The sequence below is a fragment of the Equus przewalskii genome, chromosome 19, assembly GCF_037783145.1.
Source record: "Equus przewalskii isolate Varuska chromosome 19, EquPr2, whole genome shotgun sequence".
Lineage (NCBI taxonomy): Eukaryota > Metazoa > Chordata > Mammalia > Perissodactyla > Equidae > Equus > Equus przewalskii.
Window position 1 is genome coordinate 3,439,996 of NC_091849.1, and position 144,179 is coordinate 3,584,174.

Consider the following 144,179-nt stretch of genomic DNA (forward strand, 5'->3'; position numbering starts at 1 on the left):
AATGACTTCTTGGAAAAATTGATCACAATAGCCCTAGTCTAGCCAGACTCAGCTTCTCTGGGTCCATGCTCACATCTGGTTTGATTCCCTCGCTTTGCAAAGCCCTCTTTTCCCATCAGAGCAGCAATCGACCAAGTTATGGGCTTCTGCTGGAGCAGCCACACATTGGCGAGGAGAGAGGAGACAGGATGAGTAGGAGACAAATTCTCCCATTTCACCATAACTCTAGACTGCAATAATCAACTCTGCAAGGCAAACTATCCCCAACTCTCATATAAAAGGCACCCCACTGGCCTGGGGATGCTTCCCCAATCCAAATGTGGAAATTTAACTACAAATTCAAAGGAGATCCATTTTTAAAGTAGAGTCTCCTTTCTAAACCTCTAAAAGAAAAAACAAACCACACCCACTAACTGCAGGGTCATCAGTGGATTAATTTGGCAAAGAAATCATTCCTTCATTTGGCCTACGCTGTCCCTTCTATGTGTGGCCGGGCCTGGGGAAAGTTTATTTGCCAACGTGAGTCAAAGCTAGATGCACACTGCACATGTGAAAGACCTCCTGCTCAATCTGATAGAGAATCTACACCACAGGACAGAACACGCCCTTCCACGAGGGGTTTCAAATCAAACCCTTGTGTCCTATTTAGCATCTGAGTGAATGCCAGCTCTCTGTGGTCTGAGTAGTATTAATGCATGCACTGGCTTGTATTTTTCTAGACTCGATGAATACCATCAGCTAAAGATAGCACAGTAATATGACACTGCAGTCACAGGGCTTTTTTTTTTTTTTTTTTAAGAAAACTAAATTAAACATTTTAAGCATAGTCACATAACAGGAACAGGAGAAACCAACCTTGGGTAAATGCATAGGCCAAAGGAAAAAAGAAATGCATGACAGTGTAAGCGCAAATGCTAGAAAGGAGTCAGTCTTACAGCTGGCATGACCACTAAGCTGGCATGTGGCCTTCACTACATTACACATTTTCTTCTGTTGCTACTCCTCCTTTACCTTACCCAGAGAATAAGGATGTTGCACATATAGTTATGTGTGGCCATGCTGCAAGGAGTCACTAAGTGGATGTGAGAAATAATGGAGAAAAGCCAGTGCAAATCAAATCTGCCTTCACTCATACAGCCACCACGTTATTCTTACCCCATATCATCACCATTATGACAACCAGAGCCCAAAATAGACATTATCATAAGCTGATCTCAACACAATGGTTATTTGGAAATGGAAAATGAAGGAGAGCTTAAGAAGCTGAATGATGAGCTTGGATGTGTACCAGGAGTTAAGCGTGGCTTTGCCTTGTCTCTTCTTAAAGAAATGGCGCGGCTGTTTCGCTCTTTGGAGTCCCTGTACCCTTCTGTGCTGTATACAGTAGGGCTCCCTTTGCTTATTAAACAGCTGTGAGGAGATGGCACACGACCTCAGGAACAAGAAGGAACTTCCAACTGGAAATCTTTCTCGTGTAGAAAAAGTGAGCAGAGGTGCTCCCCTTGTCTTCGGCTTCTGAATGCCCTTTCTTCACAGCCAGGAGCCACATGAGACTCTGCGGAGCTGAGATCACTCGTCTTCACAAAAGTTTGAGTTTACCCAGAAACTTGAGTGCTATTTCCCAGATCACTTGAACACTGGAAACAAAGCATTGTCCTTCCTCAGGATACACAGACCCATCTCTTCTTGACAACTGCAGTGAGGAAAGCTCTCAGGACTGTCAACATTATTCCAAAGGTGGCCATTTTGAAGACTCACCATGAACAGATACCTCTTGCACCGCCTCTCAAAACCAGTGTGTTCCATGCAGATGCAGGTTCAACCAGAAGGGAGGAGGGACCACATTGTGAAAATGCATGCCACTCATTTGAAAGTAGAAGCAGCTACGTGGAAGAAACTGATGCGCTTGGAGGAAAGTTTAGAATAAACGGAAGATATAATGGCTGATGCCTCTTGCCTCAGAATTCAAAGAAAGCTTATGTTCCAGAAAGCAAATTATTTATCAGTTGGATTCACCTGATTTCAGACCAAATCAAAATAATAAAGTCTGAGAAATGACGTGTTGAAGGATGCACCACACTTAGAATGTTTTCTGGGGATATAATCACTTGAAAGTCACAATTTAATGACTGGAAACAGTTTTCTCCCTCTAAATACATCCTCCAGGTTTTAAAATCCCAAATAAATCTCCAGGATGATTGCTCTAGTAATATGAGAAACAGCAGAAATAATGCATCCCTTGCCCTAGTGACTAAAATCAAAAATAAAAATAGAAAATACAACCTAAGATGGCAGGGAAACGGCTTCCCAAGTGGGCACTACCATAGGGGTGGGGACATGAGGGCAGGCGGGCAGGGCTGCAGCACTGGGTGCCCTCTGCGCACGGCCAAGGGGCTCAGAGTTCAAGCGTGGCTGCTCCTCTGGCTACGGCCACCAGTCGTCACAGGGGTCAAGGCAACAGAACTGCTGATTTTTCCAAAAATCTTCTCGAAGCAGCAGCAACCACAGCAGTTTTCCTGCAAAGCAAACAAAATATGACTCTTGTTAATTCAGCAGTGCTTTTGCAATTGTCATTAGTTGGTTGCGCCCCTTAGGAAAACCACACATGAGTTTTTATAACATGTGTGTATGTGAGAGAAAAAAAGAAACCCCTTGAAGGATCCCGGTGCTTACCAGAGTTGGGTTTTTTTCAGTTTTTGCAAGATATTTTAGTACTATTTGCAATATCGAAGGACAAGGCCGCTGTGTTTCCTCTGAAGCACAGCCAACTCCCAAAGTTGCTGCCACCCCGTCCGTTCTGTCAGCTCAATCCCAGCATCAAGGGGAGAGTGTGGATGGCGTGTGCGGAGGTTTCTATTTGCTTTATGACCATGTCTGACCCCAGGCCCGCACGCTGCTTGCTGTCCTACACCATTCCTACAGATGTGAGGAGGTGTGCTCCATCATGTCTCACAGGTTGGCAAAAGATGCAACAGAAACAAGAAATGAAATGCCACCAGGTGGACTTTTAGAGTGTTTCCTCAACCCATCAAAAAACCTCTAACAAATTGCAGGAGATTTATATGCCTCAATTTACATTGTGGATTATGCCTCATCCACAGGGCCTGGAAGTCGCTCTTTTTCCACAGGAATAATCTTCAACCACCAGATTTTAAAAATCAATATTATCTCAAAATTGGTTTTACTCATGATAGATCTTGCCAAAATCCCCATCTTATCCTGGCAGGAAATATTGTGAAGAATGATCTTTTCCTTTTTTTTGCACATTCTTCTCAAATGAGGCTGCTCTCAGAATTAATGTCTTAAGCTTACATTTTAATCTGACAAAAAAAAAAAATTAGGACAGTAAACTAGGAAGCATCCACCTCAAGTGGACCTGAAATGACTCTTCTCCCCTGTGGCGGGACCGAGGCGAATGTCTGGAGGGGTCCCAGAAAGGCAGGCAGCCAGCCTAAGGGACCATCAGGAGGCAGACCTGACCAAGTTCAGAGAGAGGCTCGCAGCAACCCCAACAAGATGGCGTCTAACGGGGCCAACATGACCAGCTTGGGTGCTGTTGTCTTTGTCCTCTGCGTAGCTGCCACTGCCTGGGCTGACACTCCTTCTTTTCCATCACGTTAGGTTCAAAGCGCCAACTTGGTGTGGAAAGACTCCTCCACCTCCTACCACCGTTTCCTCCTCATACTTCCCCCACCAGACCCTGGCAGCAGGCCTGCCTTGCAAGGCAGCCTCCAGTCACCCAGTGAATTCATTCCCACCAGGCCTCAAAAGTGACTGCAGTGCCCATGGTGGGAAGGTGGTTTGTGGCAAACCCCTGGGGTTTGTGGTACCCTGGGACCAAACTGCTTTAGGAGGAGGGAGTGGAGAGACAAGGAAAAACAGGCCTGCTGCCTGTAGACTCCGGTGCTCACAACTCCCTGCCAAGGCCGGGCCGCACTCAGCGAGCTCGCACCCCAGGCCCAGGAGCACAGAGAGGGCTTTCTCTCTCCACATTGTCACACAACACAAAACTACCTTCTGCTCTTCCCAAAACTTTAATGTCCTTGCTATTTTTGACAAATGGGAATGGTCTTTGCAAATAGAAAGCACAAGCCTTCCTGTTGACTTTTCATAGACTTCTAGATGAGTGATAGACTCTTAAGTAAATGACCCTTACACCAAAGGCCAAGGCTTTCCTAACGCTGGTTTGTGACTTTTATTAAGATTTACTGATTTATTTCTACCCTATCTTATTTCTCAAAAGATTCAAGGCAGCTTACAAGAATATAAATTGACAAACAAAAACCTCAGGACCAGAATAAACACAAATCAGAATAAAAGATTAAGACCAGGCAGCAGAATGGAGACTCACGAGTCATGAGTCCTACATAGTTAAAGTTAAGCTGCAGAAACAGCCATGGATTTACTGCCCCAAATTAGGGAGCCGACTTGCTGGAGGGTGCATGGCTCCCCAACAAGGACATAAATGTTGGGATTTCTAAGTCTTCTGTAATAGTGCACTTTCTTAGGCTTCCCCTTTAGGGCATAAATTGGGCCAGCTTATTGATATAATAGAAGAGGCTCACATGTCAAAGTCTCTCCTAAGAACTGTGACAAAATTCTAAGCAGGATAGAGACTTTGTATCCAGTGGTGGTTCTTTGGGATCCAAGAGTGGAGCAAGACCAGGAGGCAGCTCAGGGGAGAAAAGCAAACGTGGGCTATCGATTCAGAGGCCCTGGAGTGGATGAGGCTCTACCATTTGCTAGCAGTATGGCTTTGGGGGAGTTATTTTGTCTCTGAGTCTCTGAGACTCGGTTTTCCCATCTATACAAAAAAGATACTACTTCCTCTGATATCGCGTCGTTGTTGTAAGGACTACGAGAAACAGTTTCTGATCAGGTACTGGCACCTACTGAGAGAATTACTGAGTACCTACTATGTGCCAGACCCTGCTCTCAGGGCTTTGCGTGACTTATCTCATTGGAGCCACTCAAAAGCTTAGGAAGTAAGACTGTCCCCACCCCCCAAATCAGGAAACTGAGGTTTCTTTGCTAGGAAATGGCAGAGCCAGGGTGCAAACTCAGCAGTCTGATTTTGGGGCCTCCTCTCAACCAAAACACTGCCCTGCATCCCGTATGCAATCAACATTCCATTCCTTTCTCGCTCCTCTCTCTCGAGGTTTGCACAAGCATCTCTTCAGGAAAAACCCTGAGACCCACCTTTCAAACGGGCACCTTCTGTAGGCTATTTGGTCACACGGTCCTGAGTGTCAGAGCAGCAATTCTTCTTCTTCTAGGAAAACCAGAAGACATTTCAGGAAGGATTAGAACTTTTTTCAACAGTTCTTGACTTACGAAAACACTTGAGTCAATAACTTGCTACTGAGTAGAAAGCGTTCTTCAAGCATTTTCCTGAAGCCTAATGGCTGACGACCCTCTGAGAGATACACTGAGCCACCTTCGAAGTCCAGCTCAAACACGGGTCCCCCGCGCCTAATGCTCCTGTCATCGCCACCCTTCCTCTAACAGTCAGGGACAAAGAGCTTAGCACCTAGTGACACAATTTTTACACATATGTGTTTTGTCAAAACTTCCTTCAAAAACATTCACTTAGACAAAGCACAAGAGTCAAGACTGAAACTAGGCTGCAGTGACTATAAAGATGAGTCAGACACAGAAACTGCTTCTTCCAAAAGTTTCCAAGTCTAGTAGACAAGAATTATTTAAGTGCCATAAGAGAGGCTCAGGAAGACAGAGAAAGCACCTCTAGTTTGGGGATTGAGAAGAGCTGTCTTAAAGGAGGTGACATTTAGGCTTGAGACAATCACTAGGATCTGGGCTGATCCGGAAGAAGGAGTGGAGACAGCACTGGACAGCCGAGATGGGGATCTCCTGGAGCAGGCCTGCACTGCTGGTGGGTTTGCTTGGTGTGCACTGTGGGGACACTTGAAGATTTTTTGATTAGAGAGTAATACGATCAGAGTTGTAAGTAATAGAACAATGATTCGTGAATTAGATAGAGAGTGGCTGGAGGTTGGAAATCAGCCCACAGGTTATTTTGTTAGTTCAATAAACTGGAAGGAGGGTGTGGGCTGGGGTAGTAGCCTGGGGACGGAAAGGAAAGGGAAGGGGCTTCGCAGCTCTGGGAGGAAGGAAACTGCCATATTTGTTCAGTTTTCCTTCCTTCGGCCCCAAAGCATTTATTAAGTCTGCAGTATGTGCTTGCTGAGTTCTATTCGATTTGTGCTTTGGAAATGCTTTGCTCCACCCTAGTTGAGAGCTGTTTCTGATGGAAGATGGGTTACGTATGGATGGCTGGGGACAGAGAAAGGTTGAGAACCACAGCACGTCATCTTGAACATATTGTAGAAGGCAGAGCACTTCAAAACCTTAATTTCTAAGAAGAAAAATCCTTCTCAAATTTAGTAACTGATCATAGGCATGCTAAAGCAGGAGGTGCTTTTAAGCATGAAACAATTAAAAGAGACAAATAAAAGTTTATAAATGACTTTTAAAAATATGGAATTTAGATTTAAGAGTAAATAGTTTAGGATAAGAGTTAAATTTTCAACATAAAGTTAAATTCTGACTTTATAAAACATACCAGAACCAAGATTATTCCAAAAATGAATTTTCTGGAAAAATTTAGTCTCAGTATTTAATTGAAAAATAGAATATATTAAGCTTGAATATTTTCTTTCAGTAACACCAAAAATGTACAGTACGTGAATGGTTCTGGAGACGTCATCAGGCCTCCTTTGCCCAGGAGCCCATTATCCAGCAGGAGAGCAAAGCGTGAAGCTCTGCCCGAACTCCGGAGCCCACACTGGGATGCTGGCTCCATCACTCGCTCCTGAGGGGATCCTGGCAAGCACTTAACCCCTCTCCTCAGTTTCCTCATCTATGTAACGAGGATAATAACAGTGCCCGTTTCAGAGGGTTGGTACGAGGGTTAAATGAATTAATTTTTGTAAAGCAGTTAGAACAGTGCCTGGCACAGAGTCATATAATTATAACTTTCATGATAACTAAGTTTATACAGTGAAATTTGTTTTTTAAAAAAGAAAATCCTCACTATTTTTGAAATATCTATTCATCTTAGGTACCAGCAGTTGGATAGAATAACAAAAAGGTGATTTTTGTTGCTGTTGTTACATGATTTTAAAAATATTTTTAAACACTTTTGAAACTGTATAATGTCATTAATTATCTGCTGTGGTTTCTATATTGTCCTACCATGTCAAAGTGTATTTGGACACCAATAAGCTTGGATAAAAATACATTGGTGGAAAATTGGCCCAAAATAGGTTGGTAACTCTAATAAGCAGTTTATGCAGTCTGGGTGAGGTACCGACTAGGTAATAAGTCTATTTTTACTTGACATCAGTACCAATTATCAAGGAAAGGTATATTCAGACACAAATAAAACTTAGTACTGATGCTGAATTTAGAAGTAAAGTTAATTTCAATAAAAACTGGATGTGGAAAAGATTAGTACCTGAAGCATAGTCATTCCAGCTTTGTTGGTCAGTGAAAAAGCCCCATTCCACAACCCCGGGGAGTGGGAGAATGAGGAATGCACGGGGAGGAAATGACAGTGCAGCACACGCAGACTTCGTCAGGGCAATACAGCAGCTGTCTGAACTCATCTCACGGCAGACCTGTCCCCAGTGGGGCGTGAAGGCATGGATTGCATATTGCCTCTATATGTATCTTACCCAACTGAACATCCTAAATGCTTAGCAAAGTTACTTCAATGTTACACATCTGCTTCTGCGTTATTTCTATAAGCCACAGTGATTTGGATGGAGATAGTCTAACGGAGGCTATTGTGGTGATTCTGGTAAGGAGTGCCCCAAGCCAGAAGAACCACGGGGATGGAGACGACTAGACGGATTCCAGAAGCAGTTGGGGAAAATATTGTACTGAACTTGGAGATAAATTAAACATGAGATGAGAGGATCGAGGGAGAGGGGGGACACAAAGAAGATGCCCTGGGGGCTCGTTTAGGCCGTTCATCTGAGGGGCTAGCTGAGGATGAGGTGAGGTGTTTGGGGATGAGTGCCGTGTAAGACTGAGAAGATCCCAGTGGAAATGTCCATACACAGGTGGATACATGGATCTGAAGCTTAGGAGGGAAACTTATGCCAAAGGGACAGAGAAGGGAGTAGAAACACAAACAGTAATCAAGGCCATGAGAGTAGATAGGGATTTTACGGGAAAAAGTTAGTGCAGAATGTGGGCTCAATTATTCTCAACAAGCCCTTCACTCATCTTTATTTAGTCTTTGGGAAGCGTCTCCTTCACATATATTTACACTACTCTCTGGACCAAGTTGAGTATTATAGTTTATTGGTGCCTAGAGCAGACTACACCAAATAAGCACAGAAATTAAAATTCTGAGTTCCGTTTTAAGGAGGCCTGTTTATCTTGATGTACATTAGCATATTTTTCCAAAACTTTATATGTTTCTATATCTCAGGCTACATATGTGTGCGTAAGTATATGTCATAGTACAGTGATGTAATTCATTTTATAATGGATACAATGATTTAATAATAAACATAATAAATAGTTACGCTGAAAATAATACTCTACTAAACAACATAATTAGCATTTACTTTTAAAAACACCAATGGCTCAAGAAAAGTATTTTAAGTAGTTTAACACTAGCACAAGAATTGAAGCCCGTGAGAAAAGGAATTAGAAAGAAACTCACTTAAGGCTAAGATGCCTCGAGCATCTGATCACCAAACACTGGAGATCGACCAGAAAAGAAGAGGAGAAACAACCAGCCTTGTTACCTGTGTGCTGAGTCTGGAGTGGAGCTTGTGGTCGGACAACCAGGGGTGCTTGAGAGCTTCACTCGCACTTATTCTCCAACTAAAGGGAAGTTCAGGAGGTTATTAGTGAGGACACACCAAACGAGGCCTGAATCGGCCCTTCCACCACGACTCCGGCCACCGCCTTTGCGGATAGCTGAAAGTCAAATTCACGAGCAATTCTATCTTCTCTGGAATTGTTGACGGTCACAGGTTACTATCAGGCCGACCAGGATAACAACGTTGGTAAGACAAGCGGGACAAATGATCCAACATTCTTGTTAATTACTGAACATCTACTTTCAGATATAAGGTCCCGTTCTTGATGTAATTTCATAAATTGAACTTTTACCAGTCAGCTGAAGAATAAACACGTATTTATTATTATAATAAGAGTAAAATGCCACAATGATTCTTGATGATTGCAAAAGCAATTGAAGTATTAAACCTTTTCAACAATAGGCATTAACTTTTGAATTAAAAAGTTTTGAAGAGTTAAAGAAACAGAGAAGTAGATGGAGAGTTAATGTAAGTATTGAGAGAAAGGATACTGGATACTTTTACAAAAAACCCTATTCTTTTGCTCCAATAAATGTTTATACAATTTTTAAAAATATGAGAAAAAATTCTGAGGATTGTAGTGTATTCTAATTTTAAGCTTTGTAAGCTTGTTTTGTGTGTTAAAGTTTATCACATTAAACCAAATAACCTTTCAAAATAAAAAATTGTGAGTGAACAGTCTACCGTCTGCTTCCGAAACGATATCAATAAAGTCGTTTGACGTGGTCAGGAAGCTTCAGTTTGTAGGAGTGCTTCAATAAAATTGCTTCATCGGATATAAATATATGAGCATAACAAGAGGAGATAAGTTTTTAGTCAATGAAGGAAAATTTAATAACTTGGTGACATCACCATTAGTAGGACATAAAATGATTTAAAAAACTCCCGACCTTCACCAACCTCAGTCGGAAGTGTTATTCCATTTAATATCATAAATTCTCAGTATTGGACCTCCAGAGCCATTTCAATAGCTGAAAGTGCCGAAAAATTATTATTCTTATACTCTGATATCAACTTTTAAAATCTGACTGTTAAAAAGTTAACAGTAACATCATACTAATAATTAAATTCCTAATACAATTTCAAGTTTATTTTTGTACTCCAGAAGTTTATTCTATGATAGTCGTATTTGGCATTGGCCTTAGTCTCATCCAAGTACTGACTTGAATACTTAGCCAGCTGTCCCTCTGTGCAAATATGTGGCTGATGCTCCTGAAGTATTAACGAAGCCCTCAGACTAAGGCGTGGGCAGTGCGTGGGCGCTGGAGCCCACCAGGCACGGTTTGGACTCTGCTCTGAGTTAGCTGTTTGACTGCTTCATTGCGCTCGGCCTCAGTTTCCTCATCCGTAAAATAATGGTGCTAATATCCATACACCATGGGATTATCAAGGAGATTAAGTCAGACAGCACATTTAAAAAGTGTATCTGTAAAGCAGGGTCTCAGGAAATGCGCACTTCTCATCCACCACAGATTCGATAGAGCTGACATTGTCCGTGTGATCACTGCCTGGCATATGGTAATGTGCAAGCAATAATAATAGTAACATCAGCTGTTGTGCCTGTCCCTTAAAGGTAAAACCAGTGCCTGTTCATTGCCCTCCTCTCAGAGCCATGCCGCAGCCTGGCCACATCCTCCTCACCCTTGAGGACTCAACTCTGGCCCTTGTCAATACGGTCTATCTTTGCATTAACCACACTGTACCACTTCTTTTTAAAAATACCTCTCTCTTCTTTTAGATCAAGAGGCAGGGACTGGGCTCTATATATTTGTTCTCGACACTCCAGACACACTCCTGGCAGACTGTAGATAATGACTCAGTGCTGGAGCGTCAGGCACTGTGCCGGGCCCCTTCCCCACACTGTTTCCCTACCTCCCCCAACTTGTGCCCCTCCTATCTATTGGTTTGTGGTCAGGTTTATTAATAACTTACAAGCCAGAAAGATAATAAAACAATAAAGCAAATATTGTTGGCTCTGAAAATCTTAAATACTATCTACCATTATATGTATTAGGTATAAAACCATCTAAAATAGTGAGTTTGACAGGTCAATCACAATGACTCCCCCCCACCCTATAATTCTAAAATGCAAAGCCCTACATTTTAATACTACTCTTCTTTGTCCACTGATTTTTGAATTAATGTGGTCTTAGCATGACAGAAAATAGAAGGCCATATAATATCTAACGGTTAAGTGTGTGGCCTTGGGGTAAGGTTGACTTATGTTTGGTTATCAGTTCTGCAACTTATTAGCCATATGGTCATGGCAAACTACTCAGAGGCTCACCCATAAAGTAGTAATGGTCATTCCACCTCATAGATTTGGACTGGGGACAGAAGAGAGAATGTCTATAAAGCTCTTGGCTCCATCTGGCCCATAGTAGGTTCTCAAATGAAGTAATAAAGTGTTCAGCTACATAGAGCCGCATATGCGCTTTGTCGATGTTAAAGGGATCATGGAAATAACTTATCCCAAACCTTTCATTTTGAGAGTGAGTCCACTGGGACCCAGGAGGAGCCCCTAACTGCTAGAACCTAGCTGCAAGAGACAGGAGGGAAGTTTTCGCAGCCCCTTTCAAGCCTCATGACCAAAGCAGTCTGTGATCTCAGTAAACTGGGTCAAGAGCTTCAGACTCATTCTATTTACATCTTTGCAGGAGCATCCCAGATGTCATTCAGGGAATTTGGTGGTTATCTGCCATGAATTCTAATAACCCTGATGGCATCCTGTTTCCCCATCAGGCCTACTTCTTCCAGAGCGTAGAATGAACTGGGGTTACCTCTTCTCCTTAATCAGAAGCTTGGAGATGAACTCCCTGCCCTCCTCTGAGATGTCCTGAAATTCTTCATCCTCTAAATCCCATCTGCAGGCCAGGATGTTGTTCAGGGTCTCAGCATCATTATCACCCAGGAAGGGGGACAAACCACTAAGTCTGTAAGACACAGAATCTAGAGTGAGTATTTTTTACACAGCCTCAAACCCTTTAGAGATAGGTTACTTTTTTAGTTCTGTCACTTAAAACTGAAAGAAGACAAATAACCAATAATTAAGCATAATGTTATATTATTGCAATCCAGAAAATGCTTACCTCTACCACCCCAACACTTAATTAAACAATTGCAACAATGAAGGCAGCAGCTACACTCAAATACGAATCTCAAAGAATAGTACAGCTTCTTTTTTAAAGCATTTTACCGCTAGCCAAGTGCTGTCACACGCTTAGATGGCAAACACCAGGAGGAGCACCTCTGGAGTAAGGCTAGCATTAGTCACTTTGGAGATGAGGACACTAGCTCTCTGTTTGTTTCTAACTATTTTTAAGGCATTGGTGCTGTACTAGGAGTTAAAGTGACGAGTGAAGAAGACATACATTTTCTTTTCTGATGATGCGCAGGGAAAGAATTTACTCCTTTCACCCACAGGATTCAACAGAGCCTAGGAAGTAACTGAATATGGCACTGTGTTATTTATTTTTGAAAGACCTAAATTACGGCTTTTATTCAAAATAGCAAGACCTCATAAAACATGCACGGGGATTGAGAATGTGTGTCAGAAAGACCGGAGATCTGCTTACAGCATATAGGCAATGACCCCCACACTCCACATGTCAGTGGGAAAGGAAACAAAATCATAGTTCACAACTTCAGGGGCAAGAAATTCTGGAGTCCCAAAGTTCACCTTCAGCTTCTCTCTGGGTTTGTATCTGAAATTTAGGAGAGAAAGTGGAGGGATGGAGAGTGTCAATCAAAAATCAAAAGTCACAGAAACTGAAAAGATGCAGTCCATAAGACAGACTAACTTCAGCCACACAATGAATTTAAAATAAACAGACTTTAAAGGAAATCACCTATTTAAGAGCTAGTGTCACAAACTTGTAGAGAAGTTCCAGGAGTTTTAGGGATCATAATTCATACTATAAAACCTTGATAATCTGAAACAGTTGTGGGAAAAGCCACTCAGAATAATTAGAACAGCTGAATTATGGAATACGACAAAAGGAAAACTGACACAGTCCTTAACAGGGAGATGGCTTGAATCAGCCCATATTAATGAATAAATGAAATGCAATAATTTACAACATCCATTTTGTTTCATCGTTGATGTGCTGAAGTCCATGCAAACTCTTTGTTCCCTTAAGAAGCCTGTAAGTGCCAGCACAATTGGCAATCTTGTTTACACTTCTAATTTTTTTTAAAGTAAATCTTCTCTTTACAAGTGGAAGAAATTTAAAAGACTACAACAAACTGCTATAAATTCTAAATTAACATCTTCAAATTTAATAACTTCACTGTATTGGGTTTTAATTTTACATATTTTTTCTTGCACGTACTTAGAAACTTCTAAACATTCAAATCCCAAAGTCAGCAAGGTAAGGCTGAACATAATTTGTGTTAAGTTAATTCTAGATGAAGGTATGAAACCAAGGGGTATATCAAATTTATCTTTGCAAAGAAAGAGAAGCTATCATGCTCCCAACCTCCTTCATACACCTATGTCCGAACAGACATACCTTCTGGCCAATCCAAAATCAATAATTTTTATTTGTTTAGCATCCCGATTCACACACAGGATATTCTCAGGCTGCCAAGAGAAAGAGACACATTAGCAATGAAAACAACCATCATTCACTCAAATTGTCCTTGAACCACAACTAAAAATACAGCGATGCTCAGGAAAAACATATCAGGCCTTTCACTTTGGGGCTGGCTTGTCTGTGTGGGTATTTTCTCCTTTAATTATGTGGTGGATGAGGTTGTGGGTACCCTGCCAACCCTGCATTACCCTGCCGGTCCGTCTCCCTGCTTCTGCAGTTTACCATAATTCGTGAGTTCAGGCAGAGGCCTCCTTGAGGGAAGAAAGAAAAGGAGGCTTTTCAGTGCTTTCCAAATGGACTGGTGGAGGCCGTCTCGGACTTGACATCTGCCCCCTAAAATTATTAAGTATGAATTTCCCCTTCTTGGAGGAATATTTTTCCCAAGGATTTATGAGTTCCAAGAGAAATGGCCTGATTCATTTAAACAGCCACACCGAATATGCAATATAATGTGAACGTTCCTGACCTCCAGATTTTCCCTTTGCGCTTGGCCTATGGGAAAGTCATATGTAAAAGGAAGGCTTTTCGCCCTGTTCATTCTTCATTCTCAGTAATTCCAGTTTTGCTGAGTTTGGTCTCAATGCCTAAAACCCTTGACTAAGTGTCCCCTTGGAGTTTGACTCTGGTAAGACTCTACCCTGCCAGTCTGACAGTCTTGGGGTGAAGAGGGAGAGACGTAGACAGTGGCGCTGCGACTCTGCATCGACAGCGTCTTACACGTGGACCGCCATTTGTTAGGACAGTAAACTGAGGCCTGGGAAAAATAAGGGATTTGATTTGATTAAAAGCCAACGTCATCCATAAAAGAGAGAGAAAGTTTTCAAAGAACTGCCTGGAGCTCTCAAGTTCTCGCCCCAACTCTTCCCAGAGAGCTGGCGGGCATTACTAGCTGAGTCTCTGAATCCCCAGGAACCCAGGTCCCATCCTTTAGCGGGGATCCTGGGTGCTCCTCCCCTGCTGTCTGTGTGGAAAAGAGGTTCAGATGAAATCAGAAACTCAGGAACACTTTGCAAAATCATGTAGTGTCTCCTTATCAATATTCAATAGTCCATTTGGTTGGTCATAATGTCTTTTGAAGCCCTTTTCCAAAATATCTCTGAAACAGATGTCCATGAGTAAAAGCTATTTATAGAGAAGTGAATTCTATATAAGAACATTCAGTTTCATGTTTAATAACTGATCATGTATAAAGCTGTCCAACCGTCAAAGAATACTATGACATAAAAATTTGCAGAATGTAAAGAAACAGCTTTGAGAACACTTCAAAAAGTTAATTTTTTCTAATTATGAAATTAAAGCATATTCATGAGTAAGATTTGGAAAACACAGAAAAATATAAAGACCATTTTCAAGTCACCTATAGTCACCTCTATCTAGTGACAAGTACTCTCAATATTTTTGGCCTTTTCTTTCCGAGGAGCTTTCTGAAAGGGCTGAGTGGTCCTTAATGACCCATCCAGCTGTTGCCTTTACTATTGTCTTTACATCCAAGCCATAACTAAAAGCGCCCATTGCAAGTTCTCAATCAACATTATGAAGCCACATATGGAGTTGTTTGACTTACGATAGGTCAGGTCCTAGTTCCAGTTGCCAATCAAATCCCTTTAGGGATATCTGTAGAATATCTACGCTCAATGAAAATGCTCCGCGAAAATACACATTATCAAACTCAGCTCATAGCCAAGGGCTTTGTCAACAATTTTTAACCTCTGACATCGTCATTTTATATACCACTTCCTCCTGCCCTGTGAATGGGAGACTCAATGCACATAAATCAAGACAGTGAGGGACGCCATGTAATTAGGAAGAGAGGCCCATGGAAACCTATTTAAGGAAGTTAAATTTATTTAGCTCTACAATCCCTGATGACTTCCAATAGGTGGTATGTTACATAGAATATATATTTTATCTCATTGTCAGGCTGTGCAAACAGGGAAATGAAAAAATGACTGAGCCACACACGAAAATGCACTTTATGATACTCAGCCCTAATATTAGAGCTGGTCAGAGTTATTGGGCCTGGATCTTCCCTTGGTTGAAACTAGGACTACGTACAGTCCAATTCGAGGGACTTCATAATGGGAGAGAGATCAGAAGGGAAGGGTCATTAAATAAGAGCAGAAAAGAAGGCAGCTTGGCTCCCGCAGTTCACAGAGGCTTTCCACCATTTCCAGCTTGGTGCCCAGCCCCACCCCCACAACCCTTCTCTGTTCCTTAACATTTTAGCATCCCCTTTCTGGCAGCCCTGTAACCCATTCTGCCACAGGTTTTTCCTCAGTGCTCTAGTATGCTCATAGAAAACAAATCCCTGAAACCCAGAGCTTCCTGAAAGATTCTCGGAGCGTGCTGGGGATTCTTGAAGAGCTGTAAAGTTTGGCTACTACTAAGGAGGTCTGTGATAGCTAAAATCCTCCACCTACTTAGCCTCACAATGAGCGGGGACACAACCAGGGTGGTGGTGGGGATGGTTTTAATTCTAAACTTTTAGAGAAACCATCTCCCCCGTGGATTCTTTCAACACAGGCAAGATACAAGTATCTGAATAGTAGTCCCTAAAGATGGAGACAAGCAAGTGTCGGGGGTGACAGAAGTTAGGAATGGGGAGAGGAAGCTAAGAATGCAAGCTTTATTAATTCCTGAATATGTACCTAGTGGCAGGATAAATATCCTGAGCTGGTGTGCAGTGTCTGACACGGCCCACCCTCCACACGACGGAGAGCTGGGAAGGGTGGACATTTCATAGAATATCAACACACTCTACCTTCAGGTCCAAGTGGAGGATGTACATCTGATGCATGTGCCTTATCCCCTCACATATCTGCCTGATGAACAGGATGGTGTCCAGCTCAGTCAGACTATAACTATCATCAATGACGCGGTCGAACAGCTCCCCGCCATCCACACTGCAGGGGGAGAGGGGGATTCCTCAATGAACATGTGGCTTTCTTGTAGCAGCTTGGTGTTGAAGCTCCTCTAACTCTTCGAGCAGATGTGTGCACAGTTATTTCTCTGCCTATCTCGGTGAGATGGCTCTTATGTTGAAGGCCCTTATTTTAGCCACCAGCAATTTCACGAATGGAAAGTGTCGTCCAGTGGCTGCAGCTCTGGAGCAAGTCCACATCTTCCATTTTCTAACATACATGGACATAAAGAGGACTCTAAGAAGGCAGGGTGGGGAGGCAAGGTCTCCTCAGACTTATTTCAGTGATAAAGTGTTTCTATGTGGCTGATGCTAAATATTTTATTATCCCAAATTCTGTATTGCACAATGATAAGTAAAGCCCCAAATGGGTGGGGTGGGGGTGGGGGGGAATGAACTGAATCACAACTCTGATTCAGTGTTAGTTAGAACTACTCACTTTCTAAATAAACACATTAAATTTTTATAAAGGTGATTTTAAATGGACACTTCTTACCCTTAATTCTTAGGTTTAACATCAACTATGTATTAGCAATTAGGTTGAAAGTGAAATGTAGTTCAAAAATCACTTTCCTCCAGATTAATCAAAATAATATTTAAGCTGGATTTTTGACAGTGTAGCTTAGATACAGAGATAGGTCTAGGTTGCCATTCTACTTCTTATCAATAAAAGCTTGTACGGAGATGTCTATTCCTAAGTAATTTCCATTCTGAAACCGACACAACCGTCTGACACACACGAGTCAGAATCAGTGATGCACCAAGGGTAGATCTAGGCAGCTCTGAGGTGGGACCGAGCTGCAGCTGTGGTCACTGGTGCTGTGGGACGCTCTGGATGTGAGTGTGCAGGTTTGCAGGGGAGCAGAAGCGGGGCAGGAGGGAACACATACTACTCCATGACCAGGACAATGTCATTGTTAGACTCAAAGGCATCGTAGAGCTGAATGAGGTTCACGTGATCCAGCTGGTTCATGACATTGATCTCGTTTTTCACTTCGTCCTGAGAAGAAAGAGAGGCATTTAGTGCTGAGAAGATGACGGCAAGGAGAAATCCATATCACACGGCCTTTACCTTATCCTTCACGCCTCTGGTCTTGATGATCTTGGCCGCCAGCTTCAGACCTGTTGCTTTCTCTTCACATTTATGAACCTGGCCAAAGCGCCCCCTGCCGAAGAAAAGGAGGTGGTGCAGTGTGAGGTTCTCTCCCAACAGGGCCGCCTCAGCCCTGCCAAGAGGACCGTGCAGTTGCCTTGGGCATTTCTCTTTCTGAGTCTGAAGGAGCAAACCTATTAGTGTATCTTCTACAGCCAATAAACTTCCAGAACAGTGTCAAGGTGTGGTCTGTGGGTCACTGGCATCAGAATCACCTGGGAAGTTATTAGGAATACGTGTTTCTGGCCCTACCCCAGACATAGTGAGGCAGGAATCCATGGTGAGGCCCCAGAATCTGCATTTCCACCATGTTCCATGGGTGAGTCATATGTGATTCACACTCTAAAATTTGAGAACTTCTATTATAGAAAAAGTAGAATCTCTGAATACATACAAATGTAATAAGCTAGACTTCGAAAGTATACAAACAATTGTTGTGGGTCAAGCACATCAAATTGTTTTTGGAAACTGCATATAAATAAGTAAGAAGTAATGACGATATTGCATACAGACACACACAATAAAAAATGCACATTACATAGTCACCTATGAGATATTTTGGCAGTTTAGTTGGATAAATTTACATAAACTTTGTAAGACAGCTTCTTACATATGTAATCACATACGGAAACGCACACTCATGAACAGGTTTTAAATTTGACTTGCTTGCTTTGACTCCTGATTTAGCAAAATAGGGAGAACACAGGCCCCTGTCTGTGCAGTGGTGGCTATCACAGCAGGAGAGAAAGGGAAGCTTCTGGAACAAAATTGGGAACCTAAGGCCCCCCCACATTCCTGGAGGACTGCAGAGGTGAGACAAGTGACAGACGCAGAGTGGTGACCACCACCACATGCCACTCAGCTCAGCCACACGCCCTGTGCAGAAGCAGATGGGTCTTGGAGAATGACACTACTGCAAACACAGCCAAGTGGTGACTTCAACCCCAACCACCAGTGCAGGTGTAGTCTCTTTACTGGAGCCCAGGAGCACAGCCCCGGGCACCGCATACGCAGCTGCTGATTTTAAAAAAAGCTTTCTTCTCTTAATTAGCAACGGCCCCAGAACTGCCTGGCCCAGCAGCAGAGCCACATCACTGTTTGACTTCAAGGCGACCTCAACTGTCTCTCCGGCGTGATTTATTCTGCAAGGGTCTTAAATGTTTAAGCCGTCTCACAGGATTCCTGCTGGTCCACCATACTGATAACCTCATGCTAACTGAACATGACAAGTAGGAATTATATATACCCTAGAGGCCACAGGATGGGAGGTGAACTCCAGGAAAATTCAGGGCCTGCCACCACAGGCAAGGTTTTCAGGATACACTGCTCCTTGACGTGTTGCAACATCTCTGCTAAAAGTGAAAGACAATTTGCTGCATCTTGAATCTCCGACTACGAAAAAGGAGGTACACACTGGATGATCCCTTTGCATTTAAAGGCAACAATGCACATTTGATTGTGCTCCTCTAACTTATTCACTGAGTGAGTGATGGCTGCCAGTTTTGAGTGGAGCCCAGAACAGAAGATGACCAGCAGCTGGTCCAGACAGCAATACAACTGAGAAGATGCAATGGTCCTGAAGGGACATAATGGAAGTTCTTAAGGAGGCACTGACAAACCCCCAGAAACAGCACAAGTCCTAAGGATTGTTTCAAAGCCTCTTCTGCAAATAACTATTTTCCTTTAGAGAAACAGTCACTGGCTTGCCACTGAAGTCCCTGAAGACACAAAGAAGCTGCTATTTATTTATAGTAATACTACAGACTCCCACGGCACCTATTCATGTTTTGGAATTTCCATTTCTCCTTCAACCCATCCCCCCAGTCTCAAGGGGAGTTCTCTACGGTTAGCTGGTTGAGGAGGAAGAAGTTCAGGTGGCAAAGGGCAAAAGAAATACGGAACAGGAAGAGGAAGAAAGGACTTTACAAATATCAACTACACAATGACCAACTTCAGAAACACGCACTATAGTTGTGTGCATATTTTGCATGTGTTGGTAAGGTAGTTTTGTATATATTTGTATAAATTTTCTGCTTTCCTCTTCCTATTATCTATAGATATGCTGATAGCAAGTAAACTTTACAATTTAGGCTTTAAATTACAAGACATCTTACGGAGACTGTGACTGAAGGAGAAGAGGAAAGAAGATCCCCCAACAAAGAACTCGGTCCCTGGCGGTCTTCACTCTTCCTGCCTCAGCGAGACAGTGAGCATGCGGATGTGCTTCAGATAGGTTCTTCAGTGAGGAACGTAATCAATGCACTAACAATATAAATGGAAAACCAACAGGGATTTAACATATCCAGCAAAAAATACGCAGTGTTCGCTCATGTCTACATTTTGTTTCTCAGTGTTTAAGCTTTACGCAGCTTCTAAAACTTCTGGTGACTCACACGGGGTTTCTCTCACTTTCAGACGTTACAACACGCAAAGTACAGCAGATAATAAATGTGAAGTTTAGTCACTGTCACCACATCAACCTTTCTGGCATCAGTGACAATTTTCAGAAATGGTTAAAATCCCTTAAAATGTTTATTTATGGTGTTTCTGGTTTTCAAGTTGAGCCTGGCAAATATTTATGAAGTCCTTAGGATCCCTGTCTTTGAAATCTCTCTTCTTTTGTTGAAAGATTATTACAAGTGAACATTACTTACCCTCCTAAAATTTCAGTTCTGCTCACAGTATAAAAACTGTTGACTGCTGCTTGTTTGGCTGTCACAATACGGTGATGAAATGGGGCAGAAGGAGCCGGGCCATCATCTAGAAGGTGGGAGGAAAAGAAGGGCCTTCTGTTAAGCAGTCAGACCTCTTTCTGGTCCCAAGCTTTGGGCCTCAGAGTAAAAATTGCTTATTTAATATTAAAATATAATGGGGCATCTGTTTTATTCCTAATGACCCAGGGAATATAAATTTTCATTTCATGCTATGATCTGCGGTTCATGAAGGTGACACCTGACATCTTTGAGAAAGAATGTCAGGACCACAAAACGACAGGTCATACCATCATTCAGGACAACTTTTAGAAATGCTAAACTAGTTGAAAAATCTCCAATCCCGATACAGTCCAAACAGGTAATACTTCCAAGCCTGAGACCATTTAAATTCAAACATGAGAAATTGCTTGACCTATTTTTTAAAAAGCACCACTCATATAGTTCATTATTTTAATTAAAGCAGAGAGGAAACAGAATAATAAAAAGTTTCTTCACGTCATTGAAAGGTTTGATATTATTATATATTACTTTCCAAAATATTTTAGGCTTTATTTAAGACACATTTAAGGCACAAAGATGAATTTTTCCCGGCTGGCTGGAAATAAAACACCCAGTCAAACTGGCTAAGTATATATTCTACAGCTCTCAAATTTCTCCCACTTTCCACCTTCCAGCCTAAGTGTTTAAACTCTAGTCTACCTCAGGATCAGTTCTAAAATACACAATTACTCAATAATATTCTTCCAGTATTCTTTTCACTTTTCCATGATTGCTGCTGTTAACATTTGCTTGCCATGAACCTATTCACTTCCCCATTTATTCATTATTTAAGCATCTGCTACACGCGGCTTCTTACATGGGTACAAAGGATAGAAGGGAGGTCAGGAGAGGAGAACTTTGCTTTCAAAAGTGTGCACAACATGTATTTCTTGAGCACTTTTCTGGTGCTAGGCTCTCTGACGAGAGTTAATGTTTTTAAAAATTCAGATAATATAAATCTCCAGGAGTCTGGTATGATATGGACAGTCACCTCTCACATAAATATGCTGAAAAATAGAGAAGTTATGGAAGAATTCTCTTGGTGGCATTCATCACTTCAGACCAAAAAAAAAAGAGAGAGTGATTGTGCGACATACAAAACGGCGTCAATATGGCGTTAGGTCTCCTTCAGGCTGTTAGGCTACGTGAAATTTAGCTGGAAATGCTTGCTGGAAAAGGTTAAGAAGCTTTCAGAGGCTGAAACAAAAGCCACTCCCTACGCAACGGGGTCACCAGGTCTTGGCGCGTGGCGCTCGCAGCTCCAGCGGCCCCCAGGGCTTCGCCTCGCAGGCGCCCTGGGCCGGCGCGTCCCGTCCGGGTCCTTCGCCCCGCGCGGCGCCCGCTCTTTCTCTCATGCTCCCTGATGGCGCGCGCCTCAGTCCCTCCCCGCGTGCTGCTGCCAGCATGCTCTGTGGGTTCAGACTTCTGGGAAATGGGTCCTATCCCCGAGTTTCCCGGGATTCGTGATGCAGAAATGGCTTTTGCGCCAATGATACAACTGGAAAATAAAATCCAGCTGCAGCTCTCAAAGTTTCAGGGACAAAACTTTCAGATAATCAAATTTCTTAGAACTAAAGGTTCCCCAAAATGCTGTTTTGGTGAAGGGACATAAGCTTGTGACGGAGAGCTGGCGATGTCAGTGTTTGCGGATGAAATGGGGCAGTATGCTTCCTCGTCAAGGCTAAGCAGCACGAGAACAGGCAGAGAGAACCAGAATCCCAGAGGCTCTCCCGGCGGCCTCGCCGCCACCCCGACCTTCCGCTGACCCCTTACAAAAGCAGTCACTTTATGAATACCTAATTCGATCTTCATTTTTCACTTCCTTTAACGTAGAAGAGAGAAATGACTAAATTAAAGCATAATAAAAGAAGCAACGGTCCCCCTGATTATTAACAGCAGCGACAGGAGCCTAACTGGGGAGAGACTCGCCCTAATTGGAGTTGCTCAGCAGCTCCTGACCGTGGTAAGCACAGCTTCCCAGAGATGGACTTTCTGAGTAAACATTAATGTATATATCTAGTTCCTGGAAAATCAGACTTCTCCATGATTAAATTTCATATACATTATGAAAAAATGAAATAAGAATTATATCTTAAGTCCCTAAAAAAGACCCCAGATGGATGTTTAGATACTCTTTGTTCCAAATACATTCTGTAGCTCATCGTAATGTAGAGTAATTAATTTTAATTGGCTACATAATGACGTGAATTTATACGTGAAACTTTGCAGTTGAGGGAGAGTCATTCAATAATCTACTTGTTACTCAATCCTCACAAGATTTTGGAGAAAATAGCAAATTTATCACGTATAATAAGGTAGGTAAACTTTTTAAGAATTAGGTTTTTAACTTACAAATAAATCTGATGATTATTCAATTCTTGTTAGGAAGGATGTGCTTTATAATGCTAAAATAAGAGCTTCTTCTTGATCTTTAAAAACTACTAATAGACATGAGTCCTAATAATCATTTTCTTTGTCTATCAGTTGCTGGAAGACAGAAAACAATAAAATTTAGCCTGAAAACGTCACAGGCAGGGAGAAAAAATAATGGCAAGAAAACATGGCCAAGAAATCCACACAACCTGGGAAACTGGTTTCTAAACCATTGCTTTAAAAACTCGCTTCAGTTATCCTTTGCATATGGCCTTCAACTGCAGTGGCACACAGGTCTATGAAAATCCTCAGCTGTAGAGGTGTAATGCTTTAAACACTACCTTTCATAGAATTGATCCCCATTAGTTTTATCAACTTATTGCTTTCTATGTGAACACTTGTCCAACACTGTTTCGTTCACAATTGCTGATCCTCCTTTTCTCTTAGCTTCACTTTCACCAGTTTCTTCCTTGGAATGAAGCCCATTTTTCTCTCCTTTAAACATAGGTGTTCCTTTTTATCCACAGTAGCGTACTTATCATCTCCAGCACTATTATTTTCTTGTCTGTTCAGTCTCTCTGTGCATGAAATGTCTCTTTCCTCTATATTTTCTCTTGGCTCTATGGAATTTCTTAGAGAAAAATCTTCTACCTCGTCTTGTGGTCTTTCTGTACGAAAGGTAGCAAAAGTTCTCTGACCCAGAGAGGCACTGGTCTTCTCGTCATTTTTCTTGTTGAGTTTATTAACTTTTTCTTTCTCAGAGGAGGGCTGATTCTTCTGGGAAGATCTCTCTAAAAGCCACCATAGGACACAAAATATTTTAATGGAAGACACACGTGATCAGTATAATTTTGGCTTCACAAAATGGTATCTCTATTCAGGTTTCTCTTTATCAACAGAAATAAGCTTTGGAAAGCAAAGTAGACGTGAACACCACCAACGGACTGACAATTGGGTTCCCAAAGATTTTCTAGTTTGTACACTAGTGGGAACCAAAGCCCCAATCAAATAAAGGTGTCCTTCCAGCTCTTCTCCCGACACAGGGCTTCATGAATGTGTCATCTCCTCTGAACGAGAACAACAACGACAGGACTTTATGGCTGAGCTGTCTTTACCCACAAATCTCTAGTCTTCTGAAGATGTTACCTGCAAGGGCTGACGTCCTTTTGCCTTTGACAGATGCCGTTTCCTTCTGGCTGGGGTGTGACCGCACCTTCTCCTTAGCCTGTGAATATACAATTGACAATTGAGGTTACATAAAACAGAGGGTTTCTCAACCTCAGCACTGCTGACCCTCGGGGCTGGATGATCCTTTGCTGCGATGGCTGTGCTGTGCATTACAGGATCTTTAGCAGCATCTCTGTCCCCCAGCTGTCAATAGCGTTCCCTCTCCCAGTTGTAACATCCAAAAACGTGTCCCAAAATTGCTAAATGTTCTCTGGGGGCATAATTGCCCCAGATTGAGAACCAGGGTATTACATGATTCAAACACAGAAAAAACACAAAAATTAATAGTAATTTAGAGGGAGGAGCAATCTGAATTAATGAAACCCTGTATAAACTGCAATATTTGAAAACAAATGAACTCACTATTTTAAAGAAATTCTGTAAAACTCGGGCATGGTTTGTAGAACCATCTACATTTGTTCATCTTCATGAACAGAGTAAAGAATATTGGTAATGTGTATGTGACCCTTGATTGCTGTTTGTATTGTCTAGATATGGTTCACATACAAATCGAATAAAAGTGAGAGAATATACACGAGTGGGTTTTGTAAACCAGAAGGTAGGAGACTGAGGTAAGCTTTTATGAATGGAGCTTTCACATTGCTTAGAACAGATGGCCCTTTTCCTAAGCAGATAAACATTCTTGTCACAGTCCTGGCTTCTTTGAATTAGCACATCAAACCCTTTTTAAATACCACATAAAAGGTAAACATTAGCCCAATCCACCCAAATCATCACAAATTCTGAAGTTATTCATTGTAGAGTAATGAAGTTGTACAGATGTCCCAAGAATCGGTCTTTTTGTCTTTGGAAAGAGCAAAATTTGCCCTAGGGTGACTTGCAAGCATGAAATACCATGTAAGTGCCGCTCATAGATAGCAAGACACATTGCAAATGTGCTTCTAAACAGTCTGAAGGCCAGTCCCATAGGTTCAGAGCATTTCCAGTTTCCGGCCAGGGACTTGGAACACGGAGTCATGTTTAGTAAATCTGTGGAAAACTAAATTAGATTAAAGCTTTGGAGTTTGTAACTTCCTCTCTCTTTTAAGCGCAAGTTCAGGAATGGTATATGCATACTTTTCCATCTGCAGGGAGAGTGTCCTTCTGCGTCCTCAAACAGAGACAGTTGCTCCCTCTTCTATGCTTGCACAACCCTCAGCACGTACCCCCAAACTTGGTCTCCCTTGCAACACTTTACTAATCTTTTTTTCCTCTCAATTTCCCACTAGATTATGTACCTCAAGTGAGCAAGAAGGCTGGTTCATCTTTGAATTCCTGGTGCTTGGCCCGGAGACTGGGACACAGTGATGACGATGATGATGGTTATGATGGTGCTAATGATGATGACCGTGTAATGATGGTGGTGGTGATGAGACAGCAATGATGATGAATATTGGTGGGTAATATATACTCAGCACTGACCATGACAAGGCAATTTTCTAAGCACGTTACATTATTAACTCAGTTGCTCCTTACAGCAACGCTTTGGGTTAGACACTATTAGCTCCATTTTATGTTGAAGTTGAGTAATTTCCTAGGGTTTTATAGTTCAGAAGTGGTATAACCAGGATTCTAACTCAAATGTCTACTTCAGTCTGTGCTCCTAACTACTACACTGTACTGTCACTCTGAGAAAAGAAATAGAAGATTATAGACAACATTAATTGTTAGTATTTATTGAATTCCTACCACATAGCCGGCAACTGGAGTAGATAAAGAAAGAAGATTAAGAGAGAAGGGCATAAAATGAAAGCATATAGTAGAGTGAAGAAATAACTATTTATTGGTCAAAAGATTAGAATTAACATGGAAAGAAGGCAAGAGAGAATTTAAAAGAAATTTTGAAAGCGTATGTTCAAATTAGTCAAATAAAATAGTTTAAGAAATTATATTTAACGTATTTTATAACTTTATCTTTCAACATTTCTCTTTTGACATTAAAACTCCTGGTGGATAGGCATTATGCTTCTGGATTTACTCTGATGGCATGAAAATGATGGTGAAACCATAGGTGGAAAATGAAAACTGATGCGTGTCAGGCAATTTCAGTCCATCAAAATATGTAAAATTGAGAATTTGGTTGTAAGACTCCGTGGAATGCTGATCAATCGGCATTAGCCTCTAAAGCCATCTGCGTGTCAGTGGCAAATGTCCACCAGCTGTGCCAACATTCTTTGGGTACAGGAGTCTGACTTGACCAACAGGAGAAGCATCGATCCTGAGGAATATGAGAAACTAGCTTCCTAATGAGGCTGATTTTTTCTTCACCAATTGTATATCACATATGTTTCAGCATTTCAATAATGTAGGAAGGTCTTTATTCATTGCCACAGGGTATTGTATTTTCATTTCCCTATGCAATACTGACATCTAGAGGAACTTTGAACTAAAGAGTTTCCAAAAAACAATTTGCATTTCTCCTTTTCTGTTTCTGGACAGCAACTTCAATATGAAGAGTTTTTACTTTGTGCTTCCAAGTTATGGGCAGAAGTTGCTAAAATAGAAAGCACAAGTCTGTAGAAACATCTAGTTTGTTGTCTAAAAAGGAATATATTTTCTACTGATTAAAGAGGACAGGACAGTGCTGTTAAGCATGATGTTCCTGAAAGGATTCCCCTCACCCTCTGCTTAGGGATCAAAATCATGTCAGAGATTGTTTCCTCTGCTGAATTCATGCCAATGACCAAGACGAGCACAAAGGCTTCATTTCAAGCAAACTCACTCACTTATTCATTCGCTGAATAAATACTTAGATATTTGCACATGGGTTCCTTTTGGGACCATTTATCCATGCCTTTTATAATAATACATCAGTGAATTTAGAATGGCGTAAGGAAGAAAGAGTCTTGGCCCAAATGTCCAAGTATTCAGTGCACAGTTCTGCTCTCTGCCCTCTCTGTCCAGTGCCCGACGCCGGCGTCCTAAGTGGGACTGTGTCCCCAGAGCGAGTAGAAGGCAGTCTTCAGAGAGCAGGAAGGAAATGTTAGAACTCATTTCTGTTCATTTTCCATTCCTTCAAAACTTATATTTTACATATGTTTTAAAATATGTATTAATGAAATTGGACACATATATAATTTATAAGTATCTATAATATATTAAATGTTATTTACAAAAATAAATATACATGTATAATTATTTATCAATGTATACAACTTGTAAATAAACATGTTGGGATGATGCTTAAAAATATTTTACTGATGGCAGTGCAAAATCAAAATAATTTGGAGACGATTCTTCCAGATAACACTATGTTTCACATTCTGATTTCCTGAAATATGTGTTTTAGAAGAATCATTTGAATTAGTGGGTTCAAGGGCAAGTACATAATTAGAACTATCGGCTCAATTCTAGCAAACTCTTTTTCTCCTTCTACAAAATACTGCTTTTAAGAGGTTAAGATTCATTCCTGAAGTGATTTTTTTGACAATTTAAACCAATTGTATGCACTTTATACTCTTGTCTTGGTTATAGACTCACTTACTGCCGCAGAGTCAAGACCCGAAGAGGACGGCAACGTCAAATCCACAGAGTGTGCCTGGCTGCCCGGGTCCAGGGGCTCACTCTCACCGTCCACTCCAAGCCTGCCCCAGTCCTACACTACAGCTCTACTTGTCCTGAAAGTGGTGGAGTAACCAAAAGGGACATTCATTGAATTGAACAACTTTGCTTTTCCTTTTTCATTCCCGTTCAATAAAAATCAGTTAAAAAAAAATCAACCCTAAAATGGACTTCACTTTAAAAGAACAGAAAGGCTAAGAGCATTGCCCCTTCTCTGGACCTCTGAAATGCAGAGCTCATTTTCCAGGTTATTACACCGTCTGTTGACATGGCTGTCCCCCCAACTGGGATATGGACCAATCTCTTCACCTTTATCCCCTCGGCACCACACAGGGGGTCAGGGTTCTAAAAATGATGGTGACCCCATGTGCAATGAAGGAAGGTGCTCTCAGGACTGATGCTCTTCTTGAGAGAACATTCTTGCATCAGACTACAGCACTGAAAAGCCAGCCTACCCCGGGCGCCGCCTGAAATGCATTGCTGTCACTGACTCTCATGTTCTCTGCATCACATCACGTCACTTACGTGATATCCACAGCCCTGCGTTTTGGGATCATCGTTGCTACAGAAGATTGTTTTCTTAACATCACAGTGGGACATGACTAGACTAACTACATACCCTGAGCTGAGGGCTTTTCATATTACTGCTTAACGGAGATGCCAAGATGAACAATTTTAGGTAATTTTAACCTAATGCCTAGAAACATAAAAACAATATTAAAACGATTTATAATGACTTTGTTAAAGTTTGATTAAGCTCCTTCTGGGGGAGAGAAACAAAACAGAGCTTGAAGGAATACATAGAGAAAGTCTACACATAGAGAAGAAGTCACCTCTTCTGTGGTCTGTGGGGACTGGCGTGGAGTAAGGCTGGCCCAGATCTGACTGCCCAAATCCAGGAAGGGAAAGTGTTCGCCTTAACCTCAGAACTCAGTACATGCACCCTCCCCAGGCTGCTGGAAGCATCAAGTGTCATCAAACAGTCACCTGAGAAAACACCCGAGCCAGGACGTTAAAGGCTTTGGAGGCACCCACAGTGACGTTGACAGTGCTTCATTCAGAATCCAGGTAAACGGGACTTCTCGGGGATATATCAAGAAGGGGCCTGAAATTAAAACTGCTGATTCAGGAACGTCCAATTGGACCATCTGCCAAGTAAAGATACGTGGATAATTTCACTTTCATTCGATTATAAGATATATTGGGCAGTACCATAAAAAAAGAGTGCTACCACATGTAACAGCCTCCCGCAGCAAGAAAAGACTGAATAGAGAAGAGCACGGTCAAATGTGCCCTCCCAGGCCATCCCTTATTGACAACAGACTTAGTTTAAATACACTGTCAGGCTTTCTTATCCTGACAACCCCTTGCTAGAGCCAAGACCATGTGGGCCGCGTGTTTGATCGTGAGGAGGTGTGACAAGGCCAAGAAGAGATCAGTTAGTGACCGACCCCTAATATCTGCCCTGCTACCATTGGGGCCAGGCAGTGGATCAGAGCTACAAATTATTAAAAATGTTCACTCTCCTCCATTCTTCTATCCAGCCTGCCTTTGTTGATTTTAAAAGAACTAGTTAGAATTAACTTGGAACAAATTAAGAATCTTCACCTAAAATATTAGTTACTTTGATGACATGGATTTTATTTTTTCCTCATCTGTGTCCGATGGATGAGCTTACCTAACATGTCTTATAACAGATTCATATATTTTTATTTCCTTCCCACAGTCACCTTTCCTGTCCCCCCCAAACAGAAAGTGAGGAGCCCTCTGACTTATAACTGCTCTTATCTTCCCACTCAAACTGCCACTGGGACTTTGCACGTCCTGCAGACCCTGTGTGCCATCTGCCACCTTCCCGGCCCACACTCTCTCTTGCTCTAAGGTGGTGGTTCTCACACCCCTGGGGAGTGTTTGAAAACTATTAATGCCTTGGTCCTACCCCTGAGGAGGGGGTGTGGCTGGACACTGGTATTTCTTTTTTAATCCCCCCAAGCCCCAGGGACTCTGCTGTAGTGCAAGGGTTTTGGAGTCCCTGCCTCTGTGAGCTCTGGCTCCCTTCACTCTGACTTTCTTTCTTTCTTTCTTTTTTTTTTTTGAGTCCTCCTCACCACCCAGGCTGCTCTGCTTTGCCACAGTTTTGAATAATAATAATAACACTGGACACATCATGTTTCCCTTAATCCGTGGTGCCTCCTGCCCACCAGCAAGGGTCTTTGATCCTCTCCCAGATGGATTACCCAGCAAACCACTGCCTCTTCCTCACCTGCCACCCGGAACTACATGTGTGGAAATGAGTGTGGAGACCACAAATCCCCTCGTCCAAAAATGACGTCTAGGGAGGGCAGGCCCATAAAAGAGCCGACGTTCCCAACCACTCCTTAGCCTGAAATCCTTCTGCCTGGTTTCCTGGTCAAAATTTAATGATTGAAAGTGATTTAATTCTTCCACCAAAATGGAGGTGAGCAGGAGAGGGGCGGGCTCAGGCAAAAGTGGAGAAACACCACCTCAGAGGACGTAGAGTGATTTATAGCACTTAACACAAAAGTGTATCTGAACACCATAAATCGTGGGTGCCTCTGCCTTCTTGGGATTCCGTCACCAGAATAGCACCTGAGCACTTCAAAAACCGTGCAGCAAGCTTACTAAGAAAGTGCAACCGTGTGTGTGTGTGCATGCGTGCGTGTGTTAATAACCAATTTCAAATGCAGGTATAAATGGGATTATTGCTCCTTGATGTTCATTTGATTAAAATGAGTCTTAGTAAAATTCCTCTTTTGTACTTCACAAGACCAAATCTTGGAATGTTTTCACATGAAGTTTACAGTGTTTTTTCATCACCTAATAAAACTCTTTGATTTCTTCCCACCGCAGACAGTTTTATAAGCATTCATTTCACATGGAGTTCTGAGTGTGCTTTTTAATTTTTATTTTAGGTTCGTTTTTATCACTCCATCTCCTGTCTCCTCGGAGTAAGCAGTGAGCTTTCAGTGCAGTCTCTCCCCGCAGGCTGGCTCGTGGAGGTGGCATATGCTGGCAGGGGCTCACGGGAGCTCAGTGTTTCCTAAGGTGAGGTGATGTGTGGTCCTGTGGGTTGTAAAGGAAGTTCAGAGATCTGAACCTAGATTTACTGAGCAAAATATTTAACATCCTGGCAGTTTGCCTTTCCACATCTTCTCCTGTATGGCAAATTTTGCAAACACACTACAAAGCAAAGTGTCTTTAAAAAGTTCTCTCTGGAAAGCAATGAGAAACTGCAAAAACTCTTTAAAAGCCTCTGCATTTGGAATACGTAATACAAACTCTTGTAGATATAAACTAATGAGTTTCTACTATCCCCAAACATTTAGTTGTCTAATTGCTTCTACTCAAAGTAGGCCTCTGGCCAGCATCAGTGGCATCGCCTGCCTGGGAACTTGGTAGGAACGCAGACCCTCAGCCCCCTCCCCACCACCTACCCAATCAGGATCGGGCTGGATCTGGAATTTTTGTGACTCGCCAAAACTCACATATTGAATTCTTAACTCCCGATATGATGGTACTAGGAGGTGGGGCCTTTGGAAGGTAATTAGGTTTAAACGAAGTCATGAGAGTGGAGTTCCTATGATAAGGTTAGTGTCTTTATAAGAAAAGGAGGAGAGATCAGGGCCTTCCTCTCTCTCTCTGACATGTGAAGATACAGAGAGAAGGTGGCCATCTACAAGCCAGGAAGAGAGCCCTCACCAGAACCAGACCATGCTGCCACCCTGACCTCAGACTTCCAGCCTCTAGAACTGTGAGAAAGAGATGTCTGCTGGGTAAGCCGCCCAGTCTCTTTCCTTACAGCAGCTTGAAGTGACTAAGCTGCAGTGGAAACTGCGCCAAGGATCAGCTCTGCAGAATTAGAAATGCATTCCGATCAGCTCCAAAATGTAAAGAATACAGTTAGGATTATTAATACAAGTGCTATAATTTGCTTGCCATAAAGGTGACTATTAACTTTAAAAGGAAGAAAAGTAATTTTGTTTAGCCCGGTTCTTATGAATCAAAAATTTTAAAGTGTGCAGATACTCTCTAATACCATCTACTTGTCTTTGCTTTTGCTCCTAAGAGTAAGCTCGCAATTAATGGAGAGTATAAATACCGTACTGAATCCTTTGTGTTTCTATCTCATTGTCTTTTGTTTTGGAAAATATTCTGCTGGTATACTAGTACTGTGCCAGTTACTAAATAGGAAAATATTTCTGTACTGATTGGTGAATAGTGGATGTTCTGAGATCCCCAGGCCCCCCCTCCCGACTCCTGACCTGGCCTCCCTGCCACACCTCAGGACCCTTATAAGATCCAATAACTAGAGGGTCACCATCTGGCATGGCAGGGCACTTCAGGTCTCCGTGCCAATGCAGTCCGTTCTGATAGGCGAGTGACTGTGATGTCCCAGTTATTAAATTCAGTTCTGCCCCAGAGAACATGAATATAATATGAACACACACGGCCACAATGGTAGGCTCCTAGCCCTGTAATTTTCAATATTTGAATAAAAGTTCTTTATTTTTTTAATGCTATCTCTGTAGTTAATTATTCATGGGAAATTGGAAAGTGTGCCTTGACAGTCAAGGAGAGAGCAAGGGCTGATGAGTGAAGAGGAGGTGGGGGCACTGCTGCCAGCAAAGCCTTTGCCCACCTTTGACCGCGGGACAGCAATCCTGAAGTTCAGAAAACTCCTGCCCAAGAGATTCTTAATCAGTAGGTCTGGTTGGAGCCCAAGAACATTTTCACACGCTCTCGAAGTGATTCTGATGTGAGTGGTCCAGGGACCGCACTTTGAGAAAACATAGGGAATTCCTGCTCATTATTTAAGACCCTACTCAAGAAGTTTCCTTTGTGGATTCTTCCTTGAAACACTGCCTTCCCATATCCTTATACTAAAAGAGGAGTCAGTCTTTCTTCCATCTTTGTTGTCTACGTGTCTGTCATGTATTTATCATAGTGCATTATAATTATTTGTTTGCGTGTCTGACTCTGCCTAGACATCTTAGTATCTCTAGCACTTAACTCAGTCTCTGATTGATTTATTGATTGACTGATTGATTAATAACTGGAGAGAGAAGGCGCCTTAAGGAATGCCATAGCACATCCTTTCTTATATTCTCCTCAATATCAGGCTTTCATGTCCAGCCTCCAGGCTCCTGGGGCACTTAGAAGTTCCCACTTTCACGTATGCGGTTTGTTGGCCTGCCCCTCTCGGAACGAGCTCATAGTGTTCTCAGACCCTTGTGGGAATCCAAATGTTTGTGTCACCAATAACATCTGAGACTCGCTCTTCACTGTGGGTTACTGCAGTAATTTACTATTCTACCACTTTCTCACCAATCTTATATCTATGAAAATCGGACTGTACTATAAACATTCGTTTGCTGAATGTATTATTTAAGATCTATTACTCGTGTGTTTGCATTGACCATAACTTTTTTAACATGCTTTCACACATTAGCTCAGAAAGACACTCACTAAATGCTTTTGATGCTGGAAATGAGAAGAGGTCAGAGTTGGATATTGTTACTGCCACATTTGCTTCATTGTGGTTACGGAACTTAACTTTGCCAGAAGGCAGAGCCAACAGCAGCTATGTTCTCTGAGCTGTCAGATTAAACTTCTTTGTGCATCGCCTGACTCATCACTAAAATAGGTGCGAAACAAAAGCCTCTGCGCTTTACTGCTGAAGTCCTTTGCAGCCTCTCTAAGGGGGATTCAGTAGCCAGTCTAATTGTACACGACATTCCTTACGCTACCGTCCCCTCTGCTCGAAAGTTCAGTGATACCACAGAATCTACAATAAAGCTTGGCACAGTTAAAGAGCACGCTCTGAAGCTGTATACACTGACAAGAAACCGCTTCTCAGTGCTTTCCCAAATATCTTCACCCCTGGACTCTGTCTTCTGTTGTGGGGATGGTTTAGTATTACCAAGTGCCTAAGTAAACATGTCTTCATGGCAGACATAGAAAGAAGCAGTGTGCTTGTTTCTTTGGTGGGATGCTATTTACTTAGTTCTCCATCTCGCAGCAGCCCAGGGCTTTGCTTCAATGTAGTTTTTAGGTTCTCCCTCCTGCATTAGCCTAGGCACCATGGAAGGAGCTCCCCTGGGGACTTTATCATCAAGGTTCCCATTTGCCCCTTCCTACAAGGGAAGAGGGTGCGATGGGAGTGGTCCTGAGGCTCTTCTACTGTTTCTTCTCAAACTTTGACCCAGGTAGTAACCAGTGGTGTGGGGGATGGGCTTATCAGACAGGTCCCTCCGGTCCCTTTTCAAATTTGTGGTCTCAGGCAGCAATGGCAGTGACCCCGCCTCCCTGTTTAAATGGGGAGCTTTATTTGCTGGTTCAAATAAGAATAACAATTCTCTTATTCTCCAAGGCAATAGATTGCTATTTCAATAAGCAAAACCAAAACAAACAAAAGGTAGCATTTTTTATTATGGAAATTAGCTATTTATTTTCCACATTGCCTGAGTGCAGAACAAGAAGAAATCTGAAAAATCAGCTTAGACTTAAACATCATGGATTTAAATTAGATTTTAGAAAGAAATTAAGATAATGGAAGGAGTTTGCCTCCCAATGCAGTGGGTTAGATCCATAACTGCTCTGTATTCCCAGCCACACAGTTTACCACAAAAGAACACAGTATTTTAAAGGTTCAAAATAACACAAAGAAATAGGAAACTTAGCAAATCACAAAATCCATTTAGAATTTGAAGACACCTTAAAGACCATGTAGCCCAATCAACTCAACTGGAGAGGAGAAAATGAGATTCTACCCAATTTAACCTGATTATAGGAGATTTAAATAATGTTTAAAAACGTTTCTGCTAAAAGGGATGGCTCTTGATAATACTGGTGATTTTTTCCACATTCCACTACAATGCATTATTCAAATGCACACAGTTCTCAGTATTCCATTTGTTGTCATACATTGTTTTTCTATGATGTTAAGAAGAAGTAGACACCTACAAATTAATTTATGTTAGGGACTGGTATAAGCATAAGCATTAATCTATGTTTTGGTATTGGGCTGCTGTAGTGAGAAGTACATAGGTCAAGTCAACTTTAAAGTGACTGTATTTGTTTGGAGGAAAAAATCTTTCTCAGATAAGACGTAATAACGGACGGGATTAAGAAAATTCTATCAGCACCTGCAGTAAGTATCCGAAGAGGCTCTTTAGCCTTTGGCAAGACAACGCCTGAGCCCTGGGAGGGACTGGCCTACTTTCCCTGGCTTGTAGAGAGCCCCGCTTGGATTCTCCGTGGAAGAAGAGGAGAGCCGCATCACGAATGCTGTGTGTTTCCTTAGGAGGCCAAAAAAAGTGCAGACTTGCTCATCGACCTTCCTGGAGACCGTTTGCTGGACTACACCCAGAAGAGCAATAAATCAATAAATGCCTACAATGAGGTGACAGGTGGCTTTGCAGCAGAAATGCACAATCACCAGTGGAAAGTTCAATTACGGGTACTCCAGGAACAGAGTTCAAGTCTGCCTTCAGTTAGAAACCTCGTACAAAACTGTGCTCTGTCTGTGTTTCCTACATGCAGCTGTGCCTCTCAAAGCACTTAATGAACTTTTTCTTCTCTGTGAACTCTGACTTACACGCCAAGTTAACAAGCTTAAGTAAAAATCATGAGCAAAATACCTGTATAAAACGTGGGCCAAAACATGTTTGCTTCTCCTCCACTAACTGAGAGGCACTACCTGCTCCATACTCATGTGCTAAGCTATTTCATCAAATTCCAGAAAATAAATCTAAACTGTGAAATGAGAAACTGCTTTAAAAAAAAATAGAAGGAACTTTTTCAAACTATTCTGGTCATATCTCATTATTTTCATGTATTAAAATTTAAGCAACAGTCTAAATATACTTGAATTTCACGTTTAATGAGATCAGTTCAATTTGGCATTTAACAATCACTGTAAAATTTTTCATTTTGATTTAATTTAGTTCTAAGCAATATATTTTTCAAACTGAGCTCATTATCGGTGGAGTACATTTACACGAGTATATAACTCGCTGCAGCAACATCAGTCAGATCGGAACGTGAAACGTCCTTCACCTGCTCCTACTTTGCTCTTGTTCATTTTCTATTCATTCCTGCAAAATTACTCATATTGGCATCAACTTTTCCTATCTAATAGAGAAGCAGTGTTATGTAAAAGTAAGTTCAGTTTCCAGGTAGATGTTATAAAAAGTATTAAGCACATTTTATGATACTACTTTTAGTTAGTATCACCTCAAAATTTTTCTTTACTAAAAGTCGTGACAATAAATGTCAAAGTCGAATGCAGCTTTTCTTTTGAATTTTAAGGAAAATTAACGAGATGAACATTACAGCTTATGTGAAAATCCGCCTTCTATAAAATGGGGATTCCAGCTGCAAAAAATTTTCCAATTCGAAATCCTAAAATCTTCAACTTTTTCAAGTGATTAAATAACTAAGACTAGTTTATTATGTAATATGGATATATATTTTTAATGAATAGCATACCATTCATAATCATCCATATTTTTTTAAAATATTGCTCACATCAATACTGATTTAGCCAAATTCACATCTGCAGAGTGTACATAACCTTTTACCCCAGATAATCTAACACTTTATTAAAATTTAAAAATAGGAGGAATTTTGATAGAATTGATCCCACCTCATCTCTAAATATACTTGCTCTAAACAACTTATTTTAATAATTAATAATGCTAAAATGTTTTCTTACTAAGTTCAAGTATCAATCAAAGAACACCAGCTCCAAAATAGAAACTGGGAAAGTTAACAGTGAACCTGTAAACACACTTGTGCTTAGAAATAATAGAAATGTGCACTTCTGAGTGATATTATTTGATGAAAATCCCATTTTTAAAAATTTGCCTTTAAGCGTATTTTATTACATTTTCCTCCAATGGTTTTGCAAATCATTTTTCAGAGGATACCAAAGAGTTGATCTTTGCTTATCAAAGTTTAACTTAACAGATTTGTCGTACAATGTAGCCTTCATTGTTGTGAATTTTGACTGTGAAAATAAAATCATGGCTCATCTTTCCACTTCCTTCACTAACAAAGCAGAAGAAATTACCAATCTCAAAAAAGTGTATTTGCTTTCACCTAAGCCATCAGTCTCATCGTCTTCGGTAGCCCAGAAGGACATTTGCTACTCTCAGTCCACTTAGAGATTCTGGCAGCTCTCAACTTCCCACAGAGTTGTTGTTTTGTTTATACCCAGGACTATATGTTCCAGTCCACTTAATCTTTTGGCTTGTTCCTTTGAACTCCAACTCATAGCTAAAATTTCTAGTCTCCTCCCTACATGGCTCCCTCCCTATGGTCTTTATATTATAGGAAGTCTTTATATGATAGGAAGGCCTAGGTTTGTCTTCTGACTTCTACACCTCAGTATATTTTCCTAGACAGCTCATATCCTTGAAAACAGCATGTGATTTCTTTCTGAAAAAGCAACTCTGATATGGTACTTTTTAAAATATCACAAAAGGTTAACCTCCCTTCATAAGCCATGTACCTATCAGATTTCAGATGGTCCCCATTCTCTTAGATCTTTCTCAGTTTAGAATGTATCCCATTACTCATTGTTTATGCATAATCAGAAACTGATAGCTGTGTGACATTTCTTCCTACTTTGGCCATCATAACACTCTACCAGTCTTCTCGTCTACTGGTGTATTTGACACCTATGAACATTAAGCCACGATTTATTCCTCTTGTAGGACTTACCAAACTTTTCGGTTAAACTCTATACAAATGATCTCAAAATTCTGTCTTTATTCCCATAATCCCAGTGATTACTAGATCTTAACATTTGGTCATGCTATAAGAATTCTGAATTCTATGCATCTAAACAAACCCAACATCTTACAGCCCACCTTGGCTTGCCCTCCTGTTATTTCCATTTCTGTCCGCAATGCTATGACATTTATGTCTTATTTGTAGATCTGCCAGTGAAGCAGGGGCTCCCACTCAAAGCAAGACAGAGCCAGGCGTGGGCCTTGCATAGAGTCCTCCATCCTCACATTGGTCACAGTTCAGGAAGGAGGTTCACCCACCTTAGAATCCAAGGCCACATAGCAAGCTCCAATGTCTAAGCACATGATTGGCACCAGAAATCCAACAGGTGAGTACAGCGGAACAAGTGAGAATCCAAAGAAACACTGCTCTGTATTCCAGTCGGGAAGACTAAATTTTGAAAGGTCTGCCCATGGTTATTGAGAACACAGATACTGAACTTGGGTCCAAGGATGCAGCTCCAGTCTCTAGGAGACACGCTGACAAGTTTTAGGTCTAGACTCTGTTCTCACACACACAACCAAAGGTTGAAATGGGGACCAGCAGAACCCGGTTCTAATATGTGGGGCATCCGTGGGAGATGAGGTGCTCTGGTGTGGGACTAGGCCTAGGAGGCTGATTATGAGAATTCAGGGTGCCCACAGGGGGAGCCACACATTTGCGAACCATGTAGAGGCCAGGATTGGCTTAAGCTTCGTGCAGTGGCTTGAGGTACCAAAAGGAGCCCAGTGTCTGCTGAGAGACACTTCATTCCCCAAAAATTCGAATAGGGAGTAATTCCTAAAATAAAAGCTCTCTTGTTTAAGGAAGGACAGAGAGGTCAATGCTGCCTAACAGTCCCTATTTTACACCAAGTCTGCGGGTCCACAGCTCACTAATGTTGGCCTATGGGAAGCTAAGGCACAGGATACCTTGGAAAGGAGGTGAAGCTTATACTTGTAAGTCATGGGAACAAGGTTTGCAGTTGCAACACACCTCATAGGGCACTGACTCTCAACCCTAGCTGCATAATAGAATTACCTGGAGAGCCTTTAAAAAATACCAATACTGGTGTTCCATTCCAGACCGATTATATTCATATCTCTGGAGTGAGGCCCATACTCTGGTATTTTCTAAAGGCTTCGAATTGTCAGATTTAGCAAATGAAAGCATAGGATACCTAGTTAAATTTAAATTTCAGATAAACAACAAATAATTTTTTTAGTGTAACCATAAATAACCCATACAATATTTAGGCCATTCATTTATCCAAAAGTCCATTTTAACTGGTGCCCTATATGTTTTTTCACAAGCTTTGTGACTCTCATGTGCAGTCAAGGGTTGGAAACAATCGCCCAAGGGTTAGCTCACTAAAGTACTATCCCTTTAATTTGCAAAGTTTGTCTTAAGTGGAAAGTGAATTCTGTTGTCCCAGTTGAGATTTCTTTTTCAGATTTGGTTGACTAGTTCGGTTCACCCAACTTTAATAGTATTTGTTGGAGACGTGCTAGGATTTGACAACAGAGAAATAATCAAGATACCGCCCCTGTCCTCAAGGAGCTAACAGTCCAGAGGTGAAATAAAAGAAAATCTTCCATCATTGAACACATATTTTATTAAAATAAGAAATCATTTCTTTAAAATATTTTCCTGAATAGTAATTGATCACGTTGACATTTCTGTTTATAAAAGAAGCCCATTGGGAGCAAGACTTACAGAAATAAAACCTCTTTAAATGGCGGTATCAAAAGTACTTTCTCAAAAATTAACAACTTTTCAACCCTGCTAACACTGGCTTAAAGCTCTCCCCCACCGTAGGTCTTCGGGCCCTGAAAGCCACTTCCAGTTTTGAAGGATGCCTCCTCCTACAGGCCGCTATCAGCTTCGCTGTTAGAAGCTCATAAGCCGTGTGGTTCTTTAGGAGAGTCAAAGCACATTTTTCAGTATTCTTTAAAGCTGATGTGTAAAATGTTGAACAGGATGAGATGGAGGGGAAAAGGGCCGAGTCACACCTAGTATTTTGTAGATCACAAATAATTTATCACTAATAATGTCTGAGGTACAGAAATCTGTGAGCCTTTAATTTTCCAAATCAGAATGGTGAGTTTATTCTCGTCATAATGTCTCTTGTACGAACTTGTCTCCAGGCGTGTTTTCTTGAGTGGGAGAGACAGAGTGATGGTGTGGCCAGTCTGCTGGGCTGTGCATAACTCTGCATACCACTGTGGGCATGAGGTTAGGGTGAGGACAGTCACCCTCCATGCGTGCCATGACAGAAAACATACTGAAAACCATGGCTCCAGGTTCGTATCAATCCATTAATTAACAAGTCTTGAGTATGGTTCTTTAATTAACCACAACTTCACCAAGCTCTTCTGTGATCCAGGTTACATGCCTCTGAATTTCCCATAAGACATGGTAAGAAACTTACTGGCAGAAATTAGTCTAAATCATTTCTTTTATAAGGACACAGGAAGAAACTTTTCTGGTTGTCTTGCATGAGGTTTTCTGTGGAGTGTCAGCGCCACGGAATGAACACAGTTGTTCATGAACAAAGTTTAACACGGTGGTATTATCTGAAAAGCTCTGAGGTGCAAAGATGGTTTGGAAGGGCATCTGAGACAGGCATTTAATACATAACATTAATGACTAATCAAAAATAATTTCTAAGCAGTGCTAAAGTTGGGTATCTTTGGTTAAAAAAAATAAGGCAAACTTTGAGGTACATAATTTTAAAGTGGGCTTTGAGGATTTCATTCCAAAGAACAAGACACAAATGATAATTGTTTTTCACAGTAACTAAAGCTCCTCCCTGCAATCATGGCATCCTTGACAAAACGTGCTTCTGTAGAGATATAAATAGTAAAAATAAAAGTTATCCTTACACAGGTAAATATATATCAGAATACATATCAGAGTTGGGAATTTGAAGTAAATTTTTCTCATCTTTTGTTTTAAGGCAGAAGAGCGACTGCTGTTAACTGGTTTATTTAAAGACACCATCACCATGTTCCCACTAATAGTCACCGTCATCTAACACCCTCAAGAACTCAAGTGATACCACTCTCCCTATAACAACAGCTTCATCATGCCCTGGGGCTCGTATTCAGCAGAGGCCGGCTGAGCCCATGGATAACCTCTGTGGAGAGAAGCCATAAATCTCAGCCGGTTCCCTTTTGTCTATCAATGGTGTTCACCTGCTGTGTTCCTGAGTACCCAAGTGCTCTCTCTGACACGCAAGTCTGGAGTTAGCAAATTCCAGAAGATGGATCGTTTATGTGTAGGCTTGCCTATTTGCAAATAGCCTGGTAAGCTCTGCCCAGACCTGTGTGTCTACTTCAGCCCATCTAAAATCCAGTAGGAAAACACCAGCCATTCAAAGAACATCATCAGTGATATAAATTTTCAAGTGATCTTTGACTTAAGCAGGGCAACAATAACCAAAACCCAGACAATTCATTAGTCTATGACATTCATGTTTTGAGACATTGATTTTAATGATCATGAAGGTCAGAAGCAATGGTTTCTAAACTTAAGTTAAGCAGAATTAACCAGACCGAATCTCTAAGCGTTTTGAGGAGTGCCAAGAGGTTAAGAAGGCCCAGCTGAGATATACCTGTCTTCACAGGGCCAGCCTCCTGCTCTGGGCTTTAACCCCAAGACTTTATGGAGAAAGGGCCAGACACAAGCTCCTCTCTGCCACTGCTCAACAGAGTGTCTTGCCTCAAGCCACGAAAGCTCCTGAAGAAAGCAGGCTATTCAAATCCATGAGATGTTAACTCCCGGATGGGATCACCTCTGTCAAAACCGAATATTGGTCTACAGCCAAGGTGCTGGGTTCTAGTCCCCTTTCTGCTAACCAACTGTGTGCCCTTGCAGAAGGCATTTACTATCTCAGAGACTGTGTTTCTCTCTGTCAAATGGGCTTACTTCACACTAGTTCCAGATTATTGTGAGGCTAAGATGACAGTGACAAATGAGGAAGTGTTTTGGAGAAAGAAAAGCAACAAAAACACTAACTCGACTTAGTCTTCCTCCAACAAGCATTTTCAAGTGTCTGCTCTGAATCCTCCACTGCGAAAAGAAAAAGTTCTCTACATCTCTGTGTTGCATTCATCACCACTGCTGAAATAGGAGTGTCCATGCGTGACCCTGACACTTGGAAGAACATTCTCCCTTTTCCGTAAGAGTTAGCACGAAGCTGCCACCTGTGTTATGCTGGAGAGGAGGGTTCCCCACTCCGAGAGTCAAGGCAGGATTTAACTGCTAGGACTCCCCTGCGGCGGTCATGATGGTCAGCACAGGCAGGTGGTGCCAGGTTTCCCTGCCAGCCCCTTTTAAACCTCGTCGTCGTCGTACGCCATATTTAGCCCCAAGCACAGGCTGACAATATGCCCTGAGCTACTATTCAGCAAAGAACTTTGCTTTTATGATTCTTCCTTAAAACACAAACAACTCATGGCCACTCCCACCAAACCCAGGGTAAAGAGTGATTTTTCTTGTGTGAAAAGTGATAAAAGCCAAAACCACAATGAGACACCACTTCACACCCATCAGAAGGCTACTATGAAGAAACAAAAAGTAGCAAGTACTGGAGAGGATGTGGAGAACCTGGAACACTTGTGCACTGTTGGTGGAAACGTCAAATGATGTGGCCGCTGTGGGAAATAGTGTGGCAGTTCCTCAGAATATTAAACATAGAATTACGATATGAGCCAGCAATTTTACTTCTGGGTATATACCCAAAAGAATTAAAAACACGGACTCGAAGAGGTATTTTCACACCCGTGTTCACAGACGCATTATTCACAACAGCCGAAAGGTGGAAGCAACCCAAGTGTCCATTGATAGGTGAATGGATAACAAAATGTGGCCTAACCATACAATGGAATATTGTTCAGCCTTAAAGAGGAAGGAAAGTCTGACACTTGGCGCAATACGGATGAACCTTGAGGACATGTTCAGTGAAATAATCCACTCACAAAAGGACAAACACTGTGTCATTCCACTATACAAAGTACCTAGAATAGTCAAATTCAGAGACAGAAAGCGGAAGGGTGGTTGCCAAGGGTTCGGGGGAGGGGAGAATAGGGAGTTAGGATTTACAGGGATGGAATTTCAGTTTTGCAAGATGAAAAAGTTCTTCAGATGGATGGTGGTGATGTTTGTACAGCAGTATGAACCAACTATGTGCCACAGAACTGTCCACTTAAAAATGGTTAAGATGGTAAATTTTACATTATGTGTATTTTGCCACAATATTTTTTGAGTAATAAAAGCTAATTTCATATGTTTTGCTGTTTGGGAACTTTCTGAGGGGAAAGTAGGCTGATCCAGACAATTGTGGGCCATGGGCCTTGTCACAGTCTTCTGCTGCACTAAAGGCCTGAGCGTAGCTTCTATCCACCAAAGGGAAGCAGAGCGTGTCCCAAAGAGGACCTGAATGGAGCTTTTGCTGACCTCCAGGAATGAGCGAGGCCTGCTTCGAGCGCCTGGTCTGCAGGTGGGGGTCAAAATCACCAACAAATATGCGCCTCTGAGGCTCACGTCTGCAAAGTTCTTGCTCGCTCTCCGCTTCTGAGAGAGGTGCACATTTGTGCCATATGGAAAATGAAGGTGTTTTCCCTGCCAGAGGAGGAGATGAAATGTGTGCACATTGGAAGAACTCAGAACATGTGTGAAACTACAGTCCCTTGGAAAATCCAAGATTTATGGAACCTTCTCTCTGCTAGCCAAGAGTCCGTGGTTTGTTAGGCACCCCACCCCCAGGCTCCCATGACTGTCGCCGCCATGGATTTTAGGGTCTACATGCTCTGCCCAAAGCTCTCCACTCCTCTGCTCATTTTTTAAAAAAAAAATCAGTGAGTGCTTCTGTGTAAATGCAAAGGAATAACAGAAACGAAAGGGCTCTGAGTGAGCACTCTTTACAAGCACATTGGTTAAGATAGATAATCATCTCTTTCTTTATTTTTTTCCCTCTTTTCCAAAGTATTTGAGGTTACTACATGTGGTTAGAACATTTTAAAAAGTGGATTTGGGACTAAAGTCAATGGAATTTTCAAAGTATCATAGTTAATCAAAATATCATGAATCATTTTTCTTTTTTTTTTATAAGTTGAAAATAGACCTGTATGCACTAACAAGGAGCAGAATGTGTGTAAGTGTGATCCTGTTTGGATAAATTCTTCAAAGCGTGTGTGTGTGTGTGTCCATAAAAACTTCTGGAAGAAATCACAAGAAATGATTGACAGTGTTTACTGTGGAGATAGAAACTTGAATTGAGGTCAGAGAGTAATCTCTCTTCATTTTAGAGTCTTCTGTTTAAATTTAAATTAATTTAAATTTAAATTTGTTACCCCATGCTAGTATGTGTGCATACATAATCATTCATTCATTCATTCATTCATTCAGGATAAAATGCTGGGTGTGCTGAGAGGAGTAAGACAGCCCCTGAGAGAAAATCCCCTGTAATCTAGTGAGGGAGACTGGTAAGCACCTTGTCCAACTAATTACCGCGTATGTGCTGTGATTGTTTAAGAACCAGCCTTCAAATCCCACCTTGGTCATTTTCTAGCTGTGTGAACTTGGGCAAGCTACTTAACCTTTCTGTGTCCCAATTTCCTCTGCAAAATGAGGATAATAGTAGTTCCTACCTTATAGAGTTTTCAGAGCATTCAGTGAGCGAAGAGATGCAGAGCACCGAGAACAGTGCCGGCTCGCTGCGCGAGCTCTCCATAGACGCCTAATGTGTGCACAGTAAAGACGTGAGACAGGCGTCACACCAGCACAGGGAAAAGAGTCTGCTGAATCCTGGATTATCACGGCTTTGAAGTGAAGATGCTGCTTGAGCCAGGCCTTAAAAGATGAACAGGTTTTTGACAGGTGAATAGGAGGAAAAGGACATTTCAGGAAAAGAAAAGTGCCTGAGAACAGGCAGGGAGATGCCCGCACAGCAGCCCGAAGCAGGCCATGTGAACTCCTGAACTTTCCTTCCAGGAGCGTCTCAAGGAAATGAAAAAGAAAGAGCAACTTTGTTCATTTTAAAAGTCCAGTATGTAATTTGTGTAAAGTCTGACCCTTCGTCCGGCATTTCAGACTCACTTGTTAAATTGCTTTTTTATAGTCTTCTTGGTAGAAGTTCACACCTGATCAAACATCTGTAAATGAGCTAGTATAAAAAATGAAAATCCTGGAACGTCACGCAGATACCTGCGTGGACCCCCAGCACACACACATGCCCCGTGGAGCAGCCTCACACCTCCGCAATCCAATTTACACCTGCTTCTGGGCTCGGGGAGTTTGCAACGTGCTGTTCGGCTTTGGGAAATTGATGCGGGGTCGGTGAGCCGAGGAGTCGAAAGAAAGATTTCTTAGACTCTTAAGATCTGGCAGTAGTGCTCTTTTATTTAGAGAATAGTATAGGACAGCATGGGGACAGGACCCATGGGCAGTCAGAGCTTCTGTGTGGGGACAGGGCCCACGGGCAGTCAGAGATGCTGCTGGCATGGGGAGCTGCTGCTGCCGCCACTGGCGTGGGGACAGGACCCATGGGCAGGCAGAGCTGCTGCTGGCATGTTGCTGCTGCCGCTTCTGCTGCTGCTTCTGCTGCACAGTTGGGTGGAGAGTAAGGCTAAATTTAAGGCATAGGTATGTAAGTTATCTCTTTACAAGACAAAGGAAAGAATATGTAAAACAGTTAAAATGGTATCAGTGCCTGTAGGGTCCGGCCATTTGGCAGTCCCACAACTTTTAGACAAGAATCAAACCAGATTGAGTAAATGGCAGAAGTCACCGCTTAAATATTATCCTCAGCTAAAGACAAAGGAGGATTTGGTGGCGGGGCGGGGGGGGGGGGGGGGGGGGGGCGGTCAGTTACATGAAGTTGCCAGACAGTAAACAACTTAAGTTCTTGCCTCTGGCATTGATTAAGAGTTTCTAGAGATAAGGCCATCCCCCTTCTTCCTGGCACAGAGAGGGAGGCATCTTCACAGATAGAGGTTTCCCTTAGAAATGTAAATGTTTCCCAACAAAGGGACAAGCAAATTCCACTCCTCGGAGCCTGCTTCTCATCTGTAGTTTTAAAATTAACCAGCCTAAAAATCCTCATCATAAACCGTTTTAAAATTAACCAGCCTAAAAATCCTCATCATAAACCGTTTTAAAATTAACCAGCCTAAAAATCCTCATCATAAACGACCTTCTGAAGGGCCCATCTCAGCACCCACTGGGTGGGATTCAAGGTAAAGGTGTGGCATGTCACATTGCCCTGGTTGTCCCCAGATCTGAGGTGAGACTGTGGCCTTGGGCTCCTTGACTTGCAGTCACACTGAGTCAGCACATGAGTTCGAGGCTGCACTGAGAGGCTTTCGCAAACCTCTTCTCACCCTGTCCTCACGAGGAGCCTCTGGGCAGACTTGACTGTTTCCTTCTTGTAAGGAGAAACCAAGCTTCTGAGAAGTTACGCACTTTGTCCGGGTTCCTGATCAATAGTTCAGGATTTGACCCACATCTTCTCACTCCACATTCAGCAGTCTTTTCACAGCTACGTGCTGTCCCTTCCAAGAAATGCCTCACACTCAGTACCCCAAGATGTCAGCCTTGTAGAACCACGGAGCATTAGAGACGTAAGGAAGCCGGAACAGCCAGCCCTGTGGCCTCCAATGTGCACGCTGAGAACTCCCTCACTGCCCGTGATTCCAGATGCACTCTCAGCCTTGTCTGTAGACTGGCCGCGTCGGAGATCGCTGATAGCCAGTCCAATACTCTTCTCCCATCTTCCCTTTTGACGGACACCTGGATAATGTGCTCTGATGAAAAACTACATTCTTCAGCCTCCTTTGCAGATGGAGTGGACGTTGAGACACAGGGATAAAAGAATAAAAAGCTTTCGAGGAAAATTTTTGCCCTTCTATTCTTCAAGCTTCAGGAAAAGCAGATGTTGTGGCAGGATCTCCAGCGACCTCTTTGGGACCATGAAAAAAAGGCCAGAGAATTTCAGAGAACTTGGCTATAAACCAATACCTCTGGACTTCTTGATTGTGAGAGTCTAAATATTTATGTATTTAAGCCATCAGAGTTAGAGTTCTATTTCTAGAAGCCACATACAATTCATAAATGGTACACTGACTAAATATTAGCACATACTGACTGTCTGACTATTGTTCAAATGTTTGTTTACACTGGTGTGGTTAGTAAAATTCAAACTTATCTCAAAGAATTGCTGAGTAAAAATAGAGTTTAGTTATGTATTTTCTCAACAGGAAATAGAAATATAGCTGCTATTATAAGGGAGTCTTTAATTTTTTTCTTTTACATTAATAAGGCTGGATGTCACTAGTCTCATTTGGTCCTTAAAGTGACTTTCTAAGGTCAGTTCTCTGCACTCATGATATAGTTCTCTTTCCACCATCCTGCTGACATCACTTTGGACTGCTCTTGTAGACAGACCACTCTAGCAAGGAGTGAGCAAAAATGGGAGGCTCATTCTAAGCAAAAGCCCCGCGGCTTCTTAGGGAGATCCAGCACTCTTCACAAAAAAGCCTCTTCAAAGGGCAGGATGTGCAGTCAAATCTGAGGTCACGTCCACCCACACATGGGAGAAAACACTGCGGCCAGCTTCTCGCATCAAGACCAGCACGTTGCATGTTTATCAGCAAGGAGTGAAGGAAGAAAGGAAGGAAGGGAGGGAGGGAAGGAAGACAAGAACAATGGGCAGTAGTGAAAAGAAACAAACCAGCAACAGGTCTGTGAACTGAAAGGCTGAGGCACAACTTCCCCCATGTTTTATAATAGTCCCTGAGAGCACGAAAAGAGTGCCACCATTTCACAGGTAAAATTGTGAATTTAAAAGCAATTAAATATAGCAATTTCCCACCCAGCTACAGAATTGAATGTGCCAAATAATTTAGTATTAATTGACTGTGAAAATGCATGGCATTTTATAGCCCTTGAATTTCTTGCCTGTGTTTAGTGATTCATTAATTATAAATGACATGTTATACTTCACAGTTTGTCTTTCTGCTATTTTCATTAGTGTAAACCCTCAACAATTCAAATTCAGGTAGATGAGAAGTCTGTAAAAAAAAGTTTATGAAGTTTGTTTGAGAAGCAGCACAATGTTCTAATGATATCCTTGAATATATTCTCTCTTAACCAGGTTACCAATCTACAACCTTGTTTATACTAATTTTTTTAATCAAATCCTCTCCCTGCCAAATACAGCAAAAGCGAACTTTAACCAAGTCCATTATCACTAATTATAAATTAGTAAAGTTTGACTATCTGAAGTTTACTGTGTAACTGACTATGATGCCAGTGCTCTCATACTTAAAGAAAATTTAGGTGTTTTTAAGCTAACATCCCCTTTTTGAATAAATAAAGTGAAGTTGAAATTACTGCAGATATATTTCTATTTATGTCAATAAGACCTTTTTAGTTCAAAACTCACCTCTTCAAAGTTTCCTTTCCTACCTAGTCTTACTCCAGGCTCTGCTCCTTCTTTAAACCCTATTAAAATAACAGTGAACGGATTTGTGAAATGGCAAACACACATGCACACACACACACCCACACACAAATATGCATGGTCAAAAAAAAGAGAGAGGAGACAACAGTAACAGAATTTTGGAAGATGGCTAAGTGGTTATCAACTAGGCATAGCCAGGAATGCTGAGTCTTAAGACAACAGAGAACACTGAGAAGCAGCTTGAATTGTCCTGCAAACGCCCCCATAACCTCACCTGGAAAGCTTCAGGAAATACTGATCCCTGTGTCCTAGTCCCAGAGATTATTATTTAATTGGTCTGGCACGTGACCTGGACTTGGAATTTTTAAAGATTTCCTAGATGATTCCAATGTGCATACAAGTTTTGGGACCCCTGCCCTAACATGAACAAAAGAGACTAAAACTAACGAAACAAAGCAAGTTAGGGGAGACAGAGATCATGCGGAGAAAAGGGAACTTAAGAAAAATTAACTCAGCATCCTCAGAGAAACAAGAAAATGGATTAAATCTATGTAACAAGAACAGGATTCACATAAAAAAACACTCAGAGAATAAAAGAGAGTTCTTGGAAATTAAGACTATGATAGTAGACAAGAAAACTTAAAGAAACCTTCCACAATAGAGCAAAAAATTCTCTGAAAGCAGAGTAAACAGACATAGAGAAGAAAAACAGAAGTGAAAAGATAAGAAATTGAGAAGACTAGACTAGGAGATCCAACACTTAAACAATAGGGGACCCAGAAGCGGAGCAAAAGGACATGAGATCATCCAAGAAAGTTCCCAGCCTGAGGGATTGAGAGCCCAGCAAATGTCCTGATCAGTGGAGGAAACACCGGCACAAGGTCTCACTTTGCGCCATCTCAGAATATCAGGGACAAATAGGGCATCTCTGCTCGAGAGGAAGACACACCACACACAAAGGATCGGGATTCTGAACCTGTCTGGACTTCTCAACAGCAAGGTGAAAGCTGGAAGACAACAGCACAGTGCCTTTCAAGTTCTGGAAAGAAATCATTTCCAACCTAGAATTATACAGCCAGACAAATTGTTATCCAAATGCATGTGTAAAGTAAAGACGTTTTCAGACATGTAGGTCTCGGAAATACTACAACCCTCCGTGACATCTCAGGAATCCACTGGCATATGTATTCCATCTAAACAAAGGAGTAAAACAAGAAAGAAAAGCAAAGGATCTCCAGCAGAGAATGCCCACCATAGGAGACAGTGTCTCTGCAGCCTGTCGGCGGGTAGAAATCCTAGGCCACCAGCTGTGCTGCAGGCTTAGAGGGTGACCACCGCAGAGAGGAATAAAGATCAGATTGGTGAGAAGTCTCTGGGAGGAATTTCTTCAAGAAGATAAAATTGATAGGATACCTAATATATCTGGTTTTGAATTCATGACAAGTATTTTTCAAAGTTAAGCAAATGTTAGAAGTAAAGGCAACCAGTAACTGCAGGGAATAAAGGCTGAGCAAGGAATGAAAATTCATAATAGTGCTCTATACTGCTCTCAGCCAGGAAAAAAATGTTCAAAATTACAATAACTGAAATATTGTATTTATATTTAACCAAAAATTATAATATAATTATGTTTGGAGAATGGGGGTGGGGGGCAGGACATGAAAGGTGTGTGTGAGAGTGTGTGAGTGAGTGTGTGTGTGCGTGTGTGTGTGTGTTGGAGGTGGGAGATGAGAGGCCTAATCCTTATCTTTCTCTCTACACCATTCAATTTAAAAAGCCTAAATGTGAAAAAGGAAAAAGAACATATACATGTTATTTAAACATATGGAGGTAAATGAAAGAATCAGCTAAAACACATAAAAATGTCTCCCTCTGACGAGGGGGAAATATGGACAAGAGGCGTGTAGGGACTGCTATTTCTCACAAAAAGCTTTGTAGAACTTTATGGCTCTTTAAATTACGTGCATGTATAATGAATGCGAAAAAATGTATATGAAAAATATAGAGATTTTTATGTAAAAGTATTTATGTGTATTTTATATATAAAATGTTTCAATTATGAGTAGGCTGCCCCAATTTTTAACATGACAATTTGAGACTCCATTCTATCACCTTAGTAATTCATTTTCTACACTGAATAATTCACATTTTTACAATGAGACACCAACTTCTCATATTTTCACTTCTTTAATTAAAAAGTAAAAGTTATATGAGCACTGATAATTATTAAGATGTTTAAGCAAGATTTTAAATGTAACCTTTCCCATCCCTGTGGAACTCCAGAAAGAGATTATTTTAAAGTTTGAAGTTGAAACAAACTTGCTCAAGCAATTCAGCTTTCAAATATTTGGAATAACAAAAGATTCAAAGGTCTCAAAAAAACCGAGTGACTGCTCACATGGCTCACATGGCCGGCTCTCCGGAGGTTCTCTCTCCCTCACCGGCACCCCAAGGTCTGCATTTGTTCTTTCATTTGGAATCCATTTTCCATATTTCCTCTTCCCTCATGGCTCAGTCAGAGCGCCTCATAAAGTTACGGTTTTGGCTTTTCGCATCCTCAGTAAGAGCTCAGGTGGAAGTGGTCGGGCTGTGGGTGACGCCGGCTCCAGGCATCCCTGTCTAGACAGATGCCCTTCCTTAGGTTGTGAGCACGCCTAGGAACCTCGCTGTTTCTGGGCTCTGAAACAGCTGGGTCATCTTCTACACAAAGTCATCTTGTCTGTTTCTGATAACCTTCACACTGGCTCTCTGATTGATCATTTTAAAGATGACCTTGTCCTCCTTCAGTCCCCTGTAGCCAAGAATGACGTTTCTCATCTTCACCCAGCACCTGCGCAGTGGCTAAGCACCAGTGGCCGCTTAGTCGTCATCCCCCCAACCCACGCATCCTGAGGTTCCTGCTCCTGAGGGTCCAGCAGGGGTGTGCTCTGGGTAGGGGTGTGCTAAGGAAAAACAAGAGGAATCTCAGAGGGTTCAGATCTAAAGGAGCTAGGAAATAATCAGCATCTCCAATGTATTTAGGCAATGCGCGCTGCTTATTAAGGTCCAAACGTGGTACCGAGACTCTGTAACTGCAGAATTGCAAAAAAAGTACAATGTTTCAAGTTTCAAGACAGATGTAATAAAAAGCAGCGAAGACGTAGTAGGTGAGAGGAAGGCAGGAGCTCTGGGCACACAAAGCCATAGCCACTTGCCAGGAAATGGTTTTCAGTTTTTGAGACTGTAGGTCTGTAGGTGAATGGTTTGCCTGTAACCAGATCCTGGTGTTAGGTGTCCGCTGAAGCAAAGTCCAGCCTTGCTGCGCTCTCCTTCTAGCTGTTGAGAAAAGTGCTCACTCCAACTTCAAGGAGACAAAGACCGCGTGCAGAGTTGTTAGGCCATTACAGGAGACGAGAGAGTGGAGCGGCTCAGAGGAACCCCAAATCATTGGCTTTGCTTACTATGTGATTAACCAAATGAGAACTCGTGCTAAAACAAATTTCTACACAAATATCTTAAAACACGATTACTACCTTACAGCAGGAAAGACCAATTTAATGACACATAATACTTTGCAATTGTAAACATATGTCGGATTTTGTTGTTATCTGAAACGCGGTCCAAGTCAAGTCCTCTGTGTGGTTTTAGAGAGCACAGACGCAGGCAAGCGGGGGAAGCCAAGGGCAGGGCGGATGTGCTGTTTCTGTTCTATGTATCAATCTTCATGAATCTTAAAGAACTGGCACCATTAACTAAATCAAAGTAAAAGGCTGCTACCCTTTAAAATAAAATATACCCACTGCTCCGCCCTAAACATAAGAAGTGTGGATTCTACGCCTCTAAGATTCTGGCGCAAGGAAGGAGTAAGACACTGGAAAGCCCCCCAAGGTTTTCAGGGTGAAAATAGAAATTGAGAAGGATGCGAGGCATGCCAGGAAAAGGGGTTGCCCCAGAGCTGCGGGCAGGGGGGCACTAGGCAGTTCCCCGTCCTCCTCCAAGTCTCAGGGGCACAACCTTCCCCATAAGTGGGTAGGAAGCCCCCCAAGGACAGCCTTTTCTTCAGAGAAAACAAAGGTCAGTGTTTCCCAAATTTTAGAATGCTGAAGAGTCACTGGGGGTTATACTTAAACATGAGGATCAGAAATTTTGCTTTCATAGATCTAGAGTGGGGCTAAAAAATTTTAAAAAAAAAGGAACACAGTTGGTTCATATCTCGTTATTATTATTATTAATCACTAGCACTTACTGAAGATTTACGATGGCCTGACACCGCCCTCATTTAATCACCTCAGCCTTGTAAGCGTTCGTCTGCACACACGTCATCTGAGGCACAGAGAGGTTAAGTACCGACTCCAGGTCACTGGCTAGTAAGTAGTAGAGCACATATCTCTATTTTGAAAGGTGACTCAGGTACCACAGTTTGAAAAACAAAGTCCCAGCAGGCGGCACCAGACGCTGAGCGGCAGATCCTGGTGCTGTGCGCTCGGCTTCCTCTGTTTGTTTGCAGTGTTTCTCACGCACAAGACACGGGCGGTGGGGAGAAACCTTGCTGTGTTCCGAGAAGCGGAGGTTTACACCTCGTCCCTGTGGAGGGGGCCACTTTTATGTCTCGTTTAACTCATCACGTATTGTTTGAAGAAAGAGCTTAAAAATTAAAAAAAAAAAAAATTGGATAATGCCCAGCCTTCAGGAGATTCGAGCTCTTCTATCGGGCTCTCAGTGGCCTTGAGCCTGCCTCCCTGTCCATCCTAACCTTCTGCCACTGCCTGGTTTACCTCTCGGCCTGTTGGGCCCTGCTCAGCAATGCATTTTCTTCCATCTGTGACCTTCCTCACTGCCCCCTTGGCCACTGGCTCCCCTGTCATGCCTGGTGAGGCTGGGAACCAACTGGGGCACCACAGGATGTATTTCTCTTCTGTTCTGGTTATCACGGGGACCAAAAGTCCTCTGTACCTGGCAGGCTTCTCTTCAGCAATGTGGAAACCCAGTAAATTCACATCTGTTTTCTCTCTATCTTCACATCAATTTGGCAAGCCTCCACCTTCCAATCAGCAGCTTCTGTGGCTTCCCGTACCCACCCACACCCGATCCCAAGAAGAGAGAGCTGGAGAACAACCACAGTGCCGCGGGTCCCCGGTCTCTGCAGCTCTGCCCTCTGCGGCTGCCTCCTCATTGGCCTATGACAATGCCCAGCACTGCCATGGCATCTTTGCTGGTCCCTGCCTATGTACTCGAGCAATGTGCCACGGGTGTTCCCACTCCCTCCTATGTGACAGTCTACCAGCTGCACTCACACTGGGCTCCTGAGGTTCCAGCGCTGTAGCTCACAGCCACCGTCACAAAGCACCTCACCTGCAGCCACACCTGCGGGCCATGCCCTGTTACTGCGCAAATAAAAATACGGGACGCCCAGTGAATTTGAATTTCAGATAAGCAACTGGTAACTTTTCAGTTTAAGTATGTCCCAAATATTACACAGACACACTTACACTAAAAATGAAGCGCTGTTTATCTAAAACTCAAATTTCGCTGGGGGCCCTGAACTTTATTTGGCAACCCTACCCTAGCCGCTACCTGCAGCGGTGGGCCAGACTCCCTCAAGGGGAGTCTCCTAAGGAGGCCTCCGGGATAGTTTCCAGACGGTAGGCTTCAGTTCATCAGATGTGTTTCAGTAACTTTGAACCTCACTGGGGAGAAAGTGAAGGTCTCATTTTGTTTCTTTCTAGAAGGCTCTTCCTCAGGGGCATTTTTCAGCGTTTATACACCCAGATCATTGGGAAAGAAGTTTTTGACAAACTGCAAAGGACCCTGCTAAAACGTATAAAACCAGGCAAGCCTGGTGGCATAGTGGTTAAATTCGTGTGCTCTGCTTTGGTGGCCCAGGGTTCACACACAGGTTTGGATCCCAGGCGTGGACCTACACACCGCTCATCAAGCCATGCTGTGGCACGTCCCACAGACAAAATACAGGAAGATGGACACAGGCGTTAGCTCAGCAACAGTCTTCCTCAAGCAAAAAGAGGAAGATTGGCAACAGCTGATAGCTCAGGGCCAATCTTCCTCACTAAAAAGAACACACACATACACACACACACAACTTACAAAACTAAAAAAAACCCCAAAAAACAAAAAACAACCCACCCTATCCTGGAGGCACAGTTTCTATGTTTTTTTCATTTACACAACCCAGAAGTGTCACTCAAGCAATTTCTCCCAGCAGGATCACCGTGCCCAATGCAACTTTTTGTCTCCATCCAGATGGAGATGCAGTTGGCAATCTTCAGATGCTAGCTTTTCTCCTTCCTAAAGCACTGCCTTACCAGGAAACCCACTATGCTTCTTTCGCAAATGCATTATGTGGGATCTTACAAATAAACTAACAGCAGTTCAACTAGAACAAATGGACAGCTGTTCTGCATCCCAGCAAGACGTCGACATTCAGCGTGTGGTTCACACACTGAATAAAGCTGCCCTTGGCAGAGGCAAATGGGCTGAAAGCCGGTTGTGCTCCCTTGGCTAAGCCCAAGGAAGGGATGTCTTTTTCTTCTCCCACAGGAGTTTTGAGCTGACCAAGACGTCAGCCCACAGAGCCTGGAGAAGGATGTCTCCACAAATCTGCTGCCCCGGGGGGAAGCACTTTAACATTTTGCACACAGGTACTTTGCCAGCTTGGAGTGACCCTCTATTCCAGGAGAATTGCCCAGACTCGGGGAGGAAAGGATGAGAACACATAGGTAGGAGGCAAGCCTCAAGAACCCAGTGTTCCTTAATTGCAGCATTGAGTAAAGGACTCTAAACAGCCACAGGAGCGGTCCCTACGTGGTGAAGCCTTTGGCGTTCACTTAAGAGGCTCATTTTCAGGCCACATTCTCTTACTCAGCACTTTTAATCAAAATAATCAGTCCAGTGTCTGAGGAGGAAGAGGGAATGAATGGGGCAGTGTGAGAATCCCTTGTTGCTAATGAAAGATCTAGAAATCCAGGACAGGGATGGCCTGTACTATTTAATACAGAGAAGACTCTTACCATGCCCCCTCATACCCTGGGGTTTTTTTATTTGCAAGAGGAAAGAAATAGAATTTACGCACCTTAAAAAATATGAAGTGAAAAAATATCCATTAGCACAGCAAAGACCTATTTCCAGGAAACAAGTTTTAAAAGAAAATTCTTGACGTCCTGAGGTTAAAACCAGGAGGTGTCATGACTTTGAAAGTGAACGATGAAAGAGCCACTGTGTCCAGGTGCAGGGCGGGCTCGCCTCATTCCATCTGTTAAGGGAGGCTGCTTAAATCCCTGGTTGTGGTCCAAAACTATCCTGGCAGTTAGCATCCTGCATTAAAATTTATAAACCACGAAAGACCCTTTTTTACAGAAAAGTTAATTCAGGCTGGATAGCCTGAAAAAAAAAAAGTATTTAAAAGAAGTAGTCATCAGAAGTGGTTATATGGAAAACTAGAGGTAAGTAATGCTTTTTACTTCCCTGAAACCTACTAAAAATATAGCAATAGTAATTTCAGAAGGAAAGGAAATGGCACCAAGTATAATTTCATTTCTAAGAAGTCCCAGGAATGAGCCCTGGAACCACCAGCATTAACTTTTAGGAGCGACACAATAATGATAGGACTATTAGTAGGGAATCAGACCTGTCAAAGGGATGGAAAGAGGATGGGTGTCTCCACTCTGGGGCCAGCTAAGAGGCTCTATTCTCTGGCCTCCAGCGAGGCAGGTCTGAAAAGTCACCCAGCCACGAAGCTGTGGCCCCCACTGCTCTTCTCCATCTCCTTCTGCCTTGCCTCCTTCCTTCACTCACCTCGAGAATAAACCTTTATGGAGCGCCTCCTATCTGCCGCCTGGCTCTAGTCCTGCTCATCCCTCAGGTGCCAACCGAAACGCCACTGCTCAAAGAGCCCTCCTGAATCCCTACAGATTGGGCAAAGCCCCTGCGTCTAATCTTCCCTTGACCCTTGGCACCCCTTTCAACCACCTGACTGCTCTGTAAGATTGCGAGTGGAGAGGGGGGACTGTTTCTTTTACTCACCACTGTCCAACCTCTCTCACTCACCCACGTGATACCACCCATGGCTCAATGAATCCTGGTGAAAGGAATAAATGCCAGATTCTGTGATTCCAGTCTCATATGCCTCTTTTATCTTTTATTCCAAAAGGACTTGGAAATTCAGCTCCAAAGTTAGAGTTTTAAGGGGCTTGGTAAAGAAGAGAAAGTGGCAGCTAGGAGGGTATAGCCATTAGGACAGATGGCCTTAACATTATCCTCCTACACAGTAGTGAGTTCATCGACAGACAATCTGGCTGATGACCTGTGGGGTGATTCCATTTCTGCATAAACTTAAGTGAGAGTAGAGAAAGCCCTCAACAACGGTAGTCTGCAGACCCGTCCCAGGAAGTCAGCCCAGACAGGCTACTGGCCACACCTAGAGGATGTCAGTACCCAAGAACCACTCTTGAATTCACCGAGTCTTCTTTTCTTCCTGATTCATATAATCAGACAACTTCTACTAAATGATAAGCTTCGAGAGTAACAGTAACAATGATATTAGTAATAACGTTAGCTACTGTTTACTGAATGCTCACTTCCTACCAGACATAGCGCTAATCCCTCTATACACAATCTCTGGTATTCTGCACAGCAGCCGCATGAGAGCAATATTATTAACGCATATTCCAAATACCTACTCAGCAAGCCACAGAAATTGATACAGGTGCAGTAGCTCACCATGAGGGGCACTGGAAGTCCTATTTCTTCGGCCTTCCTCCTCTATGGATCCTAGCAGGTATCTGGGCACTCGGGAAGTGTTTAATAAATCCTTTCTGCTTGGCCTGAGCAGAACAGTACAAGTCCTTGCATTACTTGTCAGTTTCCACCTAGGCCCATATGTACAGCCAGAGTTCGTCTGAGCTGGACCCTGGTCTTGACAGAGTTTATTGGCCAGCTCTGCAGTGACTCTAGGAATGCTGTTCTGTGTCAGACCGTGCTGAGTGAACCCTGAAGCTGCTGGCGTCTAGGGAGAGTGTGGGATCAACATTCTCGGAGGAAAGCTGAGTCTTCTGCTAATGCTGTAAAACTGAAAATCTAGAGGGTTTTGCAGGAATGGCTAAAGGTACTGCACTGGTGCCACGCTTCAGCTGAGAGTGACCTCACAGTGCAGAGTCTGGGCTTGGCTCCACCCACCCTTGGCTGTTCCTCCCAAACATTCTTCCACTTGCAACCTTCCTTGACCCTCTGTCCCCATCTGCTCTCTCAGCCTATTTGTGGATGTGTTTAGGGCTGATAACACTAGGGTTGGATTTCATTCAGTTTCTCAAGTAGATTCAAAGAAGGTTTACTTTACTGCAATTATTCCGACAGAGACAGGTCCTTCCACCTGCTTGCACATAGGGCAAAATGATTCTCAACTTAACTCTTCTTTAAACCTTGGTATTATATTTTTCTTCTTTTAAAGTTAGTTTTACTCTCTTGGTTTTATCCTGCCTGAATCCTCTTTTGCTACCTCAACTATATATTATTTCTCTTCTACCAAACTGTGAAAGAAGGCAGCCTTCTCTCGGAGAAAGGTTTCTGACTGTACTGGGTATGAGAGAACCAAAGTTTTAATCCCACAAAATATTTCTTGTTTCAGTCTTGATGCTACTGATGCAAAGATATAAGAGTTATGGTAGAAATGGAAATATATACATAAAAACTATAGTTCCCACAATTTTCCATGAATTCATAATCCCCAGAGACCAAGAGACCTCAGAGACCAAGCAAGCAATAGGAGGGACAAGAAACTCAATAATATCAGCTGACATTCATGTCTCAGCATTGACTCAGAAGAAAGAACCATCCTACATGTGTGTATTATTATCAGCCTTAGTCCATAAATAAGAAAACTCAAGTGGTCCCAAGACTAACTTGACCATAAGAGGCAGAGTGATGAGTACTTATCCCAGAAAGAGGCCACATATTTTAAAGTTCAGTGTATTCTTCATAGTCTGACGAATCCCCAGAAGTGAGGCAGTATCATCTTCTTAGTTGCAATGGCATCTCCTGATAGGAGTAATTTAGGAATAGAGGAAAGAAAGTGAGCTGGGACATAGTCAAATGTCTTCCCTAGAACAGTGCACGCTTCCCCTAAGAATCCCCGCAGGGTTATTTAAGACACACAGCCCCACGCTCCACTCATGGAGATTGTGCTTCAGTAGTTCTGGGGGGCATGGAGGTCTGGATATTCATAAGGCATCCTAGGTGATTATCTCTTCAGGAGAGTTTGAGAAACGCTGCCTTGGAACAGTGGTTCTCATCCCTGATAAACAAATACCAGAGAGTCACAGCACTTGCTCAAAGTCAAGGTCACTTTTTCAATGTAAGTGGTAAAGCCCAGATGGCCCACAAACTCCAGATACCAGTGACCTTTTCACTTGACCATGGGAGCTTCTGAACCAAAAGCCATCCTGAAACCAGCAGGAGGAGAAGGCGGTGGATTCAGCCACACCACGACACACATGTTCACATCTACATGCTGGAAGACACCTGCAGAAGCGACTCAGTTACAAGATAGGATCCCAAGGGTCAGTCCTTTACTCAGCACGCATGTGGTTTTCAATTAAACCGCCTGCTGCTTTGCAGACAAGGGCAGACCAAGGAATTTCCATGATGCAGCGTCTCCTCACAGGGCCACTACCTTTTAAATGGGAAAGGAACTCCATGTCCAGATCCATCTCTGAGAGAACACTGCGACCTCCACAGCGAGGGCAGGCCATGCCTGGCACTTCACACGTTCCCTCACCCCAGCCCATCTAACTGGCCACGGTGCAAATATTGTATTTTGTCTGCCTGGGAAATCTAATGGAAAGAACTATTATTAGACATATTTATTTTATCAAGGAAAATATGCTCTTAAAATATTCAAGAAAGGATATTGCCTGGTTCCCAAGGAACAGCCTTAGAGACCCCCAGGAGAGTATATATATACACACAGACATATACATATATATTTTGGATATATGTGTGTGTGTATATGTTATATACAGATACATTTCTTAGGTAAGCATATATTCATGACTGTGGCGGTAAATGTTTATTTTTCTTTCAGCAATTTTTTTACAGTAAACTTTAATTAAGCCTCCATTTCTCCATTGCAGGATGTAAAGAATATTCTAGTTCTTCTCAAAGTTTAATGTGCACATGAGTCATCCAGTGACCTTGTTAAAGTGAAGTTTCCTATTCAGTGGGTCTGTGTGGGACCTGAGAGTCTGCATTTCTAACAAGCTCCCAGGAGACCCTGAGGAGTCGTGGCCCACTCTTTGAGTAACAGGATTCTGGCGTGTGGTGAATGACCATCTTCACAACACATAAAATGGCAACTGTCAAAGATTAGAATATACAAAAAAAACAAAGAAAAACATAATAAAAATTATGTTCAAATTAACTTACTCTTTCTTGGATAATTAATTCCAAAAGGGACTTGAGAATCTATACAATGCCTCTTGGCTATAATTATCAACAGTTTTCACTCAGTTTCACTAGAACCATTTCAGATTACAAGTTGATAGACAAATTTTGACTTGAGAGGAGGAGGGAGCGGTTTGCCTTATTCTTCAGAAGGAGCAACACGCCCCCAGAATGACACAGTCTCTTAGTGCGAACTCTCTAATCCGTGGGTAAATGAAGAAAGCTGGGGCACGTCAGATCACACCACCCTCTCAAAATTGATTCTACCAGTCTAGAAATGATTAAAACTTCACTCACGTACATCCTCTTGAATTCTTGGGAAAAATTTCCAACACTAATATTATTCCAAATATTCTGCTATTTGAAGTTTGGCCCTACTCATTGCTTTGTTTAAATTTTTGAAATAAGTATATTAATAATCGTCCTCACTTCTAAGACTCAAAATATAAAATTGTTCCTAACACATGTTGATAATAACTAGAACACAAATGAAAATGGACGCATAACACAGCTGCTATGAAGGATACAAAGAAATACAGCGAATGAGCCCCACGGAAAGGAGCCCGGCTTGTTAGGAGCAGAGGCCCAACCTGTGAAATAATAATCACCAGAAAGACCCCAAAACTATCCACACAAACGGCAAAGGGTATTTAAATGATGTACTTAAAGGATGGTGCAGTCGGTGCAAACTGGGGAGTCAGACTAGAGTCAGCCGTGGTGGGATTTCAATCTGGCCTCGACAGACAGGAAGGATTTCAAAAGGCACAGAAGCGGAGAGAGAACAACGAGTGGTGTGGTGAAAAGTAAAGAAGTGGGAACAGAAATTAAATTTGGGGGTCACTTCTCTGGGCCAGGCACCAAGCCACTTGTTAGTTAGATTAGCTAACGTAATCCTCCCTAGTATCTGGCAAGGTTGGTATTATTACACCATTTTGACGAACCAGGGACCGAGACTGAGGTTAAACGACTAAGATCACACAGCTAGTAAGGGGTCCCACGGGGATTTGGATCTGGGCCTATTTGATAGCAGTCAACAATCAGTCCCCTTTAAACCAGCACCCCAGTGGCACACCTTATGGCGCCTGAGATGGGAATGCCAGTCAGGAAACAGAGGAATTCAATGGCCAAATGAATGTTGAAAACTCTTAGGATAAGCAATAATGGTCACGGTGTTTCAGACGTGAGTTAGCATTCATCGACTGCTTCCCACGTGCCTGGTTAAAAACAGTTTTGTTATTGTTTTAATAGGGGGACCTTTCAGAGCCTTTAATATTCTAAAATGCGTTGAGAATTTCCAATATTATGTACTGTGGAATAATATTAATAATCCCATATAAGATGATATTGATCATGCAAACACGTAATATTAAAATAGAGTAATTGGAAATAGACCATTGGGCTTCAATTATAAGCCATTATCTTCTGGTGGACAAGCTTGAGAGTTAGACATTATGCCTGGTGACTTTCCACTCTTCCCTTTATCCTTGGATAATTTCATCAGGAAATACAGCTCTGTAATAAGCTATGTGTGGCCTTCTGAGCTTGGGATGAGGGACGGCTCTCAGGTAACAAGGACAGAGAGTCGGGAGGTGGAGAATGCAGCTTCCCCGGTGGTCTCCAACAGCTAGGAAAGTTGGGCCTGGTTGTTCACCATTTGAAATATCAAGAGACAGCAATTCTGGACAGGACCCCAGTGGAATCTCTCCTGCCCCTTTTGTCATATGAGTGATAGTAATTTTTGTAATTTGAGAGTGTATCAGTCTTTGTAAACTGCATGTGTCATGCTTGAACTAGCCGCGCATTGCCCAGCTCTTGTGGCATATTGGATAACAAGCGTTAAATAAAATAAATAGTCTCTGCCTTCTCTCATGTTCTACTAAGTCCATGTTGCTAAATCCTTTCATATATTAAATAATATGATCCCACCGTTAAGCATTTGGTTAATGTTTTGATTTTCTCAGTCGTGTTCCCATTATGGTCCTGTGAATAGTTGGGCATCAGGAGAGAGAATTCATGCTGAACTGGATGGAGTGCCTTCCTCCCTCTTAAGATTCTCTGGGGATAACGCATCTGATCTATACACATCCTTAGATGACTGGGGGAAACACTAACCCACTTGCCATCATTCCTGTGGGAATGAAAAGGAGGGTTGTAAGAAACCTTTCAAGAAGCCAGACACAGAATTCGGTGTCTGACAGGATGTGACAGGGGAAGGAAGGGTCAATGTACAGGACAGTGAGGAGTCCAGATCGCTAAGGTTTCCAAGCCAGTTGCTGGGAAATGTGGAAGGAAATCTGGGACAGAAAGATGTTAAAGGACAGAAGTCCTTCAGGAAACTAGATGTGTGGGGCTCTAGAAAAGAGATAAGGCCACAGAAAAGATGCCCACCATTGTGTAAAAGTTTAGCTGCCAATAATAGTAAAAGCTTATTGTTTTGTTGATGGAGCAATTTCTCTATGCTAAGCACTGTGTTAACTCCTTCATACAACAACCCTGTGGGCTCCATATTATTAACTCCAATGAGGAAATAGGCTGAGAGAGGTTAAATAATATGCTCAGTCTCATAAAGTTAGCAAGAGGCAGAAATGAAATTCAAGCTTGTGGTCATACACTAACCCATACTGTGCAGTGAAAATGTCTCACTTTGTAACGTCTCATTATCAGGTAAAACACGCATACACAAACTTTCAAAAGTACCACATAATAGTATAAAAAGCTAAACAAGATAACCTTCGGATTATCCACCTTCCTGGTCTACCTCTAGAGAAAAGTCAATTCCATTCAATAGTCAGGACTTAATTATGATTAATAAAGTATGGAGAATATGAAAACTGCTGTGCATTCTATAACAAAAAAATGTTATTGTATGCTGACAAACAGCATTTAGTTTCTATTTTCCAATCTTATTATATATTTGAGAGAATCATTAGTTCCAATGTATTCTTTCCTGGCTTCTCCTGTGTCTGTGAAGCAACAGCTGAGAACAGGCCGACAGCAGCCACAGGACGTTCGCTCCAACAACAGAAGGATTGGTCTGAAGGGGTCTGACTTCACAGCACCACCGACAGCAGTAAGTTTTGCAACTTCTTCCCACTGGAGGTCACTGTTACATCACAGTTCCAGAGAAGAACCTCAATTTGCCAGAAAAAAGAAACCAGACCATTTTTGTCTAACCACTCTGGCTGCGTTTGCATGAAGAAATAGAACAAACACCAAAACAATCATCAGATGTGAACTACATTTCAGATAACGTGAAGGCAAACTGTCCTCAGAAGATTTATCTGAGATGATTTGTTTTCAAATACTTAATGTGTAATATTTAAAAAATAAATTCCAGTTAAATTTTCTACAAATAAAACCAATGACCTGTTGCATGTGTTGGGCAAGCTAATTTACTCAAAAAGAGAGACCATGGTATATAGTTGCATAACTGTGCACAAGTGCCTGAGCTCGCTAAGTCTCAGTTTACTTATTTATGAAACAGAGGTAATAATTAAACCAAATTCATGGGGCCACTGGAAGAATTAACTAATATGCTGCATGCAAAGTGCGTAGCACAGCACCTGGAACACAACCAACACAACGTAAATGCTGGCGATCATTATTGTTATCCATCGAGCCAGTCAAGGGAGTGCTCATAAGGTTTCAATGAGTTCCCATTATTTTCAGTGCTTAGAATAGGTCTAGCACAGTGAAGGCTATTTACATGTTTGTTCGATAAAAGAAGTAAATAAATAGACTCAAGTGAAAAGCATAAATCCCAAATGAGTAAAATGCAAACACCGACTTGAGAATGCAGGAACCTATCCATATTATCATACCTGTTCAACAGGCTCGTTCTAGAAGCTTGGGAAGAAATGAGACCTAACGCTTGTCATTATCCATATTTAAATTTCTAAATGACTAGAGAATGCCAAATAGTCTAAAGAGAGACCCTAGAGTGGAACATCGCTCTATAAATGTGTTGAGCTGCAGACTGAAAGGAACAGAGCTATTTGCAACCTAAATACGTAACCTATGTTTACTCTTTAAACAAATTATCTTGTTTCATCAGATTCTGCCTCTTTTGAGATCATCAATGACCATCAATACATTCAACTGCTTGCATCTTTAGGTGTCAAGCGTCTGCCCTCCAAACCAGAGTCATATTCAGCAACAGTTCTGGGAGGGTCCCAGCAGGACCAAGACTGCATCCTCACGCAGTAGGAGCTCAGTAATTCTTTACTGAGTAAATTAATACAGAATCTAGTCACAAAGAGTTAAATGAATACTTAGACTTTGACGTAGGTTGATGATTGAATATGTTTATCCCTGGTTCATCAAGTACACTCTTAAGGAAAACTGGCTCTTTAAAAACAAAACAAAAACTTGGAGTGTCTGGCGGTGAGAACTGCTAGGATTGCTAGAATACTTTGGTGCCTCTTTTGTGCTGAGTACTAGCAGTTTTACCCACCATTGCTTTTTCATCACTAGTCCAAATGCCAATCCAGAGAAAAAGGCAAAAATACTAGAATTATTATGAAAATTGTTTTGACCTTGAGGACCTCTGAAAGACTCTTAGGGTCTCCCAGGAGGTCCACAGACCTCACTTTGAGAACTGCTGGTCTAATAACTGATGTCCCAGTGAAAGACAGTGCTGGATAGTGTAAATTCATCGTGTCATCCCCTTGCCTGTTCCAGCCTGTCCTTCCTTGGGCAATGAGGTAAAATGCCAAGGACTGTTGGGACCTTCCTTGGGATTTAAGCTGGAGTGGGTGATGAGCATTCTGAGGCCCCATCATGACACTTTCTAAAGTCCTCTCCAAAGAATGGAAGGGGCCTGAGTGATTCAGGGGAGTGCCAAAGCCTTTGGCAGACTGTGGGAAGCTTAGAAGCTCCAAATAAAACCACCTCCTGCTGGCTCCTCCTCTCATCCCGTAGTGTCCGAGGGAGCTCAAAATCCCTTTCAGATTCTGGAACCATCCTGCAGACCAAATATATGCTAGACTCAAAGACATCCAAGCTGGAAGTGGGTCCCTGGAAGTGACAGATGCTCTGGAATAGGCCCAGGGTGATGGAGCACACCTGCCAGAGGTTAATATTATGCCCTGTCAGAACGCTGCAGTTAAAAATTCCAGGGGCACACCTGCACACTGGCAGACCAAAACAACACAGCAAAAACTCGACTTAGAATTGTATGGCTGGACATGGGAAAATACTATTATAAAACATTTATATTGCACAGAAGGCAGAGTCCTTTCTCAAGGATGCACAAAAAAATACATTTATGAATTAAAATCTTGTCTTTATATTTCGTTTTACTTACCTCTTATCGTAATTTAGCTCAGATAAGACCTAAACTGTATAAAAACTGTAAGAACGGGAAATGTTTACATCCTTGTTCACTGCCCACATTTGGAATGCAAATACTAGAAACTAAAGGTCGATCAGATAAATCAGAGGTGGGGCTCCCACACTCCTCATTTCTAGCCTGGTCACTGCCTTTTTCTAGAATTTTCTGACATCAACTCACTGATATGATCGTTAAACTTGCCCCAGTCATCGCAACTGGAGCCTTCTAACTGGGCCCCTTGCTGCTATTTCCAGTTTCCAAATTGAGGCTTTGGGGGAATTGTTCTTAGAAGAGGAGCCTGAGGCACAGAGAAATTAACAAGCAGGCTGCTCCTGCCTAGAAAGAAGTGGTGCCAAGTCAAGAGGCCAGGGGGCCTGGTTGATGGTGAGCCATCCCGCAAGGCAGGCCGGCTGACCCAGAGCCTGCTCTGGTAGCTGCTGTGCTGTACCCATGTGGGAGACAGCCAACACGGTGTCAGACACCATGCAAAGTGCTGCCCACCCTCTCTGTAAAGAAGGATGGCTCTGATCAAATGAAATGTGCAAAGAGCAACATGGAACATATGGTTGGAAGACAACTCTGATTTTAGGAAAGTATAGTCCTTCAATGTAATGAATCTTGGGCAAATGCATTTTATCTCTCTTGGACTTTGAGTTCCCCGTTCAGAGAAGTATTTGAATGAACTGACCTCCAAGGACCCTCAAGAGCTTTGCTTCTAAGCTCTCTAACCTTTGAGTCATAGCCTTCATGCTAGAGCACAGGCCTGTAGTGTCCCAATCGTTATGGAAACACTGCAGTAACCTGTGCTCATCAGAATCCCCCAGTGCATGAAGCCATATGTCATGGATTATGCTGCAAATCTGTGCTGGTATCCAAATGAGCATATATCATTTTTACACAATCAATGGACTAGCAAATCAGGCACTTTTCCCTAATTAAAAGCTGTAAATGAGTTTGAAGTACTGCATGGGACCTCCACAGGAATTAGCATTCATCCACACACAACTGAAAATGCCAGGGGTTTGGTCACCCTACGGGACAGCCCTTGACCACTGGTGATGGCACCCAGAGGATCAGTGCTCCCCTCCATCCTACAAGTGGACAGCTCTGAAGTCATCCTGCCTGGCAGTGGTCAGTTTGGCAATGCAACCTTGTTGGGGCTTCTCTCCTTCCCTATTTCACACTCCCCAGGCCTGCACTCCAATTCCAAAAGCAAACCATCTACACACATGCTCTTGTCTCAGCTCTGCTTTCTGATGGGACCTCAGGAGCGACAATATGGAGAACATGATGGATGCAGGCACATAAGAAGCGCTAAACAAACTTGACTACGATGGATTTTCTATGTATCTGTTATCGGGGGAGACTTCGGATCTCTCTTTTCTCCACTGCTTTCTGCCATCCCCAGTTTCCCTGGTCTTCATTATTGTCGCTACATGGGGGGTAGAAAACAAGAAACAGAGTCGAAAGTGCACAATGGCATAGGGTAAAGACCTGGAAATAGCCTCCTGAGTCCAGGTGTCCACAGGCTGACTTGGGATCACCTCATTGCTAGGGATTTGGGGTGATCTTAGGTTGTAAACTACCAAACTACCCTTAAAGTGTATACGTGTGTGTGTGTGTGTTATTGTGTGTTTGAAAATCCAGGATAAGCACATCCAAACCATGATTTCACTCTATTATTGCTTTTGCTAAAATTTTTTTTGGATGATTTGATATATGAAAATATTAATTGACAGGAGTAAAAGTAATATGTAGATATAGCAAAAATCATGAAGGTGGTAAGTGAAAATTGAAGTCTGGGAAACACTAATAGATAAATGTGGGTTTTTTTCACAACCATAAAATTTTAGGTAAGTGGATGAGGACATAGTTCAGTCAATTAAATTTAGGAATTTTGTTATCAAGTACGTTAAGCATTTTCTTACTTAAGAACATAGACTTGATTTGCAATATTTATATTTTTGACTATGTTGCTTTAACTATTAGATAGCGAAAATAAGCTATTCTTCTCATATTGCACCAAATAACACAAAAGTATCATACTTCTAATTACTTGGAGAACATGAAATGACACAAGCGTAAATGTGACTCGTCTGTGTGTTTGGTCCGGGACACCTAGAGCCTCACATGGGCAGGTGTCTGTACTCAGTGTATCGAAAAATCTTTCAATTGTTTTATATCCTGAATGGAGACAGAGCACATTAATATCACAAATAGGATTCTCTGATGCCCCTATAAAAGACAGTTCCTAAAACTGTCGTGCTTATAGCAATTCCTGAGACAATAGGTTACCCACATTTCTAAATAATCGTTAGCAATGGGAAAAAGTAAGAGGATATGTTACAAAATCTGATTTAAGAGCCATTTATTTTCTTTACAGTTAAAAAGTTGCACAAACTTTTTAAAACATACACCCAACACTCCTCATTAGCCCATATATCTTGTTGGCCTTTTCATTGAGAAATACAATGAGGGCTACATTCTCATAGCTTGGATGAATAACTCATTCTTTTCCATATGGAAGATGAAGGCCTTCTTAGTATTTTCCAATGGAGATACATTAACCAGCCAAAAATGATTAATGCTTGGGCAACAGTGACCAAGTGTGAAAATGCAGACCTAGCTGTGATGTTAGGTCAGACCTAAAGACTTACAAAGTTTTATGATGTCTTACTTTAAAAAAAGTCTGTTCCTATCTATCCATCTTTCTCCTTTCTCTTTTACCTTGTCCTCGACTAAGACAGATCCAATGGTAAACCATTCCAAGGTTTGGCAATTCCTCTGAAACTGAACTTGATGGTCCCAGAAATACTGACTCTGTCAGGGTCCCCTGGAAAGGCTCAGGGCCATTATGAAAGCCTGACTCAGGGCTCTCAGTCCTCTAAACACCACCAAGATGGCTGAGTTGGCGATTTCTTGTTGAATAAGATATAAATAAGACATTTATATACAGTCACGTGTCGCTTAATGACGGGGATACGTTCTGAGCAATGTGTCGCTGGGTGATTTTGTCATTGTGTGCACATCACAAAGTGACTTACACAAACCTAGATGGTATACTCTATTACACACCTAGGCCACATGGTACTAATCTAACGGGACCACAACCGTATATGTGGTCTGTCATTGACTGAAATGTTATGTGGTGCAGCCCAGATTGCCCAACTCCCCTGGAGAGAGTTTTTTTTAACTGTTCATTCTCAATGTGGGTAATATCACCTCCAAGGGGGTGAAAATTGGTTCTTCAGGAGGGGTAAAAAAAATCTTACTCTTTTTATGTATAAAGAACAGATACACAGTATATCTGTGGTATTAGGATTTACTAGGAGGGGTTCAAGTAGGGGGAAAAAGTCTGAAGTCTCTGAGAGGGGAGTAGATGATGATGATGACAAGAAGTTGAGGAACACTGCTGTCAATCCACTTCCTATAGGAACAACGATTCAGATGTGTTCTGGAGCATTTTCTAAATTGTCTTATATTGTTTTAAAAGTGATTTATCCTATGCTAATTGATAAAGAACTGAATATACAGAAAGAGCTGTTTACCCAGACATGAATTCCCCTCACCTGGGAAGTGCTAAAATCCTCACAGTCTGAATTCTCGCTCTCTTTTCTGAATACTGCTATTTTCCTGACGGAATTCCCCTCCTAGAATAGCTACAGGATCACGTGAAAGCCATTGTCCGGCAACAGTTCAAAGGGGAAGCATGGAAGGCTATACTAGACAGTTTCTTCAGAAAGGTGAGCGCTCTGCACACACCGTTTTTGCCACAGACTTCTTAATAAGGGGAGAGGAAATTCTGCTTTTGTGTTATTTTATTTTCATAATTAAGTCAATTAAGTCATATAAGAAATAGGAGGATGAAGAGCTGTGACAAACAAAAATAGATCACTAACTTTCATATGCATCAGGAATAGCTCCTTTGAGGTTCCCCAAAAGTTGGTGCCAATGACTGAAATGTTGAAATGTGCCACATGCCGCTATTATTATCACAACCCCTCCTGAGACAGTGGCCTTGGGCAAGGATCAAGAAGGGGCATGCATTCCATCTCCTTTGACAAACACCACTCCCTGGTTGGCAACATTCAAATAGAACAGTAAATGAATCTGTCTTAGTTAAAAGTGATGTTACTACCTGTGTGTCCTCAAGAGCAGGAGCCTGTCTGTGACCTCCCCGTGTCATCATGGACCGGAACACACGCCAGAGTAAGGAAGACGAGAGAAAGCACACACTACCTACAATCCAGATGTCTTTTCTTCTAAGTGATAAATCCATTCTCTGGGAGCAGCTACAGAAGTCACTTGGCTTATATGTTCCCTCCCCTGATCTAGCGCAAGCCCGTTTCCAAGCACACACTTGTTGCATGCTCTGTTCTGAGGAGCAGGCGTTGCCGAATTGCAGAGGGTTCTTGCAGTATCCTGCAACAGATATTTTCAGTTATACGGTCAACAGATAATCTGCCTCTTTAAAAGGAAAAATATGATGGCCTGTGTGACAGATCTGAAACAGGTGCAGGGGCAGAGAGAGACGTGCTGGCTGCAATTGACGCCAACCCAAATGCACTTGTCCCCAGTTCAAGGACGATTAGCACCACGGAAACTGGCATCTGCTTTTATGGCTGGGCCACCGCCAGGGTGCTTTCTCCTGCCCTTCAGGGTGAGAAGCAAAGAGATGGGGGTAGGGAAATGAAACTTTAAAAATCACAAAACCTCCACCCTCAGCTATGTTATTTTGAGATCTAAGTTATAGTCATTATGAACACCAACGATGGTACGATTTCACAGTGATTAGTCAGGAAATGCCACCGGCTATTAAATGTACCAGTTGCAATCAAAATAGGGAGAGCTATGCTTTGCTCCAACCCACTCTGTCCTATTTACATCCTGTTAAATAGTTGGTTTTGTTGCATTTTTGGAGCATTTGTACCAGGCATTTAAACATTCCAGGGGCTGTGAGGTCCCACCTCTGTTAGAACCATCCTTATTTTCTGTGCCCCCAGCTTCACCTTACTCCTCTGGTCGAGACCATGCCTTCTGGATGGAGGATGGGTAACTAGGAGTGTACAGGAAGGTCGAGAAAAACCAAAGGACAAGGAGGTGAGCACAGATAATCTTGGGCATAGAAAGTAGGGATATGTATAGTAAATGGGGGAAGGCAGACAGAGCCAAATGGGAGAATGCAACTCTGCTTGTCTGAGAACATTATATGGCTCTTTTGTCTTTCATTAAGCAAATATATAGAGCGTGTGTGTGTGCACGCATGTATTAAACAGTAAATTTTAGATCGGAAATAAATGCAGCATGGGAGGTATTTATACAGGTAATAGAGAGCTAATAAAAGAAGAAAACCTGGATTTGATTGTATAAAAGTAATATTAATTCTGGTTATGAGAGTCGCCCGCCATTTATGAGTTAAGTAGCTATTAAGCTCATCACTCATACGTCACGGATCAATTTTTCTTTTAAGTTTTACTTGATTTCAACACCATGTTATGTAAGTTTAGATCTAATTTTTTAGGGCAAATCCACTGAAAGCTTTTAAAATTCTGCACTATTAAGGTGATTTTGAACACCCTTTAGAATATAATAGAATGAGAAGTCATTAGAAAACTGAATAAAAAGGGAAGTAGAAAAATAAAATGAAAAGTAGAACATGTGGTATTTAAAAAATTCAACAAAAAATAACGGAGAGGAAAAGAAAGAAGATAGTTAAAAATAAATCCAGTGTGGGAAAAATAAGTGAAATAAAAAATCCTGGTTACGAGCAGGAAAAGAAAAAGAATCTGAGCTTTACCAAATTATATTAACAAATATAAGTTGTTAAACGTATAGATAATTTTTCCCGTTGGGACTGCCAAGTAAAGGCTTCTAGGGAGAAATTGCACTTCAAGCCTTCAAAACAAAGCTTCCACATCACTAGAGTGTCTGAAATTCAGAGTAAATTCTTTTCAGTGTGCCACAGTGAAGATTTCTACCATGACTAGCAGTGCTGAACTTCTCAAAGAGAGACAGGATAAAAGAGAAAGGAGAATAAGTGGAGAAAATTATGGCAAGCATCTTTTTTTATAGTCCTGGGGAGAAAAGAGCAGTGTTGTAAAGACTTACTGTGGCCCCAGCAGAAGGAGATGTGTCAATCTAGAGCTGTCTACGTGCCTGAAGACATCTGAGCTGCTGGAATGCCCTTCTTCACCCCCTGGTGCCAAGGCCTACTGGCTACCTTGGCACCCACTGACTGGGCAAGCAAGACCTCCAGCGCAGTGGCCTTGGCAGCCACAGAAAGGAGAAGAGCTCTGGGCCTCTGATTCATGTGTCTATCCGTTCTCCACAAGGCGAGAGAGAGACAGGGAAATTTATTGCTGACATCTCTGGGCCCTTCGCCATTTACAAAGAAGAAACTGAATGGACATATGGGGCCACTAGTCATCCTCTCTCCCAGCTGCAGGAAGGCACGGGTTGCACAAGGGATATCGGGCCAATTGTGAAGGATGTTCTTTCAGAGTTTCTGAGGAACAACATTCTCAGTGTTTTCCTCAAAAATATCGTAAATTATTTAACTTCCAAATCATTTGATTTCCAATATTCTGGAGCAGTATCACGAAAATAATTCTTGCTTAAAATGTTTATGTTCCAGCTGAGCACCATCTCACTCCTTAAACATATTGCCTACGTATAAAAATCATATCACAGAACCTGGAGAAAAACAGCACTGGAAAAACAAAGTCACATGACAGATGGCTGGTTATGTCAAAGTTACCCGAGAAGAATATTTAGTCTTCTCTGTTCTACAGAAATTAATAAACAGAAAAGGAAAATTTTCCGCTTATTTGTTTGTATTATAAACAGCCCTAATGAGGAAGCCCTTCACATCTGACTTAAATTTTGCCTGTGGAAACTTGTTTTTAGTATACACTGAACAAGATGTGAACTCATAGGGAAAGAGGAGGTTTCAAAAAACCTACGTTCCAACCTAACCCATTTCTTGTCTCCAGTACATTTGATTGTTCCATATTCAGTAACACTGGAGAGACGGCTCTGCCCTTTCTCACGGCTCTGTTTCACTGTCTGTTGCATTGTTAGAAATACCCTTCTGATCTGAATAGGGTTTTTCAGAACAGCAGCTGAACAAAGAAATGTGTTTCCCAAACCTGCCTGATAGGAATCACTTGCTCTGATTATTAAAAATAAAGATTCCCAGTTGTCAACCAGGATGCAGGACTCAGTCAAATAGATATGTTCTTTCCACAAGCATTTTTGGTGCCTGTCATGTGCTGGTTACTAGGAAAGCAACTGGGAATGCAAGGACAAGTGACACGAGGTCCCGACCTTGAGGAGTGCTATCTGGAGAAAAGAGACAGACACATTCAATGCGATCACACGCGCTAGAATAAAGGCATGGGCAAAATGCCGTGAGGCCTGTGCTGGGCCAGGAGCTACACTTCTGTGGGCCCACAAGTGGGACTCGATTGAGCCAGGGCAGGGGAGGGGGCTGCTGCTGCAAATGCTTACTGAATGATTCCTATAGTGACAGACAGATACTGTGCTAAGTGCTTTGTATCCGTCAGCACATCATTCACTACTCTGCTGAGGCAGCCCCTTGGCTGAGTTTAGTAACTCGCCAAAGATCAAGCAGCCAGAATGGGGTTCAGGAAGCTCGTTCTACACAAATGAGGACACCGGCATGCCATCAGGCAAGGCTTACTTGTCCCTGTCCCTGACTGTCACTGTCAACAGCTCTGCCACCTACCCTGTGAGGCGCTCAAGGTCTCGAGGAAATTAGAAACTTCTGCAGAGCAGTTATGCCCCTCACAGTGCTTCTCCGAATTTCATGCCCAAATCCATCCTTTTATAAATGATCCTTCTTAAGAAATGTGTGTTTCCATAAGTTCGCTCTCATAGCTTCTAAGTCACTAACCCCAGTGTGGAGTAGCCTGCAGGAAGAGATGCATATTCAAAGGCCTCGTAATTATTTACCAAATTCAACTGTATAATTTACAACACATAATCCTCAGTGAAACAAAATGGAAGTTTGTCTATTCATAAACGCTCCTTAATTCTACACACAAGTGACAAAATAGAATTTGAAAAGGGTCTGATAATGGCTACATTTATTGATTTATGTAAGAAAAGATAAGGTAGAACCAATACTTTTTAGGAGACTAAATTAGCATACAATTACCTCACTCTTTCCAGATCTTGAATCCTGTTCACTAGAACATTCTTCCAGAAAACATTTCACTTTCTCAACCTTTTCCATGCACTGGAATAAGGCCATTTTCTGCAGCTGGTTACTGTTGTAACATGTGTTGGTTTCTTCTAGCCTCTTCACTTTTAACATCTTGGTGGTGAGTCCGATTAAGTTACTGTCCGGAGTGTGGTTTTCATCCTCCTCTGCCTCCGATTTGTAAATCAAGACACAGTTGTGACTTCTGAGTGTGCCTTCCTCTTGACTGTAAAGAATGGAAACAAAGTTCTCATCACTTACTCACACATTCGATTTTTTTGGGAAAATGACCAGTGAGAATTTTGAAGTCTTTTCTATTTAAACTGGAGAGAGGATCCAAAATTAGGAAGAGAAATGCTAATATTAACATGAAATTTTGAATTCTGGACGTTTTCCTTCACTTTTTCCTACAAAAGCAAACAGTAAGAAGCAACCTTAAGTTTCCCTCATTGCACAAAAGATTTCTATCAATTGGCCAGTTTAAATAGAGAATGTAAAGTTTCTTTGGGTTTAATTCGCATTGCCGGCTTTGTTCCTCCCATCCCCAGTGGGAAAGGTTTCCGTGTAAGGGGGTCTCTCATGCTTCCCCAGGGAATTCTGCCCACTCTGGGAAGTGGTCTACACCAAATGAGCCATTTCCAGAGCCCTTCTCTGCTGACACTTTAAAATCTTGGTGCTTATTTTAGAAAAGAAATTTGTTTCCTTACAGCCCTATCACATCGATAAGATAACCAGACATCTTCTTTTGCATCTTCATTAATGACTAGGTACCGAGGGGTTTAAATCCTGTGCTTTCCTTGAAGTGCTTTCCTTACAAACTAAGTGTGACATGTATTACTTAGTTCCTTATTACTGCTCTGATACCAGAGATGTACATGTATGCATGCATCTACCCAGCACTTGACTATATTGGGGTGGGAGGGAGAGAGACTGAGTTGAATTTGCGGCAGATTCCCATGGCCGACTTCTGAGGCCTCTTGCTGGATGTTTTCAGAAAATTGCTTCTTCCAACTTTTTCTAAATTTAAAATCACCTGAAATTATCTCCACAAAACTTCATCTTTCATTTTCCCAACTCATAGTAAAATGATACCTTGTGTTCCAAATTATTTAAAATCTAACGTTCTACTTGGCCACATAAAGACTTTACATTCAAACACACTAAAATGTAAATAATATCAACCAGAGCTCTATGAGATACATTATAGACCATTATTAGCATTCTTTCAAATTGCCCTGATAAAAAAAAATCATTATTAAAATACGGAGACAGATGCATGGCTATTTCTAAGGCAAACTATGACTAAAATATAAAATGTAGTTGCAGATGGTGCTCAAGTTGGATCAGGAAGCCGCATAAAAATTAACACATTAAAACAAAAGCTTAGGTCCAAGATGTAATAATTTTGCAAAGAAAAATGAAATGTTAACATTTAGATATTAAAGGTTAAGATCCACCTGGAGTTTGGCACAACTTGTTATTTAAGACAACATACAGAGAAAAAGAAGGAGATTTGAGAGGTTATAACAAACTTTTAAAAAATAGAGTAATTACCATTTGTAGGTGGACATCCTGGGGTTTAGACCTCTCCAGGGCAGAGGCTGAGAGCCGGCAGATAAAGGGAAGTTTCGCAGAGTTCAAATAACCACACGATTCTCTGGGAAAAGTCCTTGCTCTCGGTCAGTATAAATCTTCTGGAAAGACAAGTGTCCACTATGAAAGGAAGTATCCTGTCTCTCAAATGCCACTTTGTGCTCTGTTTAAACTAATAAGGTCCTTGATCTCATGTTGCTCAGCTGTTGCCTTCTTAGTCAGACGGAGAAGAATATTAATTTTAGACACCAGGCTTTTCAAGGCCAATGGCTCCATTTCAGAGGTCAGGTAAGGAGAGGATGAACTGGGAACAGTGGATGAAATATCACCTTTGCCCTTTTTCTCTCATCCGTGTGGCAATACTCGCAGAATCACAAAGCTGCATTTGTCTTTGGCAATCCCGCCCCTTTGGGACACAGGATTACTGGCGTACTCATTCCCAGCAGGAGGACTCTGAGTGTGGGAACCCCACAGCCACCCTGTTTGCCCATTTCACACTTTGAATACATCCACCTAGAACATGAGAGATCATCTGAAAGCACTTAGCAAGTTTTAACTTTCTCAGCCTTTCAAATTATCTGCAGTATCTCCAACTGCTGTAGCTCTAAGGAAAGGTTGCAGGCACGGGCTTTCAGGGAGATCGAGAGAACAGGAATGAGTTTTGGTAAACTCTCTTTATAAGCAAGGCTGTGACTCTCCCCCTCACATTTTTTTTGAGGAAGATTAGATCTGAGCTAACATCTGCCGCCAATCCTCCTCTTTTTTCCTCAGACTGGCCCTGAGCTAACATCCGTGCCCATCTTCCTCTACTTTACATGTGGGACGCCTGCCACAGCATGGCTTGCCAAGCAGTGCGTAGGTCCACACCCAGGATCCAAACCGGTGAACCCTGGGCTGCAGAAGCAGAATGCATGAACTTAACCGCTGCACCACGGGGCAGGCCCCCCCCCCACCTCACTTTTCACCACAGTTCAAGAAAAGAGAATTCAGTGCAAAGCCCCACCTGCCTGATTCTAACAGTAGTGTATTCCTAGATTTATTTAAGTAGTATGGAACCTCAATTGTTTGGAAAATAGAACTAGTAATATAGATATTCCTATAATCCTTCAAGGCCTAGACACTTGTCACCTCTTTGGAGGCTTTGCTGATTCCCCAATGCCCACCCCAACACCAGCCTCTAGTGCTTTCTTGCTTCTCCCCCCAAAAACTTCTTATTTTTAGTTCAGATCAATGTATTCCATATAAAATAAAAATACACATTTTCATTTTGAGTAGCATGTAAAGAATTATGGCAAATTCTTTAGAAAGCAGAACTTTGGCTGTTTTTCTAGGATTAGAACACTTTGTTCTTCAGGAGGAGTAGCTAAACAAAATTATGTATTTGTTAAAAATAAATTCTTTAACAAAATTGTTATGAAAGTACTGAACTGATCTGAGGTTACCAATTTTTCTGGAGTAATTAAATTGTGAGACAGTGCTGATAAGGTGACAAATCTGCCTACCAAAAGGAAACAATGTGTATGGCCTTCTGCTGATGTGACTGTTGCCTCCACCTAGATCATCCAAACAGTGGAACCAGAGTTTCCATCCCCTCAGCTCCAGTCAGCCAAACACAGGCTCCCGTGAGCCAGAAGCCAGCAGAATCCACTCCTTTGCTTTCTTTTTCCTTAATAAATTTTTTACTTTAAAATAGTTTTAGATCTACGGAAAAGGTGAAAAGTGAAAAGATAGCATAGAGAGTTCCTTTATGCCCTGGACCCAATTTCCCCTATTTTTAACATCTTACATTGGTATGGTCCACTTGTCACAATTAATGAATCCATGCTGATACATTATTACTCACTAAACTCTATACTTTATTCATATGTTATGAGTTTTTCCCTAATGTATCTCTTCTGTGTCAGAATCCCATCCAGGATAACATATTCCATTTAGATCCACTAGGATTTGTGATGGATTGGATATGGGGTATGAAAGAAAGATGGTGGACGAGGACGATTTTCCAAATTTTTTCCCGAGCATTTGAAGGGGAGAGCCGACATTGACTGAGATGGAGCAGGCCATGCAAGGAGCAACATCTGGGGGAAAAGTTAGGAGCTCAGTTTTTGACAGGTCCATTGGACGTTCAAATTGAATAGATTGTCAGATAGAAATCTGGACTTCAGGGGAGTGGTCCAGGTGGGAGATATAAATTTGGAAGTCATCACACATAGATAGTTCCATGTACAATATGTATTCAATAAATATTTGTTGATTAATTACTAGAGAGAAGGTTTTTAATTGTCTCTATTTGTCCTAAAAAAAGTCAGTTAAAAGAATCCATGCTACTTGTCTTCTAAAATTAGATGACAGTAGTTTAGTTCTGCTATGTCACACTATTTCCAGCTTCTGATAGCACAGAGAACAAACAGCCTGAAACAATACTTGACCACCAAAAAACAAGAACGTGTGTACCTTTGCCATCCATCCACTGAGCCTCAGCACCCTAAGTCCATATCCACAAAATAATTGGAATGTCTTGAAAATGCTCTTATGCTTGAAAAAGTTCACAGTGAGACTATGAGCAGGCCCAGTGATACTTTTCCTGGATTCCCCTGATATTTTGGACTTATAAATCTTAAAAAAAAAAAAAAAAAACTAACCTCAGTAAAACAGTATTCCACAAAGCCAAGGAAATTGTGATTCTTTTTAAGGAACATTCCTATTAGCTAGCAAGAGGCTGTACTGTCTAGGGAACCACACAAAGCATGCATTGCCAATGACTCTGTGTCCTGATTGGCATTTAAACCAGGCTGGATAATGCTAATAGTTTCTATTTGTACACAGCATTTTGAACGTTTCCACGACAAGGCCTCTTGAACATTTGCACACAAAAGTGGACCAATCTTCACAAATACCAAAATGCAAATGAAAGACATCCCTGTTATACACATAACTATTGAATTTTCTTTCTTTCAGAAAGCACCACTGAGTATGATCCATAAAAGCAAAAATTGATAAATTCCACTTCATCAAAATTCAAAATTTGCTCTTCAAAAGACACTATAGGAAAATGAAAAGACAACCTACAGACTTGGAAAAAATACTGTGAAATCACATATTTGATAAAGGACTTGTATCCTGAATATATAACAAACTCTAACAACTCAACAACATGATGACAACTCAATTTTTAAAAATGGACAAAAGATTTGCATAGATATCGCATCAAAGAAAATATACAAATGAATGGTTAATAAACACATGAAAAAAGTGCTCTAAATCAGTCATTAGGGAGATGCAAATTAAAATCACAATGAAATAGCATTTCACATCCACTTTAGAAGAGCTATAATAAAAAGAGACTAAAGCAAATGTTGGCGAAGATGTGGAGTAACTGAAACTCTCATCATACATGTTGGTGGAAATGCAAAATGGTGCAGATGTTTTAGAAGACAGTTTGGCAGTTTCTTAAATACTTATTTCCCATGTGACCTAGCAATTCTTCTCCTAGGTATCTACCCCAGAGAAATGAAAACATATAAACACACAAAACTTTGCACACAAATGTTCATAGCAGCAATATTCATGATAGTCAAAAATTGGAAACAATCCAAATGTTCACCAATTGGTCTGGTGAATAGAAAAAGTTAATGTGCTATATGCATTAAATGGAATACTATGCAGCAACAAATAGGAGGGAGGCACTGATCCCTGCTACACTTGGATAAACAAAAATGTTGTGCCAGTGAAAAAAGCCAGAAACAAAGATCACATACTGTGCAGTTCCATTTATATGAAATGTCCAGAAAAGGCAAATCTATAGACACAGAAAGTAGACTAGTGGTTGTCTGAGGCTGAGAGTAAGCATGGGAATTAACAGTAAACGAAATCTTATTGGGGTGATGGAAATGGTCAAAAACTATACTGTGGTGATGATGATACAACTCACTAATTTTCCAAAAATTGCTGAATTGTACACTTGAGATGGGTGAATTTTACAATATGTAAATTATACTTCAATAAAGTAATTAAGAAAAAAGAAACCCAATAATACGATTAATACAAAAATAAATTTGTCAAAAGTTAAAAAAAAAAAAAAAACACTGCTGGACGGTTTGTGGCCTGCTGTTTCAAGGGAGCAAGGGTGGGATCCAGGAGACATAAATTATACTCGACCCTTCTCAGGTCGCCTGTGGCCAGAGAAAAGGAAGAGGAAATGATAAGTGGGAAAGAGTACAGACTCCCACTCTTTCCTCCTCCTGGTATGAATACCACATGATGTATGATTTTATAATTAACAGAAAAGTTAATGGTAATTTAAAACTAATTTCTCTCTCTTATCTTCTACTCAGAGAGAGGATACTTCAAGCAAGGAAGACAGAGTGATGTTACAGGACATCCACACTTGTTTACAACCCAGGTTGATATTACACTCATAAAACTTTCAAGTGACAGTGAGTAAGTTGCTAAATTTTGTCTGATAAAAAGTGAAAATAACACAGGAGGGTTTAAAAACTAGATAGAAATATAGATGAGGCCATTTAAAAATTAATCTCCTTCAGAAATATTAAATATTGTTCTAGTTCATTACTTTATAATGGTTCATGATTTGTTCATCTCATTGTATCTTTTTTCACTTCATTGTAAAATGTAAATACATGTCACTGAGTTACTGTACTGTTTAGAAAACAACACGTGTGACTTTCAGTAAGAACAAAGTACGTTGTGCAAATACTATTCACAAATTCATGAATTTCCAAAGCTCATGTGACTTTCATATAATTTCTGTTAAATATTTTTCCTTTCCTCTGACTTACTTTTTTAAAACTTAAAACCTACAGAAAATTTGTGTGAATAGTACCACGAATAGCCATATACCCTTCACGTAGATTCACCAAGTGTTAACATTTTCCGTATTTGCTCTCTCCCTCTCTCTTTCCTGAGCGTGTTACAAACCTCATGAAACTTTACCCTTAAATATATTAGCATATGTCTTCTGAGAACGAATGTTCTCACATAATATCAATAAAAATCACACAGTACATTTATTTGGCATGTCCTTTTAGTCTCCTTTTATCTATTTAGGGAACAATGGTCCAGTCTTTTTTTTTTTTCAGAGACTCCAGACCAATTTCTTCATAACCTGTCTCTCAATTTGAATTGCCAATTGTTTCTTTATGTTTGGAACCAGGTAAAGTATTGGGCACGAAAACCACATAAATGAAGTTGTATCTTTCTCAGAATGTCACAATAGGCGGCATACAATGCAGCTTGTATCGTGATTAGTCACGTTACATTTGGTGATCTGATTAAGGTGGTGTCTGCCATATTTCTCCAACATAAAGTTACCCTTTTTCTTTTTGCAATTAATAAGTAACCTATGTGAATTTATGGGTATCCTCTTCCCGAACAATCTATCACCCTATGATTTTAGTATCCATCCTTGCCTGAATCAATTATGACCACAGTGATTGTTAAATGGTGATTTTCTAATTCTATTATTTCCTCTACATTTATTAATTGGTGTTCTTCTACAAAATAGAGCTCTCCATCCCCATCATGGTTTCCCTCCCTTTTTAGTATCAGTATGAACTCATAGATTTTTAAAAGGAACATACATTCCCTATATTATTCATTTTAATTGCTCAAATTGTTCCAGATTTTAGTCAATGGGAGTACCTTGTAGCCAGCTCCTGTGAACTTTTGAGTCAGTATTATTTTTTTGAGTACTTCCTTATTTCTGGCATAAAAAGATGTTCAAAGCTCACTTTGTACTTTTCCTGCCCTATTTCTGGAATCTGCCATTTCTCAAAGGATCCTTGGTTCCCTTTGGAGAAGAATGGTATTTAAAAACCAAGACCAAGGAGTGTTCTTTGCTACTGGAGTGTTATTGCTTCTAGTTCTTTCAGTGGACAGAGCTAGGAAATATAATTTTTTTTTTTTAAATCATGAGTTCATGCTTATATATTTCTAATTCCAACCCAACACTATAGGATTCTTTCCGTGCCTCCTCCATTCCACATTTGTATCTCCCTCCCACTAATTCTTGAATCCTGAAAATGAAAGAACAAAATAGAATGCTTGCTACAAGGTAAAATTCATACTACTGTTGTGACTACCTATTCTAAATAGTTGGGCAAAGTCTTGGTGTTTCTGCCCAATTTTTAAAAATTCCGTTCTACAGCATGAGTCATCACTTTTTAGTTGTTGGAATCGGAGGAAAGCTCTATTTATGTTTATGTTCTTGGGAATGATTTTCTACTTTCTAAATTGGAAGTGAATTTCAGGAGCTAGAAGCAGCTTATGATAGTAACAAGGCATGAAATTACAGAAGTGCAAAGCCCAAGTCAAACTCTTCTGACCAAATGTTGGCCTGCTTTTCCCAAGAGGGTAAGGTTCCGGAGAGAAATTTTTCCATAGGGAAAAATACTGCAGTAGGGAGGGTATTAGTGGCTGATGAGGAGATGGGTGAAAATTTCACACACTCTCAGGGATGTGTGTTATTTCCTATTAAAGGTCAAAGTTATATTTTTAGGTAGAAAATAAATTTGGCTACTATGTAATGCTTCATAATATGTTTTATCCTGAATATTCAAAAGTATTGACATTTTTTGGAGCAAAAGGACCATGGCAGCAGGTAAAATGGTAAAATGGCATTGTGAGTCCCAGTTTTTATACAGAAAGCATTTTCAGTGTAAATGAAGGCCGGGAGGGCACAGGGCAATGGGCACGCTAATAAACTTCTGATCGGAATGTAAATTGCTTTATGGGAGGTAATTTGGCCATGCACTTTCACCCCACAATTGCATTTCTAAGAATTTTGCCCCAAAGAAATAAGAGTTGCACACAATATATTATCTTTGAGGATACCCATGATGACGTTATTTATTATATTTAAAACATTGAAATAAAACCTAAGGACAAGTTGGTTGAATAGATATGGCATAATGATATAGTATAGTTATTGTAGATAGATAGATAGATAGAGTAGATAAATATGGTAGAATATATATGGTATATTAGATAAGAAAGACTATGCTTCCATTAAGTCACGTGTAGAAGAATATTTAACAATAAAAGAGAAAAAAATGAATGTGACAATCAGGGGGAAAAGGGCAGACAGTATATAGCAAGATCACAATTTTGACTAAAAAAAAGATACGCTATCAATATATAGATGGATGATAACACAGATGGATATCTAATTAGAAAAATAGACAAGATTGCTACTCCAAATGTTAACAACGGTTATCTCTAGAGTAGGGATGGGAATTATGGTTTGTGCTTTGTTAGAGTTAACAGTTTTTCTAAAATGTGTATTTTTAATCTGAAAATTTTCCATCAAAATAAATGTATAAATGCTGTAATAAAGAGCCTAGTACGGAAAACATAAGCATTAGAGACAGATAGGTGGGGTTTGCATTTGAGGTTTACTAGCTGTGTCAACTCACAACAGTTGCTCAGTCTTCCCAAGCCTCGGTTTTTCTCATCTGCTAAATAAATGAAGATAATAACATTTTCCTTACAGGGTCATTGAGATCTAGGAAATGAGATTAAAATGGCTGGTGTATCAGAGGGACTTGATAAATGGCAGCCTTTATGATTATCATTGGTAATATTATTGATATTAATGTTACTAAATCTTATTAAAAAATTAAAGATTATCCCGCTGAGAAATTTAGAAATTTAGAGCCTAAAGAGGAAAAGATACTCGCAAGTATCTGAGTTTTCTAAAGTCAAAATACAAGATCACCCACTGACACTGTGTGCCAGGGCCACACCTGCCTATGGCTGCAAAATGAAGTCATGTTCATTTAAAATATATTTTTTCCTTTCATTGGAATATATACATATGGAAAGCACATAAAACTGTAAGTACAGTACAGTTTAAGAAATAACTATAAAGTATACATCCATAAAGCCACCACCAGGCCAAGAACTAGAATATTGCCAGCATCCCAAGAACCTCATCCCTTTGTCCTCTCCCTTGAATCAACCACTAATCTGAATTTTATGAATAATTTCCTTGATTTCCTTCGTAGTTTTTACCACTTAAATGTGCATTCTAAACGTAGAGGTTTTTTTCGCCGGTTTTGGTTTTGTGCATAAATGTATTCACGCTATTTGTATTATTTTGTATCATTTTTCAGTCAAAATTCTTTGATTCATCATATTATTATGAATAGCTGTCTTTGTTAGTTTTCATTATGATACAAGATTCCATTGAATAAATATTACAAAATTTAAGCACGTACTCTACTATTAATAGACATTTGGGCTGTTTTCACTTTGGGGCTTCTAAGAACATTATTGTGCACGCCTGATGCATATTCCAGTATAGGCTCCTGCCAGCACTGTGAGAATGCCCCTGTTGCCCTATGTCTTTAACAACACTTTAATTTTTGCTAATCTAGTGGATGTGCAATAATACATCACTTTTTATTTAAATTGCATTTCTTTGGTCACTAAAGGGTTGAAGACTTTTTCACATAAATACACATATATATGTCATTCAGGCATTATCTTTTGTTAAGTACATATTTAAGTTCTTGGTCAATTTTTATTACATTTTCTATCATTTTTCTTATTGCCATATAAGTTTTTAATATATTTTATTGATTTAATTATAGAAAATAATTTTTAATTCATTCTAAATACTGTGCTTGACAGCAATATGTGTTGCAAATACCTTCTCCCTCTCTGTGGCTTGTATTTTCATTCTTTTTTGTGGTGTTTTACGATAAATAAATAGAAGCTTTTCATTTTTTATGTAGTAAGACGCATTAATCTCTTCCTTCCTGGTTAATGCTTTTCGTGTCTTATTTAAGAACCCCTTCCTCTCTTTCTCACCCTGAGGTAATAAAAAAGTTCTCCCATATTATTTTCTAAAAATTTTATAGTTTGCCCTTCATATTTAGGAGATGATTTTATTTAGCATAGTATAAAGCAGGTCCAGTTCGATTTTTAACGTATTGCCACAGCATCATTTGCTGAAAAGTCTATCCTTTTCTAATTTTCAGAGCTACCTCTGCCATATATCAAATATCCATATGTTTCTGAACTGTCTATGCTGTTTCAACGTCTATTTGCCTGTCCCTCTGCTGATGTCATACTGTCTTGATTTCTATTGTCTTTATACGAAGCCTTCCTATGTAGTAGAACAATTCTTCCCACTTGTTTTTCTTCAGGAGTGTCTTGCCTATTCTTGGCACATTTGAAAAACTTTTTAAATCAACTTGTCAAGTTACACACACACCCTTCACACACCTGTGGGACATAGGTGGGGATTGCGTTGCATCCATAAATGAGCATGAAAAGAATTTGCATCTTTACGCTACTGAGTGTTCCAAACTGAGAATATGGCATATCACTCCATTTATTTAGGTCTTCTTTACTTTCTCTCAGTGAGATTTTACCATTTTCTTTCTCTGAAGAGATCTTTCACATTTCATATCAGGTTTATTCTTATGTACTTCATATTTTTGATGCTGTGAATGTTTTGTTTTTAAATTTCATTTTGTGTCTCTTCCTGTTTATAAAAATAATATTGAAGTTTTAAATTGATCACACATGCAGAAAACTTGCAGTTTTACATATATATGTATATAACTTCTAAGTTCAAAAAGTTTATATGTACATAATTTTTATTTTTTCATTTTCCACATCTACAATCATGCAATCTACAAATAAAGATAGTTTCTTATCTTCCTTTCCAATCCTTATACCCTTTGATTTTTTCTTACCTTTTAGGGCTTCTAGTACGGCGTTGAATAGAAATGGTGAGAGCATTCATCCTGCTTCTGTCCCTGATTGCAGAAGGAGAGCTTTTAGCATCTCACTATTAAGACTAATGTTTGCTCTAAGATTTTCATGGATATTCATTATCATATTAAGAAATTTCCATTTTATTCCTAGTTTCCTAAGAGATTTTAAATCATGAATGGACATTAAATTTTATAAAATGCTTTTATTTTTTGCATCTTTTAAGATAACTGTATGATTTTCTCCTTTAATTGTTATTGTGGTGAATTACATTACTGATTTTCTAGTGTAAAATCAACCTCGAGTTTCTGGGATAACTCAACTTGGTTACCATGTGTTATCCTTTTCATATAGTACTGAATGAGGTTTGTTAATATTTTATTTTTAAGATTTTTGCCTCTATGGTTGTTGAATGAGATTGGCCCATAATTTTCCTTTTTAAAAAAGTCCTTATTGGATTTTCAATCTTTCTTCTGTTATATGCAATTAAAGTTACAAATTCCTCTCCAAATATTGCTTTAGTTGTATCTCTCATTGTTGCTGTGTAATATTTTTGTATCATTTAGCTCAAAATATTTTCTTATTTCCAATCTGACTTCTTTGACTCATGGTTTATCTGGAGTGTGTTACTTCCCCTGGAGAGGGTCTCCCTCTCTCTCTGCAAAGCCCCTGGGAACACTTCTCGGCAGTTCAGGACCCAACAAGTCTGCGGCTCCAGGCTCCAGCCCGGTGATGGTAAAGCCGGGCTGCAAATCCCCGGGAGGCTGAGCCCGCCGGCACTCTGCTCAAAGACAGGAACTTTCAACATTTTCGTCTCCCTGCTTTTGCTCAGAGTCACGGCAGCCTTCCCCACAGCCCCACAGGAGGAGTTGTTGGGGTTGGATTTACTTCTGGTCCACCCTTACCAACAGGGTGTTGTCCTTTGGGATGCCAGCTTAACGGAGAAAGGTCTAGCAGACTCCTCAGTGTGTGTAGGCCCTGGGCTCTGCTACCATCGCCCGTGCCCCATGAGGCCACCCAAAGCCAAGCCCATAATTGGCAGAACTGGCAAAAGCCCTCAGGGCAAAGGGAACTCTTGTGCTCAGGTTCCTCTTGCCTCTTTGGATTTGAATTCCCCTTGAATTTTTGCCTGGTAGTTTTCTTTACTATTTTAACAGATCTTTGATACTTTTAAGATTTTTGAAATGTTTTATTTGGCATTTTTAGTTGTTTTCAGCAGGGATGTTGATCTGAATTTACCAGCTGCTATTATTGGAAATAGAAGGCCCTCACATTAATTTTTTTAATTGAGATAAAATTTGCTTAAAGTGCAATGCACAGATCTTAAATACACAACTTGATGGGCTTTGAATACCCCAATCAGGACACAGAACATTTCCATCATGCTCCCTTTCAGTCAATTCCCCTTCTCTCAGAGACAACCATCCTTGTGATTTCTAACACTATAGTTTCCCTAGTCTTGCCTATTCTTGAGCTCCCTATCAATGGAATCGTAATCTGTGCCCTTTTGCATCTGGCTTCTTTCATTCAACGTAATATTTATGAGACTCATCTATGTTGTTGTATCTGTCGTTCATCCTTTTTTATTACAGTGTAGTACTTCACTGTATAAACAGACCCATATTTTTTATCCCTGAACCTACTGATTTACATTGTTTCCAGTTCTGTTTTGTTGCTATTATGAATAGAGCTTCTATAAATATTCTTCTACAAGTCTTTTTGTAGACATATGTTTCCATTTCTTTTGGGTGAATACCTAGGAATGCAATTGCTGAGTCATAGGGTAAGTGTATGTTTAATTTTATAAGAAACCAACAAGTTTTTCAAAGTGTTCGTACTATTTTATGCATCCACCAGCAATGTACCAGCAATGTGTGAGAGTTCCAGTTGCTCTAAATCCTTGCTAATGTTTGGTATTCTCAGTCATTTGAATTTTAACGATTCTCATGGGCATGAAATGGAATCTTATTGTGTTTTTTAAAATCAACCTCCTTGAAGAAGCCTGACCACTGGCACTGCTGATGGTGCTCATGCTGCCAACACCGAGGTCTGCGCTGCGGGTGCTGTCCACAGGTACTCATTAAGCTGCCCATCCTCGGGGGCCAGAGCAGAGCTAGGGAATACGGCCTCCTCTCAAACTCGGAGTTGCTGGGTCTTCTAGATACCAAAGCAGGACCATTTATGCCCAGAACACCCAGCTTCTCAAGAACAGTTTGTTCATTCTGGTCTTCAGCTCTCTCACCACAGGGTTTCAAATTCAGTTCGATGGACAAGAAGGAGACAGATGTCATAGTGTACCCTTCACATTCTCATCCTTCTTCAATTAAAAATCCATCTCTCCCAAAAGTAACCCAGTCTTTCTACCCAGTGGCAATTCTCCATCATTCCAAGGTAACCATCTTATTCTCACCTCAAAAAGTTTCTTTTTTCTCTATGGAAGGGTTCTCTAAATATCTCCATGTCAGCACAAAATCTTCATCTACCTTTTTATAACTAAAAGCCCCATTCAGCTGGTTTTTCCAGAAGAAACAGAATGCTCCAAATGTGAACATTAGGGGAAGAGTTAAGCCTATACTTTAAGCTGCCTGGTTGTCTTCTCTCACTGATTCTGTTCAGGCACGTGCCTACTGCCCACTATATGGCAGGCATTGGGTCCGGCACTGGGGGTGCAAGGTGAAAGTAGAGGCAGGAGTGGAAACACATGTAAATGGGAAATTATAATACTAGGAAGAATCTGTTATAAGGGATAGACAAGGTGTCAAATAAGCATATGGCAAAGAGTACCAAACCAGCCTGGAGGGTCAGGGAAGGCTAACAGGATTTATCTAAACTGAAGGGTAAATAGTAAAGCCAGACATGGCAAGGGGCTAGAAAGGTACTCCAGGGCAAGGATGTGAGATGTGCAGGTTTGAGAAGATTATGACAAATACCTTTAGTGTTTTTACCATTAAACATAATAATGGCTGCTAGTTTGAGGCGAAAAAAAAAAACCATCATGTTAAGAAAGCATCTTTCTCCATTTTACTAGAAGTTTATTAAAATTAGGGATTGAAGAAGAATTTTGTCTATGTTGCTTCACATTTCACTTTATAAAAGAACTGCTTTCTCCAGTAATTTAAGAATATCTAACACTCGACAACACAATTCAAAATGAAAAGAATAGACAAATGTATTGGAATGGAAGAGGCAAAAGTATTGTTGACACCAACTGGGTGTCTTGCAATTCAATTCAATTCTGACACTACCTGGACTTAGCATCAGACTCCACAGTCAAGAACAAGGTCCCCACCAGACTGCCCTCGCTTCAGACACCAGCCTCAAGACTCAGGGAGCAGCTGTACTCCTGACCAACTGGCTACAAATTTGGGGGCTTCCATAACCCCCTCAGGTTTGATAATTCACTAGAACAAATCATAGAACTCACTGAAAGTGTTCTACTTGCAATTACAGTTTTTAATAAACGATACACAAATGCAAAGTCTGGGAGGGTCCTGGACACAAAGCTGCCATGCACTCTCCCTATGGAGACAGGGCTCATCACCCGCCCACCCGTCAGTATGTTCACCATCCAAGAAGTTGCACTGAGTTTTGGTGTCCAGAGCTTTTATTGGGGTTTCATAATGTAGGCATGATTGATTACATCACTGGTCACGTGATTGAACTCAATCTCCAACACCCTTCTCCTCCCTAGAAATGGCTGGCCTGAAGTTCCAACCCTCTAATTATGTTGTTGGTCTTTCTGGTGACCAGCTCCTATCCTGAAGCTATCTAGGGAGCCACTAGGAGTAACCTTATCAGCATAACAAAGGCTTTCCTATCACTCAGGAAATTCGAAGGGTTTTTGAAGCTCTGTGCCAGGAACCAGGGACAAAGTTCAGATATGTTTTTTTACACTACAAGTATGCTTTGAAAATCACTTAAAACTAATGAGTTCAAAAAAAGGTCAAATATGAAATAATAAAAATCAATGCATTTCTTTTATACCAATAAGACCAGTAAGAAAATAGAACAATTAAAAGGTCTTATTACAATAGCAAGAAAATGTATATAATTTATTAGAATAAACTTAGTAAGAAATGTGGCATAGATTCCAGAGGATACAGGGGAAAGTCAGGAAAAGAAAGGAGCAGGAGGTTGGGTTAGGAGAAAGGAATTGCAAAGCAGGGAGAGCAGAAAACCCTAGGGCAACTTTTAAGATGGTGACTCCAGACGTCAGGGATGTGGGTCATGGTGGGATTAGCTGGACTCAAAATGTCCAACATACCTTGGGTATGAATATGAGGGTGCAAGATGACGCCTGGAGGTTCGCTAACACCAGGAGGCTTACTAGATACCTGTGCTTAAGCACTGCAGCCGCGCTGAGACGTTGTGGCCGCTGAACAGAGGGCTTATTTGAGTCACCCACTGAATACATCGTCCCCATTCTGACTCTGTGGAAGGAGGACAGAGAAGATGCTTACACGGCTCACAGTAAACTGCCAAGGCCAGGCGAAAACAATCAAGCAGTGAGGTATTAAATGAGAAAACTTAAGCCCAGGTTTTATTGCTTTACATTGATCTCATTTCCTAAGACCTTATAATAGAGTTTAAATTTATTTGTATTTATGCTGATTTTAAAAGAATGTTTAATTTGTTTAGAAAAGCTGGTTGTGGTTTATTCATTTTATTTTTCTACCATCACCACCTAGTGGTGAAAACTTTAAACTTCAACAGAATGAGTTAGGGTTCAGGAAAAAAAGAATAGAGGGCTTACCATGTGGCAGGCACTGTACTAAACACTTTTACATTTATGAGATCATCTAATTCTCACAACAGATTGTGAGGTAGGCATTATTGTTCCTCTTTTCGATTTGGAAACTGAGTCAGAGAAGTTAAGTTGCTTGCCCAAGGTCACACTGGCCAACTCAAACACAGATTTTTGAAGTCCAAGTCTATGCCATTTTCACCTCACACTACATCCAAAGAGCTCAATTTTATTCATGTATTTGATCGTGGGAGTAAAATATATATAAACATACATGGAGAATTTTGTCTTTTCTTTATATTTTTCCTTTTTCTTTTTTCTTATATAATATATATAGGAGCAAGCACATATATAAATAGAAAATAGGATTATACTGTATAAATTAGTTTTGTATCTTCTAGTTTTTACTCCTGTCGACGAAAATAATCCATATCCAATCTATAAATGAAAATTTGGGTGAGTTTATTCTGAGTTTAAATCTGAGGATTATAACCCGGGAGAGTCTTTCCACAAAGGAACAGAGCACTCCAAAGAAGTGGGGGTATAAGGGTGGTTATATACCCTCAAAGAGGATGTTTCACATAGGATTGAAATGTCCCTTTTACAATAGTCGCGAGACTGCTCTGTCGGCACAGCGATTGATGGAAATAGCAGGTAGGTCTTCTGTCTCAGTGAACACAGCAGGGTGGCAGTCTGTTGTCTCCAGCTGGGTGGTCACAGGTGAGCTGGGAGGTGAGTGCAGCAATCAGTTCCTAGCCTAAAGAAAAATGCTAATGTTGGGGGGAAGTTGCGTCTTTATCTCAAGGGCCTTTGTTCTGGCCAAAGGAAATGTCTAAGCAGATATGCAATGCGTGCTCAATAGCCAGTCAGGCCCTTTTGGAGGAAAAAAAAAGAAGTCAGGCCAAATTAGGTTTATACCAAATGGCTTCTTCATATACTCCAATATATCCTATTGCTTGCCATTTTTATTTGTCACTCCATATTACATACTGAATATTTTCCCATTAAAATAAATACTTTTGAAAATACATAGTAACAATAAAGACAGATATAGAATTACATTTATACGTAAATAGCGTGATGTTGAAATGCATTTAAACAGACTGGAAGAAAGTGCTAAAATATTAATAATGATGATCTCTGAGTGGATTTTCCATAATAAGTATGTATTATTTCTTAGAAAAATTGTCTTACATCTACTAAAAGAAAAGAGATTCAAGAAACTTCACAGTCGTTGTCCAGTTTGTTGTCATTATTTTAAAATATATTGCTTGTATTAGGGGCAACCATTATATACAGGGGTTTCCATATATTTCTATAAAGGTTTAAAATTAATGTAGCATATTAGATTTCCGTATTTAGTAATACTTTCCTTCAAACCCCGTTTTGAGAGCAGCCGTAGAAGCTGAAGAGTAGCAGAATATGCCACACCAAAACATTCCACTGAGGCATAAGGATTATTTTGAGTTGAAGGCAAGTGAGAAGCAGCAGATACAAGAAAAGCTCTCTGCTCTCCCCCTATTTGCCTAGAAGCAGCACATAAATTTGTAACAGTGGCCCCCTTGCAGTCTCTGCCAGGAAGGAGGGAAGTCAATCAACAGAGACGACTCTAGACCCTGTCAGCCCAGAGACGGTACCAGAGGAAACTGCGTGACACGCTTTACCAACGAGCCCCATCTTCCCCCGCTTCCTTCAGCCACCTTCCCACGATTCGCCACCCCTGAAGCTGGACGTCCTTTCCCTTTGTCTTATCACTTCTCTGCAATTGTATTGTTCTTTTGCTAAGATGCTATATAAGCCTGAGTCCATCTCCAAGTATTTCCATGTGTATGAGTGCTGCGTGTGCTACCCAATTTTTCTCTTTTTCACCTGTCTTTCATCAGTTTAATTTACAGTCTCAGCTAATAAACCTAAGATGGGCAGAAAAAAAGATTTTTCCCTCCTCTGCAGACCTCTTCTCCAAGTACTTGCTTTTGTGAGGTTCCTGTGATGGTTCCTCTGAGAGATAAGTCAAAGGCTATAAAGGCTCATAATCCTCCATTTTTGCAGAATTTCAATTCATATGATAGCCAAACAATAAAGATCCTTTACTTAACTCACTTTTACTTACCTTTTCTATTAACCTTATTTTTGAGCCTAACATATCTAGCTAGAAGAACCATCAAAAAATCAGATTTCACTCCTTTTAACAATTGCCAGGAGGTTGGGACACATACTTTTACATCCAATATCAATTGAAAAAATACTTCTTTGGCCCTTTCTTTCATTATTAACCTTTACCTAACTCTAGTGCCTTGTGAGTCATTCCTCTTTTTGTAAAATGATCTCCGGGAAGAGGCTCCTAAAACCCTTAGGAGTTTGCTTTTGCATAAGTTCCAAGGAGATGCTCTTGTGCAGAAGATGAAATAAAAATCCCATTTTTGTCAACTTTTAGAAAAGTTCGTTCCTTTCTAAAATTCCTTGTTTTTTCATCCTTCATTCTCCCTCAGTTTCTTTTCTTCCTCAAAGACCAAACATGCAGGTTTATGATACATTTTTGAAGGAGATGTTTACAGAAGTCACAGAAAATGGCAATCCAATCATTCAGAGATGGAGAACACCACACTTGGGTTTTAATCTTTTTTCATTTATGGCGGGCGTTGTCTGTCACCGTCTATAACGTAATTTTAATCGGTTGCCTCACAGCATCTAGACATGCCCTAACTGGACCCACCCCCGCGTAGAACTGTCCATTTCTAATATTTAACCGCTAAACAGCAGACGGGAGGCAATCACCCAGGTACGCGCTTCCGGCTAGAAGCCCTGGAGAAAAAGGCAAAACCCTCGCGGGCGGGGCGCGTTCTCTCTCTTTGCGTTTCCCTGACCGCCGCTGAGGCGGGAGTCTCCTCCCAGCGCAACTGTTCGCACCCCTTCTTTGGTTCAGGCCCTCTGACCAGTTTTCCACTGGAGCGTTTTGGGCTCTCCTGCCTGTGCCGACCCCCTCCCGTCCCTCCGCCCTCCCCGCACGCACGCTCAGCTCCCCCGACGTAGGAAGCGCTTTCCCAGGCGCAACCGCGGAGCCCGCGAACTCCTGCTTGGGGCCCCGGGCCGCCCCCTTCGCCGCCGCGCAGGCCACGCGCGCGCAGCGCACCCGCCTCCTCGGCCGCTCGCAAGGGTGGCTGGAGGCGCCGGCCGGAAGTGGACGCGCGGCGGCCAGGGCGAACGCCGCAGACTACATTTCCCGACAGGCCGCGCGAGACGCTGCCCGCGGCGGCTGGGGCAAACCACGCTGGACTACTCTTCCCGACGCGCCGCGCGAGGGTGGGCCGCCGCGGGAAGCTCCGGACGTGAGGCAGAGCGCGCCCTCCCCCGGTCCGCGCGCGTCCTGCTGCCTCCCCGAGCGAGCGGCGCGCGGCGTGGGGCCTAGCGGGGGCATCGCGAGCCCTCGGCGTGCGCAGGGGCTGCTGCGGCCTCGCGGGCGTGGGCGCGGGTGGCGGCCACCATGGAGGTGAGCGGGCCGGAAGACGACCCCTTCCTGTCGCAGCTGCACCAGGTGCAGTGCCCCGTGTGCCTGCAGATGATGCCCGCCGCGCACATCAACTCGCACCTGGACCGCTGCCTGCTGCTCAACCCCGCGGGGCACGCGGAGCCCGCGGCCGGGCCGCTTCGCGCCGGGGAGCGGGCCAAGGGGCTCTCGCCGCCCAGCGCCAAGAGGCGGCGGCTGTCGGAGAGCTCGGCGCTGAAGCAGCCGGCCACCCCGACGGCGGCCGAGAGCAGCGAGGGCGAGGGAGAGGAGGGCGACGACGGCGGCGAGACCGAGAGCCGGGAGAGTTATGACGCGCCGCCCACGCCCAGCGGCGCCCGCCTCATCCCCGACTTCCCGGTGGCCCGCTCCAGCAGTCCCGGGAGGAAGGGCTCGGGGAAGAGGCCGGCGGCCGCGGCCGCGGCGGCGGGCAGCGCGTCTCCGCGGAGCTGGGACGAGGCGGAGGCGCAGGAGGAGGAGGAGGCGGGGGGCGACGGCGATGGCGACGGGGACGCCGATGCGGACGGCGAGGACGACCCGGGCCACTGGGATGCCGACGCCGCCGCTGCTGCTGCCGCCGCCTTCGGGGCCAGCGGCGGGGGCCGCGCGCACGGCCGGGCGCTGGCGGCGGAGGAGGTCCGGCAGATGCTGGAGGGCAAGCCGTTGGCCGACAAGATGCGCCCCGACACGCTGCAGGACTACATCGGACAGAGCAGAGCCGTGGGGCAGGAGACCCTGCTGCGGTCCCTCCTGGAGACGAACGAAATCCCCTCGCTCATCCTGTGGGGGCCGCCGGGCTGCGGCAAGGTGAGTGCTGCCTTGGCCGAAGGGTTCCGAGTATAGATGTCTACGGGTCGGCCGTGGATCTGACGGTCAGAGAGCCGTGGCAGAGGCCGCCTCCGGAGAATCTCCCCGTCGCCCCTGGATGTTAAGGCCTAAGAGAGCAGCGTCCACAGGTCGAGTCTGTGATGGGTGTGAAAAAGGCACACCCTCCCAGATTCCTAAGACGTGTTTTCTGGTCGTTTTCAAAATGAAAATGCCTGAATCCATAGGTTTACAAGAATACGTGGACCTAGATTATGATCTGCCTTTGTGTTCCAGCTCCACCTTAATGACCTAATTCTCAAGGAAACAGCATGCTACAAATTGCAAAGGAACATTTGTATATTCCATTTGTAGGTATATGGATTCAGCTTTGAAAAAAATAATCAAAAACTTTTTATTTCTATTGTGCTTCCTTCCCCTCCTTCTAGCTGCTGGCTTCTTTTAAGAGAGTGGTTTTTATTTGTCCTTGAGACTATATTAACAAGACTAGTATGAAAACTTTTCCCTCTGCAAGTCATTTTCATCTATCCGTTTCCGTGAGTGTCTTCTCAACGTCTTGCACTTTACAGAAGAAACTTCGGTGCACCTTGGTGTCCAGTTCTGTGTACTTTGTTAGGAATTAGCACGAGTCCAGAGGAGGACAGTTAGGATATTGGAATCTTAAAACATGTCATTGGAAGAGCACTTGAGAAACGGTGGAGGAGTTAAGACTGAAAAAGGAGGCGGCTAAGAAGTGTTTAAATATAGCATTGTTTTTGTCCGCAGTAAGAGGGAGGGGAATGAGCACCAGTGGGTGAAAGGCAAAATTCAGCATGTGAGTGGAAAGGGGCTCTCATAGCTTTGAGGTTGACTTCTTAGTAAACAAGAACTTTTAGATTTTTCTGCACTTTTTCTTTCCAGCTTCATTTCCCAATAGTTAGTCACATCTCCCTTTACTCCAATTCCTGGCATACATCTTAGTCGTTTTGCTGCCTTGTTTGCACTCACACTTTTCCTTTGGCCAGGAATAAATCAGGTCTGTCTGGAATAATGTTGTACTGTGGTGGTGGATTTAGTTGTTACCCCATTTAGGGGATTGAGCAGTAGCATTCTTTTAATTGTCCATGAACTCTTTACGTAAGATGGTCAGAACGCCTGATCAGCCTGTTGTTGATGGTCCCAGATGGCAAGAAAAAAGTCCCTAGGGAGATGAGTAGGGCGACCTTATAGAAGATGCTGGTCAAGAGATTTAGTGGGCTGGCTCTCAGTTTAGTGGTTGGTGATCACTCCTAAGCCTAGGAGTACGTGGCCTGGGAGCCCATAGGCTGGGGTTTACTGAAGAAGCAGCCGCAGTATCTAATGTTACTAATATAACTACTAGAAAATAAAGTGCCACCTTTCCGTTCATTCAGGAGCACATTTGTCCCTCTCTTAAACAGTCTTCCTTTTTCTTTATTCCCATCTTTATTACTATACCACTGACAATAATAATGTTAATAACAGCATACGGGTATTTATCGAGCACCCGTTAAGTACTAGGTACTGAGCAGTGTTTTCCTGGGATCTCTCTGTTGTTTTTTGCTACATACTAACACCATCAAAGTGGTGGTGTTTCATCTGCTTCCAAAGCAGACATTCAGAAGTGGCGTGCGGTCATCTTAAATACTGGGCAGTTGTCATTGGCCTTTCCGTTCAAAGGCTCACTCTCCTTTCCTTTTCTCGGCTGTACTGATGAGCATCCAGTTGTAGAGCTGATTGCTTCTGTGGTCCTGCACTCCAGTTCTACACCTAGGCCTTCAGCAGTAATGCTTTCTTGGCTGGAAGCAGTCACAGCTGTCACCCAGGCTCTGCTAAATCAAGACAGCCGCTCTTAACTGGGATTCCAAAGATCTCAGAGTCCCCAAAAAAGGAATCAAATGGGGTTAGGTACAAAGGAGAAAAGGTCAGGATTAGCCTAAGGTTTAGCTACTTTCCTGTTTTATTTATAACATTTTTTAAAAAACTTTTAAAAATGTGCTGTGGTATTTCAGATTGTATCTGTGCTGCTAAGCATTCTTCAGAGTTCAGGTTGCTTGGTAAATAGTGCTTATGCTGCTTGTGTTAGTACCCATGGGTGCTTTTCTCTCTGATCAGCTTTCCGAAATCTCTCATCTTTTCTAGACCACTCTGGCTCACATCATAGCCAACAACAGCAAGAAACATAGCATAAGATTTGTGACATTGTCTGCAACAAATGCCAAGACAAATGATGTGCGAGATGTCATAAAACAGGCTCAAAATGAAAAGAGCTTTTTCAAAAGGAAAACCATCCTTTTTATTGATGAGATTCATCGATTCAATAAATCTCAGCAGGTATATTAACTTCCTTCTACCTTTTGGTCATTGTGAACATTAACTAGAATATAAAGTAGATGAGATCACTTTGAAAAGCATAAAGCACTGTACAAATGCTAGGGACTGTAGTTACCATTATTAACTTCTTGTCTACAAAGAAGCATAGGCTGTCAGCCCAAGCCCTTTGAGTTGATTTCCCCGCTTTTTTTTAGTGCTTTTTGGTGACAATAAAATGCTTTCTTTGTGTAATAAATGAAATTGTTGGGATATCCCTGAGCTATACATAGCAGAAAAGCAGCTTTGGATCAAGTTTCCGACTTTCAGAAATTTTTTTCTTTTTGAGGAAGATTAGCCCTGGGGCTAACATCTGTCAATCCTCCTCTTTTTGCTGAGGAGGACTGACCCTGAGCTAACATGTGTGCTGATCTTCCTCTACTTTATACATGGAATGCCTGCCACAGCATGGCTTGATAAGCAATGTGTAGGTCTGCACCCGGGATCCAAACTGGTGAACCCCGGGCCGCCAGAGCGGGACATGTGAACTTAACCGCTGCGCCACCGGGCCAGCCACCAGAAATTTTTTATCTAAATGTTAGGAGTCATAGTGATCAGGTTAACTGATTTTAAAATCATTAATGTTTTTTAATTTCTCCCCTATAGAGTGTTACTTGTTATTTTCAAAATTAAAGATTCGATTTTCTGTAACGTCAGGCTCTTGTCAAGACGAATTTTACAAGATTTAATCATTACTACTTATTTAAGTGGCTTTCTGAAATAAAAGTAAAAATACAATTTATTTTTATAAACAAAGCCACTTTTGTATTTTTCCTAAATAAACATTAACTTTTGTTTTAGGTATACTTTTTTCTTTGATATATTTCTTGCAGCTTTTAATCAGTGATAGAAACATTTTACAAAACCCTACTAAGGTTTTTTTCCTGATTTGAATCTCTTTGACTATATAGACCCTTTAGAGTTCTGACTGGGTGTTAGTGCTCCAGGTTTCATGTTGGACCATTTCCCCCCCCCATAGGACAGCAGCATCTGGTGGTTACGTACTCACTGGTACATATTTACTAAGTTTGTTAGGAAGAATAACAGTATGATTGACTATCACAGGGGAAGGAGATTTTGGAAATATTAATATTTTTGTGTTTTCTTAAACTTCTGTAAATAAATAGCTGTTGTATTTAAGCGGTGTGTCAGTTCAGCCTTGGGATAGAAGGTGCTTTTCTCAGTAAAGAAATCATTTATGTTGAAATGAAATTAGAATTCTACTTTAAGCTGTTAGTCTACCAACAAGAGAACAGGCTTAGACATTGGCATTCCAGAAGATGTGTTTTAGGCTTAAAAAGCACAAGCTGTGCTCTCCCAGTGTTGCATCCACATTCACTGAATATAAAGCTGCTATTCCTGAACTCAAAATTAGAAAGAGGAAGGAATGGATAAGCAACTTACATAGGATTCTGCAGGTTGTTCTTGACTGGAATCAGTTTCTTCTGTTTTCCTCCCATGATTAGGACACTTTCCTTCCTCACGTGGAATGTGGAACGATCACTCTGATTGGGGCAACCACAGAAAACCCTTCCTTCCAGGTCAATGCTGCTCTTCTGAGCCGCTGTCGGGTTATTGTTCTTGAGAAGCTTCCAGTAGAGGCAATGGTGACTATTTTAATGCGAGCGATCAACTCACTGGGAATCCACGTCCTAGACTCCAGCCGTCCCACTGACCCTCTGAGCCACAGCAGCAACAGCAGTTCCGAGTAAGTTGACTGTGGGCAGTAGCCTAGGGGCACACACCTCCCGGAGAATCCCCTGGCACAGGGCCAGAAAGGGCTGGACAGCAGAAGGAGAGGGTGGGAATAGAAAAGAAATGTTGGTCTAGTAATGAAAACAAAAGAGGAGGGAAGTGCTCAGTTATACGACACACATATCTCTGCAAACATTTCCTTTCTTTTAAGATGCATTTTATAGTTTATAGTGGGCGCATCTGTAATTTTTCAAGCTCTGAGATTGCCTTGCCTATTAGTTTAGTTCTTGGATGTTTGCTTTTGTGTTAGGGATTTGGTTCTTTTCCTAGCACCCTTTCTTAAAGGCTTGGAAGACTATGGGAAGCCTTATTGATTATTTTCTTTCATGGAATAGTCTTAACTGACAAATCTTTTGAAATTTATACTCGGATTCTAGTTTCTTTTTTCCTGAAGGTTACTCTTCTTTTAAAAATATTAAGTGAAAATTAATGTAATTGTTACCATAGAATTGTTTAAATCTTTTCAGAATGATTTTTCACACTCTAAAAGTCAAACTCATCAGTTCCATGAGAGTAAAGGAATTTTAACTGAAACTGACACATCAGAGGTTGTCCCTTTCCTTTAGGTAATCTATTTCTGTATCATGAGTGCTGCGTAAGTTCATTAATACACAGGGTATATATTGTGGATAGTCAATTTGATTTCTTGGGTCAGAGGTTCTCCTTTATTTATATTAGGATATATTCTTCAGATGTCGTTTATTCATGTGTCAGCTGAAATAATGCAGTGGAACGTAATCTGGTCTGATGAGAGGCTAAAGCCTGCCTCTTTATGCTGTGGACCCCACAGCTGCTATGCCTGTCCTGAGGCCCAGTTCTGAAGCCACTCTTCTCCGAGGATTAAAGAACAAGACAGAGTTTTAGGCTCAGGGTTTAGCTTTCAACAGTCTCTCCCTGTGTGTCTGGCCTCCCATTTGTTCCTGTCTCAGATGTAGGAGGACTTATGCCGTGCCTCCTGAAAGCCCTGAAACATGGCCAGGGACCCCCAGCAGAGCGAAGTCGCATCATTTTAGAGGAGAATTGTGATGAGATTGCCATCAGAATTGGGGCTAACAAGAAGTATGGAACCTGCCGGTACCAGTCAGGTGTGCTCGTACTTACGAGCTCTGTGTTTGCTGGGCTCTTGTCGGGGTCAAAGGGGCTACTGCCAGCTCCACACTTCTAGTGTAGCTTTCTTTTAAACAACAGTTTCACTACAAAATTCATATAACCAAGTGATAAAGAAAAATTGAAAGGCGGGGGGAACAATGCAACATTTTTCTGTGTACTGGTTATTGTAGTATATCTACAATTTTATATTCTGCATTTTATTTCTCTAGAGTAATTTTATTTCATTCGTGTCATCATGTTATAGCATGGCTCCTCAGATACCCTCAGGTTTTTCCTCTCCTTGATCACTGCCATGCCATAATTTAAGTGAATGAGAAGGATGGTAGAACCACAGTACTCATCTTAAAAAGGATTTCTGCATTTTAACATGATCTCCAGGTCGTTTGCATGCACATTAAAATTTGAGAGGATGAAATGAAAGAATTAAGATTTCTTTAGTTACAGAAACTGAGAGCCTGATACAAAGATGAGCCAGTGATTCTTAATTTGCTAAAATTGCGTTTTAGCGAGAGAAAACCTCCCATATCTAGTAGATTGTTTTACTTTTTCCACTATCATTCATTTAGAATTGATCCTAATTATGACTTCTTTTTATTCTCTTGTTTACTTTCTTATATCTCCCACCTTCCTGAAGGGGCTCGGAGATTGGGAACTTGTCCTCCTTGTTCATATCCCCAGCACCCAGCACACTGCCTAGCATATAATATGTGCTTAGTAAATGGTTCGTGAATGAATAAATTGTGGCTTTCGATATGAGAGAAATAGTTTAATTTTTGTGGGTTTTTTTGGTATGGTCCAACATAAGGGCTGATTATCTAGGTATCAAGAACCTTATTCTTTAGTACTATTGCCCAAGCAAACTATAGCAGCAAGCAGAGTAAAATTAAAGATTTTTAAGCTTAATTAATTGGTCTGCTTGTTAGCACTTCTGACAAGAAGTTAATTTGGGAGATATCATGGGCCATAAAACCAATTCTTACATTATAAGGATTTCCTAGTACCCGGCCACCCCAATTGCTATGGATAATTAAGAGTGGATCGCGTTCTTTCAATTTTAGGTAAAATTTTACTTTGAAATCCCTGCTGACTGGCATCAACTGTATATGCATTCTTGTAGACGTAAATTAGATTTGGTTACACTAATCTAGCTGGAAGGAAGGACTTAACCCAAAGTAATTACTTTCTCTCTCTGGGAAATGTGTGCATTTGTTTTTTTATGTCATGTTATGGTGCCATAGATAGCAACTAGAACATTTACAGAGAATTCCCAGATTGTTTAAAGCTGTGCTTTAGAGGAGCTGAGCAGGTGCTGGATCTGGCAACTAAGCAAGCTGATGCTTACACCGTTCTTGATTTTACTTGAGGAATTGTGAATTCTCATACAGTATACACGTGTACATGATAAATTCCCATTAATATGAGATAAGTGTTTTTTTTTAATTTCCCTCCTATGTTTATTTATTCAGTATAAATTGAAGGCCCTGCATGTGCCAGGCATTGTCTGAGTGTTGAGAAACACATTCCTTGTGCCTTTAGAGAGCTCCAAGTGTGATAAAGGGATAGATGAGTAATTGGCTTGCAGTGACATGCTATGATTGAGTTATGCCCGCGGAGCAGTGAGTATAGAGAAGAGGCATCTAGGATATGTGAAATCAAATATTTCACCTCCTGGATGAAAGGATGCTGAATTGGATTTTGAAGAATAAGCAAATTTAACTAGATGAAATGGAAAGCTCATTTTGACAAGGGGATATAGCATGTGAAAGGCAAGGTGGTAATAAATAGCATGATCCATCCATTGTGGCTTGATGGAAGAGTAGGCATGAGAAAGTGGTGGTCAGTGAGGCCAGGGAGGGAAGCAGGGCCAGATTATGAAAGACCTGTGTTCTAAGGTAAGAAAAGCGATGTGGAGAGCTATGAGAAACCATAGAAAGATCTTGAGCAAGAGAATGACATGCTCAGATGTACATTTAGGAAGGTGAGTGCAGCATTGGAGAGTGGATTGGAGGGAGTTGAGATGCCCCACCCCCCACCCCTGGGGCAGCAGGGAGACCAGTTAGGAGGCTATCGCAGTGATGCTGAGGACAAATGACAAATACAGGTGACTTGAACAAAGGCAGGAGCTGCTCTCAGAAATTGCACGGTCAGGTCTATAGGCCTGGGTGTGAGGAGGGAAGAAGAGGGGTATCAAGATGACTCGTATCTAGTGACTGGGCAAGTAGTTTACACTTTTGAACAAGAAAGGTATCATAGGAAGAGGAGCAGAGAAGATGTGAAGTTCAGTCTGGGACTTGTTCAGTTTGTGGGGCCTCCGGGTGATTCGTATGGAGAGGCCCCCTAGGCAGTTAGATGTAGAAGTCAGGAGCCTGTAGAGAGGTTTGAGACAGAGATTTGGGAACCACCCGCATTCAGAGATAGTAGAGCCCATGCATTTGAAAAATTCCCCTGGGAGACCTAAGCCAGGAGCTGAGGGCAGTGAGTTGAGGACTGGTCAGCATTTATTGGGTGGAAGAAGAGCCCGAGGAGACGAAGTCTGGAAAGGCAGGAGGAAAACCAGAGGATACCCACAGAGAAGAGCTTCTGCAAGGAGGGACTATTCAGCATTGTTGCACCAATTAGGATAGGTTTGGCTGCATGTAACAGGAAAAAATCAAATTAACTGTGGCATAAACAAGATAGAATTTGCCTTCTTGTGTAAAAGAGTCTGAAGGTAGACAGGTATAAAACATGCGGCTCCTAGTCAGCTTCACAGTATGGTCAGGCGCCTGGGCCCTTAACTTTCTGCTCTTCCACCTTCAGCACTGGCTTCCACCTCATGCCCCAAGGTGGCTACTGCAACTCTAGCCGTTATATCTGCATTTCAGGCAACAGGAAGGACAAATGGCCAAAGAACAGGATCTTCCTCCCTCTTTTTACTACCTCCCAGCTTTAATGAGACATCTGTAAAATAGTACAATGGGGATGTGTTCTAAGAAATGCATCATTAGTTGATTTTGTTGTTGTGCAAACATCGTAGAGTGTCCTTACACAAACCTGGATGATATAGTCTACTACACACCTAGGCTCTATGGTACTAACCTTGTGGGACCACCGTTGTACATGCGGTTTGTCGTCAACCGAAATGTCGTTGTATAGCACATGACTACTCTATAGTCAGTTGTGATTTGTTTGTGAAGAGAGAAATAGAGGTAAGCTGGTAATTTATGTGGAATTATCTGTACCATAGTTCCCTTGGTCTGTATGGTTAATGAACAGTTTTCATGTATTTTGCTCTCTAAGCATTTTGGTCACATGGTACGAACAGTGAAGCACATTATCTATGCACTGGGTTAATTTTGGAGGCCAGGGGGAAAATCCATGGTCCCTATCCTCTGATGAGCATGTACTGCTGACAGTGAGAAAGTAAACTAGTGTTTATCACCCTGCGGTACTTGCTGCTTTGAGGGATTGTAGACTCCAGATCACGGAACACATGCGTATTCAAAAATACCCCTAAAGAATCAGTTGTTCATGCACAGATGACAGTGCATAAGTTGGTGGATATGAAGAGAGTGAAATGAGATGCCCTAATTGCTCTGTTACTGTCTAACTAGACAGAGTTCTGAGAGTTGGTTGAAAGAGTTGAAGGGGCGTCTGTCCTTCTGAAGTGAAGGTGCTGTGGCTTGACTCAGACTGGGGCTTTTCTCTGATCGTCCTGAGAGGAGAGCCCAGACAAGATGGCCCCAAAACAGGATGGCTGCAGGATTGTTTCTTAGTTTTGGTTTTGTTTTTAATAGAAGTTTAAACAGTTTTGCTGCCTTTTAGTAATGATCTTTTCTCACATTGAAGAGGAAGAAAGGTCGTGGAACACCACAGTAGAAGATACTGATCAGTGTGAGTTGTGGGTTTAGAGTGGGTTTTAATAATTTTCCTTAAAACATTTTAATATAAAGAAAAAAGATACCTTAATGTGCATTATTAAAATGATGACATAAAAACACTGGCAACCAGAAACACAGATCTCCCAAACCTTGTATTGGTTTCCTGGGGCTGCAGTAACAAATTACCACAAACTGAGAGGCTAAAAGAACAGAAGTGTATTCTCTCTCAGTTCTGGAGGCTCCCGGTCTGAAATCAAGCTGTTGGCACGCCACTCCCTCCGAAGACTCTAGGAGAGAGTCCTTCCTTCCAGGACTGGTGGATCCTGGCATTCCTAGGCTTGTGGCAGCATCAGTCTAATCTCTGTCTCCATCTTCACACCGCCATCTCATCTGTGTCCCTCTAGCTTCTCTTTGACTGTTGCCTGTAAGGACGTTGGTTGTTGGATTTAGGGCCCACACTTGAGATCCTGAACATAGTTACATTCACAGGTCACATACAGAGGGTTAGGGATGAGGACTTTAACTCATCTTTTAGGGCCACTGTTCATCCCACTGCAGCCTACCAGGTACATAGTGTAGCGTAGTTAGGAAAGATGTGTGCCTTCGTGGGATTAGACAGGCAGCATCTGTGAAGTTTGTGTTCTCTCTTGCAGAAAGTAAGGTTTGGTTCTGTTTTACTTTCACTCTGGTTATCATGGAAGCAGCAGAGTTTAGGGATCTGCCTTGAAGATTTGCAGTTCTAGAGAGAATGATACTGAACAGTCTGATTAAATCAATGCTCGTCACTGCTGTTAAACATAGCTAACATTTTTTAGTGCTGATGATGTGCCAGGCACTGCTCTAAGCACTTTACCTAGCTTACCTTGTTTAATCCTCTTCCAGGTAGGTGTTATTATCTCCTTTATTAGATGAGAAAACCGAGGCACCAAAAGGTTAAGTAAACGTACCCAAGATCACCCAACTTCAATGGAATGGAGTCAGTTTTTGAAGGTGTGTTTCTAACTACTCAGCTGTTAGAAGGGGCCTAGGTACCAAGTTAAAAGAGTACTTCTGGCCAGGCTTGGTGGCCTAGTGGTTAAGTTTGGTGTGCTCTGCTTCGGCAGCCCAGGTTCACTTCCCAGGCACAGATCTATACTGCTCTGTTAGCACCCATGCTGTGCTCACAGCCCACATAGTGAAAAATAGAGGAGGATTGGCACAGATGTTAGTTCAGGGCAAATCTTCCTCAGCAAAAAACCCCACAAAAAAAAACAAAAAAAAACCCAAAAAAGTAACTTTCACTTAGTACCAAGTTAAAATGCTACTGGTGGGTATTAAAATTCTAACTTTTCTCTATGTTTCTTCATGTAAGGGCAACACTGTATTAATTTGTAAAGGATTAGGGACAAAAGATTCCCATCTATAGTTCGGAGTACTGCCTTTTAACCAGATGTGGTACATCACATTTACCAGGAATACATTTTGAAAATACACGTGCCCATGGTCTGTCCCTGGAGATTTCAGAATCAGTAAGTCTGTGGTAAGGTGTACACAGAGAATTTTAGGAAAGTTCTCTGTAATCTGATGCACATCCCTGGTTGAGAATCATGGGTTAGCAATTTTTGCCTTAGTTGTGGACTGTTCCTTTTCCTTAGTGAAAGAGATTTGTGGGGTATTGTTTTGTAATTTAGGGAGAGAGAGTTTAATTGAACCATATATGTTGTTTGTTATGCCGTGAAATAAGAGGTACTTTTTCACGGTCTTCACTCCTTGTCTAGCTTAAACATCTGAACATCTAAATAGAATCCTCAAAATGCCGATATTACTGTGCAGAAAGATTCAGGGCGTTGAAAGAGAAAAGGACGGGAGGGGGCTGTCTTTACAGTGTGCTTCCCGTCTCCCTAAGACCAGCATTTCACTTCAGCTGGGGAAACAGGAAGCTTTCCAAAGAGTTTCTAAGTCTTTTATCTTTAGGTTTTATTAATTAGGATTATGGTCTTTTCTGATGCACGTAACTATTTTTTTCCTTATTATCGAACAGATTTTTTAATCACATTATAACAATAGAACTTATTATCTATTGCTTATTTCTCTATAGGATGCTATGAAATTTCAAGCACTCTAACCCCAAAGTAGATTTTGCTTCATTTAATTCTATTCTGACTTTGGACAGTTACTTCCAAATGGAAAACATTTTATAAGTTTATGCTTACATTTAAAAATAATGTTAAATTCTCTGGACCAGGCACACTCTTTCAAGATAGTTTGTGCAATAGTTAGTATTTGCTGGGGAACTTTGCGAATATCAATAAAACTCTCCCTTATTTCATCATTTGTGGCATAAGGACTCTCCTCTGCTCTCTCTCCTAAGATCTCAAGGTATTTTAACACATTTTATTACTCCTCAGAACCTAGGTAGTGTAAACTGGGGTTCAGGATTTATTGGGGCGTGGGTAGAACCTCTTGAACGTTCTGTTCAGTATACTTCATGGTGAATTCCATTTGGTAATTTACTTGTGTGACCATTGTGAGTGCCGTCAGCAGTCGCCTTTTATTAGTTGAACAGAGTTGCTGACGGATTCATTTGTGTTTAAAAATACTCACGCATTTTGGACAGGGCTGAAACTTGGAATGTGGACCCTATTGAAGGGGAGGAAGGATGGAGCAGTGGGAGCTTGGGTGAAAAAGCACCCAGGTCTGGGTTTATCGCGGCCGCACTCCCGTTCCCCATGGCTCCAAACCTGATTGAAGAGTGAGAGTAGAACTTGGACTTTGGTTAAGAGTTTAAAAATTGAAGGAAGAATCCTATTTTCCAACCACATAAAATACATACCCTTTTTTAAAGGCTTATTCACAGTGTACTGTTTATACGTCTGTGGGCAGTCTGCTAGTTGGCTTCTCATAATTAATAAGGTCCACTCTCTGACTCTCTGTGAGGGCTAGTGGAAATCGGCAGTATAGTAAGTACACATTTATATAAGGCCTCCCATCTTTCCTCTATCCCAGAAGCACTTAATGCCTCAAGTATATACCACGGACAAATTCGCAGAAAACGGATATACACCAAAATACTAATGTTAAGGTAATACTGCAATAGGTGATTTTTACCCCTTTGTGTCTATTTTTAAAATTTTATATAATATGCAATTTGTAAAAAAGTAATATTCAGAGTTTTAAGTAGCTTGTTTTTCAAAATATTATTTAATTGTTAGGGATGCAAACTATACATGGTATGATACCAGTTTTGTTTTAAAAATTAAATATGTGGTTGATGATTGCGTGGGTGGATGGGTCATAAAGGAAATTGAACAAGTAACTTTTTATCTCTAGGTGATGGAGATAAGGGTTTTTTATACTTATGTTATAATTTTAAAAAAATAAATGTTTCACTCTGAGGTTGTGAAAAATTGAAATTAGCCTATTCATATTGCTATTCTCTACCAGGCACTGGGGATACAAAGAAAGAATAAAATGTAATTCCTCTCCTCAGTGCGTGACATGTAGTGGGGATGGAGAGAGAGCCACCGTGACCAACAGATGGCCAGCCTCTAGTGACGCCTCAGTCAGCCAGGACTGATTAGGGCTCCTGCTTTACTCCTTTTTCTTCCTGCGAATGATCCTGCAGGCTCTTGGTTGCTAGGAAGCTTTCCAAAGAGATGGCATTGCTTTTATTAGTTCTGAGGCTGAAATGAGATGATCAGGCAGTGTGGTTCTCCTTGCCCCCCCCCCAGCCCCCACGGACACGTAGATGATGTGCACTAACCGAGCCCCAGGAGCGCCCTTCCCTTTCAGGCACATGGGGTTCTGCTGCACCCCCTCTGATTTTGGTCCCTTCTAACACATTTTCTTTAGTATGTGTTGTCTGTCATTTTCTTCCAAATCACCTAAAGTCTCCTGAACAGTATCTGCTTGGGAAATGGTCTGTCGCCTTTACAAAGTGCCAGTGATGTGTGTTGTAGTGTCTGGGCAGGAAGGGAGGAGAATGGGCCTCTGGACTGTAACCATGGCCCTGGGACCCAGGTGGAGATCAGGAGTCTGATGAGAGAGTCATTCATTTTAAAGCTAAGACGAAACGTGCTTGTGTGTGGTGAGACATGAATAACTGGAAGTCTTGGCTTTGGTAAATAAGGGAATGAGATGAAGCAATCTTTAAGATGTTAGAAACAAATCTTGTAGTGAAAAAAATGCAAATTGGTGTTATTCAAGCGATTCACCAAAGCGAAGTAGAGGGCCTGGGTGTACAGAAGGGGATTCAGCATGGACCTGCACAGACAAGCTGGGCTCCCTCTCATGGCCGCCCTGCCTTGGCCCAGCCCAGTGGGTGCCTGTGCATTATTTTCCAAGTAACTGATTTGGGCAGTCCTAATCGACTTAGAATTACTATAGACATTTTCAGCTGAAGGTTGACAACGACATGGGTGAGGTGTAACTTCGAAGAATTACTTTTTGCTGTGCAAATGTGCAGCAAGCGGCTAGCCAAGAATTAATAAGACCCCTCTAAGTGACCAGATGTGTTAGGTATCTTGTCTAACTGGACTAGAAATAGAAAATTTTGCTGAATTAGACTTGACAACGAATCCTAGTTAGACCTTGTTTATGAAGGTCCACATTTAGAAATATAATGATAAATTCTACTCCTTACATTCAGAGAGAGGTTAGGTGACTTACCCGAGATCTCAGAGCTAAATTCTGGTAGCTAGCCCTTCTGAGAGCCCAGACTAGTGACCTCTCTGCCACTCCTTGCAGACTTCATGTGATTAATACCCTCTTGGAAGTGTGCCCCAGGCCAAAATTCTAGAGGCCTGCGTCTAGGTCCCAGTGTGTCCCGAGTAACTGGGGCCCTGGGTTGTTGTTTGTAAACTGAGGGAACTGAACTGCATGATCTGGAGCCTTTCAGGGCTAGCATTGTGGTGCGAGTCTGCTCCTGTCCTGTGTGGACAGTGGTCTGACCACATTTGAAGCACGTCGGGCTCTGGACCGCATTTGAAGCACGTGCTCTCTACACTGCGATAGGGCGCTAGTATTTCTGTAATTTTCGTTATTCTGTAGGAGAGTACCAGAGAGATGCATGTCAACAGTGACTTTCAAACTTTCCTTGTCTCCTTCATATATGCTTATGTGTGGGTGTCTATACAGCGAAATACCCTCATGACTCAAGGTTAGGTTAGTTCTCAGTCTTGAAAATGCTTAACTGCATTAATAACGTGAGTTAAGGATAAAGGGCAGAAGCCTTTTTAGTGACCTTGCTAAGATACCTGAGTTCACTGAGAAGTGCTACAGAATGAAAAATGTGTAACAGTAACTAACACTGGTTGTGTTGCAGGCCCTCTGTGTTCATAGAGGATAAAGCTGTAGACACTCTGGCTTATCTCAGCGACGGGGACGCCCGAGCTGGATTGAATGGACTGCAACTGGCGGTGCTGGCCAGATTAAGCTCTAGGAAAATGTTTTGTAAGAAGAGTGGGCAAACCTATTCTCCTAGTAGAGTTCTGATCACTGAAAATGATGTGAAGGAAGGCCTCCAGCGATCTCACATTTTATATGACCGAGCAGGTGAGTAACTGAAATGTCAAAAGAGTGCGCACATTCTTATTTCCAGACCTCTGACCTTCAGCTGTGTCCAAAGCATAGCCATGATTCTCAGCTGGCTCTCCATGTTGGTAATAGAGTTAACCTCCCCCTCAGAGCCTGGCTTCAAAGGCTCTGCCTCACCTTTCTGCAGAGAGGCACAGAGCAGAAGCTGTCCTGATAGAACGGAGATGAGTTTTTGGGTTTGAAATTGCAGGCTTCAAACTTACCTTATAAGGGAGATATTTTTCCATTCTGATAGCACCTTTTAGGAAGACAAGCATTTTTGAAAGCTCATACATTCAATTGATGGTAATTCTTGTGATCTTTTATAATGATAGTAAATAACGAGGACTGTTGCAGTGACTTATTTTTATTAGTTTAATGAGAATTAAAACTCTTAATTTCTAGAGTCTCAACTAAAAATTAAGTTTACATGGATCTTGATGCTTTTATTTTGCGTAGCTTTTTTAAAAATTAATTTTGTTATGTGTCTGTATCTGTTTTTATAGAGCCACTTTTACAAATATCACATTTGATACTAGCTCTTATTAAATTCGTGACCTGGCAATATTAAATGTCATAAGCACAGCACATTTGTATCTTTTTATAAAAGAAGTGGGTGATGAAGATAGTGTACGGTAGATTAGGCTGGACTTCTGGGGCTTGAGTGTTTGTTTGATTCTGGACAGAGTCATATTGCAGTAACTGGAGTAGAATTTCCACGCCTTTAAAAGCTGTGCCAGAAAAGGAAGCTGACAATTGAAGATTCTAGATATCACGTAGGCTGTACTATGTCTGTAATATTTCCAAAAGCTTTTTGATGATGGAAAGGACTTCTTACTGGTTAGAGAAGGGGACAGGGGAGCTTAAGAATGCCTTTGGTTCCAGGCACTGCCTCCTGATGAGTGAATAGGACCCCTGTGTGACCTTGGGGAAGCTCTTCGGCCTTAGTGCTCCTCAGCTGATGGGGGAGGGGCTAATTAGCACTCAGGACGCGTTAGAGACATTTCAACCAACAGTGCTGTCTGCTTTCTGATGTGACTGCCTCTCAGCAGGGCCTCTGCTGGCACAGCCCAAGGATCTCAGATGGCCAGCTCTCTGCACTCCTGAATGTCATAGAAATGCTTGGGAAATCTGAAAAGTAAGACATTCTGGCTGTGGAGCTTTGCTTTACTTTTGGCCAAATACAAGAAATGGAGATATGAACAAAATTAAAACTTTTAAGAGGGAGACTGTATTCCCACATGCTGGACTCCGTGTTGTTTCTGGGGCTTCCAGCACAGGGGTCTTTCTCCCTTCTTAGGTGTCCTAAAAGGGACTCTCCATTTTGACTGGGCCGACTGGAACTGCTCTTTCATGTGTCTCACACTGGCATTTAGTAGCCAGAAAGCTACCATTTAACATAACAGTAGCTAACATTGAATATTTTTTTAGTATTTTATATACATTGGGTTTTTTTAAAATTCTCAAAAGAACCTTAGGAGGTAGCTATTACTATTATCCTCATTTTACAGATGACGGAGCTTGCCTAAGTTCACAAAGCAAGTGGTAAAACTCATCCTCCGCTCCAGGTCTCATCGGTTCCCAGGACTCTGTCCTTTCCCATGGTTGGTGCTGCCTTCTTGCCAGCCCCACCAGGTAGTCACCAGTCTCACTACTGGAGCACGTTCCCTCACACTCACATGCACTCACACTCTCACCTCCTCTCTCACACCCACACGCCCCCTCGCACTTGCTCACACTCACACATCGGATGTCAGACATGTCCAGTCCTCTGGTTCCTACTTCTTGGGGCTCACGTCCCATCTCAGGGAGCCGTGCATGTTGGGAATCACCTTCTCTGTAGCTCTGCTGCCCCAGTGGAGGCCGCCTGGGGCCAGGCTTGAGAACCCACACATTCTCCAAGCCCTACACTTAGTGTAACCACACCTCAGCCTACCCCACTGTAGCCTGTCTGCTGCACAGTGGGTCTGTAGACACTCAAATACAATTCAGATCCTAGAGAATCGTTCTCTTTCAGGCTTTGTTCCATAAATAGGGATGATAGAAGCATTGCCCTGGAAACCTGCTAGCTTATGCTCTTAGGCCTTTTTATAACTCTGGTGAGACACAGACCCCCACCCCCAGAATTTTAATTCTTTCTTTTAACGTCATCTAGTATATAGCCACTTCTGGGATCCAGTAACTAGCTCAGATATTTCTGCATTAAAGTAAAGAAATTTCCAAATGAAAATAAGTTCTCTGCCATACTCTGAGGTCAGGGTTCTGCGTAAATAATGTGAAATTTTAGGTTATAAATAGGTATATGATGAAAGCAAAAATGGAAGCTAGCACAGAAGAACATCTGACACTTCCCATGTTTCTATAGCGCTTACTCCTTCCAGGCATATGTTATACAATCCTATGAGCTAGGTAGTTGTGTAATCCCCCTGTATAGCTGAGAAACCCGAGGCATAAAGGGGATGGGGAACTTGCCCGTGCTCATGTGACTGGTAGGTTTGGCATTCAAACCCAGCGCCCATGCTCATAACCTTACTGCCTTTCAGCGTTGACCCCCAGTCAAGCGATGAGAAAATGAATAAACTTTGTGTCAGTACATTTGATAGCAAGTGAAGTGGAGGTGGCATGAGATGGCCGAGGCTGCACTTCCCGGTCCTCTCCCCATGTCCAGGCTCAGCTCTGGAGAGGAGCAGAGCCCAGGGGCAGCGTGGCAGGCCTGGGAATGGGGGTTGGCCAGAACCATGTGGGTTCTCCCCAGGATGCTTTCCCAGCCAGTCTCTATAGCATTGTAACTTGGCTGAAGAAGCCCTGGGATAGGTGACCACTCGGTTTGTCCGCAGAAATCCAGTAACTGGGCTGAAGCCCTTGGTCTGCCCTGGTGTCTGTCTGCAGTGGGGGTGGTCACTCCCCTGCCGTCAGCCTCTCGGGCCTTTCCTCTTAGGCAGCCCGGCGTCTTGTCCCGCGTTCTCTTCATCTGAAGGCCAAGTGTTGTCTTAGTAGCATGGTCAGCTGTCGGGACTTGTTACTGGGGCCCAAATGCTGTGCAAAGCAGGTCATGGTCTCATTGTGGACATTGGTGCTTCTGTGGAAGGACTAACACTAATACAAATAATGCCCCTGCTTTCTTACAAGGAGGATGCCCTTTCCTCAAACTTAAGGAAGAGATGATGGGCAGAAAATAGTGAAATGTGTGCAAATGCAAATGTTTAGCTATACGTTTCCCTCCTTAAATAGGTTTTTCTAAAGCACATTTCATTGATTTGTTTACATGTGAATCTCAAGTGAAAAGGGCGTAGACCCAGTGGTGAGGGAGAAAGGCTTCAGTGCATTCAGGGCCTGAGCTGTTGGTTGGCGTCTCAGTCCTTCTGGGATCCTGCCAGACAGGTGTCCCTACATGGGGTTTAAATGACCGCAAGCTTCAGATGCCGGAAAGGCAGCTGGAAATGACACTGAGGAACAAATGGGCTGTAACAGCTGTCCCTGCCACTTGATTCTCTATCCTAACGGCAGGGTCTGCTTTCCTCAAAGTTGGGGCACACAGTGGAACCAGAACTTCAGAATCTCTCTCCCTCCTCTCTTGGCTGTGGCAGATCCATTGAGATCCAGGAGGACCACCTTTCAAAGTGAATGTCTCCTCCCCTCGCCTGGTCTGTGCTCACTTGGCGTGGGCAACCCCAGGTTTTCCAGCAGCTACCTACTCTGAATGGGCCCAGCTTCCCAGACGCCCTCAGGCCCCACAGGGAACTGCGTGGGTCTGCTCCAGCATCCCATGCAGTGGAACCGCACCCTCCACTGAGCCTCTTGAGGACAGCTGTCCAACCTCGCTCTCCCCAGGCTTTCCTAGGTCCCTTTAAATTAGTCCAGGCTTCCTTACAGTCAGCCAAGTGAGGTGGACGTATGGCTTGGATAACCCTCCCGTGAGCTCTCTGGATTCCCTCTTCCTGCCTGTCATTGAGTGCGTGCTTTTTGTGGTGTCAGGGGAAGAGCACTATAACTGCATCTCTGCGCTTCACAAGTCGATGCGGGGCTCGGACCAGAGCGCCTCCCTCTACTGGCTCGCGCGCATGCTTGAAGGAGGAGAGGACCCGCTGTACGTGGCCAGGAGGCTTGTGAGGTTTGCCAGCGAGGACATAGGTAAGTGTGATGAGAGGGCCCAGAACTGGTGTCCACGCAGGGTGGCGTGGCGTTGGGGAGGGAATGCTGCTGCTTTTTGGCCTAAGAATTTCTTGGTACCATGTGGGAAAGGTAAGGAGAAGATAAGGAGACTTCAGAATGCACTTAGTGGTTTATTTCCTGGGATCGTGTGTGTGTTTTTCACTGTGTGTTCCTAAACTCACCGTTTTCTGTTTCCTCTTCAGTGGTGATTTTCTTAGCATGAGTATTGGAATAAAAGAAATATTTTAAATTTGCTTTACAGTCAGGGGTTCAGATTTTCATTGATGGCTCCTGAGATGGAACCACAAGATTCTGGCACTTAAGAAAAAGATCAGAAAAGCTTTACTTTTCTTTGCTGTTAGTAAATGTGTTGTGTATAATGTCTCCAACCTTGTGACTGTCTTCATGGCCTTTCCTCCTTATGTTTGTTGTAGTCCCTTACTTTTCCTAGGAGATGTAGAGTTTTTATCCACAAGGAAATACTTCTTGACACCACACAGTCACCACTCAGTACATATTTCTTGAATAAGCTAATGAGGTCAGAGTCAGGTCAGTCTGTTTTGCTAGCTGGGAGTTTTTGGTCGGCAGAGTCTACAGGCAGTGACGGTCTGTGGTCACGGCAGCAGGTGGACAGGTCAGGATGGGGGTGTGCATCAAGACTTAAACTTTCCTTTGTCTTTCTGTGTGTGTGACAGGTCTGGCAGACCCATCTGCATTAACACAAGCAGTTGCTGCCTACCAAGGCTGTCATTTTATAGGCATGCCCGAATGTGAGGTAACGTAATCAGCTCAGTTCTCTGCAAACCAGTTCCTTTCTCCTGTGCTCTGTCCCTTTGTGGATTTCAGTCTATGGTCTGCCCTCGCCAGTAGTGTATGGGCCCACTGAAGAAGCTACTTGGCTTTTTAACTCCCATTTTAGAAGCTTAGATGCTAGAGAGAGGGCACCTGGATCTCAACAAGGTCCTGTTTCAGACTGTTTCCAGGCGTCCTGGGTTCAGGGGAAGTACTCAGGGTTTCCTGGGGGCAGAAGTGTTGAAGGAGCTGAGCAGGAAGTCTCTGAAAGCTCACCCACCACAGGGCAGCTTCATAGTTATCTGTTTTATGTGTTGGGGTTTTAAGAAAAATTGCACTTAATAAAAAGTCTTTAGTTTAGAAAAGAAAGAAAACAGCTGGTCTGGTCAACCTTTTGCCTCCTGTAGGAATTTCTTCTTTCTCTCAGAGGTGGTTATCCAGACTGTAGGCAAAGTAGGGATAATAAAAGCATGGTGGGAATCTTTGCAGAACTAACTAGAGACATCAGAAAGTTTTCTCCAAAACAGACCTTCTGGCACCTTCATAATAAAATGTTTCCTTTTTGCCCCAGGTGCTCCTGGCCCAGTGTGTCGTCTATTTTGCCAGAGCCCCAAAGTCTATTGAGGTGTACAGCGCCTACAACAACGTCAAAGCGTGCCTGCGAAACCACCAGGGCCCGCTGCCCCCCGTCCCGCTGCACCTGAGGAATGCGCCCACCAGGCTGATGAAGGATCTAGGCTACGGCAAGGGCTACAAGTACAACCCCGCGTACAGCGAGCCCGTGGCCCAGGAGTACCTGCCGGAGGAGTTGAGAGGAGTCGACTTCTTCAAGCAGAGGCGCTGCTGACTCGGAGGCTGTGACAGCACAAGCCGTTTCGTTGTTTTTAGGGAGGGCCAGAAAGAGAGAGGAACTGAATTGTGAAGTTGTTTACTTGGTGGAAGTCAAAACAGACCAACATTTTGTGCCAGAAATGTAAGAGTTCCTTAGGGGGAGGCACAGTCACTTCAACTAAATGTGTGACATTGAAATTGTGTTCACTTGCACTCTGTGCAATGGTTATGCTTATGAAAATATCCGGCAGCTTTGTGCAATGATTTAATGTTACAAGGAATTATCTATTTTGTCATAGTATTTAAGTCATAATGTCATTTCAGAATTTAGTTCTGTAGGATTTTTTTTCTTTAAAAAATGTATATTCTGGGTAGTTTCAATTGGTAAAAAAATGTAATTGTGATTTAATACTGCATAGTGTTTTGGGTATTTTTTTTATATGCAAAGGTCTTATGAGCCAATAAAACTATTTCAAAGTACTCTTCAGTTCTTTCATGTTTTTCCCACCTGGGATCCTAGGTACCAACATCTGTCACCACCACATTTTGGTAGGTAATACTGTGGAAGAAAAATTGTCATAGGTGAGATTGGAAAGCTCAGTGAGAAGTCAGTGTATCTCTTGAAAGTTAATTTTTTAAAGGAATATATATAGTTTTAAATGGTTTATAAAGGGATGCAGTAGTCTCCAGTTCCATTCTTTCTAAATGATGCCTTCTTGTTTTTGTGTTTCCTAAAGTTAAATGCCACATGCACACTCAGCTTGGTTTTCTTTGTATCTATTGATGTCTTTTCAAACTCCTTAATAGCCGTTTTGCACACATGTCCACAAGGATGGTCCCCTGGGGTAATCTGTTGGTTCTGATCCCTCCTGGGCGCAGCCACTTGTGTCTGCCTGAAATGCTGCGCAGCTCTCGTCCTGGGACTTCCTCTGCCTCCCTCCTGAGTGAGAATTCTGTCTTCTGCGTAGTATTGTCCTGTCGTCTTGCTTTATTCCATTATTTTTGTGCAACATATCCCCTGCTAGTTTTATGAGGCTGGAGAGACAGGCGCTCACCAGGTCTGATGTCGTGACCCTCCCCTCTTCGGTCTGGATTGGTTGCCCATTAGTGCTCTTGTCATCCCGAGAATCTCCCTTCGTTGTCATCCTGGAGATTTCCTTTGTTTTGTGCCTGCATCACATCTGATTGCAGGAGCCTATGCTTTGCTCTTTCTGCTTCAGTTATACACATCCTTCAGTAGCTTCATGGAGCAGGGGTGCATGGGAGGAAAAATATATTTAGACCCTGTGAATCTGAAAATGCTTTTTTCTACCCTCAAACTTGTTTAATAGTTTGGGAATAAATTCTAGGTCAGAAATTATTTGTCAGTTGTCCTCCTCTTGCCCATGTTGCTGTCAAGAAGTTTGAAGACATTCTGATTTGTGACCTCTGCAAGCTTATAGAATCTTCTCTCTTTTTTTCCTGGTGTTCAGGAAGTTTGCAGTGATTTTAATGGGCGCTCAGTGGACCCTGTCAATCTGGAAACTCATGTCTTTCAGTTCTGGGAAAGTTCCTTTTTTTATTCATTCAGTAAATATTGAGTGCCTGCCTTGTGCTAAGCACTCTTGTTGGGGGCACATCAATGAACAAAAGAGCGAAAATCCTGTGCTCGTGGAATAGTATGAAAAATAGTATTTTAATATGTCAGTTAATAATAAGTGCTAAGGAGAAAATACTGAATCAGGAAACAAAGGGTGGAGTTGGGATCTGGATTTTACAGTAGTCAAGTAGAGCTCATCACAAAGGTGGTATTTGAGTCGAGAATTGGAGGCAGGATACCATTCAGATACCTGGGGGAAGATTCTTCAGGCAGAGAAGAGCAAGTACAAAGGCCCTGGGGGAGGAAGGTGCCGGAGACTCAAGGTGCAGTAAGGAGGCCAGTCTAATGAGTGAGGGAAGGAAGTAGTAGTTGAGGTCAGGAGATGATGGGGCTCTTGTTATGTGGAACCTTTTTGGTCATGGGAGAGACTGGTTTTTACTCAAGGTTTCTTGCAAAGGAATGTCACAATGGGACAAACTTTGTAAGGATCACCTTTGCTGCAGTGTTGAAACAAGATGGTGGGGAGTGCAGAGGCGGGAGAGGGGGAGTCAGAATTTGCAGTGTTCGGGAGAGGTGAGAGTAGAAGAGTGGTGGTAGTGGAGATGCTAAGATGTGGTTTGATTATGAATATATTTGAAAGGAGAGCCAATAGAAGTTGGTGACAGATTGTATGTAGCGCATACCTGTGAAAGAAGATTAGTGATGGCTGTCGGATATTGAGAATATAGTATGTACATACCTACTGCTTCGTAGCACGCTGCGTGGATTCGTTGTTTGAATCCTCATAATAACCCAATAAGCTAAGTACCATTATTTCCGTTTTCAGGATAAGGAGACTGGGACACAGAAAGGTCTAGTAATTTGCTCAGGACCACCCAGCTAATAAGTGGTGGAGCCAAGGTTTGAACATTAGGTAGTCTGAGGCACAGCCCATGTTCTCATCTATGGGTTTTTCTCACCTCCATTTTCTCTCGTCCCTCTTTCTGGAACTCCTAGTACAAATGTTGGCCCTCTTGAACTGGTCCTTGGATATGCTTCTTTCCTCCTTATTTCCCCTCCTTTTGTCTTTTGCTCTACTCTCTGGGAGATTTCCTCAACTTTACTTTTCATCCCTCAATTTTGCCATCATTGTTTAAATTTATTTTAAATTTCCAAGAGCTCACTTTTCTCTTAGTGTCCCTTTTTTTGTAGTTGCCTGTGTTTATCTACTTACTTGTTTGGTGACTGCTTATCTTCCTGAGGATGTTAAATTTGTTTTTCCTTTTCTCCCTGCGTACTCTCTCCTCCCGTATTTTTCCTGCTCGTTTTGGACTCTGTCTTTCATATCAGTCGATTCCTATAACCCTGGGTTATATGCTCACGTTTAGACATAAAGAAGTGAAAAGCAGCTTGGATGCTCTGAACGTGTGCTGGGGACGGAGGGGGTGACTTTGATCCTTGCTGAGCCAATTGGAAACCCTGGAAGTCAGTGATTTTAGGGCTTTCCTCTTGGGCTGGTGAGAGCCCCAGAGAAACTCTTCTCTTCTCCCACCAAGTAGGTAACTGGCTCCCTACACTCTGAGGTCCATGTAGGGAAAGACGGCAGTCATCATACAGCAACAAGTGTGTGTATGGCCCTTGATCTCTGATTCTGAAATGGGGCCCAGGCCCCCAGCTCTATCTGGGGTCCAGTTCAGAGATCTTCCAATGGCCTGGAGTAGGAGAGGGTGTCTGCCACTGTCCTAGCCTTTGAGACAACTGCCACATTGATGAGGCAGGTTCTTGACTTCCCCCCACTTGCATCTGCCAAGTCAGTGACCCATTATTTTCCCAACCTCCAACATAATGTTGTCATTATCACTTGTTCTCCCATCTTAAAGTTTGATGGCTTTTAAAGATTCCTTTACTGTGGTTTTGGTGGGGCCTTGGGAGAAAATGATATCAGACATGGGTTCAGTATATCATCTTTACTAATATTTAAGATATTTAATTTAAGATAATGAAGATATTTGCAGCTCACAACCACGGGAAGCTTTTCCACCTCACATCCTGAAGAGGCAAGGGGAGGGAGCTAAAGGGAAGCCTAGGACTGCAATGGTAGTGCCAACGGCCTTCTGACGAGAGCTGGGGTCTTAAATCGAGGTAGAAGAACTGAGCAGCCACTGCACATCTTTGAAGGAACAGCTGGAGGAGACCCAGGATGGACAGGTCTCTGAAATAAGAGATATAACTACTAAATTTTAAAAGAAACAAAATTGTTTCTACATGATTGCATACCTTGAGAACCAAAGAGAATAGTCTGAAAAACTAATGATATAGTCCAGGAAAATGGTCAGATGTAAACAATATATGAAAATTAGTAGCTTCTGCACTGCTAATTGTAATCAGAAAATGTACCAGGAAACCTGTTCTCAGTAACAGCCCAGAGATGCACTCAGCAGGCTCTGAGGAGCAGGACCCAAGGGAAGAAACTGCCAAACTACTGAGACAAGAAGAGAACTTGGACAGAAGTCGAGAGAAGCCATATCCTAAATGTGATTTTATTAGAAACATCATTTATTATAAACATTCTTTAAACTTGTTTCTATAGTCTCATCATGCTTGGCGTTTAGAATGTGATCAGTACCTGTTTGTTGAATGACAAAATGAGTGAATAAGTAAACTTTCATTGAGATGTTTATGTAGATGCCTTAAAATAGAAGTCTGTCCTTGATATTTCTGTCCACCAGGAGTCAGGCTTCAGCTGTGAAAGAATGAGCCACTATTTAAGTATCTCACCAGAGCTTCCGCCTGGTACAGATGACCAGTCAGCCAAGACTCTTCCAGTATTTGTCATTAACCTCATGGATTAATAAACAGTTTTTAAAAAGAGCTTATTTATTTGTCTGATTATAAAAGTTATGTGATCATTGCAAAAAACATACAGCAGGGGATGCAACAAAACAAAACATAAAATAGAAAAAAAATAAAAATAAACTTTAATATTTCTTCTCAAGCATAGCCACTGTTACATTTTAGTATACATCTTGATATTTTTCCAACGTGTGTGAGTATGTATGTGTGTGTTGGAAGTGTACATCACCTGTTTTGCAGCTGGCTTTTTCTCACCTTGCCACATGATTTTTCACCTCACAAAATTAGTCTTTCAGCATATGATATTTAATGGCTGCATGCGGAGACACCAGGGGTTCTCACGTTTTGTGTGTTGCCCACCACCGGCTGGGCCATTCACATAGGCTAGGAAACGGCAGGCACCTCAGAACTGGATTTAGGAACCGTTAGAGAAATTTGGAAGCCATTCTGAAGGCCTTGACCCACTTCCTCCATCTCCTTTGCCAGCCCGCTGGCCTCGGCTGCCCTCACCCCTTACCTGGCCTTTGGCACACTCCTCCCTGCCCCCGCCCCCAACTCCCCTCCAGTCTGCACTGTCCGCCCAGGCAGGAAGGGCACCCATCATACACCGTCAGCCCCTCCTCCTTCATAAAATCCCTGTGTGGTATTTCTCTGCTCCTAGTATAAAAACAGAAGTCCCTAATTTATAGTCCACGAGACCTGCACCAGGGCCCCGACCCGCTCTCCAGCATCATTTCACACCACTGTCCATGCCGCCTTGCCCTTCAGCCCCTGCCCCCAGGTTCTTTCAGCTCTTCCACCAACTGCACGTGAAGAATGAGGGTCCGGCGATCATCCGCTTGGGTTCAAATCCTGTCTGTGCCATTTCTCCACTATGTGATCTTAGTCAAGGTCATCACCTTTGTCATTCTCCTCATCTGTAAAACGGGGATCAAAAAATTACCTAATCACGGTGGGGATTACCTGGTTTAAAATACATAGTTGCTGAGAATAATGCCTGGCACACAGAAGTGCTCAGAAAGTTTGTTATGACCACTACCCATTCTTTTTATCTCAGGTCAAACATCGCTTTCTTAGGGCAGCCTTCTCTGACTCCTTAGGCCAAGTCAGGTTCCCACCCAGGGTGCACAGGCCCAAGGTATGCTCACACAGCCGGATACTTTGGCTCAGAGTTCTGTGGGCCTCAGGTCATTGACTGAATATCACTCTCTCCCTGTGGCCTGAGCTATGTGAGGCCAGCGCTTGGCCTGCATCCTCTTTCATTTCCTTCTCTGAGGGCTAACCTGGGGACAGTGGAGGGTTGTAGTCTTCCAAGGACGCTTGACACTTAATTTTGGCTGGCATTAATCATTGCAAACATGTATGTACTGACTGATATGTGTTGGGCACTATTCAAAGTGTTTCACATTTATAATCTCAATTTGCGAAATGGCTATCTGAGCTAGTACTGTCGTTACATCTATTTTATGTAGAGAGAAGGACTTTGGGACTCAGGGCGGTTAAGTGACTGCCCCAAGGTCACTGCAATCTGAACTGATGAGCCACTTGCAGAGGTTCTCAAACTCGTGGGTGCACCAGAAGTGCCTGGAGGCCTGGCTAAAACTCCAGAATTTATAATTCAGTCAATGTGCGATGGACCTGAGAATTCCTGTTTCTCAGTTCCCAGGTGATGCTATTGCTCCTGGTCCGTGCAGACCACACTTTGAGAACTGCTGCCCTTTGCTGTGCTCTCTGCCATCAATACCCTAGAAAGAAGTTTTCAATGGCAAACAGGCTCTTTTCAGACCCAGAGTAAAACCTTAAGGTTTGTCTCCCGCCCTACCCCCTCCACCTCTATCTGTATGCTCATTTTTCTTTTCTTTCTTGCTCCAAACACATTCAGTGACTAATGAAGCCAGGAGGCCTGTCAAGATCCCTGTGCCACCTGGGCCTCCCTCCTTTCTCTCCCCACCTTCATCCCTTGCCCCTGTCAACGAAAATAATCCATAACCAATCTATAAATGAAAATCTGGGTGAGTTTATTCTGAACCAAAATGTGAGGACCATGGCCCGGGGCCTTTCTTCCCGAAGAAGAAAGGGCACCAAAGAAGTGGGGTATACGATGTGGTTATATACCCCCAAAGAGGATGTTTCACATATGATTGAAATGTCCCTTTTACAATAGTCACAAGACTGTTCTGTCGGCACAGCGATTAATAAACACAGCAGGTAGTAGGTCTGCTGTCTCAGTGGACACAGTGGGGTGGCAAGTCTGTTGTCTGGAGCTATGTGATCACAGGTGAGCACAGCAATCAGTTCCTAGCCTAGGGAGAGATGCTTATCCTTAAGGAAATGCCAATATGGGGGGAAGTTGCACCTTTATCTTAAGGGCCTTTATTCTTGCCATGGCAAATGTTTAAAGCAGATATACAGTGCATGCTCAATGGACACGTCAGGCCCTTTTGGAGAAAGTCAGGCCGAATTAGGTTTATACCAAATGGCTTCCTCATATGCTCCAATATATCCTATTGCTTGCCATTTCTATTTGTCAGCCCCTTCAAATGGCAGCCGCTAGTTTTCTCTGAGTGTAGCTTGTTTCAGTCTTCCATGTGTGAAATTGATGCGTGAGTGGAGAAGCAGGGCTGTGAGTGTGCCAGCCAGGCGTGCCAGGGGTGTGTCAGCTGAAATCAGAAAGGGCGACTTTTCCCAACTCTCACAAAGGCATCTCATGGGCTCGCCAGGCCCTGAGCGAGGGGAGACTTTTGAACAAGGCAATTTCTGTGCTTCTTGCCTATTTGATTAAGTTTCAGCTTCTAGTGAAAACACACCTTTGCCCTCACTTGGCTCCTTAGTGAGGAGTCAAATACATGGCCTTCATGTTGCAGCCTGCCTGCCTCCCCACCTGGCCTGTGACAATCAGTGAAAACAAAACGTCTCTTTTTGGTCTGAAAGCGTGGAGAAACTCACCCAGACCACAGGTATGGGAAGCTGAGTCACGGTGGGCACAAGAGGAAGGCGCCCTGCCACTCCCCAGGGGTTGTGTGTACTTTGGTTCAAGCCGCTCTGAGGAAGCGAGGGTCGAGTCGAGGAGGCCATCTGCTTGAGCAACCTGCAAAGCCCTGGATCTGGTGGGTCTTTACTGTGAGCGGAAGTTACATAACTGGCAGACTTACGAGTGCTCAACTGTTTTTTGAAGCAGAAAGTATTGAGTTGGAATTCTACATTTCTCCCATTGTCTGTTTTTTGAAATCCTGCCCCAAGATCCATCAAAAATGTGAAGTCTTCACTACTTACCCATCCAGTTAGACTAAATTGCTCTTTCCTCTGCTCACATCACACCTGGCAGCTAATGTTGCATGGGTTCCGTCTCTTCAGCTATGGGTGATGAGCCTTCCCAGGGCAATCACAGTAATGACCATGTTAACCTCCTAACGCCTGGCTCCTAGTAGGTCTTCAGCAAGAATTTGTTTAGTTGACTTTATTGCAGAGAAGGTGGTGACGGTGAAGAGCAGACACCACCCTGCCCCGGACGGTGCAGGCGTGACCTGCCCTGGTTCAGGGCGACGGAGCAGTCACGTCTTGGGATCCGCTTCCTGGGCTGGCTTGCTAAGTTCCTGTGGAATGACTGTGTAGTTTAGGATATGGTGTGAATTTTCTGCGTCTGCACTAAGAACAGGATCCATGTCCCTTTGGGAATACCTTTGCTTAAGCAATAACTCGGTTGCAAAGTCAGTATTCTTTACCTTCCCATGATGTTTTCATGAAGTAGGATAAAAAATATATAATTAACATACTTAAGGTGATAAGTCATAAAAAAGATATGGACAACTTCTGGAATCACAGAATACTAATTAGTCTCTCTGAGCCTCAAGGTCTTTATCTTTTGAAGATACAGATTATAGTAACCTCTAAAAACTCTTGCAATTTGAAGATACATGGTTGCTATCCACATCCTAAAACCTCTTAAAGGAAGCTCCACATTTTGCTAATGAGTCATTCAATTAAAGTATACATTTCACATCCTTCCAGTATTCTTCATTGTTGGGAAAACTAGATTTTGAGACAAAGCCCCAGTCTTTGGTAAGTCACTGAACTCGATCAAGCCTCAATTTTCCAGCTCTGCAGTGAGGCTGACTGTACATTTTAGGCTGCAGGCCCACTTTGTGTGTGTCTGTGTGTGTGTGAGAGTATGCGTGCATGCACCAGGCCCACTTTTCCACTGGAAGTTTCTTATGAAAATCAAGTAAGATAGCATAGGTGAAAGTACTTTATTAACCATCCAGTGCCATCTAGAAGTAAGGGGCTATTACTTTTTTGACTATTATTTATATATGAAAGTGTTAGGAGATATTAGCAAGTTTCAAGGACCAAATGTTATGGAAGCCAGGTTTTTTCATTAGCTTGCTTGATATTCCAAAGGGAAAGGAAGGAATTGCAGTGGAAAACTGATACATATGTCCTCCTCTCCCGTCTCCTCACCTCCTTCTCTCCCTGCAGCCCTTGCTACTTCCCCGCCAATGAGCGGCCCTAGCAGCCGCAGGCCTGAATGAGTTTCTATTTGTTCTTTTTCCCCTTTGGCAGCGTTAGCTGAATCTCTCATGGCCTATCTGCCTCCACTTCCCCATTCCCAGAATAAGAAACTGTAATGGTGTTGAAATCATGAAAGATCAAAGGAGATGAGACCTCAGGCCCCTTCATATCAGGAACCTCTTTAGTTTCTTCTGTCATGTGAGTGTCACAGTGACATGAAGGACAGAACTGGGAAGAGACAAGAGAAGGTGTTATGACATCCAGGCTTAGGAAATCTTTGCAAACATCTTCCTGTCACACTTGAATTGGGAGTGTTGTCTGACTCCAGGCTGGACAACAACTCTTCTATGATTCTGCAGGACAACCAGCTCTGTCTTCTAAGTGAGGGCTGCTCAAAGTGGGGCGCCCGGCCCAGCAGCAGCAGCATCCCCGGAGCTTATGAGAATGCAGGATGTGGGACCCAAGCCCCAGTGCTGCTAGATCCGTGTTTCTAAGGGCGGAGGCCCAGGAGTCTATGTTTTAACAGAGTCTCATGTGATTTTTGTGTCACTAAATTTTAAGAAACTAAATTCTAAGTTACCCTGGAACACTTCGGTGTCACCATACCGGGGAAATGGATCGTGGTTCAGTAACAGTCAGATAATATCAAAGAGCTCATCAGGTTCTCCAGATTCTCCTCCATCTTCTCAGGATCCTCACTGGGACTTCCCTTGCCTTTTACTGGGAGCCAGAGAGACCTTGCTCATCTCCCCACAGTGCCAGTAAATTTGCAGGGCAGCAGTGGACATCCTAAAGGGAGGAGAAGGCAGGCCACTCCTCTACCCATCCGGTGCCCTCCTCCAACACCGGCCAAAAACCTGGTCTCTAGAGAGCAAATCCACTCCCCTCTTCTCCCTCCTTTTCCTCAGCTTCAAATCTCTTCCTGGAAGGAAATGTCCAGGACACGCTGTGGCTGAATATCCCTCAGTGGAGGAAAATCTTACTCGACTCAGATGTTTGTATGTCCAAAGCCCACCACGTTACTTGCTTTTGGCCCACCCATTCCTTCTGGGTTTAGGGGGAAAATATTCCAGTGGGCCCTGGTGGAGAGAGGAACTGCGTGGGACAGCCCCACATGCTGGGCCCCACGAGGCCCACATGGGGTTCTGCTGAGTCTGCAGAACCAAGACACAGAGGGAGCCCAGCTGGAGGAGTAAGTGATATAGTGAACTGAGAAACCGAGGCCCCGCAGGAGAAGAAAGGAGGTGAGGAGAAGCTCCCCGGATTTGACGCTGGGCTCTACGACCCAGAAGCTCAACACCAAATCCATTCCTCCAGTGTTCCAGAACTTGGTTCATCTGCTTCCAGGCTCCTTTCATCCAGGAGTTTGAATTCTAGGTGAAAGAAGCCCCCTGAGTCTCCCCAAGCTGGTGAGGGTGGGAGAGAAGGGGTTGGCCCCAGTGATGGAGTGAGACAAAACATGTCCCTGGAGCCTCACGTTAGGACGGAGAAGGACTGTGTCCTCAGTATACTGAGCAGTGATTCCTCCCTTCCCTCCTCTGCCCTCCCCACACCAACATCCCGCCAGGGCAGCGCGCAGCTGACGTTCACAGGAGCAGCGTGCTCTGTAGCACCATTCCCAGTCCCCGCTGAAGGCCCTCAAGAAGACGAGCACGCAAGGAACAGGGACGGCTGCCCAGGAGCTAATTCACTCAAATTCACACAAACTAAGAAGCCCCAAACTTGGACACCAACACGCAGGCTTCAGTCACCACCTGGCTTCATCAGAGGTGAAGGGTGTCTCCTGCTCCTCCTCCTCCCAGTTGCTTTGGGGGATTTCTGGGAGGAGAGGTGAGAAAGCTGTTTCTCACTTCAGACTCAGATTCCCCACTGGCTTCAAGCTAATGCAGGCCACTTTCTTCAAATGAATTCCTCCTTTAAGCCCAAATTTGTTTGAATGTCATAGTTTCATCTTTTTTCAGTATCAAAAAGATACTTTTTAAATAAATATTTGTTGAGATTTAAAGATATGAGTTAGTGATTGTAACTACTAAATAAATAATATTTTTAACATAAAATTCATGTAAAGCCCTCCACTAGATTTCAATCCTTGTATAAAACATGTTGCAATATGGACGGCTACCGGCCAAATTCACAGAGCTGCGCCCCTCTTCCTGCAAGTGGATGGGAACGCACCTGCTGTGATGCCCCGGACAGTGACGGACACCCACAATTTTGCATACATCTCTCGATAATCCCTTTCTTCGGGGACATTATGCTCCCTCTGCTCTATGTCTGTGGTATGAAGGGGAGCTGTGAACTTGTCACAGGTCCAATCGACCCAGCCGCAGCCCCAGTGGTGGCTTCGTTTGGTACCCACCTTCAGGCCCAACCCTTCAGCCCAAGTTCTTCCCTGGGACCAGAGAGAGCAAGTCTGGTGCTTCTTTGGTCATAATGCTCAGAGATGTGAAATGTGTTTCCTGCTTTGCAAGGAAAGCCGTTATGAGCAAAGAAGGCTAACACAGAAGAAGGAACTGGGCGAGAGAAGCTAGGAGCCTCCAAGGCCTTAGTGAAGGTGTTTCTGAGGTCAGCTGGCCCCCTCCATTTCTGTGGTAGCTTCAAGCTTCCAGTAATCCCCTCTTTCTTTCCTCTTAATCCAGTTTTAATGGGGTTTCAATAACTTGCAACCAAGAGTTCTGACCAATGGACAGCAAGGGCTAGGGGTGGGGGACTGGGATTGGGGGATGTAGCAAGGATGGGGCCACTATTCCATCGTGACACAGCAGCTGTCGAAGCGGAGAGGTGTAGGGTGGAGGAAACCTCACACCCATTGTTGATCCGGAACGTGGGATTTCAGATTTCTTATTGAAAACCTCCAAATTTATTTTGAAATGGGGGCAAAGGAGAGGATCTTTGTCTCCAAGAACTATAAAAGTCTGGTGGGAATATCTCTCCTCTCTAATTTTTTGAGATCTCAATCGACAGCAACCAGGGTTGCACGTCTGTCCCTCTGGGCCAATCCATCCGTCCCTACCCCATGCCCTGATACCAGAATCACTCGCAAGGTGCAGAGGGAAGGAGAGGAGAGCATGGGCTGTGGAGTCAAGCCTGGTTTGAGTCCTGACTCACTACATCTGAACTCTGGAGCTTGGTCTCTTCACTGGTAAAATGGTAAAACCACACCTACTTATAGGGCCATAGAGGAGTCGAAATAATGACCATAAAACGCCTGGCACATAGAAGGTGTTTTGTTATAGATCTTGAAAGACCCATGTTAATACCCCTTTCCATCGAAAGTAAGGATTTTTCTTTCTGATCCTGGGTTTTTTCAGAAGTGGCCGATGTGTTTCAATGTGCTGGGACTGGTCCAGATGTGATTTTTCCTTCAACCTGTGAAGCCAGGTGTGCCAAACTTTCCTTCTGTGATTTCCTCCTGGGGATCCTTTCCTTTGTGTTGTTAAAACATATACAAATAGTGCTGGTTGACAATCTCTGCTTCATCCCTAAGACCAGATCACTTACAGGTAATCAACACGGTCTCACATAGTATCACAGGACTGGAAAGGAACTTCTGAGTCATTTAATGCAGTTCCTACAGTAATCACTTATCTCTCACTGCCCATGTGACAGAGACTTGACCGTGATGGGAAAGAAAAGATCAAAATCACAGTTATTTTGATAGATCATTTGTCCAAGCATAACTTTTTCCATTAATCTACACTAGTAAACATCATTCCCTAATTTAATCATCTTGATAACATTTCTGCCTGAAAACAAATAAATAGCACATTAAAAAAAATAATGGTAGGGTGCTGGCCCAGTGGCATAGTGGTTAAGTTTGTGTGCTCTGCTTCAGTGGCCCAGTGTTTGTGGGTTTGGATCCTGGTCACAGATCTACATACTGCTCATCAAGCCATGCTGTGGTGGTGTCTCACATACAAAATGGACGAAGATTGGCACAGATGTTAGCTCAGCAACAATATTCTTCAAGCAAAAAGAGGAAGATTGGTGGGTTGGCCCTGTGGCTGAATAGTTAAGTTTGTGCACTCTGCTTCAGTAGCCCAGGGTTTCACTAGTTCAGATCCTGGGTGCAGACTTAGCACTGCTCATCAGGCCATGCTGGAGCAGCCTCCCACATAGCACGACCAGAAGGACCTACAACTAGAATATAGAACTATGTACTGGGGCGCTTTGGGGAGAAGAAGGAAAAACAAAAAAGAAATTGGCAACAGGTGTTAACTCAGGGGTCAATCTTAAAAAAAGAAAGAGGAAGATTGGCAACAGATGTTAGCTCAGGGCCAGTCTTCCTCACCCAAAATAAATAAATAAATAAAATAATGGTAGGCTATAGTTATGGAGATTTTAACTTGAGACCTGACTCCTTTCAGCAAGTATGGCACAGGCTCTGTGCACTTCACCACATTCCCACCATTCCCTCACAGTTTCTATGGATGGTCCAAGTTCGCTGGAGAAAGATCTAGAAAGATTTCCTTTGGCTTGAGTTTAGAAGAAAGAAGTAGGAGATCAGCCTGTCATTTTAGAGTCTCCACCTCCCAGCACAGCATCTCAATTTAAATCCCTATTTGGTCACAGGACATGGTTACCTAATTACATTCATTCATTCATTCCCTCCCTCAGTCATTTAATAAAGATTCAGTGTGTAAGTGTTGGGAATATAAAAATCAGTGAGGGAAGTTCCAAGTCAAGATGGCAGAATGAATATAAACATAATTAAAATACTTTCATGTATAATTGAAAAAGAGTTGGTACTTTATGTCAGCTAGTAAATTTGCTAGTAGCAGGCAGGTTGGTTTGATGCCATCTCCTAGATGTCTCTCAATCAAAATTAATCTTTCTCTCCCTTATACTCCAACAGGGCTGGTACAGCATCTTCGCTACTTTAGTACTTTTCATGGTCTGCTTTGGATTTTAGTTAAACTACTGGGATCTGAAGAAGATACAAAGGTAAACAAGAAGTGAGTCTTTGCTCTCAAGGAGTTTTTATAGTCTATTTGCAGCTTTGAGACAGGGACACCAGTGATAATTCAAAGAAGTATCTGGTAAGTGTTGAAGGAGGTGCCAGCAAAGAGAAAAGGAGCGTCAAGAATGCAAGTGAGAAGATGGTTCCGTCAGGAAGAGATTCGGGCGGAGGAGGAATATCTGACAAGGGACTCGGAGGCTAAGTACCATTTCAACAGGTTTTTGTTGTCAGTGCAATCAAGTCGATCAAGTCGATTCCTGCTGGTTCCACCCAGTCTTTTTGGGCCATCCTCTCATCTTCTGGAGATGTGTGGGTCCCTAACCAGGAAATGAACCTGGGCAGTGGCTATGAAAGCACCTAATCTACCACTAGACCACCAGGGCTGGCTGCATTTCAACAGATACAGACAGTCAAAATCAGCGTTCTAGCAAGAGGAAAGGGCGTGAACAGCTTTGCTTCGGTATAGAAAACAGTTTCTCAACCGCAGCACTGTTGACATTTTGGGTCAGATAATTCTTTGTTTTGGGGTGTCCTGTGCATTGTAGGATGTTTCACCCCTTCCCTGACCTCTGCCCACTAGATGCCAGCAGCTCCTCTCTCCAGTCACAGCAACCAAAAATGTCTCCAGATGTTGCCATGTGTCCCCTGGGATTGGGGGCAAAACCACCTCAGTTAAGAACCCTGATACAGAATATATACCAACACACAGACACACATACATGAGGATATATATATATATATATATAATGTATATGTGTGTACATATATATAGTCAAAACATTTGAAATTGTCAATATTTCACCATTTTTGTCCTGCAAATGGCAATTTTATATGGCTCAACAAGATAGATGATGTAAGCTGTAGTAGCGATAGATACAGCTGGGAAAGTTAAGCGGTGCCCCATTGTGAATGTCAAGCTGAATAGTTTATGCTAGTGTGCTTTGTAGAGGGATGCTAAAGGGTAATATGGTCAGACAGACGTGGGGTTTATTCCTGGTGCTACTGTATGAACTTGGACAAGTCTTTCAACTTCTCTGAAAACGAGAATGACGGTAATAATACCTACATTAAAAGGTTACTGTAAAGATTAAATAAGATAATGTATGTAAAGTCTCTGGTGCATAGAGTTATCACTGTTCCTTAAATCAGTGGATAATGGGAGTTGCTGAAGATTTTGGAGCAGGGTATTGGTGTGTTCTTAGCTAGAGTTTAGAAAGTTGAATCCTGTGGTATCGACAGTTGGGTCAATTAGAGGGTATTAAGGTGTAACTGTAGGGCAGACATGAAATATAAGGGCCTGAACATAGGTGGTGTCAGTGGGAATGGAAAAGCTAGAAGGGATGTGAGAGAGAGATTTTAAACAACTCTGTTGACCCATATTGACATACAGTAAACTGCACATATTTAAAGGGTATAATTTGCTGAGTTTGACATGCATATACACCTGTGAAATCACCATCACAATCAAGATAGTGCACATATCCATCAGCCCCCTAAATGTCCTCATTCTCTTTTGTAATCCTTCCTAGACTCTTCACCCCTAGTCTTGTCCCAAGGCAACCATTGATCTGCTTTGTGTCACTTCAGATCAGTTTACAATTATTAGAATGTCACATAAATGCAATTATTCAGAGGGGGCTTTGTTTTGGTCTGACTTCTTTCATTCAGCATAGTTATTTTGAGAATCATCCATGTTGCTGAGTGTATCAATAATTTGTTATTTTTTTGCAGAGTAGAATTCCACTGTATGGTTCACTAAAATTTGTTTCTTCATTACCTGTTTGATGTTGGGGTTGTTTCCAGTCTTTGGCTATTACAAAGAAAACTGCTATGAACTTTTGGATACAAGTCTTTGTGTGAACATATGCTTTCTTTTCTAGTAAATATCTAGAAGTGGAACGGCTGGGTCGTATGTGGCATACATATTTAAACTCCTAAGAAATTTTTTTCCAAAATGGTGTAGAGGCTTACATTTCTACCGGCAATATGCTCTTACTGTGGCCAATGTTTCTCATTTTATTCATTCTAGTGGGTATATATCTCATTGTGGTTTCAATTTGCATTTCCCTAACGGCTAATGATGTTGAGCATCTTTTCTTTTGTTTATTTACCATCCATATATCTTCTTTGCTGCTGTATCTGTTCAAATCTTTTGCTTCTTTTAAAAAATTGAGCTGTTTATCTTATTATGTAGGAAGTATTCTTTATATAATCTATGTAATGTCTGTTGTCAAATATGTGTCTTACAAATATTTTCTCCTGGTCTATGGCCTGATTTTTTTTTCTTTAAGATTGGCCCTGAGCTAACATCTGTTGCCAATCTTTTTTTTCCTTCTTCTTCTCCTCAAAGCCCCCCAGTACCTAGTTGTATATTCTAGTTGTAGGTCCTTCTGGTTCTGCTATGTGGGTTGCCACCTCAGTGTGGCTTGATGAGTGGTGCTAGGTCCATGCCCAGGATCCATACTGGTGAAACCCTGGGCCACCAAAGAGGAGTGTGTGAATTTCACCACTCCACCACGGGACTGGCCCCCTATTGCTTGATTTTGAGAAGCAAGGTTTTCTTGTTTTGTTTTGTTTTGATAAGATCAATATATTGATTTTTTTCTTTTATAGTTTAATCTTTTTAAGTCATATATAGATACCTTTGCCAAACCCAATGTCACTAAGATTTTTCTGCTATATTTTATTCTAGATGTTATGCCTTTTTTAGCTCTTACATTTGGGTCTGGGTTTCCTTTTGTAGTTAATTTTTGCATATTAAAACTATATATGAGGGAATGATGGCAGTATCATGGCAGTACAAGACGACTCTCACGTTATCTTCCTCTCAACAAGAAAAATTCAGCATCCATTCAAGAACAAAGTGGCTTTGTGGGAGCTGTGGGATCCAGGACCATAAGCCAAGGGAGCTGGGAGGAGTGTCGCCCACCTGCGAGTTGAGTAATAGGCAGAAAGACCTTGGTCCCTACTGTGGACCCCGCAATGGCCTGTGAGCCAGTTCCAGTTCGTTTCAGCCATGGTCCTGGAGCCCCAAGAAGATACTTGTCTCAGACAATCACTCACAGACCGGACAGATGTTTTCACCAGCTTAGTTACTAAATACTTAAAGAAGAATTAACACCAATCCTTCTCAAACTCTTCCAAAAAATTGAAGAGGGAACACTACCAAACTCATTTTATGAGGCCAGCATTACCCTGATACCAAAGCCAGATAAGGACACTACAAGAAAAGAAAACTACAGACTAATCACCCTGATAATTATAGATACAAAAATTCTGAATAGGGGCTGGCCCCATGGCCGAGTGGTTAAGTTCGAGCCCTCTGCTTCCGTGGGCCAGGGTGTCGCCAGTTCGGATCCTGGGTGCAGACATGGCACCACTCATCAGGCCATGTTGAGGCGGCGTCCCACATGCCACAACTAGAAGGATCCACAACTAAAAGTATACAACTATCTACTGGGGGGGATTTGGGGAGAAAAATCAAAAAAAAAAAAAAAAGAGATTAGCAAGTTGTTAGCTCAGGTGCCAATCTTTAAAAAAAAAAAATTCTGAACAAAATTATAGCAAACTGAATTCAACAGCACATTACAAGGATGATACCCCATGATCAAGCGGTATATGTCACTGGGATGCAAGGATGTTTCAACATCTGCAAATCAATAAATGTGATACACCACATTAATAGAATTAAAGGTAAAAATCATATTATTTTCTCAATATATGCAAAAAAAAACAAAAGCATTTGACAAACTACTACATACTTTCATGATAAAAATGCTCAATAAGCTGGGTATAGCAGGAACATGCCTCAATGTAGTAAAGGCCGTATACAACAAGCCCACAGCTAACATCATACTCAAAGGTGAAAGGTTGAAATCTTTTCCTCTAAGATCAGGAACAAGACAAGGGTGCTCACTCTACCACAGCTATTCAGCATAGTAAGGGAAGTCTCAGCCAGAGCAACCAGGCAAGAAAAAGAAATAAAAGGCATCCAAATCAGAAAGGAAGAAGTAAAATTGTTTTTGTTTGTAGATGATATGCTCTTACATATTGAAAATCCTAAAGGCTGAACTGAAAAACTGTTACAACTAATCAACAAATTCGGTAAAGGTGCAGGATACAAAATCAACATGCAGGAATCAGTTGCATATTTATACACTAACAATGAAATATCTGAAAAAGAAATAAAGAACACAATTGCATTCACAACAGCATCAAAGACAATAAAATACTTAGGAATAAATTTAACCAAGGAAGTGAAAGATCTATACATGGAAAACTACAAGAGTTTGGTGAAAGAAATTGAAGAAGATACAAACAAATGGAAAGACATCTGTGTTCACAGATCAGAAGAATTAATATTTTTAAATGACCATACTATCCAAAGCCATAAATAAATTCAACACTTGAATTTACAGATTCAATTAAAATTCCAGTGGCATTTTACACTGTAGAAAAAACAGAAATAGAAAATTTGTGTGGAACCACAAAAGACCCCAAAAAGCCAAAGCAATACTGAGAAAGTAGAACAAAGCTGGAGACATCACACTTCCTGATTTCACACTATACTACAAAGCTATAGTAATCAAAACAGTGTGGTACTGGCATAAAAATAGACACATGGACCAATGAAGCAGAACTAAGAGCCCAGAAATAAACCCTCACATATATGGTCGACTAATAAGTCTCTTCAATAAATGATAGTGGGAAAACTGGATAACCACATACAGAAGAATGAAGTTGGACTCCAATCTTATACTGCTCACAAAAGTTAACTCCAAAAGGACTAAAGACTTAAACATAATATCTGATACCATAAAATTCCTAGAAGAAAACATAGAGGGAAATCGCCTTGACATTGGTGTTGGCAGCAATTTCCTGGATATGACACCAAAAATAAAAGCAACAAAAGCAAAAATAAATAAGTGGGACTATGTCACACTACAAAGCTTCTGCACAGCAAAAGAAACTATCAAAAAAATGAAAAGGCAGCCAACAGAACCAGCGAAAATATTTGCAAATCATATATCTAATAAGGGTTAATATCAAAAACATAAAGAATTCATCCAACTCATTAGCAAAAATACAAACAATTTGATTTAAAAATGGACAAAGGAAGTGAATAGACATTTTTCCAAAAAAGACATATAAATGGTCAACAGGTACACGAAAAGGTGCTCAACATCACCTAATCATCAGGGAAATGCAAATGAAAACCACAATGAAATAATCACCTCACACCTGTTGGAGCGGCTCTAATTAAAAAAGACAAGAGATAGAGGGCGGGACCAAGATGGCAGAGTGAGAGGTCTTCTTTGTCTCTCCCTCGCCGAATCTACAACTAATTGGGCATTCACCGATTAACAAAGGATATCCAGATAGCATCTCAAGATGCCTAAAAGTCTCATGCTACTACACATCGGAAGGCGGACAGACTTCCTCCCAGGAGGAGGTGGAAATACGTGAAAACTCTCTGACCCCGGACCCCCGACCCCCGGACAGCCTAGTTCCTGCAGGAGGCTCTCTTCCAGCGAACTCCCCCATAGCATCGCCACACACCAAGGGCAGGAGTGTGCACTCAACAGCGGAGCGATGGTGGAAACAGGTGACAACACCCCTACCCAAGACCCCGCGATCACACCTAAGCCCAGGGAGAAATCCCCAGGGTCCCGCAGCCAACGGCAGGGAAGGCCTCCACTCACCATTAGCAGGGAGGGCCCGCCCAGAAGCCAGAACAAAGAGAAGCTCCTGGCGGGCTCAGCACAACACCAGACCACAAGCTGCCACTGAGCTCATGGTCTCCGGGGCACAGCTCGGTGCAGGGGGTGCTTGGACTTCCTGTAGACGTGCTTGGGGACACGGTTGGAGCTCCAGCGCCTGGCTCTGCGGCACGGGGGAAGGCTCCAGGGCCCCGCATCTCCCTGGCAGGGAAAGCCTCTACTCGCCATTAGCAGGGAGGCCACGCCCAGAATCCAGGACAAAAGGAAGCTCCTGGTGGGCGGATCCACCGGGGCAGCTCCAGACCGCAAGCTGCTGCTGGGCTCACAGTCTCAGGTGCATGGCTCGGTGCAGGGGGTGCCCGGACTTCCCATAGACGTGCTTGGGGACATGGTTGGAGCTCCAGCGCCTGGCTCTGTGGCACGGGGGAAGGCTCCAGGGTCCCACATATCCCTAGCAGGGAAAGCCTCTGCTCGCCATTAGCAGGGAGGCCACGCCCCGAATCCAGGACAAAGGGAAGCTCCCAGTGGGAGGATCCCCTGGGGTAGCTCCAGGCCACAAGCTGCTGGGCTCATGTTCTCCTGCACACGGGTTGGTGCAGGGGGTGCCCAGACTTCCCGTGGACATGCTTGGGGACTGGGTGGAGCTCCAACACCCAGCTCTGCAGCCCAGGGGGTCGCTCCAGGGTCCCGCACCTCCCCAGCAGGGAGGGCCTCTGCTCGCCATTGGCAGGGAGGCCCCACCCAGCATTCGGAACACCAGGAAGCTCCCTAGAGCAGAATTCCCCACAAGGCAGCAGCTTACAAGCCACCACCAGGCCCACGGACTCTGGCCGTGTCCCAGACGAGGCAAGGGGCTCCCAGAGATCCCATGAGAGTGAAGTGGGGCAGAGTAGAGCTCCAGTGAAATGGCTACGTAGCCCAGGGGGGATCTCCAGGTTCTTACAGCAGCCTCAGCGAAAGCCTCTGCACAGCACTAGTGGAGAGGTCCCAACTGGCAATTGCAAGGCAGGAAGGCCCTGGGGAAAAAGCAGCACGGGTGAGGTAATGACAGACTGCAGAAGATACCCATAGCTCTGCTGGGACCTATAGTGGACAAGTGTGATCTGGTGGGCTCTGTTAGGGACAAATCGGAGATTATAGGTGATCCTGCTCCTGGCTGATGGGAAAGCCCACAACACTGCTGCAGACCACAAGGAGGGAGCGCATCTAGGTGGGCTGCAGCAGTAGGCACCAGCAGCCTGAGACTCCCTTGCGATTGCCCCCACAACCGACGAGGGACCCCACAGGACCACTGTGACTATGAGGAGGGGTCCAGGCCCAGTCAGTAACAGCTGACAGGGTTCCTGGTTGGGGCAGTCTAAACAGCTGCTCCCCCACACACACCAGATGCAACAAGTGGAAGCAGCGACTAAACTCTATCTCTAGGAGGAGGCACAAATCCATGCCATCAAGCAGTATGAAAAAATATATTAAATCTCCAGAACAGAAGGAAAATGATAAGCACCCAGAAAACAATCCCAAAGACAACAAAATCTATAACCTAAATGACGATGATTTCAAAACTGCCATTATGAAAAAACTCAACGACCTAAAAGAGAATTCAGATAGACAACTCAATGAGCTCAGGAGCTATGTCACAAAAGAGCTTGACACTATAAAGAAGAACCAATTAGAAATACTGGAGATGAAGAACACAATGGAGGAGATTAAGAAAAATCTGGACTCTCTGAACAGTAGGGTCGATAATATGGAGGACAGAATTAGCAATTTGGAGGATAGGAATATAGAAATGCTGCAGGCAGAGGAGGAGAGAGAATTAAGACTAAAATAAATGAAGAAACTCTCCGAGAATTATCCGACTCAATTAGGAGATGCAACATAAGGATTATAGGTATACCAGAGGGAGAAGAGAAGGAGAAGAGGGCAGAAGGCCTGTTGAAAGAAATAATGGCTGAGAACTTTCCAAACTTGGGAAGAGAGATGGAAGTTCACATCACAGAAGCCAATAGCTCTCCAAACTTTATTAATGCAAGAAGACCAACCCCAAGACATATAGTAGTGAAACTAGCAAAAGTCAATGACAAAGAGAAAATACTAAGGGCAGACAGGCAGAAGAAAATAACTTACAAAGGAAACCCCATAAGTCTATCAGCAGATTTCTCAGGAGAGACCTTACAGGCTAGAAGAGATTGGAATGAAATATTCAAAACTCTGAAGGACAAAAACCTGCAGCCAAGAATACTCTACCCAGCAAAAATATCCTTCAAATACGATGGAGAAATAAAAACTTTCCCAGATAAACAAAAGTTAAGGGAGTTCATCACCACAAAACCTCCTCTTCAAGAATTGCTCAGGAAGAAACTCATTCCTGAAAAATCCAAAAAAGGAAAGGGGTTACAAAATCCAGAACAAAGGAGATAAGCAGAAGGACAATAACACAAAGTAACAGCTCTCCATCAGGACAAAATGCAAAAGAACCAGAAAACAAGTGATAAAATTGCAACAGTAGGCCCCCACATTTCAATAATCACACTAAACGTGAATGGATTGAACTCTCCAATCAAAAGGCACAGAGTGGCAGGATGGATCAAAGAACAAGATCCAACAATATGCTGCCTCCAGAAAACACACCTCAGCCCCAAAGACAAACACAGGCTCAGAGTGAAGGGATGGAAGACAGTACTCCAAGCCAATAATGAACAAAAGAAAGCAGGTGTTGCCATACTTATATCAGACACAGTAGACTTCAAAGCAAAACAGATAAAGAAAGACAAAGAGGGGCAGTATATAATGATAAAAGGGACTCTCCACCAAGATGACATAACAGTTATAAATATATATGCACCTAACACAGGAACACCAAAATTCGTAAAGAAACTATTAACAAAACTAAAAGGAGACATCAACAGCAATACAATAATAGTAGGGGACCTCAACACCCCATTAACACCAATGGACAGATCATCCAGACAGAAAATCAACAAGGAAATTACAGAATTAAATGAAAAATTAGATCAGACGGACCTAATAGATATATATAGGACACTTCATCCAAAAACAGTAGGTTACACATTCTTCTCAAGCGCGCATGGAACATTCTCAAGGATAGACCATATCTTGGGAAACAAAGCAAGCATCAATAAGTTCAAGGGGGTTGAAATAATATCAAGCATCTTTTCTGATCACAATGCTATGAAACTAGAAATCAACTACAAGAATAAAGCTGGGAAAGGGCAAAAAATGTGGAGACTAAACAACATGCTACTGAACAAACAATGGATTATTGAAGAAATTAAAGAAGAAATCAAATATTATCGGGAGACAAATGAAAATGAAAACACACCATACCAAATTATTTGGGACGCAGCAAAGGCAGTCCTAAGAGGGAAATTCATTGCAATACAGGCTCACCTCAATAAGCAAGAAAAATCTTACATAAACAACCTCAAATGACACCTAATGGAATTAGAAAAAGAAGAACAAACAAAGCCCAAAGTCAGTAGAAGGAGGGAAATAATAAGAATTAGAGCAGAAATAAATGAAACAAAAAAGACAGTAGAAAGGATCAATGAAACAAAGAGTTGGTTCTTCGAAAAATTAACAAAATCGACAAACCCTTAGCAGACTCACTAAAGAAAAAGAGAGAAATCTCAAATAAATAAAATTAGAAACGAGAGAGGAGAAATCACAACAGATACCGAAGAAATACAAAGGATCATAAGAGAATACTATGAAAAACCATACGCCAACAAATTGAACAACCTAGAAGAAATGGATAAATTCCTAGCCTCATACAACCTCCCCAAACTGAATCAGGAAGAAATAGAGAATCTGAATAGACCAATCACAAGTAAAGAAATAGAAACAGTAATCAAAAACCTCCCCAAAAATAAGAGTCCAGGACCAGACGGCTTCTCTGGAGAATTCTACCAAACATTCAAAGAAGATTTAATACCTATCCTTCTCAAACTGTTCCAGAAGATAGAGGAAGATGGAGCACTCCCTAATACATTCTATGAAGCCAACATCACCCTGATCCCCAAACCTGACAAGGACAACACAAAGAAGGAAAACTACAGGCCAATATCACTGATGAACACAGATGCAAAAATCCTCAACAAAATTTTGGCAAACCGAATACAGCAAAATATCAAAAAGATTATACACCATGATCAAGTGGGATTTATACCAGGGACACAGGGATGGTTCAACATCCGCAAGTCAATCAACGTGATTCACTACATTAACAATATGAGAAACAAAAACCACATGATCATCTCAATAGATGCAGAGAAAGCATTCGACAAGATCCAACATCCATTTATGATAAAAACCCTCAATAAAATAGATATAGAAGGAAACTACCTCAACATAATAGAGGCCATATATGACAAACCCACAGCCAACATCATACTCAACGGACAAAAACTGAAACCCATCCCTCTCAGAACAGGAACAAGACAAGGGTGCCCACTTTCACCACTCTTATTCAACATAGTACTGGAGGTGTTGGCCAGAGCTATTTGGCAGGAAAAAGAAATAAAAGGATTCCAAATAGGCAATGAAGAAGTAAAACTCTTGCTGTTTGCAGATGACATGATCTTATATATAGAAAACCCCAAAGAATCCATAGAAAAACTATTAGAAACAATCAACAACTACAGCAAAGTTGCAGGGTATAAAATCAACATACATAAATCAGTAGCATTTCTATACATTAACAATGAACTAACAGAAAAAGATCTCAAGAACTCAATCCTTTTCACGATCGCAACAAAAAGAATAAAATACCTTGGGATAAATTTAACCAAGGAAGTGAAAGATCTATACAACGAAAACTACAAGACCTTCTTGAAAGAAATTGACAACGACATAAAGAGATGGAAAGACATTCCATGCACATGGATTGGAAGAATAAACATAGTTAAAATGTCCATACTACCTAAAGCAATCTACAGATTCAACGCTATCCCAATCAGAATTCCAATGTCATTCTTTACAGAAATTGAGCAAAGAATCCAAAAATTCATATGGGGCAACAAAAGACCCCGAATTGCTAACGCAATCCTGAGATAGAAGAACGAAGCTGGAGGCATCACAATCCTTGACTTCAAAACATACTACAAAGCCACAGTAATCAAAACAGCATGGTACTGGTACAAAAACAGATGCACAGATCAATGGAACAGAATTGAAAGCCCAGAAATAAAACCACACATTTATGGACAGCTAATCTTTGACAAAGGAGCTGAGGGCCTACAATGGAGGAAAGAAAGTCTCTTCAACAAATGGTGCTGGGAAAACTGGACAGCCACATGTGAAAGAATGAAAATCAACCATTCTTTTTCACCATTTACTAAAATAAACTCAAAATGGATCAAAGACCTAAAGATTAGGCCTGAAACAATAAGTCTTCTAGAAGAGAATATCGGCAGCACACTCTTTGACATCAGCTTCAAAAGAATCTTTTTGGACACCATAACCCCTCACATGAGGGAAACAATAGAAAGAATAAACAAATGGGACTTCATCAGGCTAAAGAGCTTCTTCAAGGCAAGGGAAAACAGGATTGAAACAAAAAAAACAGCCCACTAATTGGGAAAAAATATTCACAAGTTATTTATCCGACAAAGGGTTAATCTCCATAATATACAAAGAACTCACATGACTCAACAATAAAAAAAATCATATAACCCAATTACAAAATGGGCAGGGGACATGAACAAGCATTTCTCCAAAGAAGATATACAGATGGCCAATAGACACATCAAAAGATGCTCATCATCACTAATCATCAGGGAAATGCAAATCAAAACTACACTAAGATGTCACCTTACACCTGTTAGAATGGCAAAAATATCCAAAACCAAGAGTGACAAATGTTGGAGAGGCTGTGGAGAAAAGGGAACCCTCATACACTGTTGGTGGGAATGCAAACGGGTGCAACCACTATGGAAAACAGTATGGAGCTTCCTCAAAAAGTTAAGAATAGAAATACCTTATGACCCAGCCATCCCACTACTGGGTATATATCCTAAGAACCTGAAATCAGCAATTCCAGAAGTTCCATGCACCCCTATCTTCATTGCAGCATTATTCACAATAGCTAAGTCATGGAACCAACCTAAGTGCCCAGCAACTGATGATTGGATAAAGAAGTTGTGGTGTATATATATACAATGGAATACTACTCAGCCATAAAAAAGGACAAAGTCGTCCCATTCACAACAACATGGATAGACCTTGAGAGTATTATGTTGAGTGAAATAAGCCAGACAGAGAAAGATGAACTCTGTGTGACTCCACTCATAGGTGGTAGTTAACATATGGACAAAGAGAACTGATCGGTGGTTGCCAGGGGAAAGGAGGGTGGGGGAGGGCACTAGGGGTGAAGTGGTGTACCTACAACATGACTAATAATGATGTACAACTGTAATTTCACAAGGATGTTAACTTTTATAACCTTAATAAAAAAAAAGACAAGAGATAAATATTGACAAGGATGTGCAGAAAGGGGAACACTTGTGCACTGTTGATAGGAATGTAATTCAGTGCAGCCACTATTGAAAACAGTATGGGGCTTCCTCAAAAAATTAAAAATATGATCCAGCAATTCCACTTCTGGGTATGTATCCAAAGGAAATTAAAACAGGATCTCAAAGAGATGCCTGCACTCCCATGTTCATTACAGCGTTATTCACAATAGCCAAGATATGGAAACAACCTAAGTGTCAGTCAATAGATGAATGGATAAAGAAAATGTGGGTACATATATACAATGGAATATTATTCAACCATGAGAAAAAAAGCACATCCTGCCATTTGAGACAACATGGATTGCCCTTGAGGGCATTACACTAAGTGAAATAAGTCAGAGAAAGACAAGTATTTTATGATCTCACTTATATGTGGAAGCTAGAAAAGTTAAACTCAGAAACTGAGAGTAGAATGGTGGTTATCAGGGCTTGGGGGTAGGGGAAATTGGAGATTGTTGGTCAAAGGGTACACACCTCCAGTTATAAGGTGGATAATTCCTGGGAATCTAATGTACAGCATGGTGATTATAGTTAATAATACTGTATCATATTCTTGAAAGTTGCTAAGCCAGTAGCCCTTAAATATTCTCACCAAAAGAAGAAATGGTAATAATGTAATGTAACGGAGGTGTTAACTAACCCTACTGTGATAATTATTTTACAATATGTAAGTGTAATAAATCAACATATTATATACCTTAAACTTATACAATCTTATTCATCAATTATATCTCAATGAAGCTGGAAAAAAGTATATATAAGAAATAAATGTTGAGATTCATATTTTTGCTTATGGCTATTAAATTGTTTTAGCATCATTTGTTGAAGAGATTGTAGTTCCCCCATGGAATTGCCTTGGTACATTTGAGGAAAATTAATTCATCATATATGTGTGTGTCTATTTCTGGACACTCTATTCCATTTCACAGGTATATATGATATAGGTGTATGCTATATATATATATATATATATATATATTTAGATGTATGATATATATGTAAATATATAGCATATATATTTGGACATATGATATATACGTGTATATATTTCCCTCCTTGATCTCAATACCATACTCTCTTGAGTATTACCGGAGCTTTATAACATGTCTTAAAATAAGGCTGTGTAAATTATCCAAGTTTGTATTTCTTTTTGAAAGTGATTTTGCCTATTCTAGGTCCTTTGCATTTCCATATAAATTTTAGCTAGCTTTTCCATTTCTACAAAGAAGGCTTCTTGAATTTTGATTGGAATTGTACTGAATCAATAAGTCAATCTGGGAAGAATTGACTTGTTAACAATATTGAGTCTTCCAATCAATATGCATGATAGATATCACCATTTATTTTGGTTTTCTTTAATTTCTATGTGCTGTGCAATAAATATACTCATCTCATCAAAGTTGTTGAATGCTTTAATATAAAGTTTTTCATATTTCCTTATTGTCTATGAAGTCTGTCTTTACATCTTCTGTCTTATTCCTGATATTTGTAATTTGCATCTTCTTTCTTTTCTGATTAGTTTGGCTAGAGGTTTACAAATTTTATTTATAGTCTCAGAGAATGAGCTTTTGGCTTTATTAATTTTCTGTATTTTTTCTCTTTTCTTTTGGATTGATTTCAGCTCTTACATTTATATTTCTTTTCTTCTGTGTATTCTGGGTTTATTTTGCTCTTCCTTTTCTTATTTCTTAGGACAGAAGCTTAGGTCATCAATTTGAGAAATTTCTTTTCTATTATAGGCATTTGATGCTATTAATTTCCCTCTAAGCACTACTTTAGCTGCATACCACAAATTTTAATATGTTATTTTTCATTTTCAAAATGAAATTCAGTTCAACATACTTTTTTATTTTCCTTTTTATTTCTGCTCTAACCCATGGTCTACTTTCAAGTACATTGTTTAGTTTCTAAATATTGGAAGATTTTTCCAGATACCTTTGTGTTATTAATTTCTAATTTAATTCTATTGTGGTCAGAGAAAAAACTTTGTATGATTTATATTATGTTAAATATATTGAGACTTGTTTTATGGCCCCAAATATGGTCTCTCTTGGTTAATGTTCCCTGTGTCTTGAAAAGAATGTGTCTTCTGTTGTTGTTGGACGGCCTGTTCCATACACGTCAATTAAGTCAGTTTGGTTCATACAGGTGTTCAAGTCTTCTGTATCTTTATTGATCTTCTGTGCACTTGTTTTATCACTTATTGAATGAGATATGTTACAACCTCTAAATATAATAGTGAATTCATGTTTTCCTCCCTTCGTTTTATCAGTTTTTGCTCAATGTATTTTGGTCCTATGTAATGTGCATAAACAGGAATGGGTTTTGAGAAAAAATCTATAATTCTCTGCAGCTCTGTGGCTGGTGAGCATGGGAGTGCTGGTGAGGTAGAAAGAGAAATAAAAATAAGCCCATATGCGTCTGATATCTGTGCATTCAGGTATTTATGCAAGTCACTGGACAAGGGAACCCTAGTCAGGACCAACCTCAGGCCAATGTTTTTTTCAAAATCTGCATTTAGGGCCCATTATTTTGTCATTTTCCCCAAAGCCAAGTGTTCTCATGATCTTTCTTCCTCTCATATCTTGTTTTCAGATACTCAGTCCTACAAAGATATAAATGACTGATCTTCATTAAGATTTAGAAGATGGGTAAAGACTATTATTCCTGTAGTAAGCATTTTTATTTTAAAGTGGACTTAAATTTTTAAGGTAACAGAATGTAGCTTAGCTATGGAATTTCAAGCATTAGAGGATAAGCAAGATCTCTGGGGACACAGGAGCTAAAATAACTCCAGGAACAGCTGTAGATTCTCAGCATTTCTACTTGGCTTAGATCAACCTGGTTTCAGGTAGAGTAAGTGCTCAGTGTCCTGAGTTTGAATTACAACTATTTGAGAATCTTACAATATTTTTACCACTAGAAAAAGGAACTACACCCCATTGTTTTGTGTTGAAAATTCAAAGTGCCGTACTCTTCCTGTTCTCCAGGAAAATCAAGTACTGACCAAATTCCTTACCGCACATGAACTTGAACCTGACGAGGAAGTTGCACCTTTCCTTTCTCCCAGCATAACTGCAAGCTCTACCACAGCCCTCACAGGTCACATTGTAAAATATCAACAGGAGTTCGTCCCATAAAGCTTCTGACTCAAACCAAAGCTGAGCCGCAATAACAGCAATGAAGCATCCAGCCTCTTATCTTATAATGAAGCCTGATGAATCTATCAGTATTTCTGCTGCCTGGTAATTGAGGAATGTAAAGGGACTTTATTCTGTGTAGGAGGGAACAGGATAGGGATGGATTTGCTGAAGTTATAGAAACAATGATAAGAGCAGATATGAAATCAACAGGGAAATTGTTGCCAGGCAACATGCTTGGTTGTCAAAGAGATACAGTAACAAGCCATGAGCAATCTTCGGTGATAGTCCATAAATGTCTGAGCCAGAAAATGTCTGCATCATGACTAGGTTAAGGCAAATACTTTTTCAAAGAACCAAAGCATCTATCTCTCCCATCCAATTCCATAAATATGGACCATGCTGTAAACATAGGCCCTAGGGTTTTGCACTTTTGAGGAGTGTAATGTCCTTATTACTGGAACATTTTGTGGCTTTGGGGTTTTTTTACAGTCATACCCCTGGCTGTATGTAATAATTTTACTCAGCACAACCAATTTTGGTCACAGAATGTACCCAAATTGTGCCCAATATCTTGTTTCGCAAGCCTGGCAAAATTTTGCTGGCTTGATCACCAACATGTGGCCAGTGAGTCTCATTCATAAACAGACCAGGACCACTCATGAAGACTGCAGGATGAGAGGGTTTGAAGGAAATGTATAGAATATTGGGCCCACATTCTTTGTTTTCTCAGATGAGGAATGTGGCTTCTATGATTGATATGCTAATGTCCATCTCTTTTTGCTCTTTGGGCCTACCATTCCAAATAGAACTTGGTCTCTCTAGGATGAATGGAGTACTTGCACTTAAGGTGAAAATCCCCAAGTCCACCTTGCCTTCAGTGCTCTGCATGATGCAGTCTCTCTCCTCCTACCACCTCCCTCTTGCTCTTCTCTTTACTTATTAACCATCAGTCACGCCACGGTTTCTTAATCCTGTGCCTTTTCTCTATCCTTCCCTTTGCAGGGGCGCACCTACCAGCTCCTGGATTAGCTGTGCCTCCGGGATTCACAACTCTCTTCATCAGTACACCCAGGGGTAAGGATATTCAGAAGGGGAAGAAGATATTAGAATATATCCACTGATAACTAGATAGGTAGAGACCAGCTAATCACCCAGAATGCCAGTTCACTAAATAATGTAGAAGACAAGGCCCCCAGAGTGTTGGCGCTCTATGTTGAAGACAACCACCTGCAGTGCAACGAAGGGATGGATAGGAGCAGAGGCCCAGGATGCCGGCTGACAAACTGGTACAGTGCTAACCAACGGGTCAGTTAACCAGACTAGTTATTAGAGAGTTGTTTTATGAACTAGACATCAACGCTCTCCGAGCAGGGATCTTGTCCG

General features: G+C 42.0%; 2 protein-coding genes across 5 annotated transcripts; one reads left to right on the forward strand and one right to left on the reverse strand.

The window, feature by feature from the left end:
- Window positions 1-686: 686 nt before the first annotated feature.
- MYLK4 (myosin light chain kinase family member 4) lies at window positions 687-74,498 on the reverse strand. Of its 3 annotated transcripts, none has more exons than XM_070583965.1 (13): window positions 74,244-74,498; window positions 72,645-72,915; window positions 23,802-23,880; window positions 20,184-20,289; window positions 17,449-17,542; window positions 17,267-17,376; window positions 16,218-16,359; window positions 13,373-13,443; window positions 12,437-12,565; window positions 11,642-11,794; window positions 8,784-8,862; window positions 5,200-5,269; window positions 687-2,516 (listed from the first exon to the last, which is right to left on the reverse strand). In XM_070583965.1, exons 1-12 carry the CDS (start codon window positions 74,258-74,260, stop codon window positions 5,225-5,227), a joined length of 1,296 nt encoding a protein of 431 aa, XP_070440066.1. In that variant the 5' UTR covers window positions 74,261-74,498; the 3' UTR covers window positions 687-2,516; window positions 5,200-5,224. The 3 variants fall into 3 exon arrangements, with proteins under 3 accessions (XP_070440066.1, XP_070440065.1, XP_070440067.1); XM_070583964.1 differs by having other exon boundaries at window positions 5,200-5,272; XM_070583966.1 differs by lacking the exons at window positions 72,645-72,915; window positions 74,244-74,498 and adding an exon at window positions 68,604-68,927.
- Window positions 74,499-92,068: 17,570 nt separating this feature from the next.
- WRNIP1 (WRN helicase interacting protein 1) lies at window positions 92,069-113,997 on the forward strand. Of its 2 annotated transcripts, XM_070583967.1 has the most exons (7): window positions 92,069-93,079; window positions 95,237-95,428; window positions 96,931-97,172; window positions 107,492-107,721; window positions 111,718-111,873; window positions 112,590-112,669; window positions 113,258-113,997. In XM_070583967.1, exons 1-7 carry the CDS (start codon window positions 92,252-92,254, stop codon window positions 113,531-113,533), a joined length of 2,004 nt encoding a protein of 667 aa, XP_070440068.1. In that variant the 5' UTR covers window positions 92,069-92,251; the 3' UTR covers window positions 113,534-113,997. The 2 variants fall into 2 exon arrangements, with proteins under 2 accessions (XP_070440068.1, XP_070440069.1); XM_070583968.1 differs by lacking the exon at window positions 112,590-112,669.
- Window positions 113,998-144,179: the final 30,182 nt, after the last annotated feature.

Excerpts from the sequence above, each read along its gene's own strand:
- WRNIP1 (XM_070583967.1), top strand. The coding sequence starts at position 92,252 with ATGGAGGTGAGCGGGCCGGAAGACGACCCCTTCCTGTCGCAGCTGCAC. Across the intron at positions 93,080-95,236 it reads GGCCGCCGGGCTGCGGCAAG|ACCACTCTGGCTCACATCAT; the intron begins GTGAGTGCTGCC and ends CATCTTTTCTAG. Across the intron at positions 95,429-96,930 it reads GATTCAATAAATCTCAGCAG|GACACTTTCCTTCCTCACGT; the intron begins GTATATTAACTT and ends TCCCATGATTAG.
- MYLK4 (XM_070583964.1), bottom strand. Across the intron at positions 16,360-17,266 it reads ATTGTCCTGGTCATGGAGTA|TGTGGATGGCGGGGAGCTGT; the intron begins GTATGTGTTCCC and ends CTCCCCCTGCAG. Across the intron at positions 12,566-13,372 it reads GATTTTGGATTGGCCAGAAG|ATACAAACCCAGAGAGAAGC; the intron begins GTATGTCTGTTC and ends CCTAAATTTCAG.